The sequence below is a fragment of the Petromyzon marinus genome, chromosome 5 (genome assembly GCF_048934315.1).
Source record: "Petromyzon marinus isolate PM22_M1 ecotype Great Lakes invasive population chromosome 5, UKy_Petmar_22M1.pri1.0, whole genome shotgun sequence".
In the NCBI taxonomy this organism is placed as follows: domain Eukaryota; kingdom Metazoa; phylum Chordata; class Hyperoartia; order Petromyzontiformes; family Petromyzontidae; genus Petromyzon; species Petromyzon marinus.
The window spans coordinates 9448510-9562099 of record NC_133671.1 but is presented as its reverse complement, the minus strand read 5'-3'; the positions used below and the strand labels follow the sequence as shown (position 1 = coordinate 9562099).

Sequence of the window (113590 nt, the reverse complement as noted above, 5' to 3'; positions counted from 1 at the left end):
CTACAATACACACACACACACCTACCTGCCTGCTACAATACACACACACGCACACACCTCTACCTGCCTGCTACAATACACACACACACATACACCTACCTGCTACAATACACACACTTACCTGCCTGCTACAATACACACACACGCACACACCTACCTACCTGCTACAATATACACACACCTACCTACCTGCTACAATACACACAAACCTACCTACCTGCTACAATACACACACCTACCTACCTGCTACAATACACACACACCTACCTGCTACAATACACACACACCTACCTACCTACAATACATACACACACACTTACCTGCTATAATACACACACACACCTGCCTGCTACAACACACACACATCTACCTGCTACAATACACACACACCTACCTGCTACAATACACACACACCTACCTGCTAAAATACACACGCACACACATCTACCTGCTACAATACACACACACCCTGCTACAATACACACACATCTACCTGCTACAATACACACACACCCTGCTACAATACACACACACCTACCTGCTACAATACACATGCGCACACACATTTACCTGCTACAATACACACACACACCTACCTGCCACAATACACACACACCCTGCTACAATACACACACATACCTACCTGCTACAATACACACACACACCTACCTGCCACAATACACACACATACCTACCTGCTACAATACACACACGCGCACACACACACACGCAACAAAGACACAGATCCCCCCTTGTAGCCTTTGACAGATTTTTTGGGCCAAGTGCCGTTATCGAGTCACTTTACTTATTCTAGATTTAAAGCTTTACTTACCTATAAAGGCCGGCAGGGCACACACAGCGGGTGGGTGGCCGGCATCACGCCAGTGCGGGAGTTTGCACACCGCACCGGGTACTCATATTAAGGCTGAGTCGACCTAGGGGCCCGGCACCGGCTCGGATATTCGTCACTGTTATTGGTCGTGAACGGGAATCAAACTCGGGTGGGGCCCGGTTCGTAGCACATCGCGCTGACCACTTCACACACACACACGTGCAGGTTGTGTGCACACATCAGCAGCAGCAGATGCCATTTGCCACCATATGGTGGTGATTGTGACGTCACCGTGGTGCTTGTGCCCGACTAGGTGCACTTTGAGCCCACGCAAGATAAAGACAAAGATCCCCCGTATGGCCTGAGCATACTGTTGGGGCAAGTGCTGCTATGCACACGCACTCACGGTAAAGCTATATTGGAGATTGTGCGTGCTGTGAAGTAGGGCCATGCATTTGAAGCGTTGCCTATTGTGTAAATATCCGAGCTTTGTTTGCCCGTTCCGAGGACGGAGCATAATTGTATCTTGTGTAAACTTAATGGCAGTGAATTTTGCACAAAAGTACGTCATCAAAGACTTCACTGCATTTCACTGTAGCACTGTATATAAACTGACCTTCAATTTGTTCAAATTCACTGCTCTAATACTTTATTCTCTTCTGCTTTCGGTCGCTGGGGTTGAAAATAAATTGGAATTCGATACAATATCTGGAAAATCACCGAGAAATGTCTATTTTACCATAATGTAGAAGCATTAATTAGACTTACCATTTGTCTCAAGCGCTGAAGAAATAAAGACACCAAATCCACTTTGTCGCTTGCGTAGAATGATTTATGAGATTCACTTTCAATAAAGAAATGTCAAACTTAAAGCGAATTTGCGAAAAAAAATATTTTCGCTCGACCTTCTTCTGCGTGAGTGTAAAAATCCACCTGCTCATGAATATTAACGAGGGGGGCGCGGCATGTGGAGTGACGTCACGCGCGTTACACACAGACATTCTTGGCTCATACCTACCATATTCACCCAGGAATATCTGTCTTGAACGCTCGTGACGTCACTCCACATCGACCAGCCCCCATAATTAATATTCATGAGCAGGTGACGTCCTCCAAATGGACACCCAAACCACCCCTCCTCATTAATAATCATGAGCGGGTGACTTCACTCAATATGGAGTACTCTCCCCCCACCCCTCACTAATAATCATGCGCAAGTCACGTCACTCCACATCGAACAGCCCCCTCATTAATAATCATTATAAGGTGACGTCCTTCAAAAATTAGCGGCTGACGTCACTCCACATGGGGGGGGGGGCGAGGCGCCTCCTCCCCCCTCCTCGGCGTCAACTGACAACCCTCACTACAAAGGCAGAACCCTCACGTCACGTGATCTCCGTAACGCTGTTGTTGAGACATCGAAGTAAAAAGGACGTCACGATGAACAAGCGATTATAACAATTAAATGAAATAGGTCTGTGTCACCGCGCCATTACTAATTGCACACGAATGGATGCAATGAACATATCACGTCGCGGTCTGATTTTCGCTTGCAAGTTTCAGATTCACTGCAATAAACGCGTCATTGGACGGGCAAAAAGGCTAGTAGTTCATCTAGTAATTGTGTTACTTTTAAGGCCACACTAATATGTCTGTCGATGTTGCTTCTTCTCAATGGGACCTTTCTTGACAGCATCAAAATATAAGAATAGGTTTTACCATTTCTGGAAATAAAACAGGCGTGAAGATATATATTCTTGGTTCTTTCGGTAAAGTCACGTAGATTGCTTGTGTTGCAATCGAAACGTCGTGAGAATATTATTGGTTCATATTTTTATTATTTCATTGTTTCTCTTATACGTGTTGGTGACGTTACCGAAAGAACCAAGAATATGAATCCCTGCAGTCACGAAAGCTTTAAATCAAACTTTAGGTGTGAAGATGTTAAAAACACCAGACAGAAACTTTTGCAAGGAATCCTGTCTGCATTAGACACACGTACTTGTGGTGAACATGCGAACCAAAAACACATCTTAACACAACTGTTTTATTGCCAGAAAGGGTAAAAGCTCTTCTTATATTTTGATATACTGGCAGGAAAGGTCTAATATTGGAGCTGCTCACCCCAAGCTATCAATTATTATTTTTTATTTTCAGTTTATTTATTTTGGTATAGCCCTGTGAGCCATTTGGCTCTTGAATCGGGTGCAACCGCAACAAACAAAAAAAACCACGAACAATAAAACATCTTAAAGTGACTACGTGACTGTGCAAACAGAAAATACATGAAAAAAACAGCAAAGTATTCCTGAAAAAAGCACCCTACACCAACGCTGATAGTGGCATTGTGTTTGTGCTGTTCGCCTTTTGCCGTTCAATGATCTAGCACCGTTTGAGACTTTGCCATAAAATAAAGCTGTCTCTGGTGTGGATCAATCCGTTTCAAAGACAATGCATCAATATTTTATACCCACGTGACTTTAACGAAAGAACCAAAGAGTATGGATTCCTGCTGTCACGAAAGCTTCAAATCAATAATCAAACCAATATTCTTAGTTTTTTCGGTAAAGTCACGTTGAAGAGAAACAACAAAATAACAAAATATATATAAAACAATAAAAAATTCTCACGACGTTTCGACCATAACTCAAACCTGATGATGACCGTTTGAGTTATGGTCGAAACGTCGTGAGAATTTTTTATTGTTTTATATATATTTTGTTATTTTGTTGTTTCTCTTCAACGTGACTTTACCGAAAAAACTAAGAATATGAATTACTGCAGTCACGAAAGCTTTAAATCAAAATTTAATCAAACCAATGTTAAGATGTTCAAACGTCAAATTGATACCTCTGGTAAGGGATCAAGTCCTGCTTTAACCACACACACACGCATAACCTGTGGTGAGAACATGCAAACAATGCTCTGACAACACTATATGCATTGTCTTTGAAACGAATTGTTCTACACCAGAGACAACCTTCTTTAATAACCTGCCTCTGGTTGGAGACTAAATCCGCTTCAAAGACAATGCATCAATATTTTGTACCCACGTGACTTTAACGAAAGAACCAAAGAGTATGGATTCCTGCAGTCACGAAAGCTTCAAATCAATAATAAAACCAATGTTAAGATGTTCAAACGTCAAATTGATACCTCTGGTAAGGGATCAAGTCCTGCTTTAACCACACACACATAACCTGTGGTGAGAACATGCAAACAATGCTCTGACAACACTATATGCATTGTCTATGAAACGAATTGTTCTACACCAGAGACAACCTTCTTTAATAACCTGCCTCTGGTTGGAGACTAAATCCGCTTCAAAGACAATGCATCAATATTTTTTACCCACGTGACTTTAACGAAAGAACCAAAGAGTATGGATTCCTGCAGTCACGAAAGCTTCAAATCAATAATAAAACCAATGTTAAGATGTTCAAACGCCAAATTGATACCTCTGGTAAGGGATCAAGTCTGCTTTAACCACACACACACATAACCTGTGGTGAGAACATGCAAACAATGCTCTGACAACACTAAATGCATTGTCTTTGAAACGAATTGTTCTACACCAGAGACAACCTTCTTTAATAACCTGCCTCTGGTTGGAGACCAAATCCGCTTCAAAGACAACGCATCAATATTTTATACCCACGTGACTTTAACGAAAGAACCGAAGACAATGCACACATTACCCGAGCATGTTTTTTGTGTTTGCATGTTCACCACGAGTCCGTGCGGTTAATTCAGACAGGATTCCTTGCAAGGTTTATGTTTGCGCGCTTTAACATATTTCATTGCCAGAAAGGGTCAAACCTATTCTCATGTTGCTTCTTCTCCCTTGCCTACGGCTGCACGAATGGCAAAGCGCACGCCTATGTTCGAGTTATTCCACTTTTAGTTGCATTTCAATTGACTTGTTCGGCCCATTTGTGGCATTGATCTTTGTCCGATTTGATGGAATTCGTCTTTGGTATTTCGCGCGTCCAACACTTAAAGGGGCCACCATCGTTCAACCCCTCTGTAAAGGCGCTTTCGTAGCTAAGCACTTCACTGCGTCCATTCAGGGCGTTCACATAATCGAGGGCCTCCGCTCAAAAAAGGTTCCCCCGCCGAGTCGCAAGACTAATTTATTAAGGGAAGACCTGCATGGCGATGTTTGACAGAATTTAATTCATGAGTGTCTGGCTTATTGTTGGGGGGGGGGGGGGAACGAACGACCTGGAGAAAATCCCCACCGCCGACACGAGGAGATAACGCTCAAGAGCTCCACACGGATGGATTCAATCCACTTGCTGTGCTAGCAACTCGCAAGCCAGCGAGTTTGGGATCTGCAACAAATAGTTACGTGATCTACCAACCCTTGCCTCCGAAGTGCTCCATCACGAGTGTGCACCACCACATATAAAAACAAATATCCCCCTATGGCCTTTAACAGACTGTTGGGGCAGGTGCTGTTAGCGAGCACCTAATGAAGACCGGAACGGCACACGAGAGGGTGGGTGGCCAACACCACGCCCGGCCGCCTTTGTCTCCCGAGTAGCGATGTTAACACACCTCACCAGGTACTCATTTCAGATTGAGTCGACCTAGGGGAGGCCCATGACCGGTACAGATAATTATAATCATCACTGGTGTTGGCCGTGAGCAAAAATCGAACTTGGGTCACCGGGTTCATAGCGCAACGCGCTAACCGCTACACTATCGCTCTCCGGATAAAAAAAAAACACGCACGCACACCTCAACACAAAACAAGCACAATAATAGCCTTCATTAACCACTAAATAGCGGCGATATTACCACAGGAGCTTTGTGCCCAGGATAGGTGCACTCTGAGGCCACGTGGAGTGGCGAAGACTGGCTGTCTGGCTGGCAGGAGTTCACGAGCGAGAACCAAGTGCTCCAGGTCACATGGCAAGGGGCTACATTGGCAGATGCATCAGGCGCACTGCCAACTACATAAACCGGACACCAAATACACGCGGCATGCAACACACACACGCGTGCACACACACGTGCAGACACGCGTGCACACACACGTGCACACACACACGACCTCCTCCCCCCCCTCTGCCCGTTTGCATTTCCAGAGACTGGGTTAGGATTTTCGTTGAATGTGGACACACTTTGTGCGACTCCGGGTGTTTTGCTTACTTCGCGGTTATTGTGGTTTTTTTTCATGGTGATCAAATGTCACGTGTTGGTGGGCATGCGCGGGGTGTTTGAGTACTGTACCATATACTATGGCGAGCGGTTTGCATAGTGGTTAGCGAACCGTGCTACGAACCCCCGGGTGCCTGAGTTTGGACGCAAACAAAATCAGAGCCGGTTCTGGGACTCGCCGAGGTCAACTCAGCATTGAGTGTCCTTGGTGAATGTGTGCATCATTATCTCCCTGCGACGTGTATCCGTGTCGCGGACTTGTATCGGTGCGGTCATCAACTGGCACGTTTTTGCTCACGCGACACGCCTCCGTCAGTTGGCGGGGGTCAGGTGGAGGAGGGTGTGCGACACACACATTTTTTTTTACTCGCGCGTAAACCTGACCCAGAAATCAATCGGGAGTAGCAAAATTTGGTCGCAAAAAAAAAAGACGACGCGCTGGACGAAACAACTCAACGAACCGAAACGAGGTCCTGAAGAAGCTCCCGGCACGTGAAGTGCAACGTCGGACTTCATTGCCCAATAAACCACGCGGTACAACCCGTAACCACGTGGAGAGAAATATACAGTACAGTGAGAGAAAAGTATTTGATCCCCTGCTGATTGTGTACGTTTGCCCACTGACAAAGAAATGATCAGTCTATAATTTTAATGGTAGGTTTATTTGAACAGGGAGAGACAGAATAACAACAACACAATCCAGAAAAACGCATGTCAAAATTGTTATAAATTGATTTGCATTTTTTTGAGGAAAATAAGTATTTGACCCCTCTGAAAAACATGACTTAGTACTTGATGGTAAAACCCTTGTTGGAAATCACAGAGGTCAGACGTTTCTTGTAGTTGGCCACCAGGTTTGCACACATCTCAGGAGGGATTTTGTCCCACTCGTCTTTGCAGATCTTCTCCAAGTCATTAAGGTTTGGAGGCTGACGTTTGGCAACTCGAACCTTCAGCTCCCTCCACAGATTTTCTATGGGATTAAGATCTGGAGACTGGCTAGGCCACTCCAGGACCTTAATGTGCTTCTTCTTGAGCCACTCCTTTGTTGCCTTGGCCGTGTGTTTTGGGTCATTGTCATGCTGCAATACCCATCCACGACCCATTTTCAATGCCCTGGCTGAGGGAAGGAGGTTCTCACCCAAGATTTGAAGGTACATGGCCCCGTCCATCGTCCCTTTGATGTGGTGAAGTTGTCCTGTCCCCTTAGCAGAAAAAACACCCCCAAAGCATAATGTTTCCACCTCCATGTTTGACGGTGAGGATGGTGTTCTTGGGGTCATAGGCAGCATTCCTCCTCCTCCAAACACGGCGAGTTGATGCCAAAGAGCTCCATTTTGGTCTCATCTGACCACAACACTTTCACCCAGTTGTCCTCTGAATCATTCAGATGTTCATTGGCAAACTTCAGACGGGCATGTATATGTGCTTTCTTGAGCAGGGGGACCTTGCGGGCGCTGCAGGATTTCAGTCCTTCACGGCGTAGTGTGTTACCAATTGTTTTCTTGGTGACTATTGTCCCAGCTGCCTTGAGATAATTGACAAGACCCTACCGTGTAGTTCTGGGCTGATTCCTCACCGTTCTCATGATCATTGCAACTCCACGAGGTGAGATCTTGCATGGAGCCCTAGGCCGAGGGAGATTGACAGTTCTTTTGTGTTTCTTCCATTTGCGAATAATCGCACCAGCTGTTGTCACCTCACCAAGCTGCTTGGCAATGGTCTTGTAGCCCATCCCAGCCTTGTGTAGGTCTATAATCGTGTCCCTGACATCCTTGGAGAGCTCTTTGGTCTTGGCCATGGTGGAGAGTTTGGAATCTGATTGATTGATTGCTTCTGTTGACAGGTGTCTTTTATACAGGTAACAAACTGAGATTAGGAGCACTCCCTTTAAGAGTGTGCTCCTAATCTCAGCTCGTTACCTGTATAAAAGACACCTGGGAGCTAGAAATCTTTCTGATTGAGAGGGGGTCAAATACTTATTTCTCTCATTAAAATGCAAATCAATTTATAACATTTTTGACATGCGTTTTTCTGGATTTTTGTTGTTGTTATTCTGTCTCTCACTGTTCAATTAAACCTACCATTAAAATTATAGACTGATCATTTCTTTGTCAGTGGGCAAACGTACAAAATCAGTAGGGGATCAAATACTTTTTTCCTCACTGTATATATCGTGTTCATTTGAAAAGCAACGTGCTTGTAATTGTACACTGGCACCTCCGATTAGCACGGTTAGCTACGTAAGGTGAAAAAGAAGTTCAACATACATGACATGGCGTGTACAGAATAGTGCCCATTATTATTATATACACTCCGTTGGAGAGTCAAGTGACTCTGCCCGATTATAATTATTATTTAGTATTGTATAGTTTCGTGTCGAACTAGGACCCATGACTACCAGAGGGGGATTCCTTACCGATAAAAAACAAATTTGGCAGTTCATCAGCATCGATTTAAGCAAGCCTGGCTCTGCTGATGAGACGCTGCATGTCGAAACCGGTCCAGAGTTCTGCTTGTATTAAACCAGACACTCAATGCTGCTGAAGAAACCAAAAACAACTCCCAGAAGGTCTGTGCGGCCGATGGAACGTGTCAAAAAAGACTTTAATATTTATCGATGTGGAAGGACAGACACGGTGAAAAGGGCGTACCGAGTTGTCTGCTTATTTATTTTGTAGCCGAGCGATTAGAGAGGGGGGGGGGCGGGGATTAAAGCGAGCGGCGCATTTCCTGAAGCCTCCCAAATCACGTGGCAGCGGTAGCAGCAGCAGCTGCTGCAGCTGCAGCAGCAGCAGCGTCCTCTCTGATCACCGCGCGCGGGGGACAGCCAGATTCTCGTAAGCGCCTTAATGGGAGCGGATGCTCACTTACTGCGCTGGCTTTACCCAGCTTGTCACCGCTCGGGGCAAAGTGGCGCACCTTGCACAACCGCCGCTTATTCAGATTCAACAGCGAGGCTTGGTGTGGGAAAGGGGAGGCGACATATTATCTAAGCTCCTTTTCAAAGTAAGAGGCTCAGTTGATGTGCTGGCTTTACCTGGCTTGTTGAATACGTTGACATTTTTTTCTCTCTCTCTCTCTGCGTGGTGTTTTTTTTGTTGTTTTTGTTGCGGATGTCCTTAACTTCTACCGATGAGCCGTTAAATAGACCAAAACCCCGCGTTCTCTATTACAGATATGCGAGATCCCTCGTTAAAGAATATCACAAAGAAACACAATGACACGAACCGCCCTCTCAAGTGCAGCGAGCTAATTGACCTCAGCCGGGTCACCGGGGAATTAAAATTGCAAACAAAAAAAACAGTCCGCCAATTTGGTTTTCTCAAACGTTGCGATGATGGTGACGGTGGCGATTGAGGTTGTAGAGGAATGACAACGGTAGTGATGATGATGATGATCCATTTGTTTAAATACTGTATACAAATTATCTGGCGATTCTGCTGCTGCCTCTCCATCGGCAGTGGTGCACAAACACAAATAAAACTCCGGCCAATGACACTGCCTTAAAATAAGTAATATTTAAAAATACTTTTTTTAAACACGCTTTAATGAAATGTACCGTACTAGTAACGGCAGAACTCCACGACTCCAGGAAGTGGCCCCGAAACTTGCCACAACGTAAGGGAGCCGTGGTGATTTACATCCAACGTGAGTTGAGCGTGGACAATTAGACCCAGGCTGAAACATAACATATATATATAAAAAAAAGATTGCTTAAAAAAATATTTTCATGATAGAATATAATATTGTCATCAGTATGACATAAGTATAACAAGTTTGCAGTCGATACCACATTGGGAAGTGGGTTCAAATTGAGTTACAAGATTTGAGCATACAAAAAAACCAGAGAGTGAGTTAATAGAAAGCGTGTAAAAAGTATATAATAGGCAACGTTTTGGGCAATTGTCCTTCTGCACAGCACATTTAGAGGCCACGGGGTAGTTTTATACCGGACATCTGTGAAGAAGAGCTTTGTAGCTCATCGCATTCCTCCAGTATAAATAAATATTATGATTATGACAATGAACCCTCCACCACCCAACATGATTGTCACGTTTACACAGATATTGTTTATTCGTGCCAATGTATTGATCGCATACTGATCAATAAAGCTCACCGGTGTTGACTGAACTCAACACAAACACATACAACGTTTTTTTTTTCCTCAAACTGCTTTGAGCTTCATCGGGTAGTGAAACTCGGAAATCCAGCGCGCCGCTTAATCTGACTCTGTGCCTAAGCGTCGCCTTAACATCACCAACTGATGATGGTGATAGCTGTGGTAGTGGAGATGATGGTGGCAGTGGTAACTGACGTTGATCGTAGGGATGGTGGCGATGGTGGTGATTATGATTATGGTGGTTAAAGTGGTGACGTTCATAGCAGGGATGATGGCGACGGTGGTGCTGGTGATTATAGTGATTATGGTGAAAGTGTAAATGACAGTGATTTAGTGATGGCAGGATGATGATGGTGGTGGTGGTGACGTGGCTAGTAGAGATGATGGCAATGGTGGTGGTGATTATGGCGAAGTTGATGGTAATGGTGATTTTCAGTTCTGGTGGTGGAAGGAATGCTAATTGCAGTGGTGACGACGGCCGTGGTGATGAAGACAACACTCATTTTCTACAAACTTCCTGGACGGTTCTGAGTGGGCCACAATTGTGGTCGTCACGCCTCCTTGCCTTGGACGTTTATTTAATTATTTATTCTCCAGGCGGAACTCTGCCGACGAGACTCAGAAACTTGAAATCGGTGCAGGGTTTTGCACGCTTCGCCAAATGCCGACGGAAAACATTTGGTCCGCAAGGTACCTGGGGGCTGGTGACCAAAATAATATCGCGCCGTATTTTTGTTCGGTGAAACAGAACATTTTCTGATTATCACAATTTCTCTGTTGTGTAATTCTGTGCGGTCAAGAGTGTTTAACAAGTTGTGTTCTACTCCGCAATGGATCAAGGTGATGACGACGATGATGAAGCTGTGCCACTAAATGGGTCGCTTCACGTGGGTACACAGGCAGCCGGATGTGTCATTCGCAAAACTCACAAAGACAAAGATCCCCCATATAGCCTATACGTAGTCTGTTGGAGCAAGTGTTGTTAGCGAGCACCAATTAAGGCTGGCGTGGCGCACGAGGGGGTGATATGGCCAGGCCATTCCCGGCCACCTTTGTCTCCCCAGTGCTGTTTTTTTTAATTATATTTTTTGCTGCTTGTTCGACCATTGTGTGTAGGTCAAGCTGGGCGGTGGTGACGACGCACGCCTGTAACCCAGCATTGTGGAGGCAGCCAGGGTTGGTGGCTCAAACAAATATTGTGACATTCCTTTCCCGTGGGCGTCGAGGAGGTGCCATACCCTGGCTCGCCAGGAGGAGGCGGTACAGCAAGTGGAAAAATCACATTTTGTTTCTATCTGTACGGGCATAGAGTGTTTCTCCCTCGCATGCGTAGGGTTTCTCCGGGTGCTCCGGTTTCCTCCCACGGTGTCCAATAAAAGTTTATAATTAATTGGCTGAAACTGTCGGTATAAAAAAACCCAATGTAGCGGCAGGACCCTCCTGAAAGAAAGTCCTACGGCTCAGTGTGGCTCTCCTGGATATATAAGTAAATTATTATCAATTACATAACACTAAATTGGCACTACTAAAGTGAATCCACGTCAAGTGGGTCGGCAATCTGCGCGGCTTTTTTACGGACTGCTTCGTGACGCAATGTCCGTGTTAATTTATTCACATGCATTGAGTTTCGTACCGAATTCGAAAAACGTGGCTCTTCTTGTTATTTTGGTTTGCCAACCACCCCCCCCCCCCCTGGGCTACATAGACACGAAGCTGCGGTCATGATAATAAACACAACAGGTTCTGATGAACCATTCTATCCCTCCAGCGATGTCACCGTGGGGTCGCTCCCATCCATCTTTAATGGTCATGGAAATCCGCTGCTGGACGAGGGCCTCCCTCCACGCCGCGCGGCGGGGTCGAAGGTGCTAGTTTTGACCATACTTCACCAAACGTGGTCGGAGGAACATAGAAGTTGGACGCAACGATCGAACATTGCTGCAATGCCCTCTGCTGGCCACAGCGTCGCCCTGCTCATTAATCTGAATTCATTATCAATGCCAGAAGCTTCTGTTGTTGAGGGGACTTGCTTGTCCCCAAAGATGAGCTGCAAACTTGTCCTGGAACAGCACGGCACAGACAGCCCGGGTGTGTCCAGAACAGGACATTCTCTCTTGTGTTGCGTCGTTAACACAACGGTGACCTGGGTTTGGACAAAACACCACACAGATAACACAAATGTGTTGTCTTCTTAGTTCTGTCGGTAAAGTCACCTGGAATGGGAAATAATAAAACAATAAAAATAAAACAATAAAATAAAATTCTCACGACGTTTCGGCCACAACACAAGCAGCCGTCCTCAGGTGAAGAAACAGAACTGTCGGAAAGACAGTGCTCCAATGAACACTGTTCACGCTGTTCATTGGAGTGCTGTTCACGCTGTTCATTGGAGCGCCGTTCACGCTGTTCATTGGAGCGCCGTTCACACTGTTCATTGGAGCGCCGTTCACACTGTTCACTGGAGCGCCGTTCACACTGTTCACTGGAGCGCCGTTCACACTGTTCATTGGAGCGCCGTTCACACTGTTCATTGGAGCGCCGTTCACGCTGTTCATTGGAGCGCCGTTCACGCTGTTCATTGGAGCGCCGTTCACGATGTTCATTGGAACGCCGTTCACGCTGTTCATTGGAGCGCCGTTCACACTGTTCATTGGAGCGCTGTTCACACTGTTCATTGGAGCGCTGTTCACGCTGTTCATTGGAGCGCTGTTCACGCTGTTCATTGGAGCGCTGTTCACGCTGTTCATTGGAGCGCTGTTCACACTGTTCACTGGAGCGCTGTTCACACTGTTCATTGGAGCGCCGTTCACACTGTTCATTGGAGCGCTGTTCACGCTGTTCACTGGAGCGTTGTTCACACTGTTCACTGGAGCGCTGTTCACACTGTTCATTGGAGCGCTGTTCACGCTGTTCATTGGAGCGCTGTTCACGCTGTTCATTGGAGCGTTGTTCACACTGTTCACTGGAAGGCTGTTCACACTGTTCACTGGAAGGCTGTTCACACTGTTCACTGGAGCGCTGTTCACACTGTTCATTGGAGCGCTGTCTTTCCGACAGTTCTGTTTCTTCACCTGAGGACGGCTGCTTGTGTTGTGGCCGAAACGTCGTGAGAATTTTATGTTTTCTTTTTATTATTTTATTATTTCCCTTCTACGTGACTTTACCGAAAGAACCAAGAAGATGAATCCCTGCAGTCACGAAAGCTTTAAATCGAAACAAATATATTGCTTTATAACACGTAGGCTTTCGCGACCAATATTATTCATAATAAAGGTTTTTTGGGTTAGTTCTCGTTATTTATAAATGTGTCGTAACCCTCCACCACCCGACACGGCCAATCAGCAAAAAAGTGTCACGTTGACAAAAGACAAAATAGTTCACTACTTTAGCCCACCGAATTCACTGTAAATGTTGTGGATCCACCCTTCAACACACCGGTGGGCGAAAGTAGTGAACTATTTAGTCTTTTGTCAACGTGACACTTTTATGCTGAGTGGCCGTGTCGGGTGGTGGAGGGTTTACGACACATTTATAAATAACGCGATCTAACCCAAACACCTTTATTATGAATGTTGCTTTATGTTTTGTACATATGGTTTTGCTTCCAACTAGGAGGACCCATATCTAGGAAAGAGGTGTCCTGGCCTGGAAACATCTACAGTTCGCCAGCATTGGTTTAAGCAAGTCTGACTCTGCTGATGAGACACTCTATGTCGAAAGCGGTCCAGAGTTGTACTTGCATGCAATCAATGTTGTTGCGTCATGGTAGAGTCCACAGTACATTAGTGATGACGTTGGTCCTAATCAGAATCCTCTTAGCCACGGATCAGGACAACTTACTACGATGTACATTATGCATATTGTGCACTGTGTTCTGTATATGCCCTTGCATATGGGGCATAAGCCGACAAACGCCCGGTGCACGCACGTGTGCATTTTATGTACACTCCTGGGCACACGTGCTGTGTGTACACACACTATACAAACTACACACACACACACACCGTGTGTGTGCGCGCGCGTGTGTAAATACATGCACACCATACGTGTGTGTGTGTGTGCGGTGTGTGTAGTGTGCACTGACAGAATCACAATAGACTGCATCGTATAACCAGAATTCAATGCGGATCTCTATATCACAACTAAACAATGTATCTGGGGATACTCCTGCGTTGGCAGTAGTGCACGAAGAACAGAAAACACGCTTCTTCACTGGTCTATGTACCGTCAAGGGCATTGCCCGAAACGTCGACCATTATATATTTTTCATTTTAAGAGCCGCAGTGTTTTTGACGAATGTGTCGCGGGTCTATGTTTTTACATTTCAAAACATTCACCTACTCCAGGAAACAACCCCCCCCCCCCCCCCTATTAGTGGGATGTTGATGATGAGAACCACTGGCATTCTCAGACGGACACTATCAAAGAAGTGCGATCACATTTGGCCGCACCTATTAGTTGAAGGCATTAAACCCGGTGACGAAGCGCCTAGATTGTGCAATGATTGATTCCTCATTCTTCTATTCGTGCATTGGGGGGGGGGGGGAGGTGGTTCGTATTACAACAACAAAATGCACACGAACAGTAGCAAATGGAACGGAAGCTACAACAACGAAAAAGTTAAATTTTGACTTAAAGCTTTCGTGACTGCAGGGATTCATATCGTTGGTTCTTTCTTGGTTTTTAACGAAAAAGTTAGCAGAGCATCGGAGGAGAGATGCATGCCGGAAACTGCTTTGGACGGGAGAGAGAACGAGGAACGGCACACGGATCAGAGTTGACACGCCGGGAAAGAGGGAGAGACATCGCTGTTCAGGACGTTGCCAGAAGGGACGGTGATGGCCAGTGGACGAGACCACCGGTGCACTGCTTTCGTAGGTTTTTTAATTGGTATTGTTTGTTGTTGTTTATTTTCAGTTTATTTATTTTGATATAGCCCTGTGAGCCATTCGGCTCTTGAATCGGGTGCAACCACAACAAACTAAAAAAAACACGAACAAGGAAAACATATTCAAGTGACTATGTGACTGTGCAAACAGAAAATCCATGAAAAAAAAACAGCAAAATATTCCTGAACAAAAGCACCGTACACCAACGCTGTGTGCAAAAAATCCCAGTGGGATGCAAGTCAAACAACAACAACAACCACAAGAAAACTTAGATTAAGGCCATCAGTCTAAACTCCGTACTACAACAAAACAAACATGTCCAAACCAAAAAACGTTTTCGAGAATCACCAAAAAATAAAGCCATAATTGCAACGTAACAGTGATCACAGGGACTGTGACCGAATTTTTACAATAAACTACGTAAATAACATGCAACACCAAATCCTAGAGCCATAGCTGGCTGCACGAGTTTCTCCACAACAACAGAAGCATCAGTTGTTGTAACGTTCTGGCCCCGTGCCCCTACTGGACATCTGTGAAAAAGAGCCTTATAGCTCATCGGATTCCTCCCGGAGTATAAAGAGCCCAATTCTGAATGGCAGGTCAAATGGGAGGAAATTGCTTACGGAGGACGAACGGAACCTGGGAGACGGGGTGAGACCGCGCGTTGACAAAACGGGACGGATTCATATTCTTTGGATCTTTCGGTAAAGTAACGTAGATAGGTTAAAAATATATATATATAATAACAAAATCTAACACGGATTTGTGTGGTTTCGCGAGGCCCCCGAGGGATGGTGACGATGTGGGGGGGGGGATAGATCCTGGCCGTCGGTCGTTGTTTACGACGATGTGAACATTGTGGCAGCGGCGGTGGTGTGCACGGTGTTTACGGATCTCGGCGACCCCAAGTTTGATTGCCAGCCACGGCAAGTGGCGAGTGACATCTGGACCAAGCACTGAGCTCTCTCGCTTCGCGCGTGTGGTCCGGCAACCCCTATGACCAGCATCCATCGTGGGGAGGCCTTAATCCAGCATTCAATTGACAAAGGGCTGTACATACGCATACGATTATCGTTATGGCACAATTATAAAGTTGCTCCGTGTTATGTATGCACGCATTTATGTACGTATGCACATGTATAGATTTCGCAATATGCATGTGCTGTGCATGCATGTGTATACGTGCATGCGCGTGCGTGCGTGTGTGTTAGCTACTAATGCTACATTAACTCCCATTTGACCCAAATAGCCGTAAGGAGATTTTGTGATAATCCTGGTGTTCAACACACACACACACTCACTCGTACGCACTCTCTCACACACACACACGCAGGCAGGCAGACGGATACATCCGCTCACAATTCGTGCGCACAATATTCGATCGACACTCTTCACTTTTGCCACAGCGACGACATCTGCGGCTTCACCTGGGCCACTCACCCCACCAGCGCGTGGTCCAACCCGCGTCAATCTCCGCACACGTGGGAGGCGCCACGTGTGGGACTAGAAACTCTTGATTTGGGTGAAATTGGCGCACATCACTTTTACAAAGTGGAGGTAACCAGGTGGGGAGGAGGAGGAGGAGGAGGAGGGGAGGGGGTAATTTCTTCCCTCCCCCACCCCCCGACTTGAAATACCCCAAAAAATATATTTGTTATATTTACCGGAGAAAATACGTTGACTTTCTTTCACTTTAAGCCGTTGCCCCGCAACGGGAAATAATCGACAGCTGTAATGGGCAATACTCATCTCGCAATCCTGTACTCGGGGCACGACAAGTAATTTTATTTTTTCTTAACGTAATAAGATGACAAGGAGATAATATGTATGGTGAGGTTTTCAAAAATATATATATCTTTAAGAATGTAAAGAGTATTCTGACAAAATAATTACGTTCATTACAGGACAAATTCAAAATTAAGAGGCAATTATTTCAAATGAACCGTGGTCAGTGTTCTGTATTCGTTACGCTCACCACTTCTGTGTCCCTATCCATTAGTCGCCTTTAGCCCGTCCAATGACGGGTGTATTGCAGTGAATCTGAAACTTGCAAGCGAAAAGCAGACCGCGACGTGATATATTCATTGCATTAATGCGTGTGCAATTTGTAAGGGCACGGTGACACAGACTTATTTCATTTTAAGGTTATAATCCCTTGTTCATTACGACGTCCTTTTTACTTTGATGTCTCAACAACAGCGTTACGGAGATCTCGTGATGACGTGAGGGTTCTGCCTTTGTAGTGAGGGTTGTCAGTTGACGCCGAGGAGGGGGGAGGAGGCGCCTCGCCCCCCCCCATGTGGAGTGACATCGGCCGCTAATTATTATGAATGGGGCGGGGGGGCGTCCATGTGGAGGACGTCACCTTATAAGGATTATTAATGGGGGCTGGTCGACGTGGAGTGACGTCACGCGCATTACACACTGACATTCTTCTCAATTATCTTCCGAATTTCTTCTTTCGCGGTTTCAATGCAATTCAGTGTTCATTTGAGAATAGGTTTTCCCCTTTTTTTCTGGCAAAAACAGCTGTGAGACCTCCTTTGCCAGTAACAAGAAATAGGAATAGGTTTTACCCTATTAACTGGCACAAAAACTGACACCTTTATTCAAGGCATCATGTTTGCAATAACCACAACACAAGTAGTCAAAATGCAAACAAAAAAGACAACTCTGATAATAATATGCACTGTCCTTGAATTTGATTGGTCCACACCCGAGACAGCTTTTCTTAGAGCCTAGTCTCCATTGGTGTTGGACCAGAAGACGCCAAAAGGCGTACAACTCAAAAACAGCGCACTATCAGAGTATTGAGGGCTCGGGGTGAGCATTTACATGATGAGACCTCCTTTTGACTGCTTGTGTTGTGGTTATTGCAAACATGATGCCTTGAATAAAGGTGTCAGTTTTTGTGCCAGTTAAAAGGGTAAAACCTATTCCCATAAACAGCTGTGTTTAGATGTTAAAACACCAAACTGAAATATTTTACAAGGAAGCATTAACCACAATGCTTGTGGTCAGAACGCAAACTAAAAAACACACTCAGATAATATATGCATTGTCTTTGAAACTCATTGGTCCACACCAGACAGCTTTCTTTAGTCTCAAAACGGTGTTAGACCAGAGGACGCCAAAAGGCTTTACACGAGGCTCAAAAGAAAGCCGTCCCTGGTGTGGACCAATGAGTTTCAAAGACAATGCATCATATTATCTGAGTGTGTTTTTATTTTGCATTCTGAACGCAAGCATTGCGGTTAATGCAGACATGATTCCTCGTAAAAAAGGTTTCAGTTTGGTGTTTTAACATCTTAACACAGCTGTTTTGTTGCCAGACAAAAACATGGGAAAACCTATTCTCTTATTTTGGTACTGGCAAAGGAGGTCGCAATGATGTCAGTGTTTATTTGTTACACGGAAGAAGAAAAAATCCCGTTTAGCCAGTTACCCAGCTAGTTTCGGCGGCAACGACCCGCAGCAGGCACGACCGACAGTGGTTCCTGTTGGGGTGGAGAAAGGGCCCAGCCAGCAGCCAGCGAGAAAACATCTGAATATAGATGATTTACAACAATATGTAGGGCCAGAATAACGTAAAATAAAAGCTTCCTATTTCGGGACTGCCCTGGGAAGTTTATATATCTGCCTCTGACTCTTCACATATCAGCGATTCATTGTAAACAAATCATCACCACGTGGGGTGGTGGAGCGGAGTGGCGGCGTGAGTGGTTGGTCCGCTGTGCAATGACTCCGCGAACCTCGGTTGGGTCTCCCGGTCACGGCGAACATTGATGGCGAGTGACATCTGAACCGGGACACTCGCCACTGCTCTCAGCCACCAGCGAGGGGTTTATAAGACTTCAACACGCTCGTCGCTGCGGATTGGTAAGGGGCCGTCCATAAATGACGTCACGCGATTTTGGACGATTTTTGACCCCCCCCCCCATCGTCACACGGCGTCAAATATGACGTCACAAAGCTCTGCCCCCACCCCCCCAAATAAAACATGCTTCAAATCGCTTTAAACTATTGTCATTGTAGCGCGTATTTAATGTGGCGCTGCACTCTGATGTTGTAGAAGAAAAATTTGTTAAAAAGTCTAATTAAGTAGAACGTGTTGTCTATATTTATTTAAAGTTGCGCATTTTGATGTGACGTCACATTTCTCAACCCCCCCCCCCCCCCATCGTCACAAATGTCTGACCCCCCCCCATGTGCGTGACGTCATTTATGGACGGCCCCTAACCTTGCTCAATTCAAGAAATTAATTCGCTTTAGTCTGCTTATGTAGTACAGGCAACGTGGTTTTAGAAAGGCGCCATGACATAAATTAAGTTTGATTTGATGTATCACACGTTTCGAGTGTGGTTATTGTTGCGGCCTCCTTGGAACTTTAGGCCGGTGCTCAACAAACCGGGAATTTCCCCGATTTTAATCGTGCCTACGGGTAAGACCATTCCTCCCCGCAACTCTTCTCGTGATCTAATCAGTCGAGTGATAGAACTTACAATCGGTCATGAGTCGCTTAATTAATCCGATGGCCCAGCTGTAAGTGTGGTGTATATAAGGTGACGACAAAATCACCCGGCATGGCTCCGATCTCATCAGATCTTGGAAGCCAAGCAGGATTTTTAGAGCCTCGATAGCGCTTGGATGGGTGCGACCACTACGCACGGTGCCCCTAGGGCTTGCGAGAGGCCTACATTGTGGGCAGTAGAGGCAAGCGCAAATCCATTTTTGCATTGTATCTCTGTAGTCCCAGATAGAGTGTTTGCTCCCGATATTCTCGCCCACAGCGATTACTGCTGCACCCCTACAATGAACCTCGCACAGAGTAGGGCAGAGGGTTCCATACAGGGCTGCAAACGCTCGCCCAACGAGCGTGAGACTCGCGCATCTGGGACGATAAGGCAAGTCCTCCCTTAACGCGTGTTCACGCAACGCGTTTTAGCGAAATCGCGGCTCCAAACTGGATCCAAGACATTTTCGGCCAATCACAGGTGCCCATATTTTTACGCGCTTCCAAGCAGCCGTTTCCATTGCAACTAAAGGCTGTCGAAACCACCCTTCGCCCTCACACGTCACTGAACACGTGCATCGCAACTCAAGAGCCACGTGGGGCACAGAGGCAAGGACCGACAGCATGTGGAGCTCCGGCATTTGAAATTCAAATCTAGACTAGAAGCATCCATCGGTAAAATACCACAAATCACATATTTTGCTTCTATATCACATCCATATATTGCATTTATTACAGTTAAAGCGGTCATTATTATTTCATTATATTTTAAGATGCTCCAACGTCTCAGGATTCTATAAGACATAAAACTAGATTTGAAGCTTTCGTGACTGCAGGAATTACTCTTTGGTTCTTTCGGTAAAGTCACGTAGAAAGAAAATAAATTAAATAACAGAGTACGACGTTTTGATTGCAACACAAGCAACCGTCATCAGGTCGAACTAAATTTGAGAGACAAAACGCAGACACGGAGACACAGACAGACACACAAGCAGAGAAAACAGAAACACAGAGACCCAATGCCTCTGTGTCTGTGTTTTGTGTCTCTCTCAAATTTAGTTCGACCTGATGACGGTTGCTTGTATTGCAATCGAAACGTCGTTACTCTATTATTTTATTTATTTTACTTCTACGTGGCTTTACCGAAAGAACCAAAGAGTAAGACAAAAAAACATCAAGACACACGAGCAAAGTGGTTTGGTTAAACTGAATTTAATATCCTTTGCGATTATTTTGTGCGTGGCTTACTTAAGACTGCCAGGGTCTTACTGTATCCATTGTACACACCTCATGTACTGTACACCATGTTCCCAGAGCATCTTTAATTACATTTCTGCACAAACCTTCAGACTCCACACACAATAGGGCAAAAATTAAATACATCGGCAGACGTAAAAAAAACAACACAAATCCAAGCAGCAGTGAAGATTTGCAACTACAGTTTAAAATATTAAATTAGTCAGAACCTCAACTTTAAAATGTTTATAATACAGTGTGTGACCATTGCCTCAGTCGGGTTCCATCACGTCGCCGGGTGCTTCGTAACGTAGGCAGAAAGAAATAACACCGGTGCTGTGTTTTTTTTCTTGACCAACTTTGCATAAAGGTACCAAAGATCACGGTGTGACTAGGATGGTCTCCGTGATTCGATAAAAGCTGTCCTCCAGTGTCAATGGCCTCCACGCCAAAGTATTTGCAACAACAACAACAAAAAATGTGCTTTCTCTCTCAGTTTTTTCAAGTGGAGAGTGCAAAGCAGACGGGGGTGGAGATAGTGCCTTAGGCTGGGTGACAAAGGGAGCAACTGCCAGCCCAACCACCATGTGTCCCGGTTTTCGCCAACCGGAATGTTTGGAGAGCTTTGTGCATAATCCCATGATTTAGCGGGAATAAAAATGGAAACTTTCCGACGTCATCCGCGAAGCTGCCCAATTTGCTCCTCATCCAAGCTTGAGCGGTGATCTCGGAACGCCGAGTTGTCATGATGCAATGGTGGTGCCCTGTACGACTTCCCGTAGCTCAACAATTTTCTCGGCGTTACGTCCAGACGTATAACGATCAATTCAACAAATGTATTGATTTAGAGTCACAATTCGAATCAAGAATTAAGTGTAATGCGTCCCTCTCGTGGCTTCACAGGGTGACGAACCGATCGCATACAACTTATACAAATCAAAATAAATGTATTTTTTTACACACGCGATTCAATGCATGTACTATTGTGTACTTTCAAATTGATACTGACAATCCGTTACGCTGTTACCAACCTTAAGATTGTTTTTCTTATTCAGAGTATAGGTGTTCTTACGGACTATATTGCAATGATGTCACCGGTGAACTACATGATGACATAATTGCTGATATAAGAAAATGCACCTCTGAAGACATCACCAAGCGCCATGAAATTGCATGTCAATGATTTTCTCATTTACGTGGATTACAAATTGGCCAAAATTCAATGGGGAAAAAGTAATTGCTTTGATTAATACTCTTATTTTAATAAGCAGGCGGTCTCCGGCTAACAACGGTCCAATTTATTACAATCCACATTTACGACGTTTATATAATTCCAGCGTATATCGATTTACCACGCAGAAACTTGATTTACGACGCATCTTCCAACATTTGAACAGTCAGTCTGGTTTCCGATGTGATTTGGCGTGACGCTTTTGTTATCCTCACGTATTTTTGTGAATTTTTTACCTATTAAACCCTGGTTAAATATGGCCGATAAAATAAAATAAAAGTACACCGGCAAGTGATGTTCCTACCGTTTCAATCATCTTTGGGAAAATATGGTCCGATTTACGACGGGGTTTCAAGGAACGCATGCTGTCGTAAAAGCAGGAACCGCCTGTATGACTTTCAGGAATTTTACCGATGTATAAACATGGTTAAAATAAAAAAAAATCGCTAACGGTTGGCAACGAACGTCGACACAAGTCGCGCCGCCTATCAACGTCGCAATGCGAGAGTGTGAACCCGACTGAGCAGCTCAACTTATTTTCCAGGGGTGCCCCGCAGAGCACGCGCATGGATGGCTCCACAGCAGACTCTCGATTAACCCCGCCGGTTCATTCATCCCCACAAACCAGCTTGCAATTTGTGCCATCCATTTGCTGGCCAGAGTGTTCATGAACTCAAGCCTTCGGAGGCACATGCACTCCCCATGCATGCTGCGACAGACGCGATCTTTCGTCCAACAGCCTGGTAACTTTGCAACGCAGTAACATAGCGTGGTTGGCATGGGACCTGGTCCAAGGAATGAAAAGGGGGCGTGTCCTGTAGAATTTCCCAACCGCCTTGGTCCCCCCCCCCTCCTCTCTCCGGTAAGTAGGGCCCGGTGTACGAGCTGCACCGTCTGCACACTCGACAGCTACGTCACTGTTCCTCTTACTCGAATCGGTTAACCGAAAGTCTAATGTTCTTCGCCTGAAGCGCAAACCCCACGTTATGATGGACTCAAAAACAGTAAAAATCTGATTACAAATAAGAAAAAAAAAGCCAGTACTTTAACCAACGCTAATTGCGCAAAGCTTGCATATTTCATCATTAAAAATGGTAGAGGTAAACCGTGAACGCGCTGGCCACGGCCTGTAAGAAACGATCAGAGAACACGAGACGACATCCGTTAACGGTGACGCCCAAGGCAGGATGGAGAACCAACGTGTTTCTTACTGACGGGCGAATAGGACTTACAAATCCCCTTGGTGGACAACCACACACTGACACACACCTCACTCGCTTCCGTCACTGCAAGACTTGCAAGTCACAGAAGTGACTGGGCTGCACTAAAATTAATAACAGTGTTGGCAGGTCAAAAGCATCCTCCCCCCCCCCACCCCCGTAGTACCCGATCAATGCAGCCAAGGTGCCTGCAGTGGCGGATAAATATCGTTTAAAAGTAGTGGGTGTCAACGTTGACACGGGCCGCATGTACCGGAATCGTGGGCCGTAGGTCGCCCACGCCTGGACAAAGACACTAGATTCAAGGACAGATGTTGAGCAGCAACAGGGCTGTTTAAGTTGCCACGCGGGGCGGACAACACAGCACGATGGTCCACACAGCAAGTTCCTCGACTGCCGACAGTTGTGAGCACCGGACTTACGAGGGGGGGGTGGGTTTTGTCGCGCTCAAGAGGAGGTTTCCGAGTTCCGCTCGAATCCACCGCGCGTGACGACTGAGCGTGGATTGACGAGATTTTTGTTGGCGACGTTTCCGCCCGTCTAGTGTTCTCGCACCTTAAGCTTCATCTTACAGAGAATATTTCCAAAGATGCAAATCAGCCCACCGTGCGGACATTTACCCTGGACCCAGTCCAAAAGGGGTGACCAATCCAGAAATTTGGTTAAAAAAAACGTCAAACTTGCTACAAAAACACTTTTTTTAAAAATTCCTTCCTCGACAATTTGAACAGCAGAGATTTACATTTGAAACCTTTGCCGTGATAACTTTAAGGGAGCGGCAGTTTCTTTTTGGGTGGGGTTCCGATTCAATCACTGCAAACGTGAAGCTGGATACAATCGGAAGATAACCTCGGGGAGATCGGAACTGGGACCCCTTTAACCGGTCGATACACGGCGTAAAAAAATCAAAGGCGATGAAGGAGCAGTCTCGGAGATTGCACGGTTGCAACAGAGCCAATTTCACTCGCCGAAATACGTCTCCCAGAAAAATTAAAAGCATATACGTAGGCACAATTCATGCCCATTCTGAAAATTTACGTCAAGAAATAAATTTGATTTTGATCAAATAAAAACATGCAAAGTCGGCCCCAGACGAGTGATTGACGGATTGCTACTTTATTGGCTGGACGGCGTTTACACACCGACATCTGATTGGACAAAGTAAGCTGGTATGGAATCCTGATTGGCCGGCTGTTGCACAACTAAAATACTTTGATTTTCCTTCCACATTCTTATTTTGACCAAAAAAGGTCACACTCTTTAAAACCATCGATTGTGGACAAACATATACATTGTAAATGCAAATGATTAAAACTTTTTAAAAATAATAATCTCGGCAAAAAGCGAATAAATATGCCACCTAAATAAATAATTAGCCGAAAGCTTTTAATTGAAGATAGCTCGTAATTTTCATTATCTCTTTATGTACATAAAAAAAAATTAGAAAACAGGAAACTGTGTGCGCGCTTGTAAACTGCCTCCGATGACCTCGGGTTCGCAAGCCCTTTAAAGATCAGCTGACGGACGCGCCTGGCATCCACCAGTGCTCGGGGACAAAACTGCAGGTCACAGTGCTGTTCACCGTGGCGCTTCTAGAGGGGAAACAGTGCCGCACTTGAATGATTGCTGAGGAGCACTTTTAACCCCTTTCCCGTTCTAAGACACCTGCAAGTTGCGAGTGCCATTCACCGCTGAATTGCGCAACGCGCAAGCGGTTCAGCGATTACTTTATTTAGAGAGGCACAGCGCCGCTGTTTTTAAAGACATTGTACTCACCGCAGAGAACTCTAGTCACACGACCGCACTCTATGATAGCTGGCGCCAAACTGTGCCAAACTCCTTCCCGCCTGACCTTTTACCTCCGTTTTTGCGCCGATGACGTACGTATGTGCACACATACGTACGACATCGGATTGGGAAAGGGTTAAACGGTACGAACTCCCCGCGGACTTCAAAGCGATTGCTGGACAGATAACGTACAAAGACAACTGCACGAGCACCGAGACGCTAGGAAGGGCAACATAAAGAGCGTTGTTTTATCTCCTGAATAAATGTGGATTTACGAGAGTATACAAGAAGAACGTCCCTTGTGCGGTGGTTATCAAGCGGAGAGGAGATGTTTGCACCAGGTGGCTGGGAGTGGGGTAGAAGTTGCCTCGTGCTCGATAGCGATTTTAGCGATCGAGAGTCGGCTGGGCCGGTCAAGACGAGGGGAGCCCCTCGTCTTAATTTTGGATGGGAAAGTTGACGCCAAAAGTGAGCAGCGGTTTCAGGGTGTCATTAGATCTTCATCCAAGCCCTGAGCGAGTGCTCTGTGCAGCATAATAGGACTCGAACGTTCTTGTCAACAGAATAAGACTTGGAAATGTCGCCAAAAGTACGGCAAGCACCTCGCTCTCCATCCGAAAATGTGCCTCTACCCTGAAAGAGAACCTCCGACGTTCAAACTTAACAGCAAAACCACAGAAGTGGCCCTAACCGTCACCACAACACTAGCATGCACGAGCAGCCCACTGGCACTCACACCAACCCTGCTCTCGAACACCAAACACCGCGCTGGAAATCGAGTCACCATAGCCAAATCGTCAACCTTAATCCTAACTTTATAACTCTTATCTGAACGATCAGCTCACCGGGACAGCAGACACCACAATCTGGGGCTCATCTCTAAGCGACAAAACAAGGCTCGTCCCTCAGTAAGGACTGGGCTGGCAACAAGACATATCTTTTTGTTGTTGTGTGCCCCCAAAATTCGAGGAAATGACAAAAAAGCGAACCTTAACAATGATGTTCACTGCTTGCATATGCTGACTCGTTATTGCAGGTGTTACCAATGGCCTAGCCAGGATTTTCAGGTAGAGGGGGCAACCCCTCCAGCAATGAACAATGATAGAGGAGTTGTTAGTAAGTAAGGACTTATCCCTTGCTTGTTACTCGACGCGTGTGCTGCGATGGCACAGCCATCGATCGGGGGTCGAATTCGAACCGCGTTGTGTGATCGGCGTCGCGCTCGCTGAAGGTGTTGATGCCTTCAGGGAAGTCGTGTCCTGTATACGCAACTGCGCACAATTCTGTGAGTCGCTGAAACTGCTTTGCCGTTACTTATTGCCAATTATGGACTCGGACTATTGTCCTATCATCTCATCGAGTCTCTGACACATAATATACTACACAGTGGCAGTGGGGGCCGCAAAATGCCGATTTATTACTAATAAACCCCAATTATCCGATCGAAATTAGGGATTTCCATCGGATCATTGGGGGGGCAACGTGCCACCTCACCCCCCCTCACTGGCTCCGCCAGTGGGTGTTAGAATATTATTGGCAACGCTATTCTTGAGCTGCGTCAGTCGTGAACGGCGATTATTACGTCTTTAAGTTTCCATTCTCTGACGATTCAGTTGCCGTGCGAGCTATCAATCTTGACTGTTTATTTCACCATGCAGGTACCCATGCAGGTACAGATATTCCATGCAAGTGGGAGTTGCACTGTATCTTGTTACACGTATCGAGCGTGATTGATTTATATATTTTTAAAAAATCTAAAAATTAGGGTATGTGTATAACTGTACATAAATAAAGTAGTTTTTGCAATTTGTGCTTTTACAATCCGGCGCGAGATGTGAAATGGGGATCTATTTATTTATTCAGGCCTGAATCAGCGTGACCTGCGCGATGCACACTTGCGCCAAATTCGGTTGCGGATGCAACAACAAAAATATCGGCTGTCAAAAATTTATGAATTAAAAATAAAGGGAAGAGCAACTCCCACGGGCCAATTTTAAATAATTTTTTTGTTAAATATTTTTTCGCGGGTGAGACATCAGCAATACACTCACTCATTACACACACAAAACACATGAATTTAAATAAAATTAAACTGTAATAATTTAAATAACCTGACAGTGATAATAAAAAGTAAAGTAAAAAACTGATCGTGTGGGCATGGGTAAACGTTGCAGGTCAAACAGAGTTCTGGTTCCACGCAGGAATTCAAACCCTCCCACGAATCTTACCAGACTCGTCTTCATTTAACTTAAATCGACAGCCTTGTCCCTTGTGTGCGTCTTTTTAGAAAAATATCGCACAGTCCAGTGTTATCCGTCTCATCTGAAATCATAAAAAAATTATCTTGATATACTCAATTTAAGATAAACGAGCAGTGTGTGCAAAGTATAAATGAAACATCGCCCGATCGGAACCGAGCATTTTTTGGCGATGTGGAGATGAACGATGTGAAATTCCGGTTCTGGAGACAAAATCTGGTGGGGGGCCTGGTGGCTTGTTCCAAGTGATAAAACACGGGGAGTGGTGGCCACCTTCCCGTAGCCCGCGGGAGACGAGGGCAGTGGTGTGGAGCGACAGTGCAGAGGACGCCTCCCCCTATTATCCACTCTTCTCTTCACCCTGCAGAATGCCACAACCGCACGCGCGCACGGCGCTAAATCTAATCCCTGTTGAGATTACCTCCTCGCTCCTCGGAGTCCCTCCACACCCTCCCTCTGTCCTCCGTGGACGATCTTAACGGGGGCGGGTGCAAAAGTTCCACCCCCAAGCTATGCCTCCGAATGTTTTATTTTAAGAGTTGTGTGGGTCATCGGCACCTGACGAATCCTCAATTGAACTTATCACGCTGATGGTTGGTTAATGCACCGATTTGAACGTGTTGCAAGGGTATCATTTATTTGTGTGTACAATAGTTCACGCAGTTACGTTAAGGCCAATTGATGTCAATGAGACTGCAGAGATGAGAAGGTCAAAATAAAAAAATCTATTCTTCAATTGAATTGTGAATTAGAATCGTGGCAATTCATCGGATTGTGGGCGATGAATGGCTACACGTCTAATCCTCGCGTCGTCCCTGTTTCGCCAGGTGGTAGAAGTGCGATTGAGATACGTGTGGCTTGCAGCGATGCGCACAAACAGAAACTATAAATTGGGAACGTGGGCACGCAATTGCAAATGCTCGACATCTGTATCATGAACAAACAAACAAAAAAACTGATCGGGAACTTAAAAGTGAAAACTTAAGAAGAACATACGTATTAAATTACTCATAAATTACGCAACACTGAGACACAGACGCTCGCACTCGCAAATCGGCCAGCCACATCTCACACCCCCCCCCCCCCACCCCAGGGTGAGCAGAGCCCAGCTGAGCTCGGTAAGCGCTCGCCCTCTAAAGGACGAGTATCCGTGTCCTTTGGATCGCCGAGTGCCGCGTTAAGGTGCTTACCCAGCTTTCTAATCTCCGGCACGGCTCGTCCGATTACGATCCGAGGTGGAACGGATACCGTGTTTCGTTCTGACTGCCGCTTGCGTTTTCGCGACTGTGCTGCTGTGCGGCTCCTCCCGACAAATGTTTTCCGGCTTGTGACACGCGCCGTTGGGCACAAAGTCCGACGTTTCGTCACGGGAGCCGAATTAATTCGGACGTCGTGCGAAAAAGGACAAGCGGTCCAAACCTCGAAAATGCATTTGAGGTCTATTATGGGTGTGTCTCTCTCTGCGGGTCCCAGGTAAAACTCGCCTGCAGAAATGTTTACGGTCATGCCGGACAGCCCCAGTTGGAACGGTCCGGTAACCTGGTGACCTCGGTCTGTGTAATCGCTTTGTGGACCTTAGATTTGCACGGCCGGTTGTCACAGTTCGAGGGTGTTTGAGGCTACGGTGCTGTCAATCATGCTGCCATGCCCGCTCACGCACGCATACACATACAGTCGCCAATAGGCGGTGTGTGCAAGTTGGGGTGAGTTTTCCCAGAATGCCTTGCAGCTGATCTCCGATTAACCTTAGAGTGTACCAATTAAACAACTTGTCTGCAATTAAAAGCGGCTGCCGTCATCTTCCTGTGACTGTACCAAAAAAGGTGTGGCGAAGTGGTGGTGCTGCTGGTAGTAGTTGTGGTGCTATCGGTAGTTGTGGTGGTGCTGGTAGTAGTTGTGGTGCTGCTGGTAGTTGTGGTGGTGCTGCTGGTAGTAGTTGTGGTGGTGTCGGTAGTTGTGGTGGTGCTGCTGGTAGTAGTTGTGGTGGTGTCGGTAGTTGTGGTGGTGCTGCTGGTAGTAGTTGTGGTGGTGTCGGTAGTTGTGGTGGTGCTGCTGGTAGTAGTTGTGGTGGTGTCGGTAGTTGTGGTGGTGCTACTGGTAGTAGTTGTGGTGGTGTCGGTAGTTGTGGTGGTGCTGCTGGTAGTAGTTGTGGTGGTGTCGGTAGTTGTGCTGGTGCTGCTGGTAGTAGTTGTGGTGGTGTCGGTAGTTGTGGTGGTGCTGCTGGTAGTAGTTGTGGTGGTGTCGGTAGTTGTGGTGGTGCTGCTGGTAGTAGTTGTGGTGGTGTCGGTAGTTGTGGTGGTGCTGCTGGTAGTAGTTGTGGTGGTGTCGGTAGTTGTGGTGGTGGTGTCGGTAGTTGTGGTGGTGCTGCTGGTAGTAGTTGTGGTGGTGCTGCTGGTAGTAGTTGTGGTGGTGCTGCTGGTAGTAGTTGTGGTGGTGCTGCTGGTAGTAGTTGTGGTTGTGGTGGTAGTTGTGTTGATGTCGATAGTTGTGGTGGTGATTCAAATGGTGGTAGTGTTGGTGATATCAGGTGATCGTGATGGCGGTGCTGTTTGCAGTGCTGATGCAGATCGATGCGAGACACAGTGGTGGATGTGCACTAACGCTGGTAGTAGTGGTGGTGGTTGTAGTCGGGCCAGCAGCACGCATGCACTCGCCCTCGTTTCCCCGTGATGTACCGAACTGGCCACCCCCGTCACCACTCGCTTTAGGTTTGAGTCAAGCCATGCTCCCCACAGCTTCCCCACACCCAACAGGAGGTCCCAGACGCTGCCCACAGGCTCACGGGACAAACACGCCACCGACGAGTTACGCCCGGGGGCGATTAAGCCGCAGGTTCTCGACGAATCGAGGCTCTGCTCACCCACATTAATCACAAGTCCGTGAACACGCCTTGTAGTCGCACTGTGGCCGACTCGAGCGACCGATTCGTACCCCTGGCCTCCGATTCAATGCCGCGTGGATAAAAGCGACTCGCGGTTCCGCGGAAACTTTTTGGCTTCCGATTTTCTTTCACGAAACCCGTTAAGAGTGAATCCCGTAACCAACACGAGTCGGAGGATACCGCAACGCAATAACACGAGGAGACGCCTGGTCATGTCGACACGTATCCGTGACCTGCGCCTCTGGTTGTCCCACACGAATTTCCAGATTTATCAATGAAAAGAATGACTTTAAAGTGACTTGCAGGCATGGCGGTGACATGGCAGCGTGATCACTAGAGGGCTGTGGTTGCGCTCCTGACGACCGTTTTAAAGGCTTTTTTTTTACTTTAACTTGGTTCAAAACTCGTGTCGGCCAGCCCGGGACACACGCTCGGACACGACCTGGGCATGTCGTTACAAGAGAAAAGTTTTTTTTGTTTTTTGCGTTGGTTGTTTCATTAAGAGGTACATGACGGTATGAACATCGATTCATCAATCGATGGCATCCCTGTCAGACGTCTCCCAGGCTCGTGATTTGAGCGGCGTGATTCAAGAAACTTGCGCGACACTTCATTTAAAAACAACTAAAATTAACATCGGTCTCCACCGTCAAACTCTAAAGAGGCGTGCTAGGCAGTGGTATTAGAATTCAATTCCATGTTACTTTGGCAGAGCCCAGTCTATTCCACAAATAAAACCACCAACAAGCCACGACCGGCTTCACTGCACAAGACAGAGCAGCCTCTCCAGGCGGTGCTCATTTCCTATCAACCCCGGAGTGACGATAACGACGCCGACGCCGAGTGAGGATGATAACGATGTTGAAAGGGGACCACGACAGCGATGGTGGTATTGACGGAGAAGACGGTGCTGATGACACCGATGATGAATATGAGCGTGACGAGTGACGATGGGCACGAAGGGGGACCAAGGCGATGATGGTGACGGCGATGATGGTGACGACAATGACGATGATGATGGGGCCGAGTCAATCCCGACTAGGATGTGAACTCGCCAACCCCACCAGTGGAAGTCCTACTGCTCTGAACGAGTCAGCTCAATTGGACGCGGCAATGTACTAAATGACTTTCTTTTAAATTATATAGACCACTTTTCTTTGAACACGTATGTTGATTAAAACAATGTACACGTGATGATGCAAGTTTTAAAAAGTTGTGGGATTTTGTCTTCCGCTTCTCAATCCAACTCGGATCCTAACAATTAAACAAATTCTGGACGAGGCAACAAGAGCTGGTCAAATCCGCAGGGACGAAGATCGACCCTTTGCTATCTGGATCAATGCAGCTGGTGGCTTCAAGTCATAAAAACATGTGGAATTGGGAGCGGGATCAAGATCGGGATCGGAGCTGGATAGCAGAGGTCCAGAGTCCAATGCCAATGCAGCCGCAGTGATTCAGAAAAAAATGTCGGGAAGCAACTGGAATTGTGCAAGTGGGCGAGTGTGCGTATTATGGACGTGTGCGTGTACGTTACGTTTGCATGGAAGTGCTCAGGGTGATGGTAGGTTCATGGCTTTGTACTAATGGAGTTGGTGTGGCACCAACGCTGCGCAATGTGGGGTCACGGAATCCTGCGATCAGACCTGCTGTGTGTCTGTACGCTGATCTCTTTGTGTGGGTTGGTGTATTTGTATTTGCGTGTGTGGATTTATGTGCGTCCAATGTGGTTTGTGCATCCTATCTTGTGCTTGCATGTCTATGCATAATTGCGTACATCTGTGCAGAACTAAACACAGCCGTGCACGTCCACGATACCAGGCCAAATGTTCACCCGTCAGTACCACCTGCTGTGGCAGAGCTTTTGCGGTTCCAATTCATTTACGTGGTCAGTAACATCGGAAATGAGCAGTTAATTATTGGCCGAATAATTAAATTGGCACAACTAAAGTTTAGCTACCTCGGCTGGTACTGACTGCTGCTCGGGGCCCATGCACTACGCGTATACCTAAGCGCGTGTACATGTTTTGAATTGCGTGTGCACGTACGCTTGTGCGTCTGAAGTAAGTGTGCGGGTTTGCGCAAGTCTCTGTTCTCGTGCGTATGCATGTCTGCGTGTGTCCGTACACATGTGAGTTTGTTCACAAGGGTCTGTCCGTAAGCGCGTGCATTTTATGTCAGTGCGTGCGTGCGTGCGTATGGCAGGGGGTTGGGGGTCACGTGACGGCGTGCACCGCGGCTGCCTCCTCGGGCGCCTGCGTCGTCACGTTGACGGGCGGCCAATCGGGGTCATCCATGAGCTCCAGCGCAAGGCGCTTGTAGCGCGCCTTGGCAGCGCTGCCGCCCGGCCGCAGCAGCCGCTGCAGGCGCACGCCCAGGCCCGCGTCCCACAGCGTGGACAGCGGCAACTGCAAAAAGCGCCACGCACGCGGCCCAGGCACGCGGTCAGATCGGGTGGGTGGCCGGTGGGTGGCCGGTGGGTGGCCGGTCCATTCAGTCACATTCATTCAGACATATTCAGCTCTTGCTCAGCTGGCCGGGCAGGCAGTCCATCCAGTCGATCTGTCAAACAAGACAGGCAGACCGTTATTCAGTCCGTCAGACAAGGGAGACAGTGCATTGGACAAACAATCTGTCTATCGATCTATCCATCAGTCACCCAGACATTCAGTCGGGTTGGTCAGTCAGCTGGTTGGGCAGTCAGTTGTACTACGCCATGGGTTTCCGTGGTTGTGATGGACAGCTCTTCGAAGACATCTTGGGTTGTACCCCGCGTGTTGTTCAACACAAGCTTCTGCACGAAGGAGTTAGTTCCCAGCATGTGAAGCGAAACGGTGGACATTGTGTGGAGCGATAGCACGCTACAACCGGAAAACACGTCACAGTCAGTTGGGCGGGCGGTCCGTTGGGAAGGCAGTCTCTTAGTGTGCCCGTCTGTCAGTCAGACTTACGAGCAATCATGATTAGTCACGGCGTAAACGGAGGAGATTGCAGATAGACACACAAGGGAGTCAGCCGGGAAGGCAGGCAGGCAGGCAAGCAGGCAGGCAGGGCGTGTGTTTTAACCAGTCATCCACACGCTTGACATGGTGCGTAGCAATGGTTGCAAGCCGACCTGTTTGTCATCCAATTGGGTCAGGCAGTCAGAATGTTGACAGAGAAACGTTCCGACAGCCACACCGGTCAGTCAGTCGTTCAGGTTCGTCAGTCAGCCATGCAGGCGGCTGTTCAATGATGCAACCAGTCATTGGTCAGTCATTAAGTTTGTTAGTCAGTGTTAACCAGACAAGCAGGCAGTCATCCTTTAAGTCACAGTGTTGGTCAAGGCACGTGCAGGCGACCACACAAGACAGCGAGTCAGTTAGTACACTCGCCATTCAGAATGTAGTTACTTGGCAGATGGCGCATTCGTCATAATGTTCACAAAGGGATCTGGCGACAGCCACATCAGGCAGTAAGTCAGAAAGGCCGTTAGTCATTAAGTGGCCACATGCGCCTGCGAAGCTGTCACACAGACAGTTGATTGCCCAATCAAGTCATTTGCAGCTGCAACAGAGGAACTTGTAAACATTCGTGAAGGTAAATATATAGTTGGTCAACCGGGTACATTAAGAATAGTGAAGTAGTTAATTTAATTATCCAATTCAAAACCCTGGACTTCCCCTGATAAGCGCTCAAAAATCCAGAGACGGGCAAGTAACCTAGCTGCTGTACTGCCACCTACTGGTCACCTCCTCACTCTGCAGTTTGAGCATCGGCTCAGGGTGACCGCTAATGTGCCCACGCCCCCGCCCCCGCAGCAGCCTAGAGCACCTCGCAGGCCTACGGCAAGGGCAGTGCAAGTGCTCTCCAGTTCTGCTGTAATACAAACCCTCACATCCGTCTCTGCTCGCCTGCCTCCACAAACCCGCAATGACCAGCACGGCGTGGGGAGGCCTTCATCCAGCAGTGGATTGACAAAACGGCGAATTCACACGTGTGTAAAATCTCCTAACGTGATCCACCAACCCAACTGCCAATGGATCGGATTAAATGCGCGCGCGCCACCAGGCTCCGCCCGCGTGTTAAGTGTCGCTTCGTATCTACCGCCGCCGCCGCCGCGTGCAGTCCAATCCGACAGAAACATTTGATTCTTAGCCCAAGTGTCAATTCCAGCAGCTGGCCGACGCGCGTACGCACGTACGCACGAGCACGTTTTGTGCGGATGCACCGAATGCGAGAGAGCGAGTGAACGAGAGCGCGCGCGCAATATCTCCTGTTAATCGCTTTAGCCGAGATTTAGAGCAACAGAACCCAGGCCCAACTGTGCCATCTCCCCCCTCCCCACCTAGCCGCCACGAACGATCCAGCACCACCCCACACAGCCCCCCAGTCTCCACATACACCGCCATGGCCTGCAGGACAGAACATACGCACGCACGCAAGTACGCACGCTCGCGCATGGGGGCATGGGGGAATGCATGCACACGCGTGTGTGCAAACACGCAGGCTGGCACACGAAAAGCAAGGGTGCACAAAAGCGTGGGTGGAAAAGTGCTTCTTAGTGTGGCGCATTTTGCAACCTAAGTTAATGCACGCATGCACCCACATGCACAAGCATGCACACACACATAAATACCCGTACATACTGTTGGGGCAGCTTTGTTAGCGAGCCCCTATGCAGGCCGGAACCGCACACAAGAGCGTGGTGTTGGCCAGTATCATACTAACCGCCTCTGTCTCCCACAGTGCGGATGTTTACACATGGCACCAGGTACTCATTTAAGGCTGAGTCAACCGCAAGGAGGCTCAAGACCGGTTCTAAGAGCACTTGCCATTGATTTTAGCTATGGCCGGGTATTGAACTAAGTTTACTGGGATTGTGGCGAAGTGCACAAACCCATATGCCATTGCTCCACCCAATATGCACATGTACACGCGCAATCGCACACACGTGCACCCACTCATGTGCACACACACACACACACACAAAGACCCCCCCCCCCCGTATAATCTTAACAGACTGTTAAGTGTCAAGTGCTGTTAGCGAGCACCTATGAAGGTCGCCACGGTGCACGAGGAAGTGGTTGGCCAGAACCACGTCCGACCTGCCTGTCTCTCTAGTGGCGGTGTTTACACACCATACCAGGTACTCATTTGAGGCCGAGTCGACCTGGGGGAGGCCAAAGATCAGTTCAGATAATCGTAACTGGCGTTGGCCGTGAGCGGGAATCAAACCCAGGTTGCCGCCGGGTTCGTAGCGCGGCACTAAGCCACTTCGCCACCGCTCCCCATACACGCACAAGCGCAAACATATACACGTAAGTGGCCACACTTGCACACACATACGTACATGCGCACACGCAAACACTAACCAAAACACATGCACACACAAGTGTGGGATTATTTCGCGCTAAGTGACTCCGGCACCAGTGCCTCTGTGGATGGTTATGGTCATTCCGACACGACGGAACAAGGTGAATATCAACTGACGGGAGGTCAGCAAGAGTGGCGAAGGCTAATAATCATTTCAGCTTTTATCGCGCGCAGTGCTCGCTCCCCCTCTCGGAGGGAGAGGGCAGAAGACTCGGCGATGCGAGGAGAAACCACAGATGGGCGAGAAGGCAGCAAACAGACGGTGGCAGCAGGCGCTACCAACAACTGCCCACGCTCTGCAGCCCTCTTACATATTTAAGCTGTCTGCAGCCAATCAATGAGCGCTTACGCATGCGGGAGGAAACCGGAGCACCTGTAGTGAAAGCACGCATGCAAGGAGGCAGCATCGTATCCCATACAGATGGAGCAGTTGGAGAAGAGTCCACACTTTGCTGTATGTACCACGTTCTGTGGAAAGCCAGGATATGGCATCTCGACGCTCATGGGAAGGGAATTTCACAACCAAACACTCGCTACCTCCACGGTGCTGGATTACAGGCGTGCGCCGCCGCCGCCACCGCCCGGGCAAGGCACAGATGGACACACCCAAGGGTTAAAGATCTTCCGCCAACTTGCTACACATCATATCCACTCGACGCTCTGCTCGTCGCACATGCACAAACGGGTACGCCTGCAGAGAGCTCGCGGAATTGTACGCGGACGCGTGAACGCGCACGCATAAACGCGAGTACGCTTGTACTCGTGCACAGAATCGTAAAAAAAAAACACACACAAGCAGACATAACGCGTACGTCACGCTGCGTATGCGCGCGCGCACGCGGGTTTCCACACACCTGTCGGTCTCCACGGCGAGTTCGCTGGAGAAAATTTTCCGCCCACTGATTGGTGTTATCACACGCTAAATTCTGCAGGGGACCGTTACATAATTAGCGACAACAACAATCGACGCAGTCAAAATTCATTGCGAGACAAATGATAACAATGGTGGGATTTCTGATTTCTTAAGAGACCCAACACATTCTGCACTCACTCTCCCATTCAGTTTTTTTTTTATGAGAGGTAAAAACTGATTGTCGATTTTTAAAAAATACATCACCGCTGTAAATTTGAAGTTTAACAAGCGATCCGCTTGCAACATATTTACACGCTACGTTGCGGTAACGTGCTACGCCGTTTTCATTTTGATTTTGCACATTTCTGTGATGTCGGTTACATCGGCAGAATATATTGAGTCTCAGAAATTTTAAATGACTCCATCCTCAACTGACATGACCAACAACTCATCCAGATGTGTTGTTCTCCATCGGAATTTGACAATCACCATGTCCTTTGTTATGGACCATTTCCACATTGCCACCAGCACCACACCTCATCGCCGCTTGTGACCAGTACTCTCAGTACGGTATAGTCCAAGACAGAGTCGCTTAATGCTTTGTAGCAAGTGGTTCCCCACGTGTCCGACATCTGATATACGTTAACAATTTGAGTTCCCTGAGGAGAATACAGCTACACTAAGCGAACAATCAAACGTAAGCAAATGTTTTGTTTCTACGTGATGACTGGACTGTAACCACCAACTCGGTGCTCTTGAGAACCTGGTTCAAAGCACAGGTGGCTGAAATCTGAATTCAAGCCTTGGACCTCGAGCAGTGCTGGCTCGGTGGCTGTAAAAAGCCATCGATCACCCAAGAGAGTGAGGACACCCAGCCAGAAGGTTCAGCAATGCTGGCTCTAACGATATCGTTATGAGTTGTCAGCGATATTCAATCGCCCTTCTCACAATGAATAATAATATATAGCCCACCGTCAAACCACTGCTGGACAAAGTCCGGAGCATGCCGTGTCCGGTTATGGGGGCTGCTTGACTGACCATACTTCACCATGCTGGTTTGCGTTGGTCTATGGCCAAGGATGATTTCAGATGTAACTTGCGACTGACGTTAGCCGTGGCTGGGAACCAAACCGAAGTCCGGTCGCAAGGGCTTGGCGTGGCGAATTCAGGGGGGAAGTTAACAAACAGGGCACGGGTTTCAAACGAGCACCTGGTCAAACCGACCACTGTTGTTGTTCGTTTCGGCGAAACGGAGGCTGTGGGATGCTGGTGGAAATGTGCGAGTCGGTTTTTTGAATAAGACACCGAAGGATAGGTCAGACCAAACGCATCTCTCGTCACAGATGCCACCGAAGTTATCCGTGGATGCATTCGATTCACGGTCATGTCAGCTGATACGGCCATATTTGGGTGGTTACACGTTAAGATTTTGTGCTTATATAAATGGTATGTTTATAGCTACATATATTTTAGCTCCCGTATAATCATAGTGTTTTGTAACAATGATCTAGTGTTGTGCCCAGAACTGATTTTTCAGGAGGGTCCTGGTGCGGATATTTGACAAATTCCTCTCATTGGGAACTTTTTATCCACGTGGGAGGACATCTGAGTGCCCGAGGAAACCCACAAACACGAGGGGATAGCAGTCAAATTCCGCTACTATTGGGCCTATTGGAAATCTACTTGCCATTCTGTCTCTAACAGCCACCACTTTACAGGCATGCGCGGGGGTGGGTGAATTCAGGCAGGTTCCATCTCGACATGAGGTCACCAACCTTGCTCCCAAGTCACCCGATGCGCGCATGTGCCCTGCCACGCACAGGCCAATTTGTCCATTTGTAACAGGACAGAGGGTTTCACATTCAGTAACTCGGCTCATACGTCTTCAAAAAATATCTAAATGAACCACAAACATACCATTTACATAAAAATTATCAAAACATTTGTTCACAGTATTATTTTTTAACATAGTCATCACATGCACAATTTCTTTAATTATGTAATCTACCACCACTCCACCTCCTTGCCAATCCTATCCCCAGATCCCTGCAATCATCGTTATTTGTTAAATTGAAACGACAATTGACCAAATCAATGCCCATCGTGTCCGTCGCACACCCACAGTAATCGATACTTAAGCGTAAAATTTCACCATAACGCAGAGTGTAAAACCACAATCAGTCCAATCACTCGGGCGGTAACAACGGTTAAAAACGTGTGCCATCTTGTCCATCGATGCGTAAAACGGTCGATTGGCATCGTTTCACGACGATTTGAACGAAATTATTTAGATTTTTTTTAAAAATCAATTAATTTTAACATCGTTACTTTCATCATCATCAACGTTGATTGCGTGATTAAAGACCTAATTTTCAGTCCGATTTCAATTCTATTACTGCGCTCCCTGACGGTAATGAGCATCAATATTAACGTAGACGGGGCCCTGCGCAGTGGGTCATGCTATACCGCACAAGCGCTCGCGTGCGTGCGTGCATGCAGGCGCGTGGCACACGGACCGTGACGTCACGGGGGTCACGTTATAACGCGCACCCGTAAGACAGCATGCGGACGGCAACGTGCGTGTTAGTGCGTACGCGTCGTACCAATGCACACATTCAAGGTGCGCTAGAAATACCAGCTTTACAAATTCTGGTTTTCGCAAAAAACCCGCCACTGTAGGTCTCTTCACATCGACCGATCTTCCACCTCCAAGTACAAAATTAAGTCGTCATATTCTGCAATTGCCTGATGATAACGATCGTATTTCGCCCCAAGAGATGCGGCGAGCACCGAGGTTCAAATCAACGTGTGCGCCCTTTGTCAATTTACTGCTGGATGAGGGCCTCCCCACGCCGTGCAAGTCATGGGGGGTCATTAGAACATAATCATCACGTCGGCCAGCACGACTTGGTGAAAGTTAGGGGGCATAGACGTTGGGGCGTAGTACAGTACAACAATAGATTTTGATGCACTGCCTTCTGCTGCCCACAACGTAGCCCAAAGTTAATACCGGGGATCTTAATTTGAATCGGCGCAGAACATGTTGGCAAAATCATCAGACGCGTGCAGTGTGTAACGGCTTAACGTGTATCCGAACAGAGAAGATTGGTAAATGTGGAAAGATGCATTGTGACGGTTCTCGGGGAATGGAGTTTGATAAACCCTAAGGTACACGCACGTACATGTCATTTATATGGTATGTGTGTATGTATGTATACATTAAAATGATCAATGCCATGGTAATGGAATTACTGCACAGGGAGCAATGCACACAAACTATTGTAATCTCAAAGTGTGTCCATGCTAAAACAAAATTGGGAATTTGCTACACTTCACTGGCAGTGTCTATCTCGTGGTGTAAATTCAACGTTCCTGTGGCAGAAGCCAGTTTATCCTTCCGACTGCCACTGCCGACATCCCACAAAGCGGTACTCATATTCACCTCTCACTAATCATGCGCCCGACCAGGAATTTGAACTCACGAACTTCCAATTTGAGTCGACTTCTCTAACTGCGTGGCGGACGGAGGATCAACAGAGGTTTGAACGTGCAAACTCCGCGGGTTGGCGGGAATTCATCAACGACACAACAAGTGCGCGTGTAAATGTCAACTCCGCTGCTGGATGAGGGCCTCCCCCACGCCGTGCGGATCGAGGGGGTTTATTTGACCACAGCTCACCGCGCCGGTCTGTGCTCGTCGGTGAGGGCAGGGAACATAGACGCACAGTACAACAACGGATTTTGTTGTATTGACCTCTGATGCCCAAGCGCTATCCAGGCTTAAACCTGCTTGGCTTCATGACTTAACGAAGTCCGGGTGCGCATTGCCGGTGATTCGGTCATCGGCGTGCGTAAATAGGCAATGTGCTTGAATTTCCATTACCAAAGAATTGTTCTTGTGTATGCATGCACGAGTGTATAGCAGCACACAGCAAACACGTGTATGTACACGAGCACACACGCAGACATGTATATTAAAAAAAATAAACGCAGCGCAAAGCATTGATATCAGCTGTCAAAATTGCAGTGGCTCACTGACAATGGCACAACATTTTTTTTAACCAATCCAGATTTCGAGAAGAAACTATATTACGTGTCATCCCAACCGATGCTTTACAGCAGTGTTTGGTTTAAAGCACATTTTGCCAATGGTCTGTCAAAACACCTGATTGAATCTTTCACGCTGTTTCTTACTCATTTTCACAGGAAGCCACGCGATTTTTACACGCTTGAAGCACACACACACATAGTAAAGTGTATATGTGCGCGTGCATTAAAAACTAGACCCACATATATGCGTGCATATGCACGCACATGCACACATATACGGTGCGTTTATTGCATGATTGCGTGTACGTACACAGCCGCACGCTGTATGTACACGCGCACACAGCCACACCTGCGTGTACAACGGTCGCGCGCGAGCGCCCGTATGGACGCGCCTACTATTACTGACCGCGTGTACACGCACGTGTCGGCGTGTGTGTACGTGCATACGAACGCGCGCGTACCGCACGGGACGAGGAGAGGGCAACGTTAATTGGGTGGCTTTAGCGCCCGTCTGTGATTGTTGCTTGTTAGTGGAGGTCACTGCAGATTCGCGCTTCTTAATGCTCGTTAGTGAGGTTAGTATGCGATTAGCGGGCTAGGTGCTCATTAGTGGGGTTAGTCCTGATTAGAGAGGTCAGTGCTTCTTAACCAGGGTTACTATTATTAGCGGGGTCCGTAGAAGGCCCTGGGAAGAGGAGTGTACCGTGCGCTGCTGGGACTCGATGTAGGAGGCGGCGGTGACTACCGATGCCTGTGGGGAGACCGGGCGGCACCGTGCCGTGCCCGCAGCCGTTAGCTCAGAGCCAACCGCGCCCGCCCGCCCATTGGCGAGACAGACACACAATTCATCAACCAGATAACGAGCCAGCAGGCAAGCCTGATAGTTAATTCGCCTGCTAATTAGCCTGCTAATTAACTAACCAGCCAGATAGATAACCAGCGAGTCAGTCAACTAGCCAGCCAGCTCGTAAACAATCCAGTCAGTCCACTACCCAGTCAGTCAACTAGCCAGCCAGCTCGTAAACAATCCAGTCAGTCCACTACCCAGTCAGTCAACTAGCCAGCCAGCTTGCAAACAATCCAGTCAGTCCACTACCCAGTCAGTCAACTAGCCAGTCAGCTCGTAAACAATCCAGTCAGTCCACTACCCAGTCAGTCAACTAGCCAGCCAGCTAATAAACTATCCAGTCAGTCCACTACCCAGTCAGTCAACTAGCCAGCCAGCTTGCAAACAATCCAGTCAGTCCACTACCCAGTCAGTCAACTAGCCAGCCAGCTAATAAACTATCCAGTCAGTCCACTACCCAGTCAGTCAACTAGCCAGCCAGCTTGCAAACAATCCAGTCAGTCCACTACCCAGTCAGTCAACTAGCCAGCCAGCTAATAAACTATCCAGTCAGTCTACTACCCAGTCAGTCAACTAGCCAGCCAGCTCGTAAACAATCCAGTCAGTCCACTACCCAGTCAGTCAACTAGCCAGCCAGCTCGTAAACAATCCAGTCAGTCCACTACCCAGTGAGTCAACTAGCCAGCCAGCTAATAAACTATCCAGTCAGTCCACTATCCAGTCAGTCAACTAGCCAGCCAGCTCGTAAACTATCCAGTCAGATAGTCAACCAGCAAGTTATTCAACTAGCCAGCCAAAATATTCAACCAGCCAAATAATTAACTAACCAATCAGCCAGATAATTCAACTAGACAATAAACACATTAAATTGGTCAGCTAATAAACTAGCCAGCCAGCAAGCTGGCTGAAGGGCTAAGTAATTACCCTATCAGCGAATAAACTAGCAAGTTAATCAACTAGCAAGTCAACGAGCCAATTATCTCGCCAGCTTGCTAGTCAAGCAACTAACAGCCAAATAGTTGATTAAGAACCCTGCTCATTGCAGAGAAAGCTCATTAACCAGTCAGCTCACGAACGAACGGACTCGTTGTAAGCGTGCTCGTTAGTGAGTGTGCTTGTTCACGAGGGATCGGTGTGGAGGGTGGGGCAGTCACGACCAGGGGGCATGCACTGTGCACTCACAAACTGCCGCGGCAAAGCCAACAACGCAACAGAGACGCATGACACTTGACAACGGGGTAGCACGAGGTGTGGCTATCGCTGAGGATGACTGGTGATGATGACGATGATAGTAGTGACGATCACAGTGATGATGAAAGTGGCTAGGAATTCGGCGGTGGTGTTAATGATGACAGATGTGAGAATGGCTAAGAGTTTGATGATAACATATTAGTGATGGTGACTGATGATGATGATGGCAAGGATGTTATTGGCAATAACGATTATTTATTGGCGGTGATGACGGGTATTAGTGAAGGGGACTAAGATAATAACAATAAAATGAAAACTATACAGATTAATTAATTATTAAAGATGCTCACTGCATCGCGTGCTTTCAGGTACTCTTCTGCGGTCACCTGGAACGCTCTTCCTTCTGATATTAGGAAGCCACTAGGAGCTGATGCATTTTTAAATATAGAATGAAAACTAATTCCTTTGGAACTGCTTTTTGTGTACAGTTTGTTGTCCTCCCCACGCATCTCCGATTAGCGTGGTTGGCTACGTACAGTGAAAAAGAAGTTCAACGTACATACATACACATTACCTGGTGGGGGACGATAACAAGATGTTGGCGGTGATGCTGCCGAGCATGATGATGATGATGATGACGCTGCTGGTGATGACGGAGCATTTACAAAGGCGATGCTATTGATGACGACTACGGCTGTCGGTGATGGGAGTTGAAACTGAAGTTGCTCGCGGTAACGCCGGGCGACGATTGGGGACAGCAATGATGAACCGGGATGAGGGAGTGTACCGTACCGTGCATGCAGGACGGCAACGCGCCGCCCGCCACAAGCACAGTTGCAGCAGCCGAGCAAACGGCACACAAATGCCCGGGCATGCGGTGCGTCACGGCTGGGCGCGTGAGTGTGAGCGCATCACACTCACTACGAGTGTGATGCGCATCACACTCACTACGGAAATAGTAACAATCGTTTTCATTTTTTATCGATGGGCCAAGAAAGCCCTAGTGAGGCAAATTTGTCAGGAGGTTCCTGTTGTTCAGGACCTTTCAAATCAATTCCACTTGAGGTTTTTTTTCTTTCGTTTTTAATTTATTGGAGGAGAACCGGAGTGCCGGGAGAAAACACGTGGAATATTTGTTGAGTTTTTCACCAAAATATTTTAATCGTTTTAGATGGAACATCCGGAGTTTAGTACTGGATACAGCCACATTAGCCAATGTGGTTTATGGATTTGATTCTGCACAATGTATCAATAGTTCAATTTTAATGTACAATTTTGTTGCGGGACTGTGTTTTGTCTTAATGTGGTCTGGGAATGTTTTTGCTTGAAAATGGATATACGAATGCAATTTGAACTTATATACTTCATTTTTTCTATTTAAGGCGCACGACGGTGGTGTGATGTTATTTTTGTCGCTTGGTATGCAGGAGATCAGGGGTTCGATCCAGAACCCTGACTCCTGTATATTTGGAGTTTGCATGTCTCTCCAGATTTAGAAACGCGCGCTTCAATTATTTATTTCATTTGGCTGCAATACATTTTCACGTGATAAGCGACTTTGTTGAGCAATCATTTGCAGCGAGGTCGCTTCTGAAAAATAAGTTAATAGCACCGTGGGCTTCACCTGGTAAGATAAAAATAGTTTAGTTTTATTTCTGTATATTTTTCAAGTGATTTGTTTACCTTTCCTGCAATTGCTATCGTATTTTTGCATCGTTTATTGTTGTAACGTTCTGACCCACCCCTGCTAGACGTGTGTCAAAAAGAGCTTTATAGCTCTTCAGATTCCTCCACTATACATAAAGATTCTGATTCTAACTGTCAGCAGAAAATATGAAATCCTGCCAGAGACCTACTTGGTTTAACTGCCTACTAGAGGCCTGCAGGTTCTACCTCTGTGTGATCCACCAACCCTGGCCAATTATGGGTGTGGTTCGTCATGGCCAGGTCAGCCAGCCAATTATTGTAAGACTGTGTGTGTATGCCTTCACGGGTGCGGACATCTGTAAAGGTGCAATTATGTGTGCCTGTGTGTGTGCGTGTGTGTGTACGTGTGAGTGCGTGTGTGTGTACGTGTGCACGTGTGTGTGCGTGCATGTGAATCTGTGCGAGCGCGAGTTAATTTTGTGTCCATGAAGTGGTTTGCCGTACGTAAGCGCGCATGTACGTGTGAATCAGTTTGGGTCTCTGCACATGCGGGAGTGTGTATGGGCTGTGCGTGTGCATGCGAGCGCGCGTGTGTTTATTGTGTGCGAGCGAGGGGTATGAAGCTGTGCAAGCGTGTGTGTGTGTGTGTAGTGTGTGCGAGCGAGGGGTATGAAGCTGTGCAAGAGTGTGTGTGTGTGTGCATGTGTGTGCATCCAGGTGGAAGTTGCCGGTCTGTGGATATAACTGTGTGTGTGCGTGAATGAGTGCGTGTGTGTGTGTGTGTATGAAGCAGTGTGTATGTATGTATGCTGCTTTACCTCGAGCAATACAGATATCACCAGGTTCGCTGCCACAAAGCCCAACATGTAGCACCGCCACACCATCGGGATGCAAATCAGCTACAAAGACAAAGATCCCCCATATAGCCTTTAACAGACTACACACAAACGACAACATCCCCCCTGCAGCTTTTGACGCTCTTGCGGCGAGTGACACAAACAGGGATTGGAGCGGCCACCGCCATGCTTGGCCGTCCTTTTCTCCTCCCCGGCACCAAGTGCTGATTCAATAGCGAGTGAACCTAAGAGGGGCCCAGGACCAGCGCGGATATCACTCGTCCAACGATGTCAGCCATTGCCGGGAATCGACCCCCGCATCGCCGGGTTCAAAACACAACATACGAACACCACCGCACCACGACAATAGCCGCCATAGGCCACTAAGTGGCGGTGACGTCAGCACGGAGCTTGTGCCAGGTTAGGTTCGCTTTGAGGCCACATGAAGTGTGGAAGGCTCGCTGACGCAAGTTCACCCCTGCACCAGTGTACAAAGACAAAGATCCCTGTATAGCCCCCAACAGTTTTTTTTCGGGGGGAAAGTGCTGTTAGTGAGCAGCACGGATGAAGGCACCAGATAAAACATGCGCACACGAAGGTCCCCATATACGCTTCATTTTTGGGGCAAGTCAGCGAGCACATATGAAGGCCAACACGGTATATAAGGAGGTGGGCTGTGGCCAGCGCTACACCTTTGTCTCCCCCAATGGTGATGTTTACACATCGCAGCAGGTTCTTATTTCCATCCGAGTCGACCTAGAGGAGGCCCAGGACCGGTGAAGATATTCGTCACCACTGTTGGGCGTGAGCGGGAATGGAACTCGGGTCTCGGGGTTCATAGTGCAGTGCGCCGACAACAGCATCACACACGACACGAATGCGCGCACGAACACAGGTGCACGCGCACGCACGCACGCACGAGATACCTCAAAGAAGTCATCCATGCCGGGATATCGGTAGAACATGAGGAAAGTGAGGAACGCCGGGAGAATGATGAGCCCAGCCACAAAGAGACCTGCTCGCACAGGGACACGGAGACACGGTTCGGATCATCGTCAGTGAAGGTAGCTGTGTCCAGGGCTGGGAATCGAACCCAAGTGCAGTGAGCTAATGACTCGCACAAACATGGAGGGGCACAAAGATAAAGATTTCCCAAATAGCCTTTATCAGACTGTTGGGGCAAGTATTGTTAGCAAGCACCTCTGAAGGCCAGTAAGGTATGTATGTTGAACTTCTTTCGTACCCTACATGGCCAACCGTGTTAATCGGAAGTGCGGGGGAAGGACAACAAACTAATTACAAAAAGCACTTCAAGAAATTAGTTTTCAATCGAGATTTAAAAGTGCACAGCTCCAGTGGCTTCCTAATATCGGAGGGAAGAGCGTTCCGTCACGGTGAAGTGTGGAAAGCTCACTGCTGGCAGGAGATCACGTGACAGACCCAGGTGCAATGGGTTGACTGAGATGCAACAGCTGTGTTCCCCACTGTGCTGCATTTCTATCCGACCGGTGCTCCGCTTGTTTTTATGAGCGTTGCTCCTCCGTTCTCTGCTGTTGCTGGAGGGCGACTACCTCCAACCGCCCCGCAGCGTCCTTCACGAGCCTCCGTCACCCAATGCACACAAACACAACACGCGCACACACACGCGCACGTACGCGCGCACACGCACACACACACACACACACGCGCGCACGTATGCGCACATGCACACCGCGTGGGGCCGCGTACGGTTTTTGTAGATGGGCTGCCGGTAGGGCTTCCCCTTGGCGAACACGAAGCACACGATGATGTACTGGAAGGAGGACACGAAGAACAGCGTCGTGTTCTCGGCATTGCGGATGTTGTTTTCGTCGTGCACCCAGTCCGTCGAGTTGAGCGGCGTCTCCTCGCCAGGACACAACCTGGAGGGGGTGGGGGAGTAAAGATGGTCAAGCCAGTACATTGAGCGAGACTCCTTCACAAGTCCGTGTTTGTTGGAGAGTGTGTTCGTGTGCGTGCGTGCGCGCGTGTAGGTTATATGGACAATTGTGTGCGCTTCATCGTGCGCGAGTCATCGTGCGTGCGGGCGGTGCTCACGTGATGTTGGGCGCCCACGGCTGGTACCAGGGCTGCCGCTGCGTGAGCAGGAAGGCGCACACCTGCACGCCGAGGCACGTTAGCGCCTGCGCCGCCACCGACAGCAGCAGGCGCACGGAGAGCAGCGAGCTGGGGGGGCCCATGGCCGTGAGCTGCGGCCAGGCACCGTTCAGGGGGACTGAGGGGGCGGGGGCCAAGAGACAAATACCACTCGCTCATGCGCTTGCTCGCTTGTTCACTTACTCGCTCACTCACTCACTTAAATATAATCTCACCGACTTGCTCCCTCACTCACCTACTCGTTCAACCGCTCGCTCGCCCACTCTTTTTCAGGCACCTCTATATTTCACTCTCCACTAACCCTCTCCAACGATGTTAACTCCGTGAATGTCAATGATGTTGCCGATGGCAATACTAACGATGATAATTATTTTGACTGCGCGATTCCTGATAGTCTTGACGTTAATGATGCTGCTGCTGCTGCTGATACCTGATGGTGATTAGAGTGCTGATTATAGTGTTATTAATGAAGATTATTCTTCCTCCGACAATGATGGTGCTAATGTGATGTTGCTGATAATGACAGTGCTAGGGGGATAGCGATACTCACTCGTGAAGGCCAGAACCAGTATGATCGCCAAGTCAATGAAGAGAAACTGAAAATCACCCAGGTTGCTCAAAATCTGGAAGAAAACAAGAAAAGAGATTGCAAGAATCACGGTTCCATGGCGGGGGACTTCTCTCTGTCGGCGTGAAGATCCTCGCGTCAGAACCTCTGGGTACATCAGCATCCCTGCTCTGAGGTCCTGGAAACGTGGTGGCACGTGTTAAGGGGATGCAATAACAATAATAGTGATCTTCTTTGGTTCTTTCGGTAAAGTCACGTAGAATGAGAATAAAATTATAAATTAATAAAATAACACAATAAAATTCTCACGACGTTTCGGCCACAACACAAGTGGCCTTCATTGTGTTATTTTATTTATTAATTTATTATTTTATTCTCATTCTACATGACTTTACCGAAATAACCAAAAAAGATGAATCCTTGCAGTCACGAAAGCTTTAAATTGAAATAATAGTGATGTGGTTGGCTAGCATGTTCAGATGCCCTCTGTGATGTTTGCAGTTGCGGGCTCAATAAAAAAACAAAAAACAGTATTGAGGTGGTTGGGTGGTTCAGAGGTCAGGGATGCTGAGCCGGCACTGCTAAGAAACCTGGGTTCGAATCCAGCTTTCAGCCACTGCCTGCGAGTAAACTGGGTTTCTCAAGTGTGGTCCACTCACCAATGACTGCATAATAAAAAAGTAAAAACAAAAAAACCCAACTATGACATAAAACGTGCATCCACATTTATTTAGGCAAAATTTCAGATTTGAGAATTTAAAACCCAGTTTGAATGCCATCAGATGAACACTCCTGGGCGGCAGGATGGCTGAAAAATTGCTGCCCTCTACCGCGTGGGTCAGCGGACACCAGAAGGGATCTCAGAGGTAGCTCTGTGGTATCTGCTTCCACGGTCCCTACTCTAACACGGAGGGGGTTGCGATGCTCTGCGAGAGATCCAAACGGATAATTCATCCCATGGCACCGAAAGCACAATCGGGATAAAATTGGAGAAGAAAAAAAATGCAGGACTTTATTTTGCAGCGTTTAAACTGTGCACTAGGTTATATTTCAACATTACATTTGTAATGAGTATTAACAAACAACTGGAAAGTCGAAGAGCGTTTGAACACATACCGGACGTATCACTGCAAAAACTACAATTTCAAAAGTGTCTGTTTACTCGGGGATGGATGCACACTCCACACCCAGCATGCATTCAATCAATCAATGTGAAATTTATAACGAGCCGTGATTCGGCAGAAGCGCGGACGGCGCTGGAGATGAAAAATGGTTTTAGTCTGGACTTAAAAGCACCGATCGTTCCGGTTGAACAGACTTCAACAGGCAGCGTTGCTCGAGGCCATCGGGGCTGATATGAGAACCCTTATTCCGCTGTCTTCATCCTTATGGGTCGATGATGTCGCTCGGGGGGGGGGGGGGGGAGGGGTTGTCTTCGCCCAAAAAACGAGCATTGCGCTTCCCTGAATTTAACCGTCTCTCCCCATGTGACGGCAACAAGTGTTAAAGATAACCCTTCACTATGCCTGTCTTCCAGCCAGTCACGTGCCACCTACCCCCGGCTACACAGCGGCCTAGGAAATATTCCGTGAGAAAGAAATGCAAGGTCGGAGTGCCGTCGTTCCAAAGTGCGCGTGTGACGCGCATCGGCCTCGTGGCGAGAGCAAGCGAGTAAGTGGCGGTCAGGGCACTAATGGCGCTGCTGCGTTGGTGTGCGTACTGAGTAGAGCAGCAGCACGGACAGGTACTGGATGATGCTGTAGAGCGCCATGAACTTGAACACGCAGAACGAGGTGATGAGAGCCGCACGTCCTTCCCTGCGTGCGCGCGCACGCACACACACACACACGCGCGCAAAAACAAAGATCACCCGCACAGTCGACAAAGACCACTGAGGCAAGTGCTGTGAGCGAGCAGTCGCACCAGATATGCATTCAAGGGCGAGTTGACCTTGGGGATTCCCAGATTTGCTGCAGATACCACACGTCATTGACGTTCGCAGACCGAGAATCCAACTCGGGTCGCCGGATCGAAGCACAGTGCAGAAACAATGAAAGTCCCACTTGACCCCGTGTGCATGTCTGTGTGCTTCATGCGTCTCTATCTCTCGTGGCCTGTCCATCCTCTGTATCCTGTGTGCCCCATGTCCCGTGAACCCTATGTCACGTGTTACGGGAGTGTGTGTCATGTGTCCTATAAGCAAGCCGTGTGTGTTCTGCATTACTTTGTATTTCCCGTAGTACCGTGTGTGTATCACGAGCGCCGTGTGTATTGTGTGTGCATCACGAATGGTGCCGGCTATGTTACCGTATGAGCGTGGGGACGCAGGAGATGTTGGGCGTTTTGGAGGTGAACGGGGAAGCGACGGACGCCTCAAGCTCGGAGAGCGAGATCCCAGCATGGGCTCGCTTCAGCGCCTGCAACACAACCGCCGCCGCCAGCACGACACTTACCCCGTGGTCCTGCGCGAGTTGTGGGGAGTGGTGGGCGCGGTGGTGAGCGCACTACGAACCAAGCAACTTTGGTTCGATTCCCGGCCACTGCCAACATCATTGGTGAGCGACTTTGGCCCTCCCTTATGTCAACTGAGCTGTAAATGAGTATCCGGTGCAATGCGAATACATCCGTACTGCAGACACAAAGGCAAGGGGGGGCGTGGTGCTGGCCTACACCGCTGCCTCGTGCGGCATGCCAGCTAACAGCACCTGCCCCAACAGTCTATTAAAAGCAGTACCGCCAATAACACTACATACACAACACCATCCGCAACTGCACTACCAAAGCACTGTGTGATTCCAAGTCGTTTGGTCACTTCAGATTTTCCTCTTACGATTGTTTTATGCTCAATTAGCAGTTTAATGCAGGTTTTGAAAAAAAATATAATAATTGTCTGTATTAATCAAGGTTTTTTTTTTAAGGGTTAGTCAATTGCAGCAATCTAGGATTCATATAGAAGTCTTGTGGATTTTCAACACAATGTCTTGTTACTTGTTGCTGCGGTGGCGAGATGTTAACTACCCCGCCTGGTGTACAAGAGGTTTGTGGGTTCGATCCCGACCCTGACGCCTGTTGTATATTTGGAGTTTGTATGTTCTTCCCGTGGTTGCGTGGATTTTTCTCCGGGTGGTCTGGTTTTTCCCTCCACATTTAGAATCAACGTGCATTTTAGAGCAGTTGTGGTCAGGTCGCTTCTAAAAAAAGAGGTGGATAGCTCAGTGAGCTTTACCTGGTAAAAATTAAAAATAGTTTTAGTTTCTGATAGTATCAGCGAAACATCTGACATCACACTGGCAAGAGCTTGAGAAATCCCAGAGTAGTCACTGACCCTGAGCTCTCACTCTCTCCACAACGTCTCAACTCTGCAGGAACCCTCGTACTTCCGTTCTTATAATGTCTCACGCATTCCGACATTCCCACAAGGTGGCACTTGATGTCAACTCCCAACCGTGATTTGAACTTGTAAAGCTTCTGCCTGCGACCCGCTCAGGCCAAATGTGCATGATTACATACTACGTGTGTGCGTGTGAGAGTACACGCGGAGTGCGTGTGTGTGGGCGAGTACACCCAAAGTATGTGTGTGTGGGTACGCGCGCAGTACGTGTGTGTGTGTGTGAGTACACGTGCTTGATGTGTGTGCGGGTGTGCGTCAACTCACCCCACAGTCGTTCGCTCCGTCACCGCACATCCCCACGCAGTAGCTGTGAAACAGCAGATGGCCACGTCAGCACTTGTACAGAATGAGACGAGAGACGAAGACAGCCCACATAGCTTTCAACAGACTGTTGGGGCAAGTGGTGTTTGTGAGCGCCTATTAAGGCCAGAATGGTGCATAAGGCGCCCGTGTGGCCAGGACCATGCCCGGCCACTTCTTTCTCCCCAGTGCTGATGTTTAAACACCGCACCAGGTACTCATTTAAGGCTGAGGTGACCTAGGGGAGGGTTTAGTTATAAGTCAGCAGTGATGTTAACATTGGCCGGGAATCAAATCAAGCAATGCGGGAATCAAATCAAGGAATGCGGGATTCAGAGTGTGCTAATCACTATGCCACCGCTTCCCACACACACACACACACTGCATATGCAGTGTGTGTGTGTGTCTCACGAGGCACACACAGAATTCTGGAGGCACCACGATTTATTCACAACCGAACAGGGCTACGGGTTAACAATACTCGGGGTTCCTCTGGACCCCCAAAGGGGTCTCTATGTAAACGACCGACGCTCCAAGACCCCCGAAGCAACGCCGCACGGTAAGCTCTTTCCGTCAGACAACCCCGATCGCTCCGCCCCCGTCCCTCTTATCCGAAGGGGCGTGGCCTCGCTCCGCCCCCGGCCACGCCCCTTCCTCGGTCTCTCGAGACGGAACCGGAGCCAGCGTCACGTGTCCTCCGGGCCCCCGTTTCCGGGCCCCCTTCACTCCCCTGAGTTGGCACGTCCCCTATCTCTCTCTGTGACGGGACCCTGCTCCGTAGGGCCAGCTTCTCCGCCACGTCTCCGTCGGCTCCCTCGAAGAGGTACGTGCACCCTCCTTTACCAATTTTAGTTGTAGTCGGCATATACGCCGTAGAGACGCTATTTACACGTCTCTACACATATACACACACATCCATACATATACACACAACACACATATCCTTCCATAGACACAGAACGCACGTGCGTGCAAACACACACAAAACAGGCTGGGTTAATGTAATTGAAGGTGCTCTTTAATAGAGCATCGCTCACGAAAACTTGCATCGTACAACGCTGTACAATTTTTTTACGTGCGCAGTTTTCGGACGTAGCTCAGCGCGCCAACAACTACACTACCATTCCATACACTTGCACACACGCACGCACAGGCATGCACGTACACAAACCCACACAATGTACGTGTCTTACTCCATGCCCTGTAGAACTTCAATCAGCTGTGTTTTCTGGTCTGGAGACATCCGGGCAAAAATGGTTCCACGCAGCACAATCTGCTCACGAGACAGACAGACCCCCCGAATAACCTTAAACACTGTTGGGGCAAGTGATGTAAGCAAACACGTAATGAAGACCGGCACGGCACAAGAGGGGGTGGGTGGCCAACACCAGGCCCGGCCGTCTTTGTCTTCCCAGTGCTGATGTTGATACATCGCACCAGTACAAATTTAAGGCCAAATCGACATAAACGGGGCCCAGGATCGGTTCACATATTTGTCACTGAGTGGGAATTGAACTCGAGTCGCTGGGTTCATAGCACAGTGCACTAATCACTTCGCCGCTCCTCACAAGACGGAACACAGACACATCACACGCAGTCAACAAAATGTGGCCCACACTTAGGTGTGCGAAATGGTACAACATGGTGTGTAGTGTGGCACAATATGTGTAGTATGGTGTGGCATGGTGTGTGGTGTGGCACAACATGTGTGGTATGGCGCAGCATGGTGTGTGGTGTGGTATGGTGTGTGGTGTGGCATGACATGGTGTGTGTTGTGTGGTGGGGCATTGGTGTGGTGTGACGTCGTGTGTGGTCTGGCGTAACATGTGTGGTGTGGCGCGACGTGGTGCGGTGTGCCACGGTGTGTAGTGTGGCGTGAAATGGTGCGTGGCGTGCCACGGTGTGACGTCGTGCGTGGTGTGGCGCGTCATGGCGTATGGCGTGATGCAACACGGTGTTTCGGTGTGATGCAGTGTGCGGTATGGTGCACCGTGACGTGGCGGGTAAAGTTTTAAGATAAAAAAATAATTACTGATCTACCCATAAAAACCACAGTGAGTCCAAGACTCTCAGGAGGGTCCTGCATCAGGTTGCTTGACCAATACCAATTACATTGCCCTTTTCTTTTAGCTATGGGAGGAAACCTGGAGAACCCCGGAGCAAACCCACGCGCTCAGCAGGGGCTCAACATACCAACTCCACACAGAAAGGCCCCCCGAGTCGGAAATCGAACCCAGGTCGCTCTTGCCGCGAGACACAAGCTACCACTGTGCCACCGCGCTTCCCAACGACGTGTGGTACAGTGTGCCGAGCGCGGGGTGGTGAAGAACGATGGTTGGGTGCGGTGCGATGCGGTTTGCTTTGTTGTCGTAAGGTGGAGTGGTGTGGGGTGATTGTGACACAATGCTGTGGGGTGTATCATGTACAACAGTGCAGCGGAGCTGATGCAGTATGACAGTGGCGTGGTGAGGTTTGGTGCGGTATGATACATGGTGCGGTGTGGCATGGTGTGTGGGGGAGTTTGGTGTGGTCTAGTATGGCGTGAGCGTGGGGCGGCATGGTGTAAGAGTGTGCAGTGGTGTGGTGTCTATCAGCTGAGCACCTTGGGCAGGAGGTCCGGAAAGTGGTCAAAGATGATGGCAAACGACTTTCCGCTCATCGCAAAGTGGTATTCATGATTGGAGGACATGTTCACTACGCAGCCCTGTGGAACAAACAAAGACAAAGATGCCCCATATAGCTTTTACCCCAATGTTCGGACAAGTGCTGTTAGCAAGCATCTATGAAGGCCAGCACGTGAGGGCATGGCACACGAGGGAGTGTGTGGTCAGCACCTTTGTCTCCCGATTGGCGATGTTTACACACCGCACCAGGTACTCATTCGAGGCTGAGTTGACCTAGGGGAGGCCCCGAACCAGTTCAGATAATCGTCACTGGTATTGGCGGGAATATAACTGGTGTCGCTGGGTTCGTAGTGCAGCGCGTCGACTGCTAACACACAATCACAAACACAAATGAACAATCACAGACGCCCAAAATTCACGATCACAGACTCACGCATGCACGCACAGTCACAACTGTACGTGCTCACGCAATGCGAAGAAGATCTTTCATCTGGGCTCAGAGACTGTTGGGCGAGGTTTGTTTTTTTTCCACAAAGTTGCTGAGCACAGGCCCAAACCACCAATCGGCCAACAAACAGCACTTTCAAAGTCCTAAGTGTCGACACGTTTCTCGAATTGAGCAAGGTTATTGTAAGAGCTTGGGGAAAAGAGACGAATATGAGGGAATTCCAAATTGGAGCAGTGCAAAGGAAGAAGCAGAAAGGTGAAGTGTCGTGACCTGCGGTGTGATGGCGTTGTTAGTAAGCGCCAACTTGTGGAAATGCACGGTGGTGGTCGGAGTATGGCCACCACGGTGCATTTCCACATGTGTTAAAGGCCGACACGCCCATTGATCTACGTGCACAAATATCTATGCAAGCCCAAACCCACACCCAAGGCTACCGCCAACGTTACCTCCATCAGTGCCGCTCCCATCATTGTATTCCTACTGTTACGCTCGTTCACCCAGGAAAGCCTTGCTGAGTCGGAAGGAGTGCGCTGACATATTTTTGCAGTTGGGGGTTGACGTTGCCACGTGTGGCCGGACACCATTTCTGTCATGGCCACGCCCACCTGTTGCGGCTGCTCGTTGCTGATTGGCCGCTCCGGGTGCCACGTGATGGTTGCCGGGAGACCGTTTCCAGGAGGCGTCGCCTCGGTGACGATGATCTCATCGCTGGCGTTCACCATCCCACAATCCCGTGCGACTGACATAGCCGTCAGGAGGTTGTCGCCTGTGAATACATTGACGGGAAAATGCAGTGGACTGTTTGGGCATGGGTGCGTGCATCTGTGTGTGTATGTGCATGTGTATGTGGTTGTGTTTGTGAGGAGTGGTGGCGTCGCGGTTAGCGTGCTGCGCTATGTACCCAGCGACCCGAGTTCGATTCCCGCTCATGGCCAACATACGTGACGATAATCTGAACCGGTTCTGGGCATCCCCAAGGTCGACTCAGCCTCAAATGAGTACCTGGTGCGGTGTGTAAACATCGCCATTCGGGAGACAAAGGCGGCGGGGCGTGGTGCTGGCCACCCACCCCACATGTACTCTCCCGGCCTTCATAGGTGCTCGCTAACAGCACTGCCCCAACAATGTGTGAAGGCGACACGGGGGATTGTTGTCCATATATGTGTGCGTGCAGCTCCTCTCTTGGGGAGTGGGAGTGTCGTGGTTAGTGCGCTCCCGCGTGTGTGCGTGTCCCCATGTGCCGCTCCGTTACCCGTGACCATGACGGTCCGGATCCGCGCCTCCTTCAGCTGCTGCAGCACGGGCTCCGTCTCGGGCTTCAGTTTGTTCTGCATTACGATGAGACCCAGCATCTGCAGCCCGCTTTCTATCGTGTCACTACGTACAGGCATGCACGCACAAATACATACACACCAGTGACGTGCGGTGAGGTCAATGGCTGGGGAAGCACTGGCTAGTGTCAGAGCCAGATTCACACTGAGGGGCATGGCCTCACTGAGGGGGCGTGGCCTCACTGAGGGGGGGCGTGTTAGACATGTCCCCCTCAGTGAGGCAGATGTGATAGCTGCCTCCCCTGGTGCTATTTCATTGCAGTTTTATGACGAGACCAGCGAGCCTAAATACCTTTATACACATACGTGAAATAAGTTACCTGGAGTATGGAAGGCGAGGACATGAAATGAAGGGGTCTACAAACATTACATTGGTGACATACTGAGATAGTAACAGGCACGCGCTTATTTCCCGCGCTCCATCCAGTTACTGAGGGGTTGCACAATCAGAGGGGAGGCTGAGCTCGTCGCTGCCTCACCTCTCGTCTCTTCCTGTATTTGCAGCGGAGCTTCACAAATTTGGCGATTTTGACTATAAAAATGACTGGAATCGTACAGAAATGACATTTATAACACAGATCAGTTGAAAAATCTTAAAATTTATTTTATTTGATTATTCATTTGTTTTACTTTTAGTAACAGCTATTTTCATTGGAGTATGACAGGTGAGGCTCTAGCTCCCCTGCCTCCCCTGACCGCACGTCCCTGATACACACACATATACACACGGGCATAGGCACCTGCACATGCCGACAAACAATAACAAATACACCAAAAGTAGAGGCTGTTGGGACAAATGCTATTAGTGAACAACGCTGAAGACCCACACAGCAGACAAGGCCATATGTGGCCAACATCACGCCTTTGTCTCCCCAGTGCTGATGTTTACACACCGCACCTGGTACTCGTTTAAAAATGAGTTGACGCCGGAGAGGCCCAGGACCGCCGATGTTGACGACGATGCAAATTACGTCGATTTTGACAATGATGGCTATGTTGACGATGATGGCGAAGTTGATGGCGATGTTTATGTTGATGCCGACGTTGACGATGATGACGCCGAAGATGACGACGATGGCAAGATTGACGACGATGTTGACGATGATAGCGACGTTGTCGATGTTGATGATGATGATGGCGATGTTGACGATGATGGCGATGTTGTCACGGGCTGCGTTACCGGCTCGCCTGCTGCACGCGGTGCCAGTTGAGCTTGTGCGGCAGGGCCCGGTGAGCGAGCGCGATCACGCGGTATCCCTGCCGCGTGTGCTGCTCCAGAACCTCGGCAAAGTCCTTGGGGACTGGGGAGAAGCAGGGGAACAGCAGAGTCGCCGGGACGGCATCCGGGGAGGGAGAGAGCGGCGGTGCAGCGGTCAGCGCACTGTGCTACGTACCCGGCGACCCAAGTAAGATTCCCAATCAAGGCCAAAACGTTGCTGACGATTATCTAAACCGGTCCTGGGCCTCCCTTAGGTCGACTCAGCCTCAAATGAGTACCTGATGCAGTGTGCAAACATCGCCATTAGGGAGACAAAGGCAGCCAAGTGCCATGCCGGCCTTCATAAATGCTCGCTAACAGCACTTGCCCCAAATGCCTGCTCAGGCGATGCGAGGGATTTTTGCCTTTGTACGTGTTTGTCCTGTGCATATACGTGCATGTGCGTGCGCTACCGCTGGCTGGCACGCAGAGCCGCATGATGGTCTCGGGCGCGCCCTTGGAGTACGCGTGCATGCAGCGGGCGCTCAGCGTGCGCGTCACCACGCTCATGCGCTGCAGCTCCGACGAGAACGGGAACTCGCGCACGACGCCGATCTCATAGCCACTCTACTCACCCACGCACACGCAGACACGCGCACACACACACACAGATCTCAAAGCCACTCGCACAGACACGCACACAAACGCGCACACACACACTGATCTTATAGTCACTCGCACAGATACGCGCACACACACACAGACAAGCACACACACCAATCTCATAGCCACTCACATAGACACGCACACATACACAGTAAGGCACACAACCACACAACGATCTCATAGCCGTTTTCCTCGCGCACACGTACAGACAAGCACTCACACAAAGCTATCTCATAGCCGCTCTACTCACACACACAGATACGCGCACACACACACATATAATCTTAATGCCACTACTCACACACACGCAACAAACCGACGCACGCAGACACTGAACTCATAGACAATCTACACACACGCACACCGTTCAGATCTCTCACACACAGAATACCTGTCGACACATATCAACACACACACACAGACCCACACAAATAAGAACAAAGATCCCCCACACATCATTTAGCGCACTGGTGGGGCAAGTGCTTCGCACAGGGAAAAGGTGGATCGTGAGGCAAGAAGGGGCAGGCTCGCGGTATTTATTTTGCGAGTGGGGGGAGTAGGAAGGGCGCCACGGCGCCCGGAGACAACACCGCATACGTCACTCACCGAGATCTCGTACATTTCCTAAAAACACAACGACAAGGAAGCGTTACCATTAAACTAAACTGAACGTTTTATTTTCACCATGTAAGTCCCACTGAGCTAGGCAACGGTTTTTTTTTTGTTTAAAGCGACCTGGCCACAAATTATAGCTCAACAAAGTGGCTGATCATGTACAGCAGCCAAATACTCTAAACGCACGGTGTCGATTCTAAATGTGGAGGGAAAAACCGGCGGACCCGGAGAAAAAAATCCACTCGACTACGATGAGAACACGCAAAATCCAAATATATACAGACGTCAGGTGTGGGACCGAACCCACGACCTCCTGTATACCAGGCGACGTAGTCAACATCTCGCGTCGGACATTGCCCTCGTTCCCTCGCTTTGCACGAGGAATGGATCGTTTATTACCATTCGGTGAAAATTTTCTGCAAATGGCCACCACGTGAGGCGGGCGGAACAAACAACAGCGAACGTACGGAAAAAAACCCATCCGAGACGGACAACGCAAACGAGACAAACGAAGCCCAAAACGAGTGAATGGTGTGGCGAATGTGTTTATGGGGCACCGTCACTCACGCGAAACTGAGAACAAGACACAATCCGTGTGACCTGCATGGCCGTCTGGTGGCGGGTGTATATATTAAAGTGTTTTTAGGCAATCGATTGAGTGTTTTTTTTTTCCCCCTGTGAGAGGATTACCCGGAGAAAACCCACATTTGCGAGGGGGCAACACTCTATTCCATACAGATGCAACAGGTCGAGTCTACAATTGCTGATTCGACTTCTACTGAGGGGCCAGGCTATGTCACCTCCTCGAAGCCCACGGGGAAGGGAGTTTCACAACCATTAACTGAACCAATGAACTATTTATTTATTTGATTTTACCAGGTAAGGCCCACTGAGCTGCATAGCTTTTTTTCAGAAGCGACCTGACCACAAACGATAGCTCAACGAAGAGTCCTCATCATGTGGAAATGTATAGTAGCCAAATACCCTAAACGCATATTTCTAAATCTGGAGGGAAAAGCCAGAGGACCTGGAGAAACCACTTGGGACTGTAATTAAGATGGAATTAATTTGTCCACATTTCTTGATGAGGTAGAAATGCTCATAAAATACCGCGGGGTCGCACGTGCCCTCACAGACGGACTGTTCATCCACGCTAGGACTGCAATGGTGCATTCAGTTTCATGTGCGTGTCAAACCATAAGCTAATCTATATATATATAAAAGTCAAAAATTGTGTGTGTGTTTGGCTTTGTGTGCGGTCGCGCGCTTGTCTCTCCAACGGTGGGGTTTACGTAAAAAAAATAGCCAGGTGCCACCTCGGCCGGCTGGACAATCTAGGCGAGGCCAGAGGCTCTGCACAGGACTATGCCTCACCACGCCACTCTGTCAGGTAAGTACTTTGTGCTATACAGTCAATAAATATTGCTATAGAGTCAGCATGTACTACTGTAGTGATAGCAGGTACCACCACAGTCGGTATGCGCTGCTGTAATCATAGCAGGTACCACCATAGTCAGTACGCACTGATGTTAGATTTTTCTGAGTAGTTTTTAAATATTTTTAAGACCCGGGCAATGCCGGGTACTTCCCGCTAGTTTCATAGAAAAACCAAACGTTCTCAAACTATAAACAATTATCTTCCACGTAACTATACGGCAGTAGTGAAATTTTGTCTTGCGTGGTTGTTTCGCGACGCGAGTGGAACTACCCAAAGCTGGGCGGCCATGGTGGTGGCTCTGTGATAGCCAATACGAATGGCTGCAAATGCCTTTACTCTCGTTATGAATCCCGTGTGACTCGTTCGGCCTTCATTCCCACGCGCAGTGAAACGCTACTCACCACGTCAGGATCCGAGTTGGGATTGGCCGAGTCGGCGTCACACGCCGCTTTCTGATTGGTGGCAACGTTGGGGTTGCAGGCCGGCCGCACCACGGTGGGCATGATGGTGTCAAACTTGGCGTTCTCATCCGAGGTGGCCTCCTCCAGCACCTACAGGGAACAAAGACATCCTCACTATCCACTCACCACATCCTCACCTTGCCAAACACCTCCTCATCCTCACCACTTCCTCCTCAAACTTACCACCACCTCCTCACCACCATACACTTCAACACCATCTACATTCTCACCACACACTGCACTAATCACCCACCTCGCTCATCACTCATCTCACTACCGACCTCCTAACCACCCGGCTCAACGCCACACACCATCTCACCACAGATCTCTTCACCACCCCCTCTCCTCACGAAGCCTCAATACTCGCTCACGGTCACCACCGACCACCACTCGTGAGCGCACACACTGTGCATGCGCGCACCACTCATGCACCACACACACCACAATGCTGCGCAAGCGCGCACGCCATGCACGCACACCACACGCGCGCACACCACACGCGCGCACACCACACACATGCGCCACACACGCACCCATCCCGTGGCGTTGAACATGTTGAGGTCGAGTGGGTCCCCGGTGAGCTGCCCGTCGATGCGGGTGAGCGAGTGGCAGGTGGCCATGGCGGCCAGCAGCGGCGTGTGCACCAGCTCGGGGTGCGACATCTCGGTGCACACGGGAGAGAAGCTGCAAAGACAAAGATCCCAGGATAGCCTTTAACAGACTATTGGAGCAAGTGCTGTTAGGGAGCACCTATGAAGGCCGGAACGGTACACGAGGGGGTGGGTGGCCAGCACCATGCCCGACCGGATTTGTCTCCCTAGCGGTGATATGTATACTGGTGTTGGCCGTGAGCGGGAATTGAACTCGGGTCGCCGTGTTGGTAGCGCAGCGCGCTAACCACGACACTACCGCTCCCCAAAAGAGAGGAGCTGCACACACATTGACGTACACAACGATCCTCCGTGTAGCCTTAACGGACTGTGGGGAAAAGTGCTAATAGCGAGCAACTTTGAAGGCTGGCGCAGGGCCCACGATGGGGTGGTGTGGCCACGTTCACGTCCGGCAACCTTTATCTCCCCCAGTGCTGATGATGAAACACCGCACCAGGTACTCATTTAGGGCCGAGTTGACCCAATGGGAAGCCCAGGACCGGTTCAAATATCAATCAATTACCACCGATGTCAGCTGTGGCCGGGAAAGGAACAAAGGTCGCCAAGTTTGTAATTCAATGCAATAACCACTACACAGTTAATCACACGCACAAGTATGCGCGCATGCACAAACAGAATCACACACAAAAGCACGCGCACACGTACAAATGCACATACGCATTCATATATACAATTATATATATTTACACACTTCTATATTTACGTAGGTAGTCCACACTTACGTACACACACACGCACACACTGTGTCGGAGCACGTGTGCGTGTGCAGCCCGTCAATCCACTGCTGGACGAGGGCCTCCTCCCCAAGCGGTGAAGGCCGTGAGGGTTATTCGACCAGACGTCACCATACTCGTAAGAGAACCTAGTCTCGCCTATTGTTGCTATGATAGTATTGGCACGTGCGTGTTTGCGTTGTGCGTGCGGTCACACGTACACATTGTTTTCCACCGGGATGACGCCCCACATATCCAAACCATCCTCCGTCAGGGTTCCCGTCTGTTAAGCACGCAGGGAACACGGCCACACGCGGGCGCAAACACACACGGATGCACGGAGTGAGCACGCGCGCGAGTGAGTGAGCGTGTCAGTGGGTGAGCAAATGAGTGTGCGACCAAATGTGCGAGTGAGAGCGTCTGTGAGTAAGCGTGCCAACGAGTGAACGTGTGGGCGAGTGGGTGAGTGGGGGAGCGTGTGAGCGAGCGAGTCTGTGAGTGAGTGATCGTGCAAGCGAATGAGTGTGTGAGCATGTGAACGAGCGAGTAAATGAGTGGTGAGTGAGTGAGTGAGTGGGCGATCGATCGAGCAGCAAAGCAAGCGAGCAAGTGAGCGCGAATCACGATGGCCGCGCCCGCGCAAGACCCCCTCCCCACCCTCTCCCACCTTGTCGAAGCAGACGAGGTGCGTGTGCCCCGACACCTGGATGAGGTTGGGGCTCAGGCAGAAGATCCCCGCGCGCTTCAGCCGCTGCTGCGCGTAAACCACGCCTGCCGTGAGCGCGGCAGGCAGCGCCGGCGGCACCGTGATGGTGATGATGTCCAGCGCCTCCACCACAATCTTCGACGCCTTCTCCTGCGGGCGCATGACGCCAGGAGGGCATGGAGACACGGGGGACGCATGGGGAGTGGGGGGGGGTGGTCACAGGGATACAACGGGAGACACGGGGAGATAAGGAAACACGCGGGGAGACACAGGGACGTACAGGGGAGACATAAGGAGACACGAGGACACGAGGTAAAAAAAATGGGGATGCAGGAGAAAGACACAGGGTTGCAACGGGAGACACGGGGAGTGAAGAAAATGCACGAGAAGCCACTTGGACGTCCAGGGACACACGGGGAGACACAAGGGAAGGCGTGAGGACACGTATAGAGGAAGGGATGCTCATGAGACGTGTAGACAAACGTGTACAGATGGTACCCGAGGTGGAAGTAAGCTAAACACTGGGCAAAGAAGCCTACAAAAGCTCACCGAGGACACATAGTAGAGCGAGGACATTCGAGTGATAGATGGTGAGCCTCCTGTGCGCTGTGTGAGATGTGTACAAGCGTGCTCTACGTGTGAGTTGTGCGTACAAGGTTTGTACGCGCAAGCTATGATGTGTTCGTGTGTGTGTGCCCCTCCTGGCCAAACCCCAATTGGCGGAGCCAGGAGATTGAATACCTACCCTCGGGGCTACTCCAGAAACAACGAAAAGCCACTACGGTTGGCCACGTGGAATGTTCGAACGCTCACTGCAGAGGAGAGGCTGCCACTCCTCTGTCGGGAGCTGGACCGGTACCGCCTGGATCTATGCGGCATTCAGGAGGTCCGGTGGACCGGCTCTGGCTCCTGCGACCATGAGGGGTGGACAGTCCTCTACTCGGGGCAGCAGACTGCCAAACAACAGGGTGTGGGTCTTCTTTTGAACAAAAGAATGAAGGGGGCGTGGGAGCGTGGCGGTGAGGTGTGGGAAGCTGTAAGCCCCAGGCTACTTTGGGCTCGCCTTCCCATCAACCGGAGGCGAGGAATGGTGGTCGTGGTTACTTATGCCCCCACCGAAGATGAACATCCGTGGAGGGATGCAGGCAAAGCCGATGAGTCAGATGCCTTCTATGACCTCCTGTCACAGGTGCTGGCTAAAGTGGCCCCCGGGATAGAGTCATCATGTTGGGTGACTTCAATGCCCGAGTTGGTCATGATACTGGCACCTGGTCTGGAGTGATTGGAGGGCATGGGCCAGATCAGCTCAATAACAACGGTAGGAGGCTGCTAGATTTTTGTGCAGCCCATGGGCTTGTAATTACCAACACGCTGTTCCGGCATCGGCGCATCCACACAACATCATGGATGCATGCCGGGTCCAAGCAAGAACATCTGCTGGACTACATAGTGACGGACCAGCGAATGCGAGCCCATGTCCTTGACACCAGGACCTACCGTGGAGCTGATCTGCCCTCTGACCATCGACTAGTCATCTGTAAGATGCGCCTGCCATTCTTCCACTCCGGTGGTGGGTGTACACCCAGGACCCCATTCCAACCTAAAGTGGCCTGGTCTCAGTTATCTGATGAAAGTTGCAAGCGAGAATTTCATCATCGCTTGCGGCTGGGATTGGTATCGTCCCCGACTCCTCCTGATGTCGAGGGTAAATGGGCGAGGTTTAGGACTGTGACTCATGCAGCTGCAATGGCTGCTTTGGGTACGCGGTCCAGACCTCCCCAGACACCCTGGATGACAGAGGAGTTGTTCACGATGGTTGAGAAAAAGCGACAGGCCCACTGTCATCGGCTACAGAATCCCACGTCAGAGAATGAGGAGGCTTACCGCAGCCTTCGCTCGGAGGTTCGGAGAGCCGTGAGGCGCTGCAAGGATGGGTGGTGGTCGCGGGTTGCTGAGGAGATGGAGTCTGCCTCAGTGGCCCGTGATCACAAATCTCTATTTAACTCCATCAAAAAAGTAACCTGCAGCGCCACACCTATTACCATCATTAGGGGAAAAAACGGTGATCCAATTTCCGACCCCCAGGAACAGGTTCGCAGATTTGCTGAGCATTTCTGTGAGGTCCTGGGGGAGGGAAAATCCCTCAGCCAGGAAAACATCGTGGCACAAAGTGAGGATGACCCTGCTGAGGCTGCGGTGCCTCAAATATTGGATGAAGTCACCCCCTGTGAGTGGCTGGCTGAGGTGCCATCTGCTGAGGAAGTATTGAAGGCGATACGGAGTCTGAGACCAGGAAAGGCAGCGGGCAGAGATGATCTCCCAAGCGAAATGCTGAGGGAGGGTGGCGTTTGTGCACAGACTGCCCTATATGACATCATAACAACAGTCTGGACCACTGGACGGGTTCCGCAGGATTGGAAGGATGCCCTGGTGGTCCCCCTTTTTAAGAAGGGGGACCGCACAGACTGTAACAACTACAGGCGCATCTCACTCCTCAGTGTGCCGGGAAAGGTCCTGGCAAGGATTATTCAGCATCGCCTTGCCAGGCACGCTGAGGAGAGGCTTGCGGAGCCCCAATGTGGTTTCAGGAAAGGGCGGTCCTGCACAGATGCCATATTTTCTGTCCGTCTGCTACAGCAGAGGTGTAGGGAATTCCAACAAGACCTACATCTCTGCTTTATTGACCTGGTCAAGGCCTATGATACCATCAGTAGGCCTGGGCTCTGGGTCGTTCTTCGTGCTTTTGGAGTACCTGACCCTCTGCTCACGATCATTAAGGACCTTCATGATGGTGAGCGGGCCCGGGTAAAACTACGTGGCCGGGAGTCAGAGCCATTCCCTGTACACCTTGGGGTGCGACAGGGATGTCCTCTGGCTCCCACATTATTTAACATCTATTTTGACCACGTAGTTCGTGAAGCCTTCAATAGCTGTACCGGGGGAATCTCCATATGGTACAGATATAATGGGAGGCTAATCGATGCCCGGGTGCGGTCAAGGGATGGCTCCCTATTGCTCAACCACGTTATGTATGCTGATGACTTGGTAATAGCTGCTCAGTCAGAGGAGGAGTTGGAGACGCTGCTGCTGAGACTGGAGCGTGCCACTAAGAGGTGGGGCCTTACCATCAGCCCCACCAAAACTAAGCACCTGCCTGGGTATTTTGTACCATCGGACACTCCACCCCCACAACTCCCAATCGGTGATGGGGCAGTTGTGGAGAGAGTGGAGAGTTTCCCATACCTGGGCAGTGTGCTTATGACTGGCTCCAGTTTAACAGCAGAGGTCTCACTCCGAATCAGTCGAGCGGCAATATCTTTTCATCGGTTGCGTAACGGTGTGTGGAAGCTACCTGGTCTGTCGCTCCGCACTAAACTTCAGGTCTTCTCGGCCACGGTCATTCCCTCCCTTCTCTACGCTTGCGAAACGTGGACCCCCCTAATGGAACATCTTCGCCGGTTAGAAACATTTAGGCTGGCCTGCCTACGATCCATCCTGGGTTTAACCAGACTGGATTGTGTGAGGAGCTCACAAATCCTTGAAAGATCTGGGCAGGGTCCCATCGGTGAGCTCCTCCGGCAGGCAAGGCTGCGATGGCTGGGTCATGTAGCCCGCATGCCCAGCCACCGCATGCCGAAACAGCTTTTGTTTGGCCGGATTGAGGGGGCTAAGCGGGCGCGGCACGGGCTAGAGAAGAGATGGAGTGATGTGGTACAGGAGGACGTGGAGCTGAGTGGACTTGCCGATGACTGGTACCAGCGGTGTCAAGATCGGCCTCTGTGGAGGAGGCTCGTGAAGGATGCTACTGGGCAGTTGGAGGCAGTCGCCCTCCAACAACAACGGAGGGCGGAGGAGCGACGCTCACAACAGCGAGCGGAGCGCCGGGTGGCTAAAGCACAGCAGGTTGGCACAGTAGGGGGCACAGGTGGTGCATCAGCCAGTCATCTCAGTCAGTCGACCCGTGGCACCTGGGTCTGCCCCGTGACCTCCTGCCAGCGGGCGTTCGACACTTCACGTGGCCTCAGGGTGCACATAGCCTGGCACAAGCGTCGTGGTGACGTCACCGCCACTTAGTGGCGAATGGCGGTTGTTGTTGTTGTGTTGTGGGGAGCGGTGGTGTAGCGGTTAGCGCGCTGTGCTATGAACCTGGCGACCCGGGTTCGATTCCCGCTCACGGCCAACACTAGTGACGATTATCTGAACCGGTCCTGGGCCTCCCCTAGGTCGACTCAGCCTCAAATGAGTACCTGGTGCGGTGTGTAAACATCGCCACCGCGGAGACAAAGGCGATCGGCGGACGTGGTGCTGGCCACCCACCCCCTCGTGTACCGTTCCAGCCTTCATAGGTGCTTGCTAACAGCACTTGCCCCTACAGTCTGTTAAGGCTACACGGGGGATCTTTGTTTTTGTGTGTTGATTGTAGGGAGCGGTAGTGTAGTGACTGGCGCGCTGTGCTACGAACCCGGTGACCAGAGTTCAATTCGCGTTCACGGCCCACACCAGTGAACATTATCTGAACCAAACATCGCTGACGAACATTTAAACCGGTCCTGGGCTTCCCCGAGCTCGACTCAGCCTCAAATGAGTGGCTAGTGCGGTGTGTGGTAAACATTGGCACTGTGGATACAAAGGCGGTCGGGCGTGGTGCTGGCCACCCACCCCCTCATTTCTTTAGAAGTTGCTTTTTACGTTTAGTTTGTTATCCTTTCCCCGCACCTCCGACTAGCACGGTTGTCCACATACGTACACACCTTGCTGGCCTTAATAGGTGCTCGCTAACAGCGCTCACTAGCTGCGCGTGCGTGCGTGCGAGCCGCACCCCCTTGAGCGTGGAGGAGATGACCGTGTAGACGAAGCCGACGAGCGCCACGGCGACCAGGAAGAGCAGGAAGCGGAACGCGTCGCGGTAGAGGCGCACGTTGGTCGGCTTCGGGTAGAGGATGGAGCGCACCAGCTGCCCCTTGGCCGTGCCGAACCCTGCACGCGTGGCACAAAGATCCCCCGCATGGCCTTTAACACACCGTCGGGGAAAGTGCTGCTAACGAGCACCTATTAAGGGCCGGCACGGCCGCAGGAGGTGGGGAGGGGGGGTTGACAGCACCAAGCCCCTGTTGTTGCCTTCGTCTCCCCAGTGCTAACCACTATACTTCTGCTCCGCACGTGCACACATGCATATGCGGACACACTCGCCTATGTAGTCGCATGCGCACACGAAACAGCATGAACACACAAGGTGGTGGTGACATCGCGACAGCTCTTGTGTCAAGACTAGGTGCACTTCTCTCTGGTCATGAAAAGTGTCTAAGACTTTACTGGCAAGTCCAGGAAAGGCCCACACAATCGCGCACGTGTGTACACAGACGCAAGTGCTTAAAGAAGAGCATTAACACGCAAATACGTACACACAAAAGATAAAGATCCTCACGTAACCTACACTGTTCAGGCGTGTGCTGTGAGTGAGCACCTATGAAGGCTGGCATTGGGCATCACCAGACTAAACTGCTTTGGTCTCCCCTGTGCTGATGTTTACATACTGCAGCGAGTACTCATTTAATGCCGAGTTAACCTAGGAGAGGCCCAGGACCGTGATGTCACTTACCTGTGATGTTAGCTATGGCTGACAATCAAACCACTCCCCACAACCTCCCACAACACACACAAACACAGGTACTAACAGATACAGGGATGGAGGTCATGGTAGAGGGCGGTAGCGGTAGAGGGAGATAGCGGTAGCAGCAGACAGCAGTCGCGGTAGATGGAGGTAGCGGTAGGGGCGGGAGCGGTAGATACGGTCGCAGTAGCGGTAGAGGCCGGTAGCGGTATAAGCGGTAGCAGTAGAGGGCGATAGCAGTAGGAGCGGTAGCGGTAGAGGGTGGTAGCAGCAAAGGCGGTTGAGGCGGTAGAGGTAGCGGAAGAGGTAGGCAGGGGCAAAGGTAGCGGTAGAGAGAGGGAGGCAGGGGTAGAAGCCGGTAGCGGTAGAAGCCGGTAGCGGTAGAGGGAGGTAGTGGTCGAAGACAGTAGTGGTAGAGGGCGGTAGTGGTAGGGGTGGTAGTGGTAGAGGGCGGTAGTGGTAGGGGTGGTAGTGGAGCGGTCGAGAGAAGTAGTGGTAGGAGCGGTAGTGGTAGATCCGGTCGCAGTAGTGGTAGAGGGTGGTAGCGGTAGAGGCGGTAGTGGCGGTGTCGTGTATCTGTCTCGTGCCTGTGCGTACGACGACGACCCGCACGCTCTCCCCACTGTAGAACCGCGTCTGCACCACGTGTGTGCCGCAGAACACCACGTGCCGCTTGTGCGCTTCCGCGTCGAAGACCTCGTCCTGCCCCGTCGCATCGCCCACCGGGTGCGGCAAGCTCGTCTTGGTGACGGGGACGCTCTCGCCTGCCAATGGAGACAACCACGGTGGTTGTGATCATGATGATGATGGTGGTGGTTGTGATGGTGTTAGTGGTTGTGATGATGATGGTGGTGGTGGTAGTGATTGTGATGATGATGATGGTCGTGGTTGTGGTGATGATAATGGTGGTAGTGGTTGTGATGATGATGATGATGGTGGTAGTGGTTGTGATGGTGGTGGGTAGTGGTTGTGATGATGATGGTGGTGGTTGTGATGATGGTAGTGATTGTGATGATGACGATGATGATGGTGGTGGTAGTGGTTGTGATGATGATGGTGGTAGTGGTTGTGATGATGATGGTCGTGGTTGTGATGATGATAGTGGTTGTGATGATGATGGTGGTGGGTAGTGGTTGTGATGATGATGGTGTTGGTAGTGGTTGCGATGATAGTTGTGGTTGCGATGATGGTTGTGGTTGTGATGATGGTGGTGGTAGTGGTTGTGATTATGGTGGTGGTAGTGGTTGCGATGATGGTGGTGGTAGTGGTTGTGATGATGATGGTGGTGGTAGTGGTTGTGATAATGGTAGTGGTTGTGATGATGGTGGTGGTAGTGGTTGTGATGATGATGGTGGTGGTAGTGGTTGTGATGATGGTGGTGGTAGTGGTTGTGATGATGGTGGTGGTAGTGGTTGTGATGATGACGATGTTGATAAAGAATCATAAAGACACCGAGTCAGAACGTATAAGATGCCTGAGCTTAACAACTTGAAGCTAAACAGGTCTCACTATTCTTGAACAGATAAAGAACCATAACTCTATCCCAAGGATGCCCTGGAGCTCGTTGGTGGTGCACTCGCTGCCCTGGCTGCACCTGGGGCTCACTGGTGGTGCTGGGCGCCTGTTCCTTCGTTCCAGGCTGCACCACAGCACTATTCTCACCCCCATCCCATCTCATCTCCTGTGCTTCCCTGCCCTGGCATCCCACGTCGATCCCCCTTCGCGAAGCCACGTCATTTGGACGCTACTTATATACGAACTATTTTTTGTTCGTAAGAGCCATGATGAGAGCACTGAACCAGCGCCACTGAGAGGCTAGGTTCAAGCCCTAGGTTTGGATGTCTCACAGTGGGGTTCATGATGGCTTTGGTATGAGAATTGAGCCCACACCGCCGAGATTCTGAGTGCGAATCCGAGTTGACACCAGGTTCTCAAGTGCAGTGAGCTGACGAGCCTCATTTAAAACAGGGTGGTGAAAATGAAATACGGGCATGGTTATAAGAGTTACCGTGTGTCCCTGAAAAGAGCCCAGAGAAGTGAGAAGAAAGCAGCTGTGGGACTGAATGGCTTCCTGATAGAATGACTTCGCTCACTCACTGGCTTATTGTCGACTGCTCCAGTGACTGACTCCATGCTTGAGTGATTGACAGATATCCTGACTTATTTATTGACTGTATGACTGATAGAGCGAGAGAGCAACTGATTATAAGACTGCACATACTGAACAGCTCACTCAATAAATCACTAGCTAAGGTGAATGACTGTCTTTATTTACGGACTGGCTGATCGTTTACTGACAAATCGACCTGACTGATTGCCAAGCCATGTGAATGAATAACTGAGTGACTTAACGATCGGCTGACTGATTGGGGGACTGCGTGAGCACGTAGGTGAGAGAGTGAGTGAGCAAGTAAGTGAGCGAGCGACTCGCTGGCTGACCTGTGAGCATGCTCTCGTTAACGATGCAGCTTCCGCTAATGAGAGCTCCATCGCATGGCATGATGGTGCCACCGGGCGGGATCACCATCACATCTCCCGGAACCAACTCCGTGGACAGGATCGACTCCGGGTCTGGATGAAGTGATGACAGAGAGATGAGCGCGCACACACACACACACACACGGACGTACACAGATACTAATACACACCCGCATTCAGACACAGATATATGCAGAGACATACGCACATTGAGACGCACAGATACGCAAGGATACAGAGACAATTATAGAATCACAAACAGAGAGACACAGATGCACATTTGATACACATACACACTTACACACTGGGGGCAAAAAAAAACAAAGTTTCCCCTATAGCCTTTATTAGACTGTTGGGGCAAGTGCTTTTTAGCAAGCTCCTAATAATTTTGTTGTTTAATTAATTCACTAATTCATCCAGGAGAGCCACACGGAGTCGTACGACTCTTTTTCAGGAAGGTCCTGCTGCCGCTGCTACATTTGGGTATTTATCTTAAGAAGCTTTCAGCCAAGTAATGACAAGCTGTGTTTATTATACACGTGGGAGGAAACCGGAGCACCGGGAGAAAACCTGCTCCTCACGCGTGGGGTAAACAAAGCTCTATCCCCGTAAAGTGGCTCCCCGTCTCTCGTGTCTTGCTACTCTGTCCCATCCTCTCTGACCTCAGTGTCTATCGTCCCTCTCTGTGCCTCCCTCGCCCTGCGCCCAGTCTCGCTTTCAATCCTTTTCCCTTCTCGCTACCCTTCACCGGAACCAACTCCCACTGCGCGTAAAACAATAATCTTCACAATAACCTGTTTCTGATCCTTCCCTAAAACAACCCTCATCGCTTCTCCCCGAGCCCATCCTTCACCGGAACCAACTCTCGCTGCGCGTAAAACAATAATCTTCACAATAACCTGTTTCTGATCCTTCCTTAAAACAACCCTCATCTCTTCTCCCCGAGCGCATCCTACTGCTACTCCCTGCCCCGTTCACAGCTACGACCAGGCATACTCCAACCCCTATCACTACCCTTAAGCCTACCCCTACCAACTTCCTCCTGTCACCATAACTACAACACCACTTTTATTAATAAGCCCACTCTTTATTTTAATCACTATCACAATTACAATTATTGTAAAGCGCCTTGGACCAAGGCACTATACAATTATATATACGATAAGTATAAGCAGTGCCATTCATCTCACAACACGGCACAATCCGCAACACACGGAGGAGCGCGAGTCTTTTTTTTACGGAGAAACCCCACACATGTGAGGGGGCAACACTCGATTCCATACAGATGTAACAGGTGGAGTCTGCATTTACTGAACCGCCTTCTCATGGCGAGCCAGGCTATAGTACCCTCCTGGACGCCCGCAGGAAAATAATTTCACAATATTTGTGCAGTGATCCACCAACTGTCACTGCCTCCAGAGTGTTGGACTATGGCCCACGTGCATAGCCAACACCACAGCAACACACATACACACAGGGATGCTTACCTTTCCCTGGGCGGCAGACGACCACCCCGACCACGTTGTGAGCTTCGACCATGTCATGGAGCATCAAGTATTGCTGCTCACAAACACACACACACACAAAGGCAAAGACCCTCCGTATAGCCTTAACACACTGTTGGGGCAAGTGCTGTTAGCGAGAAATCATTGTAGGCCGACACGACGTACGAAGGGGTGGGTGGCCAACACCACGCCCGGCCGCCTTTGTCTCCCTAGTGGCGACGTTTACGCATCGCACCAAGAAACTCGTTTGAGGCTGAATCAACCTAGAGGAGGCCCAGGACCGGCTCAGATAATTCTCACTGGTGTTAGCTGTGAGCAGGAATCGAACTCGGGTCGCCGGGTTCGTAGCGCAGTGTGCTAACCACTACACTACCACTCCTCACACACACACGGGCAACGACACACACACACATTACATACACATAGGCAACGACACACACATTACATACAGATAGGCATATAGCGAGCACCTATTGAGGGTGCCACAGCAAAAGAGGGGGGGGGGGGGTTAGTGGCCAGCATCACGTCCAGCCACCTTTGCCTCAATCCAGTACGGTACTGATGTTGTTTACACACCGCGCTAGGTACTCATTTAAGGCCGGATCCACTTCAGGGAAGCCTAGGATCGGTTCAGATATTCGGCGGTGGTGGCTGTGCAAGTGGCCTGTAACCCAGCAGTGTGGCGGCAAGGGTTGGTGGAGCGCATAAATGCTGTGATACTCTACTCCCGAGTGCATCGAGGTTGCTATTTTGCTGTACCCTGGTTCATCAGAAGGCAGGACAGCAAAGTGTGCACTAATATGAAATGTGCCTTCTGTATTGAATACAATGTTGCCACCCCCTTGCATGGGTTTTCTACAGGTGTTCCAGTTTCCTCTCGTGTGTGTGTATAAACACCCAATAATTAGCTGAAAACATCTTAAAATATAGAGGACTGCAGAGCCTGGGAAATTGTTGCATTCGGTTCATGGCCTCTCTGCCTTCCAGCTCATCTGTAGCTCCTCGGCGGTTGTGAGATGCAATTTGCATGAACGACACTCAACAAAACTAAACATTAATCTTATCCCTTCTAGCCATGACGTGTCCTGCACAAGCCCACTTACTTTTATTAAGTTAGAATCACATCGTCAACCTGCGCACAGCGCTCTGAAATGCTCAAACGAATGTCAGAAAGCGTGACGGAATCCATGCATATGCACGGTTTTGTCTTTCGTGTCGACTTAAAACGGATGTTTTTTAGGGGGGGGGGTCTTGTAGTTTTCGTGACAGCACGAGACAGACACATGGCAGTCATAGTTTCCAGGCACGACAGCTAATCACCCTTTCGGCACCTTTGAAATGCAATACAATTAGAAAAATATAACCAACGCCCTGCTACATTCTGCTGGTTTACGGCCGCTCAGACTGGTCAGCGCTGGCTGCCACTGACGCAAAACTGATAACAGAGAAGAGAGGAAAAATGTGCTTGCTTTGAGACAAACGGCGAACTTTGAAGCCGTGATCTCTCCATGAGCTGTTCTCTCCCTTTCAGCAACAACAGCAGCAGCAATAAGTGGGCGGCGTAAAGGGTCTGGGCAGCTCCGCTCAATGGCGAGCCACTTCAAAGTTAAGGGTTCAAGTCGTGCTACAGTTGCTTTGCTATTAATAGCCATCTATGGTGGAATGACCTCCCCACCCCCTCTCCCCCCCACATCTCACATCCTGCAACCTTTCTTCCCTCTCCAATCCCAGCCAATGGATTGTTGCGATTTCAGGGTGGTGATGCCATTACTTTTTTGTCTTGGTTGTACTGTGTCATATCTGTACTGACAGGTCTGCAGAATCTTGTTTGCTCGGTCTCTTCTGTATTGTCCGTCCTTTTTTTTATACTTTCTGCCTCACTCTGCCACGTCTGTGCTGTCTCACCTGTACCATCTGTCCCTCTACACCGCCTTGTGCGTCTCACCTGTACCGTCTGTCCCTTCTACGCTGCATTATGCATTTCCGCTGTACTGTCTGCATCATTCTGTCTTGTTTGTTCTGCTCATTAGTTCCGACCGTTAGCTTGGGGGCAGTTGACATGGCCCAGCAGTGGAGCATTTGCCACTTTAAGCAGAGGTCCACGGTTCAAGTCCAACTGGCCGCCCTGGTGATCACTGCGGTGTGCATTAACCATAGAAATACTACTGCTACTACTGTGCCCCATCTGTTTCACAGTGGACTTTAAAGATCCCCTAGCATTATTTTAAACTAGCAGGGTAGCGGGTGCCCGGCGTCACGGTCAAAAATTGCCAAACTTAAACATTTACCCGCAAAATCACTCAATTGGGGTGACACACGGCAGCAATCTTTGCCCCTTGCTGACAGAATCATGCCCACTTGTAGGTGCCGAGTCGACTTGTGCCCACAGGGACGGCTGCCACTGGGGGTGCCCAGTGGCAGCCGTCGATTGTATCGAGATGAGATGCGAGTTACTTATCGCGAGCGCAAAGCGCTCTGAGGTGCCCCGGCGTGAAACACAAATCGATTTTATCGTGAACAGCAGCAGCAGTGGAGAAAAAGTGCAGCAGCCCTCATTGCACGTTTGTAAAGTTTCCACTCACTTTAAAAAAAATTGGATTGAAAATATCCAGACAATGATATTGTAGCGGTCAGAAGAGCCACTTTGGCGCAGTTTTTCAAGTGTTATTGTAGAACTACCATTGTTATTAATTATTAACAGGTTATGCTTTTGCCCGTGAAATAGGTCATGAAAAATACAGTCGAGATTAATTATTAAGCAAACGGACGCACGACGAACACCCACTATGTGCTCATTCTTACCCAGACACCTTGCAGACATGAACAAAGACAAAGATTCCCCCCCCCCCCCCCCCCCCGTATATCCTTCACAAACTTTTGGAGCAAGCGCTGTTAGTGAGCACCTATGAAGGCCGGCATGGCACGCGAAGTGGTGGGTGGCCAGTGTCACGCCCGGCCGTCTTTGTCTCCCTAGTGGCAATGTTTACACAGGTACTAATTTGAGGCTGAGTCAACCTAGGGGAGGCCCAGGACCACGTCACTGGCGTTGGCCGCGAGCGGTAATCGAACTCGGGTCGCCGGGTTCGCAGCGCAGCTTGTTAACCACTACACTATCGCCCTACCCCAGACATAAACACGCGCTGTGCCCCCCTTTTAGCCTCGCAGGGTGTTCAGGGCAGCTGCTGTCAACAAGCACCCTTTGAGGACAGCACGGGGCAAACAAATAATGGGACGGTGGCGACACCGGCTTGACATGTGCCCAGCCGCCTCGCCCCCGAAGCAACTCACCAGAGATGGGGCATTCCCAGAGATTGGGCTTCCCCGTCTCTCTCACAGCCTCTCTGTCTCCCTCCATATATATGTCTGTGTCTTTCTCCCTATGTCTATGTCTCCTTCTCCCTGTCAATCTCGCTGTCTTTCTCTCTTTTCGTGTGTGTGCTTCTTTCTGTGTCAGTGTATCTCCCCGTTTCTCTTTCTGACTCTCTAACCCTCCCTCAATCGCTCTGTCTCTCTCCCTCTGTTTCCCCATCTCTTCCATATCTTACTTCTCTCTTTCTTCGGCCTTGTATGTACGGTTTAGGGAGTGGGGGAGTGAGGAGTTGGGATAGGAGAGGTGGTTGCCCACCTTTCGGATGGAGTACAGTGAGGTGCCGATGGAGATGAAGGACATGATAACAATGGCCGAGGCGTAATAGTAGTACTCGTCCGACATCCACAGCGCCACGCTGAACGCCTGGAAGATGTAGAACGGGTTCAGGACCTGTACAGGGACATGCGGGGGGAGCACGCAGGCACGCACAGGCGGGACATGGTAGGAGGGGTATACGAGGGGGGCATGGGGGGAACACACAGGAACATCAAGGGAGGAACACGAGGGCAACGCAGGGAGAATAGACACAACACGGGGACACACAGGGGCACAATGACACACGGAGGCACACGGGGGCACACGGGGACAAATGAACGCACACAACACATGAGAGAAGGAATGGGAATAGGAGGGGTATACGAGGGGGGCATGGGGGGAACACACAGGAACATCAAGGGAGGGACACGAGGGCAACGCAGGGAGAATAGACACAACACGGGGACACACAGGGGCACAATGACACACGGAGGCACACGGGGGCACACGGGGACAAATGAACGCACACAACACATGAGAGAAGGAATGGGAATAGGAGGGGTATACGAGGGGGGCATGGGGGGAACACACAGGAACATCAAGGGAGGGACACGAGGGCAACGCAGGGAGAATAGACACAACACGGGGACACACAGGGGCACAATGACACACGGAGGCACACGGGGGCACACGGGGACAAATGAACGCACACAACACATGAGAGAAGGAATGGGAATAGGAGGGGTATACGAGGGGGGCATGGGGGGAACACACAGGAGCATCAAGGGAGGAACACGAGAGCAACGCAGGGAGAATAGACACAACATGGGGACACACAGGGGCACAATGACACACGGAGGCACACGGGGGCACACGGGGACAAATGAACACACACAACACATGAGAGAAGGAATGGGAAGAGAGAGACAAATCAGCACACACAGAAAGGAGACCACAGGAAGTGGGGGGACAAGGATACGGAGAGGACACAGGACAGATGAAGCGTATTAATAACACATCACATTCATGTACATTATAAAACAAAGCACTTTTAAAAAAACAAGTCAAAAGTCACTTAGTCTGACATTGCTTTCATATGTTTCGATGTGGATAGAAACCTATGACCAAATGACCCGGAATTCACCCGATCTGGTCTCAACTCAGAAGCTGAGTGGGCTTTAGCCTGGATGGTGCTTGGGTGTGCGACCACCATTCACCAAATAGGCGATGTGGGCTGCTTCTGGGCTACTTTGTCATCAGAGGGCAGCTGCAGAAAAATCCACCTTTGTGCATTTGCCAAATTCAAACTTACACCGCAAATGAGTCCATTGCAATTACACGCAGAAACAATTACTCGCTACTGGCAGACTAACGCCCTTTCTCAGGACAGGTGCCGAGTTGCCTTTTGCTCACAGGGACAGCTGCCACTGGGGGTGCCTCCTTTCAATGCGTGCAGAGATGAGACGTAATGGAAGTAATTTGCGAGACGACGTCGTCCGGCCTATGTGGAAATTCCGTCTCAAAAAACATTTTATGATCGTCGTTGCCATGCGGTGAAACGGGTTGCAGGGGTGATGGGCGAGGTGCATGCACGTCAGGGGATTTCACACAAGACTAAACTCCTGACTAAACTATGTTCCTCTTACCAGGTAAGGCTATACAGATCGTTTTTTTTTTTTTAGAAGCGACCTGGTCACATATGATAGCTCAACCAAGTGGCTCTCCATGTGTAAATATATCAGAGCCAAATACTCTGATCAACACGTGCTTTATAAATGTTTGAGGGAAATAGAGGACCCGGAGAAAAATCCACGCGACCACAGGGAGAAACACGCCAACTCCAAATATACGGGCGTCAAGGTCGGGATTGAACCCATGAACCTCCTGTACACCAGGAGAGGTAGTTAACATCTCGCCACCGAGACACCCAAGACCAGGAGCCTCTTCTCCCATGTACTCACGTGCACCACGAGGGAACTAACATCAAACCCGGAACACAATAGCACAGCAATTAACACAACAGTCTGTGCCAAACAAGGTACCAACGATGTATCTTACACACAACCCCTCTTCGCAGCTTCTCCACGCAGCAAGGCGTCAACACAACAGCTTCTTCAGATACCGAGTTATTTGTTGTCATCCCCAAGCCCAGTCTCATTTTGTACGAGGTAGGCGAAGGGGTGTGCGTAGGGCAGGAGAGGGACGTTTCTCCTTGCGTCCCGAAGATGAGCAGGCGTTCCAGTGGCCGGCTTCCCGACAATAGGAGAGGGGCTCTTAAGAGTCCTCTCATGGCGCAGAGAAATATCCCTATCCTGCCCATACAGCCTGCACAGCACCCACATCTTACAAAACGGAGACGGGGCTTGTGGCTGACAATTGTTATTGCCGTACGAGGCGATGCTATGCTCGACTCACACCGAGGGGCCTGCTGCTGTGCCTGCTGCTGTGCCTGCTGCTGCTCCTGCACCTGCTCCTACGCCTACTGCTGCTGCTACTGCTGCTACTGCACATGCTGCTGCTACTGCGCCTGCTATTGCGCCTGCTGCTGCTGCTGCTACTGCTGCTGTGCCTGCTGCTGTGCCTGCTGCTGTGCCTGCTGCTGCCATAGCCCATTGGCCGCGCACCTCTTTGAAGAGCAGCTTGAGGTGAGACGGCACCTTGACGGCGATCTGGTTCTCCTCGTAAAACGTGCGCCTGCACGCACACAAGCACGCGCACACACACACGTGATAGTAATTAACGACGATTTTGCACGCGCCATTGCTACAGAGCACCCCCTGGGAGTGCGAGATGCCCTTGATGGGGGTGCGAGACATGGCCAGATTTTTTTAGAATGTAAATTATCGAAAGACAAATTAAGCACGGGCACGTAAGTACAACTACTTTAATAATACGCCTTTTGGCGTCATCTGGTCGAGCACCAATTGGGTTGAGGCTCAAAAGAAAGCCGTCCCTTGGTGTGGACCAATCAGTTTCAAGGACAATGCATATATTATCATAGTATGTTTTTTTGGTTTGCATTTTGACTGCAGGTATTGTGGTTAATGCAGACATGAATCCTTGTAAAAAAAGATTTCAGTTTTGTTGCCAGAAAAAAAAGGGGAAAAACCCTATTATTACATTTTGGTACTGGCAAAGGAGGTCTAATGGTGATACAACTACTTTGTTTAATCAAACCTATGTCTTTATTAACATTATACATTTTTTTTTTACGATTGAGAACCAAAGGGGTGCAAGGCTGCAGCAAAGGTTAAGAACCACTGCTTGAGAGCAAAGCTTTCGCGAAGGAGGGTAGTCGCATCGTAAGGGGCGAGGCAATGTAGCTACGTAGAATCTCAACCGAGGCATTTTTGGAATTTGACCAAAAATTTGGACCGTGCCACCGGCACACAGTGGCCCTCCACCGTCGAACGTGAAGCAGACAGCGAGAATGTTATGGTTCTTACACCCACAGCAATAACGTGCCGCAATGGCAAGATGATAACTTCCTCGGCTGGTATGAGGGAGATCGTAGGTTCCATGCTGACCCTGACGCCTGTACATTGGAGTATTCAAGTTCCCCCCATGGTCGTGTGGATTTTTTCTCCGGATCCTCCAGTTTTTCCCTCCATATTTAGAATCAACATGCGTTTAGAGTATTTGGCTGCTATGAATGTACAGGTGATAAGCCACTCCATTGAGGTATCATTTGTGGTCAGGTCGCTGCTGAGAAAGAGTTATGTTGTTCAGTTGGCCTTACCTCGTGAAAATTAAAAGTTTAGTTTAGTTAGTTTAGTGTGCTTGTGACGGACTGTGCTTGTGAGTGTGCGCGTTTGTGAGTGAACCGGGGGGGGATTGGTGGCGTAGTGGTTAGTAAACTTCGCGAGGAAACCGGCGTCGCGAGGAAACCGGCGTCCCGAGTTCGCCTCCCGCTCGCAAACAAAAACAGTGGCGAATATCTGCACCGGTCCTGGGCCTCCCTGAGGTCGACCTGGCCTTAAATAAGTACCTGGTGCAGTGTGTGTGTACCATCAGTGCTGGGGAGACAAAGCTTGCTGGCTGTGGTGCTGGTCACCCACCCGCTCGTGCACTCTACCGGCCTTCAAAGCTGCTCATTACCAGCACTTGCCCCAATAATCTGTTAAAGGCTACACGGGGGAACTTTATATTTGTCTTATGTGAGCATACACATGTGGGCTCTTTGTGCCACAGCCCATGTTCACTGCCATTTCCCCTTATACAAAAACATCATGGTGTAGTATTAGGGGAACCGATCTGAAAAGTGGCAGTAAACGCATTTGGTGTGGCGTGCCATTGCATATCAGCCTATCCCCACCACTGTGTACGAGTGTGTGTGTGTGTACATGTGCGTGTACCGTGTCGTCCTTCATAAGTGCTCGCTGACAGCACTTGCCCCAACAGGCAGTTAAGGCGATACCGGGGGGTCTCTTGGTGTTTGGGGAGTGGTAGTGCAATGGTTAGGGCGTAGCGCTACAAACCTGGCGGCCCGAGTTCGATTCCCGCTCACGACCAACACCAGTGATGATTATCTGAATCAGTCCTGGGCCTCCCCTAAGTCGACTCAGCCTCAAATGAGTACCTGGTGCGGTGTGTAAACATCGCCATTCAGGAGACAAAAATAGCTGAGCGTGGTGCTGGCCATCCACTCCCTCGTTTGCCGTTGCCGGCCTTCAGAGGTGCTCGCTAACAGCACCTGCCCCAACAGTATAGAGTGAGGGAAAAAAGTATTTGATCCCCTGCTGATTTTGTACGTTTGCCCACTGACAAATAAATGATCAGTCTATAATTTTAATGGTTTATTTGAACAGTGAGAGACAGAATAACAAAAACAAAATCCAGAAAAACGCATGTCAAAAATGTTATGAATTGATTTGCATTTTAATGAGGGAAATAAGTACTTGACCCCCTCTCAATCAAAAAGATGTCTGGCTCCCAGGTGTCTTTTATACAGGTAACGAGCTGAGATTAGGAGCACACTCTTAAAGGGAGTGCTCTTAATCTCAACTTGTTACCTGTATAAAAGACACCTGTCCACAGAAGCAATCAATCAATCAGATTCCAAACTCTCCACCATGGCCAAGACCAAAGAGCTCTCCAAGGATGTCAGGGACAAGATTGTAGACCTACACAACGCTGGAATGGGCTACAAGACCATTGCCAAGCAGCTTGGTGAGAAGGTGACAACAGTTGGTGCAATTATTCGCAAATGGAAGAAACACAATAGAACTGTCAATCTCCCTCGGCCTGGGGCTCCATGCAAGATCTCACCTCGTGGAGTTGCAAAGATCATGAGAACGGTGAGGAATCAGCCCAGAACTACACGGGAGGATCTTGTCAATGATCTCAAGGCAGCTGGGACCATAGTCACCAAGAATACAATTGGTAACACACTACGCCGTGAAGGACTGAAATCCTGCAGCGCCCGCAAGGTCCCCCTGCTCAAGAAAGCACATATACATGCCCGTCTGAAGTTTGCCAATGAACATTTGAATGATTCAGAGGACAACTGGGTGAAAGTGATGTGGTCAGATGAGACCAAAATGGAGCTCTTTGGCACCAACTCAACTCGCCGTGTTTCGAGGAGGAGGAATGCTGCATATGACCCCAAGAACACCATCCCCACCGTCAAACATGGAGGTGGAAACATTATGCTTTGGGGGTGTTTTTCTGCTAAGGGGACAGGACAACTTCACCGCATCAAAGGGATGATGGACGGGGCCATGTACCATCAAATCTTGGGTGAGAACCTCCTTCCCTCAGCCAGGGCATTGAAAATGGGTCGTGGATGGGTATTCCAGCAAGAAGAAGCACATTAACGTCCTGGAGTGGCCTAGCCAGTCTCCAGACCTTAATCCCATAGAAAATCTGTGGAGGGAGCACAAGGTTCGAGTTGCCAAACGTCAGCCTCGAAACCTTAATGACTTGGAGAAGATCTGCAAAGAGGAGTGGGACAAAATCCCTCCTGAGATGTGTGCAAACCTGGTGGCCAACTACAAGAAACGTCTGACCTCTGTGATTGCCAACAAGGGTTTTTGCCACCAAGTACTAAGTCATGTTTTGCAGAGGGGTCAAATACTTATTTCCCTCATTAAAATGCAAATCAATTTATAACATTTTTACATGCGTTTTTTTGTATTTTTTGTTGTTATTCTGTCTCTCACTGTTCAAAACACATTCCTGCGGAATGGGCTGGTAGGAAATTTTGAAGTAATTATGTATGGATATTTAAGCCAAACTTGTTAGGGTCGTGCGCAGAAGAAAGCAAAATGAAAAGTGAGCAGAATTATAAAACGACGCCAGAAAGTGCAGTGTAAAAGAGGTCGCACCAGAAAGTGCAGTGTATAATCCCCTGCCTCCTGTGAATTAATCCCGGTTGGGCTTCCAGTCCATATAAGGACACCACGGGGTGACCAGCCCCTCCCCACCCAGCCCCTCCCCACCCAGCCCCTCCCCACCCAGCCCCACCCCACCCAGCCCCACCCCACCCAGCCCCACCCCACCCAGCCCCACCCCACCCAGCCCCACCCCACCCAGCCCCACCCCACCCTCCCCTCCCCACTCAGCCCCTCCCCACCCAGCCCCTCCCCACCCAGCCCCACCCCTCCGAAGTGGACAGACATACACAATAAATCCCCTGCCTCCTGTGAATTAATCCCGGTTGGGCTTCCAGTCCACTACGTTTCCTACCAGTATTAATCCCGGTTGGGCTTCCAGTCCACTACGTTCCCTACCAGTATAAACCTACCATTAAAATTATAGACTGATCATTTATTTGTCAGTGGGCAAACGTAAAAAATCAGCAGGGATCAGATACTTTTTTCCCTCACTGTATGAAGGCTATATGGAGGATCTTTGTCTTTGTGTGTGTGTACCGGCGTACGTACAGGTGCTGCTGCGCTTCCTCATGGAGGCCGTGCGAGCGTGTCGAGTAAAACGCCGCCAGAGGAACCCCCTCCTCCAGACCCCTGGCAGAGGCGACGAGGACGACAACAAAACACTCGGTGGGGGAGAGAGGGCGGCAGCCGAAGCGTTTGTGTGTTCAGAAGCCGCTCGTAACAAAACGTCCGTGGAAGAGAACAAAACAACCAGACGAAGCCATCAAAGCATTTAACAAGTCCGCCCGTCAAATAAAGGCAACCGACGGGGCAGCTCGTTAATTAACAATCTAATTAGCACACCCATTCATCAATTAAGAGAACAGATACAAGGCAACTTACCAGTCAGCAATGTTATTATTGACGACGATTATGAATTAACCTCTTAACACAAAGCAAGAAATTCATTCAAGTTAACAGCAGATGAACTCGGCTACAACAGTAGCACTTTTTACCGCTGGCCTGTGATTAAGCACGTGTGACTGACTGCGTGTGACTGTCACTAAGTGAGAGTGTGACACTTCACGTGGCCTAAAACCGCACATAGCCGCACATAGCCGCCACTTAGTAGTGAATGGCGGTTGTTATTGTTGTTGTGTGTGACTGTGAAGGTGTATGTATGTGTGACTGCGTGACTGCTGTGAGCATATGGGTAGCGGTAGTGTAGTAGTTAGCGTGCTGTGCTACGAACCCAACTACCCAACCTTGCTTCCCGCTCTCGGCCAACAGAAGTGACGATGATCTAATCCGGTCCTGTGCCTTCCCTAGGTCGACTTAACAGAGTACTTCGTGTGGTGTTTAAACATCTGCCACGGGGAGACAAAGGTGGCCAGGCATGGTGCTGGTTACACACCCCCTTGTGTGGTGTGCCAGCCTTCATAGCTGCTCGCTGACAGCACTTGCCGCAAGTCTACTCATCGCAATATATGGGAGCTCTATCTTTGTGTGTAAAAAGACAAAGATCCTCTATATAGCCGGCATAGTGTGCATACATAAAACACACACAAGCGTATGTATGTGCTTGGTTGTGGGTATGTATGCATGCACGACTGCTGTACACACCTGAGGCGGATGAACTTGTAATTAATGGGATCCCAAAGGTACTTGACGAAATGGTGTGCAAAGTAGCGGACCTGTGGTGGACACGCACACACGCAAGGGTTCGTGAACACCTGTACAAGCGGCGGGCTAGCGGCGGGCAAACGGCAGGTGAGCGGCTGGCGAGTGGCTGGAGAGTGGCAGGCGAGTGGCAGGCGAGTGGTGGGCGAGTGGCAGGCGAGTGGTGGGCGAGTGGCTGGAGAGTGGTGGGTGAGCGGCTGGCGAGTGGCAGGCGAGTGGTGGGCGAGTGGCGGGCGAGTGGCTGGCGAGTGGCTGGAGAGTGGTGGGCAAGTGGTAGACGAGTGGCTGGCGAGTGGCGGGAGAGTGATGGGCGAGTGGCTGGCGAGTGTCTGGAGAGTGGTTGGCGAGTGGCGGGCGAGTGGCTGGCGAGTGTCTGGAGAGTGGTGGGCGAGTGGCAGGTGAGCGGCTGGCGAGTGGCAGGTGAGCGGCTGGCGAGTGGCAGGCGAGTGGTGGGTGAGTGGCGGGCGAGTGGCTGGCGAGTGGCTGGAGAGTGGCAGGCGAGTGGCTGGCAGGGCTGGAGCTCACGCTGTGCTCGTGCTCCGTGGATGCCGACGACGATGTTGGGCTCAGCAGACGAATGATGTCATCGGTCTCATCTGCCCCCATGGACAGCGGCTTCTGATTGGTGGAGGAGCTGACCATGTGACGCACTTTGACGCGGTACCAGATACTGAATTCGTCCTGCGCACGCGCACACACAAGCACGTGCACGCATGCACAGTCACCCTCATGTGTGCAGACGCACTCGCGAGTGCACATTCAGCAATATGCTCATGTGCTGTCGTGGTTACAGCAGATGTGTGTGGGTACATACCTGCGTGCGGGCATACATTCTTGTGTGTATATACACACACCTGTGTGCATACCTGTGTGTGTGCGAGACCCACGTGCACCCACACGCACAAAAACTCTGGCGCACAGGAGCAATATGCTCTCACACAGCAGCAGCGCAAGTATGTGTTTGTGCGCGAGCATGCCTGCATGTGTGCATGTACACGCCCGCAGGTCGACTCAGCCTTAAATGGAGTACCTGCTACGGTGTGTAAAAACATCGCCGCCGGGGAGACAAAGGCGGTCGGGCGTGGTGCTGGCCACCCACCCCCTCGTGTGCTGTTGTCGGCCTTCCATAGGTGCTCGCTAACAGCAGCTGCCCCAAAAGTATGTCAAGGCCATACGGGGGATCTTTGTCTTTGTACACGCCCGTATACGTGACCTGCGCACGTGCTTGCGTACCGTGGTGCGCAGCAGCAGGATGCTCGCTTGCTGCAGCGAGCAGCGCGAGCACGTCGCCCGCACGTTCCAGCGCGGCAGCCAGTACAGCGCAAGGAGTAGCAGGCCGCCCGTGCACACGGCGCCGACCCCCACCAGCACGAGCCTCCACGCGCACCAGCGGAAGGCGTGCACCTCCTGCACATTCACACGCGCGCACACACACACGCGCGCGTTAACGGGGGTGACGTCAACCAACATCGATCCACTGCTGCTTTAAGGGCGGTAACACGGCCTAGCGTTCACGCAATCACGGCTTTGAATCCAGCAGCCACCCCGATCATTACTGCAATTGCAATGCTCGGAATGATGTAACAATCTGTGTGCACTCCGTTCTTAACTCTTTCCCATTCTGATGACGTTACCGTGTAAGTAATTCGTTTTGTTTCTGGTTCCATTCCAATCACGCACACGTACGTTATTGGAACAAAATTGTAATAAAAAATAAAATAACTTTATTGGTATGGAGGCTCCCACAAGGCCATGCGGGAGAGCGTATGGTACAGTTTGGCGCCACCTATCATAGAGTGCGGTCGTGTCGCTACAGTTCTCTGCGGTGGGTACAATGTCTTTTAAAAACAGCAGCGCTGTGATTCTCTAAATAAAATTAACGCAGACGTCTCGAAACGGGAAAGGGTGAAGAAGAGGGACTGACCACCAGGGAATCAATTCTAGATTTAAAGCCAGGGAATCCTTACAACTCTGCGGAACCTGTCCTCACAGTTATAATGATGTCACATAGGGCAGCCTGCACAAAATTTCCACCCTCCCTCAGCAGTTCACTTGGGAGGCCACCTCTGCCCGGCACTTTTTCTCATCTCAGGCTCTGGATTACTTTTCGTACTTCGTCAACAGATGGCACATTAGCCAGCCACTCACAGGGGGTGGCTACTACCTCCAGCATGGAAGCACCAGCAGGGCCAACCCCACCTAGCCCCACGATCTTTAACTTGGCTGAGGGGTTTCCCCTCCACAAAGACTTCACAGATGTGCTCAGAAAACCTGCAGACCTGTTCCTGGGGGTCAGACATCGTATCACCACTCTTTTTTCTTATAGACAGTACTAGGTGTGGTGCTGCAAGTTGTATACGAGTTATTTATGATCGTGAACTAATGAGGGAGTTTCCATCTCCTCAGCAACCCGCAAGAACCACTCATCCTTGCAGCGCTGCATGGCTCTGTAAACCTCTGAGCGAAGGCTTCGGGAAGCCCCCTTATTCTCAGACATGAAATGTTTTTATTTAAAGCTTTCGTGACTGCAGTAATTCATATTCTTAGCTCTTTCGGTAAAGCCACGTTGAAGGGAAACAATAAAATAATAAAATATATATAAAACAATAAAAATTCTCACGACGTTTCGACCATAACACAAACGGTCGTCATCAGGTGTGTCGGTTTGCATAAATTTATTTCTTTTAAAACGGTGTATTTATTTATTTATAAAAAACGTCAGCGCCATGCGCAGCGATTTAGCAGTTTATTTAGAAGGACTAGTCCATCTATGTTCTGAAAAGAGGAGGGGGGAGACGAAAAATTAATGTATGCTGTCTGAAAGCCACTGTAAGCGTGAACAATCAATTAAGACCTGAAATGGTTTATCAAATCTTTCCAGTGATTTGATAAATATAAATACACCGTTTAAAAATAAATAAATTTATGCAAACCAACACACCTGATGACGACCGTTTGTGTTATGGTCGAAACGTCGTGAGAATTTTTATTGTTTTATATATTTTTTATTATTTTATTGTTTCCCTTCAACGTGACTTTACCGAAAGAGCTAAGAACATGAGATGTTGTCGCTTTCTCTCAGCTAGCCGGAACACCTCCGTTAGCCAGGGTTACAAGGGAGGTTTGGACTGCGTACCCAATGCAGCCATAGCAGTGGCATAAGCCAAAGCCCTAAACCTCACCTGTTTCACCTCGGCATCAGGAAGAGAGGGGGAATGATACCAACCCCAGCTGCAAGTGATGATGACATTTTCACTTGCAACTTTCATTAGCTAGCTGAGACCAGGTTCTTATGGGTTTGAAAGGGGTCCCAGGTGAATGGCTACCAACCACAGTGAAATAATGGCAGGCGCATCTTACAGATGACAAGCCAATGATCAGCAGGTAGATCAGTCAAACGGTGGGTCCTGGTGTCAAGGACATGGGCCACATTCGCTATTCCATCCTTATATAGTGCAGCAGATGTTCTTGCTTGGATCCGGCATACACCCATGATGTTGTGTGGATGCTCCGATGGTGGAACAGCGTGTTGGTGATTACAAATCCATGGGCAGCACAGAAGTCTAGCAGCCTCCTAGCATTGTTATTGAACCGATCTAGTCCGTGCCTTCCGATTACTGCAGTCCAGGTGCCTGTGTCATGACCCACTCAAACATTATTTCTTCTTCTTTCTTTAATGTGGCTGATGTAGAGCAACAACTACAATTTCACATTCAGGTGGTCAAACCAGATAACCATATCAGGAGCAGCAAAGTCTATCGCCGTGATGTCTCCATCGTATTTGTGGATCGGGCATTGCGTTGATATAAGTTGCATGGTCTGTTCTGGATGACCACAGTCGCACACTGGAGAGTTTTGTAACTCGGGCATTAAAGTCACCCAACAGGATGACTATCCCGAAGGGCCACTTTGGCCAGCACCTAGGACAGGAGGTCACAGAAAGGCATCTGACTCATCTGGCTTGGCTGCATCCCACCAGTAAGCTGGAACTAGAAGCTCTCCCACACCTCACCGTGACGTGATACTACAATGACCCCATTGTTATTTTGTTTGTTAGTTTATCTGCCAGGGTCGTGGAGGACTTTCCACCCCTTGTCGTGTGCACACCCAGGTACTACACATGCAGTGAGAAAGCACATTTGTATGCATGCTTATACATAATTGAGAGTTTCCTGAAATTAGTTAACCCACTAACTCTGTTTAGAAGTTAGGATTGTGTTGAGTCTGCAGATTGTGCTAATGCAAAAAGTTAATTATTATGGTTATTGCGCTATACAAACTATTAAGTGGCGTCCCATTCAAGATAATATATAGTGTTGGTTACCTTTAATGTGCCATAATAAAGGTTATTTTGTTTGTGTTAGATCGCGTAAATATGTGTCGTTAACCCACCACCACCCCACACATCCAATTAGTAAAGTTTGTCAACTGAACAAAATGTGCCAATTAGTTAATACTTCAACATTTACAATTCAACTAAAAATTGTAAATGTTGTAGGTTTACTCTCCAACACACTGGTGTGCTGAAGTAGTAACTAATTGGCACATTTTGTTTACCTGACAAACCTTACTAATTGGCTGTGTCGGGTGGTGGCTGGTCAATGGCACATTTATATTTACGCTAGCTAACACAAAAAAAATTACAACTTTTATTATACACATTGGTCAGCGAAAGCCTACGTGTTAAACCTTAATGTGCCAGCATGAAGGCTTCGTTCTGCGATGGCCGGTGGCCGCCCTGTGCCTTCTCAGGAGACGGCTGCTCCACACGCCGGGTGCCCGCGCGTTCTTCTGCGCTGGTGCTCCCCGTTATTTTAGCTGCCACGGCTGACCTGGGACATGACCGGTGGCCCCTGGGACCTCGAGTCCAACGTGCAGCTGCCTTTGTTTCTCACTCACAGGAGGCATCAGTGTTATCTTCACTGATCCAGACATTTCTGTACGCGTGGCAAACCGGTAAACAGTTTTCTACCGGGGGATTTTTTACGTGCGGTTACAAACCTACTTAAAAACTGAACGAGTTATTTGGCGGTGCTGCATTGGCAGTGGTGCACAAGCACAAACAACAACAAAAGTATATTCTTGGTTCTTTCGATAAAGTCACGTAGAAGGGAAACAATAAAATAATAAAAATATAAAACAATAAAATTATCACGACGTTTTGACTGCAACACCTGATGATGATTGCTTGTGTTGCAGTCGAAACATCGTGATAATTTTATTGTTTTATATTTTAATTATTTTGTTTCCCTTCTACGTGACATTACCGAAAGAACCAAGAATATGAATCCCTGCAGTCACGAAAGCTTTAAATCAAAATTAAAACAACAAAATTCTAAAAATTCGTCAATGACACTGTGGCCTTAAAAAAAGTATTCAATAGGTGACATTTCTAGCAATGGCCTTTCTTTCAGAGCAAACAGCAAGGCCACCTCTCTGGGTCCTCTCTGTGTTGTACACCTATTATATTCTTTTACTCTTTACAGCCACAGTATTAGAAACAAACGTGTCGAGTTTATTTCTATTTAAAACCAAGATCGTCCGCCAGTTCTACATCCATCACATCCAGAAAATCGATTCCTGCAGGAACATGAGCATCGTTGTACAATAATGACAAGCAAACTGGTTGGTGAACCCATTGGGGTTCATGGTGGCAACGGCATAATAGCAATTGTTCAGGGTCTAAGCCCAATCACTGGGTGTCTCTCGGTCTCTTAAGAGGACCCATTATGGCTCATCACTTAACCAGCATCACCACGCTGCTGGGTCCAAGCTCTAACTAAAACTATTTTTTTTTAAACTTGACCAGTTGTCCTACTGAGCTTTATAGCTCTTTTTCAGAAGTGACCTGGTCACAAATGAAATCTCAACAAAGTGGCTTATCACGTGCACATTCATAGTAGCCAAATACTTGAAATGCATATTGATTTTGAATGTGAAGGGGAAAAACCGGAAGACCCGAAGAAAAATGTACGCGACCATGGCGAGAGAGACACGCAAACTCCAAATATACAGTTGTCAGGGTTGGGGTCAAACCTACAACCGCCAGTATACCAGGTGAGATAGTTAACATCTCGCCACCACAGTGTCTATCTCTCTATCTCAGGGCATTTATAATAGCCATGCCAAGGCAATGTGGCCAGTATAAGTGAGACCCTGTGTTTAAGTCCAAGGGCTGTGGGTGTCCGTTTCAATTACTAAGGCACTTATTAAGTGCCATATAAATGGCACCGATTATATGATTTGCAATGCATGCAAATTCCATTCAAATCACATACAGCATAAATGGGTACACTACATTGAAATTGATCGGCAGTGTCACATGCGGTGGGGTCAAGTGTGGGTATTTGGCACCTCCAAAATATCTGCCCTCGAGAGGGCTCTTGAGAGCCCTCTAGAACTCCCTCTAGCACAGGGGTCGGCAACCCATGTCTCGCGAGCCAGATGTGGCTCTTTTGATGACTGCATCTGGCTCGCAAATAAATCTTAGCTGACATTTCTTAACGTGATAAGAAATGTCAGCTAAGATTTATTTGATAAGTCTTATCATGTTAAGAAATGTCAGCTAAGATTTATTTGTGAGCCAGATGCAGTCATCAAAAGAGCCACATCTGGCTCGCGAGACATAGATTGCCGACCCCTGCTCTAGCAGGAGGCCCTTTGACCCAACAGTGGTGTGAGCAAACAATTGCGAGGCTGCATCTTTACCTACGCATGCAAATCAGACGCAGATGTATTTTTTAGGCAAAGGGAGCAAACCAAACCGCGGCAACGAGTCGATTTTTTTTATCTAACATTGGTGGCAAATTGTGAGAATTCATCCAATCGCCCAGAGTGAATCAACACAGGTCTAGTTAGTAATCAATAACCTATGAGCAGAAAAACAACTGTGACTATACGGGGGCGTCAATTGTTAAACTGTTGTTCCAAACATATCGGCCTGCGTTCTATCGTGCTTGCGGTGGCACGTGGTGCGTCACCGCGGCCGCGTGGCAAGGTCACTTCGACCACCAGCTCGGTTCCTCCGTTTTTTTTTTTTGCCCCTCAACCCTTGGGTAAATCCACGCGCTTATATTTGAACGTCGACCTCTGAAACGCCGTTAAGTGCTCGCGATTAAATTTTTCTGGAGGCGCAATCGGACGTCACAAGCTGCGTTTTTAAGCGTCCTCCTTTACTTGCCAGCTAAGGGCGCCGCGATGGCGTGATGTTCACTACCTCACCTGGTACGCAGCAGGAGGTCGCGGGTTCAGTCACTACCATGACGCCTGTATATTTGGATTTTGCATGTCTCTCCTCATGGATTTTTCTCAGGGTCCTCTGGTTTTTCCCTCTATATTTAGAAACATGCATTTCGAGCATTTGGCTGCAATAAATTTCCACATGATGATAAGCCACTTCGTTGTGCTATCAATTCTGGCCAGTTGGCATATCAAAAAAAGCTACATAGAGCTCACTGGGCCTTAGCTGGTAAAATAAAAAGTTTAGTTTAGTTTAGATAGCTTATGTGCCCTGTATATACCGCATCGTAAAACTGATACATCAGGTTGTACTGCATCCATTTTCGCGGCTGTGTGCTGTATCACTCTCCGGCCGAGCGCTACGGGTTGCACCGCTAATGTGTTACTCGGCATGATGGCAGAAGCTCCCAGCACATGGTGCGAAACGTCAGACACCGTGCCTAACAACAGGCGGCACAAGCCGAAAACACATCAGAGAGGTTATATAGAGGCATTAAATTGTTACAATAACATGAATATCGTGTTATTCATTATGCTACTGTTGTAGGACAACATGCCGATTGCAAATGATATAAGATGATCACTTGTACCTACCAAATTTCTACTAATTGCTACAGGGGAGTCATGGTTGCAAGTCAAAGAGTCAAAGTAATTTCAGCTTAGATGAGCCTCCTGTTTACAGCCATGATCCAGTGATGGAAATTCCACATTTCAACGGCGGGGGCGATTCTATCCATAGGAGAACCACTGTTGGCTTCCCCACAGAGTGCTACTGGTTTTATCGACTCCAGAAGGCTGAAGGGCTGAGTTAACTCAACCTTACGATTGCGCTCCACTGCTGAGCCACCAGGCCAGAGAGAATAAAAATAGTGACATCACAAACAATAATTATGTAATGATACATAAAGTTGACGAAATAAAGAGGTGGATTAGGGCAGGTTTGAGCGCTTATTGGAAAGCATAACGCGATAAGCTAAAGCACCACACAGCATTGTGCCTGCAGAACACGTGCGAATTAGTCGGTGCAGCATATAATCTATTACAAGAATGTGTCAAATCCATGGATGTGACAAAGCAAACGAAACATAAAACTGAGAAGTGTTCAAAGACGCGTGTGGAGCTGTTCGTTTGGCTTTCAGATGCCCCCCACGCCCCCAGCCTCTAAGAGCCAACAGCAATGTTGGGCATTCAGGGTGATTTCGTGAGAAATAATGATCTACTATTCTACCATAAATACTCTTGGTTGCAGAACAACTTTATCGCGGTTTCTGGGCACAGCAGTAAACCCTGCCACTCGCGCTCTGTTCAGAAGCGTGAGCGGTGCGTGGTGACGTCTGAACCGTACACGCTGTACCTTCCCATGGTTTTTGTTTTTCAATAAAATACAGGCGGTCTCTGGTTTACGACGGTTTATCTAAATTCGACCATGGACCGATTCACGACGCAGAAACTTGATTTGCGAGGCATCTTTTCCGACACGACTCTGAACGCATTTGAAGAGTCGGTCTTGTTTCCGACGCCACTTGGCGTGGAGCTTTTGTTATCCTCATGTGTTAAATATGGCCGATAAAAGTTAAAACCACAAGTGGTGTTTCTACTGTTTTTAGAGTCTATGGGAAAATAGGGTCAGGATTTACGATGGGGTTTCCAAGAACGCATTGTGGTGGTGGCGTCGTAAAAGCATGGACCGCCTGGACTTATTTCTCTGCCCCAGAGGAATGATAGTCTGAGTAAACTCCCATCCAGGAATTCAACTTGCCGCCACTGCAAAGTCAATACCATCTGCTGCCTACTGTCCACTCCTGGTCCCCATGTGTTCGTGTCCTTGGGTGTTCGGGTGTCCGTGTATTCGTGTATCCATGTATCCATGTCCCTCAGTGTTCATGTGTCAAGTGTTACCTTATGTTCATGAACCTCCTGTGTGTTGGTGTATCCACCTCTCTGTGTATTCATTAAAATATGTCCACGTGTGCTTGTTTGTGTATTCGTGTGCAAGTGGAGAGGTTGGGGCAGGACACGTCACGAGAAGAGTTGACAGCCGGTGGTCGAGACGAACAACGGAGTGGCGGCCAAAGGAGGTAACGCGCCCGAGAGGACGATCGCCACGTGAGATGGAGCGATTAAATCAGCTCATGCGGAGAAGCCACATGTGTCAGTTGCATCGCGTGACCATGAGAGATAGCGACAGCTTTGGGTGGAGGGGGGGGCCTTGCTCCAGCAGTAGGTAGACCGTGGATGATGATTACGATAGACTGTATATTAGGTCTGACGCGATTCCCTGATTAACATTATTCATACATATAAGCATTGATTATTCGTGATGTACACACATTTTATGAGACGATAAATGACGAAAGAATACAAATTAGTTGCTAAAAACGAGACAAAGATTCTGGAATGGTTAATGGCGCCATTAGGGTAATATAATAATTGAAACAAGTCCAGACAGACAATATAAATAAGTAGAGTCTGGATAATTAGTCAATCAAGTTGATTAATCAACAAAAAATTATAATCGACTAATATTTTTCTGATTGTTTACTTCGGCCCCTTAAAAAATGGCAGCCGCTCATCCACATCCTGCTTCCCGAAGGCAGGAAGCCCCGCACAAGCCACGCCCAGGGTAACATGGCTGATGATGCCAATGACGTCATCAAGCCACAACCAACACCTCCCGTCCAGCGGCACACATGTGAACAGAGGTGGGACTTTTATCCGCAGCTACAGTGTATTTCTGTGTTATCCGATTTAGTCGAGCAATTAAACCGACAATTGACAGAAGGGTCATGCCACACCAACTCAGAAAAGAGGCATTTCGTTTTTTTGGCATCTACATTGAGGTCCAGGGTGAGTTTTCTAGTCAAGGTCATATTTTTATTTTATGTTGACCCTTGTCAGGTCATAGCTTGAATAAAATATTTAAAAAATGACGAGCATTTTTTCAACTCGGCGAGCTCAAAACTCCCCAGGTGATTTTTTTCTGGCAAAATTTTAGACGGTTAAGCAACAGCTCTGGTTGACTTGGCATGGAATGACCCAAGTGCGACGGAAAATACAAGACAGAGCGTGACGGAAACAATAAACGCGAGAAGAGTATCGATTCGCAGAAGAGTATCGATTCTTGAGTTGAACTGTGACATATGCATTGAATCTCCGGGGAGAGTTAATCACAGCGTGCCCGCTTCATATAAACACAACACGTCAACGATACGACGTTGATTTCCACGATATGGCAGTTATCGCGATATCAGCTACCCATAACGTGAGCAAAGGAATCACGAAATCGATAATTTGCAAAATAGGATGCTACGTTTGTTGTGAGGCTGGTATCGTAGAATAATAAATATATTAGTTTACACCGGGGCTCGACGCGCGATGAGCGACTTGCATCATATCTCATCTCAAACATTTTAAAGAGCACCCCTCAGTTGCAGCCGACCCTGTGTGACACAAAAGGTGACTCAGCACTTGGCCTGCAAGCAGACATTATGCTGCCAGTAGGGGTTGATGAAGTGCTATGTAGAAATACCAAGTGAGTAATGTGCAGTGTAATGTTATCGAATTTGGCAACTTTTCAAAATGACGCATGAAACACAATTGACCTCTATTTCGATTTAAAGCTTTCGTGACTGCAGGGATTCATCCTCTTGGTTCTTTCGGTAAAGTCACGTAGAGTCACGTATTCTACGTGACTTTACCGAAAAAAACAAGAAGGCAATTGACCTCGTTACGAAATGATATCTAGGGATCTGTTACGTCGACTACGAAACATATGACGCATAGTAGCAGTATTTTTGGTCAATACACACCGCAGCAATGATCAGGGCGGTTTGCCGAATTTGAACCGCGAACCCCTGCAACAAGTGGCAAACGCGCTCTTGCTGGGCCAAGTCATCGCCCCCAGTCGCCATGTCGTATCGAGCCGAATATAAACACAGCCGTCAGTAGCGTTGCAAGTATGCAGAAGAAATGAGAATCACGCTCTCTCAGCGTTCGTCTCACAGGTCGACTGTGGTCAAACTCTGCCCCCACTACTCCATCACCCCCTCTAAACCAGCACACCTATCTCCCCATACTTTGACCGTCAGCTGACTGCACACTCATTTCACGAGGAACACTCCCAGGTAAACACATGATCGATGGTAATCAAAACAGGTGGTGCAGAGTTCAAAGCAATGGCCCTGAGCCAAAGGGAGATGAACAACTACACCCAGCTCAGCAATCTCAACCTAGCATATCAACGTTGCTGGTTCATCAACCCACAAAGGTAATCTGTTCCTTCAGGCACACCTAGCCGCAGGGATTGAACGCAGAACTTCAAAAGCTTCTGGCTCAAATCACTGATATGGGTATCAACCTCCCTGAGAGACATACAGACCAGGACTTTACCCTAGGTCAGAGAGTTGCCGGTTCAGTGTCCTGACAAAGCCATCTGTTCTTTCAGGCCAACCCAGCCATAATCACAATGCCAGTCCACCACAGCCAGCATTGTGCCATTACAGTATGGGTGGTTTTCCGGTGGCTATTTGCCTTCTTGAACTAAACCGCTTAAACCTGGCCTCACAAGACATCTGCATTTTTTGTAATGGTTTACAACTAAGGGAAGGGGATTTAACTCTTGTAAAGACAATTCAATATGATCGGAATTTTAAGTTTAATGTTTTGTCGCTATTGGGGACATACCCCGATTGAAAACCGGGAAGCATTTAGCACAGGCTTGACTAAAGTTCAACAATAAATTAAACAAAGTTTTTTCCCATGGCGATGACGTCACATGCCATGTGCATGCGTCTGATGATATCATCACATGTGATGCCATGTCAGGTGCAACGCGATGTCATCATCTAATCCTGCTCCAACGCTTACGTCATTCATCATTATCATCATCAGTCATGATCAATCCACTGCTGGATGAAGTCCGCCCCAAGCCACTGCCATCTCTCATCCTCCTGCGATGCAACAATCCACCCAACACCTGCGCAAGAGCAGATTTCATCGCTCCATCTCCCCGGTGGACGAGGCTCTCGGGACGCGTTCCATTCCTTGGCCGCCACTCAATATTCTTGACCATCGTACGTCAACCCTCTGCGTTTGGACTACATCAAAGGGTTGCTGAAAACTTGAAAGACACACAAACTACAGCCAGTGGTGCGGTTTGCACATAGGCAAACGTGCGCTTTGCTGACAGCTCGCTGTTGCTGGCTGCTAATTAAATACGTCCAAGGGCAAACGCATACGGAAAGTGTTACGTCACCCTCGTTGGGTTGAATTCAGCATTTCCATTGGCTGCAGGGGGCGATGTGAAGCGAGTAAGTAAATGCAACACACAAGATAAAAATAATCGATGCGTGCATCGCACGATTCAATTCGCGTGTATCGTGAACATGCAGATCGATTTTAATCGCTGGATCCACGCATCGTTACTTGGCCCAATTCTAGCCAGCTGCTCGCAATCGGAAGATTGCGCATGCAAATGGTTGCAGGTTGACTCAGCCGATCGCCCCTCCACGGTTAACAAAATGAGTACTAATTTTTAGGGAAGTCAACGGCGATTTGTCCTGTGGGTCAAACTTCCCCCGCCATAAGAATGTAGAATCTCCACCGCTGGCTCAGGCCTGTGAAGCGGGGAGATGAGTGCTGCCTTACCGCTAATTTTGAGCAGGAAATCACATTGGCTCCCCCACGTCCGTGATACGTGCACAGAATCATGTGTGCGGTATGCACATTCTAAGCAAACGACGAGCAATTGGTTCATCAATGCAATCGAAGGCCCAGAATCGTGACGATTTATCAAATGGCGAGGAAGAGTGGGGGTGATTCGGTGGGCAGTTGCTCCGAGCCGCACAGCGGAGACCGACAGAGAGAACCCTCGTCAACAAACAAAACCACGGGACGAGGGACCATCGCTTGCCGACTCGAATCGTGACCGATCCCTGGAATCGCCAGGGAAGGCGGAGAATCACCGCAAGGCTATTCCGCACCGTGCAGCGGACAGAGAGATAGAAAGAGGGGGGGAGCGGGAGTCCTCACGTACCATCTCATCTTCCTTCCCCTCGTTCACCACCGTCTCGTCCTTTTCCGAACTTCCCATCTTCGTTCAGCTGCAGGTGAGGTGTGGTGGTGGGGGGGAAACACGCAGACAAAAAAACACGCATGGGCGGGCGAGCGTTAGGACGCAGAAACTCGTGAACGAAACACACGCGCGCGTGCAAACGCCGCAAACGCGGAGCAAAAGGAGGTTCGCGGGGGTTTGCAAAGCCTGTGTCAGTCCAGGCACTAATCCAATGTAAATGAAGTCCTTGATATCCAGCCCGAGAGGCAATGGCCTCTGCCTCCGTCGGTTCACTGTGGCCGGTCGGGGCAATCAACAAGCGTCACAGGTTCAAATCCTGGGGATACGCGTTTCTCATCTCACAGAGGGCTCATAATGGCTGTGACAGAGGCGCTGAGCCAACCACAACAAGGTCCTATGTTCAAGTCATAAGCGTGGGCGTTGATCTGTTTCTCAGGAAGCTCATAGTGGGCCTGGCGCCCATGATTAAACCGGATTCTCAAGTGTAGCTCGTTGATGGTCTCAGCCCGTGTCTTCACCTCATTCTATAGATCAGCTTTGAGAACAAACGATGACGGCTGCTATGCCACCTATTATTGTCGTGCGATGAACCATGTTTGAGGAAACACATGTTTTCAACCGTCGAAAGTTAAATATTACCCATGACCAAATCGCTGGGGATGCACCCAATACCATCATATCTCAGATTCTAAGCAGGATTTTGAGCCAGGATAGTGTTTGGGTGGGAAGCAACCACCACTCAAAAAACAAGTGCTATAAGCTGCGGCGGGGCCTACGTTGTGGGTTGCAGAGGCAAGTGCAGCAATATCCATCGCTGTTCTGTAATGCTATGCTGCCTGCATGCATCACCAAACCTACCTCTGACCGGCGTGGCAAGGCACGGTCAAGTAATTCTCACGACCTCACGGGGCTTGGAGAGGCTGTGATGAAGCAGTGAATTGACCATGGCCAAGAGTCGGCTCCGGAGCCACGTGACCTTTTAAAGTCTGACCCCCTCTCGATCAGAAAGATTTCTGGCTCCCAGGTGTCTTTTATACAAGTAACGAGCTGAGATTAGGAGCACACTCTTAAAGGGAGTGCTCCTAATCTCAGCTTGTTACCTGTCCACAGAGGCAAGCAATCAATCAGATTCCAAACTCTCCACCATGGCCAAGGCCAAAGAGCTCTCCAAAGATGTCAGGGACAAAATTGTAGACCTACACAAGGCTGGAATGGGCTACAAGACCATTGCCAAGCAGCTTGGTAAGAAGGTGACAACAGTGTGTGTGATTATTCGCAAATGGAAGAAACACAAAAGAACTGTCAATCTCCCTCGGCCTGGGGCTCCTTGCAAGATCTCACCTCGAGTTGCAATGATCATGAGAACGGTGAGGAATCGGCCCAGAACTACACGGGAGGATCTTATCAATGATCTCAAGGCAGCTGGGACCATAGTCACCAAGAAAACAATTGGTAACACACTACGCCGTGAAGGACTGAAATCCTGCAGCGCCCGCAAGGTCCCCCTGCTCAAGAAAGCACATATACATGCCCGTCTGAAGTTTGCCAATGAACATCTGAATGATTCAGAGGACAACTGGGTGAAAGTGTTGTGGTCAGATGAGACCAAAATGGAGCTCTTTGGCATCAACTCAACTCGCCATGTTTGGAGGAGGAATGCTGCCTATGACCCCAAGAACACCATCCCCACCGTCAAACATGGAGGTGGAAACATGCTTTGGGGGTGTTTTTCTGCTAAGGGGACAGGACAACTTCACGGCATGAAAGGGACAATGGACGGGGCCATGTACCGTCAAATCTTGGGTGAGAACCTCCTTCCCTCAGCCATGGCATTGAAAATGGGCGGTGGATGGGTATTCCAGCATTACAATGACCCAAAACACACGGCCAAGGCAACAAAGGAGTGGCTCAAGAAGAAGCACATTAAGGTCCTGGAGTGGCCTAGCCAGTCTCCAGACCTTAATCCCATAGAAAATATGTGGAGGGAGCTGAAGGTTCGACTTGCCAAACGTCAGCCTCGAAACCTTAATGACTTGGAGAAGATCTGCAAAGAGGAGTGGGACAAAATCCCTCCTGAGATGTATGCAATCCTGGTGGCCAACTACAAGAAACGTCTGACCTCTGTGATTGCCAACAAGGGTTTTGCCACAAAGTACTAAGTCATGTTTTGCAGAGAGGTCAAATACTTATTTCCCTCATTAAAATGCAAATCAATTTATAAAATTTTTGACATGCGTTTTTCTGGATTTTGTTGTTGTTACTCTGTCTCTCACTGTTCAAATAAACCTACCATTAAAATTATAGACTGATCATTTCTTTGTCAGTGGGCAAACGTATAAAATCAGCAGGGGATCAAATACTTTTTTCCCTCACTGTATGTTGAACTAATTTCACACCGTACGAAGCCAACCGTGTTAATCGGAGGTGTGGGGGAAGGACAACAAACTCAACACAAAAAGCAGTTCTAAAGTACCCTTTAGAACTCGTATTCAAATGCATTGCGGATTATTTAATTTATTTTCTTTCTACGTGACTTTACCGAAAGAACCAAAGAGTAATTCCTGCAGTCACGAAAGCTTCGAATCTAGTTTGAACCACCTCTACGGGGAGGATTTCCTCACAACTCACACTTAACTTCTAATTTAGCAATCTTTGGGAGAACGTAATCAACCAGGCTATGCGTTAACTGTGTGTTAACCGACTCTCTGTGTTGCATTGCATTACACTTCCTAATTTTACTAAATTTGTCTTCTCAAACTTCCTATTTCTCTCTCTAAATGTTGCCGTGCTTGTTAGTTTATAAGTCCATTGTCTCTAATAAGTCCATTGTCTCTCCTCCGGCCTCTATGGGCAGGAATTCCACACAACTCTCTCATTGTTCTCTACCCCAATCCCCCCCTCTCTCTCTGCCCCCCCCCCTCTCTATTTAAGGCCTCGACACAGAGGCGTTGTCTTTCTGTTTGTCTATGTGTGTGTCTCTCTCTGTGTGTCTTTGTGTGTCTCTCTCTGCTTATGTGTCTGTCTATGTGTCTCCGTCTCTGTGTTTTGTCTCTCTCTCAAATTTAGCAATCTTTGTAAGAACGTAATCAACCAGGTAGGGTGTTGACTGTTGCGTTAGCCGACTCTCTGTGTTGAATTGCATTGCATTTCTAAGTTTACCAGGTTTGTTTTCTGATTCATTCCTACCTGATGATGGTTGCTTGTGTTGCAATCGAAACGTCGTAGTCTATTATTATTTACTTTATTTCCTTTCTACGTGACTTTACCGATAGAACCAAAGGGTGCATTGCGGATCTTGAAATATCTTTTTTTACCGGATTAACAAAAAAATGCCTCTTCTTTTTATTTTGCTTACCGAACCCTGACCACGGCTGAATGACAGTGATGGCTTGGGCAGGCCCCTGTCCAGATGTGGATTGACAAGACGGGGCTGTACGCGCACACGCGCGTTCCACAAGTCCTGCACATGCTGCCCGGTTGTTCCCACGACTTCCTCAAAAAATACGCAAAGAGCTCTCCTTAAAAAGGTCAAGTGGTCGAATGTCGCAATGCAGGTTCTTCGTGGAAGAGTCGAGAGGGGCCTCGGCGCGGCTCCCAACGGCGCTGCACATGTATGCCCGTGTGGGATGAGAGAAACGGCTCTGGCATGACCGCGGGAGCGGCTGTCACCCTCCAGAGCCCTTCCACAAAGAGCAGCGTGAAGTCGTGCCGCACGCTGCGAGTTTCACAAGGAAGTTCTCTCAGTTTTAGGACAAAATTGTTTCTTATTATTGTTATTATAATAGGCTTGTTTACCCTACGAAAGACCTACTCAGTGACAAAACTCTTTTTTTCAGCAGGGTGCTGCCCAGTTTCCTGCAACAAGGGGTGATGCTGCTATGTGTAATCCCAACTGAGTAATTTGCGGGTCGTTTTTCAGTTTCGGGAAATTTGTTGTCCATTACCAGTTAAGTTGTATGGGGTTTTTTTGTTTAGTAGCTATGAGAGGAAACCAGAGAATCTGGGAGGGAACGGATGTAGAACAGTGTGGGAGGGAGGGGCATACAAACTCCACACAGAAAGGCTCCCGAATCTGGAATCAAACCCGGGCCCTTCTTGCTGTAAGGCACAAGCTTTACGACTGCATCACCCTGCCTCTTAGTCCAAAACGAATTAAACATTTTTTTTTTTAAATCTACTACAATCCACCGCTGCACGAATGCCTCCCTCCGCCATACCAGCCATGGGGGTTGTTCGTTCGTGTTTGATAATACTTCACCACGCCGGCCGACGCAGGTCGGTGAAGAGGAAGGGCAGAGAGAAGTACCAGTTTTTACATAACTCGCCAAACTTATATTAGCCGTGGCCAGAAATCTAATTCAGGTTGCAGGTTTCGCAGTGCAGCGCCTTGACCACTGCGCCACCGTTGCCACCTCCATAATTTATAGTAGGTGGCTGTAAGTGGGGTTTTGCCCGTCACAGTCCACCTTTCCACGTTCGCCAGTCTCCTCCATTCAAATGCAAATTAGGTTGCTATGCACTGCCTGGGCCTGACAATTGGTTAAAACATCACGCTCAATATAAAGAGCTCACATCAAGTGCGGGAGACCTTGTTGAGGCGGTGAGTCGGCCCAAGCGGTTGATCGTTCGCCGATTGTTGCATGGGGTTGAGATTCTAAACCGAGGCAGCCCTGATTATTACTGCGGTGTGTAATAACTATAAAATACTACGTGCGGTCTACTTCGCAGTGGACGTTAAGGCTCCCATCCATGACGTCGTTCACGAAAGGCTATTGTGTGCCGGTGTCATACTTCAACATTTGACAAACTAGAATTTTGGCAGCTTATGGCCGCCTCATTCCAGCTCCTACGGAGGGCTTCTTGGCACTTCGCGCCTTGCCCATCGCCCCCACTGATGTCTTCTTCCCCGCCCCCCCCCCCAAATATGTGCAGATATTACCGACTCTATTATATGTAGGGTGTGACTTTTTTGGGGGGGGGAGGGGTCGACAATTTTTGTAAACCTGTTGGAGCAACGTTTTGGAAAGGTTGAAGGACAAATGGACAAAGGAAATGCCGGGATTTTATAATAAGATTCGCAAATTACAAATTGGGATTACACATGCCAAATATCGCCTCCTCTTTGCAGATCATAGCGCTTGGGCAATCGTTGGGCGCACCGGTTCTGGCTGCCTCCATGTTTGTCTGTGGTTTCACGTGCTTCCGTTGCTCGTGTTACAAATTGTACAGCATTGCGAGGATGCAATTTGCATAACCCACTGCGTAAAATAATAAACACGTCATGCCGTGCTTGCGTAGTATGTCTGCGCTAACGTGTGCGCAAAATTTTTCAAATAAAACATATTAGGAGAACGGGAGTGAACTGAGGGCCGAACACGATGACCTACTTACAGTGCTGCACCCCCTAGCAAACAACAGCCATGGGCACCATCGTCTCATCACCGCCCATTCAAACACCACCTCCGATTACAGCCCCACGACTTGGCAACAGCATCTCGTGACCATGTCTTATAATCAACGTGACTCATCATCAAATTAGAGACGCTATGGTCCAGCTTAAATCTTATTTCAGGCCAAAGTTATTGACCCTCGATATAACCAGTGCCGCAGAGTGAACGTCAGACCATGTGCCAAACAACACACAGCGATACAGTAGAACCTGAAGACACACCTGTACGGCACAACCTCCATATCCTACGTGGGAGCAAAATGAGTAACATACATAGCTCTTTTGAGAGAGTCAATGGAGGTCATTGCAAATATAACGAGGCCAACCGATCAAATGGAGGCGAAGAGGTCGTGGATGATGCCACCAGACCACAGCCTTCCCTTCCTTCCTCCTGTCAGTTTGTGCGCAATTGGGCGGTGGTGTAATTCCAAAAAGCCGCGGGGTAATTTCTTGTTCCGTCAAGACGTACATCCATTAGTTTACAAAGTGACTTCACTGCAAGGAGACACTGCAGCATGTTGGCTCCAGCTACGATACACAAGTGTCAGTGGATCACTCTGTGATGGCACCTGTACTACGAGACACCTATCGGCAGGAAGGCAAGGCAGCACTTGCACGAGGCATGATAGCAAGTAGGTTCCTGATAGGTTCCATGTGTGGCGAACTGTGTGAGCGTTCTCTCTTGGAAGGCATGGGGTTTTCTCCGGTCACTCTAGTTTTCATCCACAGAACAAAGATATTCAGTAATCGATCGGCTAAAAAGGTAACAAAGGATGGCACTGATAAAATCTAGAATAAGTCTCAAAATTCAACAAAACATTCCTAGTAAAAACATAAACATTCTCCCACAAGTGTGCAACATTGTCCCTACTTGGTGGTGGCACAGGTGTAACTTTCTGACCCGCCCCTACTGAACATCTGTGAAAAAGAGCTTCAGAGCTAATCGGATTTCTCCAGGAAAATTAAAAGATTCTGATTCTGTTAAAGCACGTGTCTCAGAATCACAAGGTTGTGAGTTAAAACCTTGGTCATGGCCGGCAAACAGAAATGTGCATCACTCTGATGGGGGTCAGCAGTGGTTGCTCTGTCAGACTGGTCCCTGCCACAGAGATCTCGGATACAGGCAGAGGCAAGACTCACCGTGAGACTCGGGAGTCAACAAGCATTGTGGCCTTCAAGACGATGCAAGACTGAATGAGATGTCCTTAAAAACGTTAAATAAACAATAAAATCCACGTATTAACTTCTGGAATGCATTTAACCGTTTTTCAAATGAACCTGATGGCGCGATCCCGGGTCCCATAAGCCCCCGGCTCTCGCATAAACATTCTATTATAATGTAAACATTATATTATATATAATGTAAACATTATATTGTAATGTAAACATTATAATATATTATATAAACATTCTATTGTATTGTAAACATTATATTATATATAATGTAAACATATTGTAATGTAAACAAAAACTTTGCTCTTTTTCACCAATGGGTTCGAAGGATGGTGGCTGGCAAGTGTTGTCTTGTTAAACTTTGCCTTTAAAACTGAAAACTACTTACCTGGCAGTACCTCTATTTAAATACACTATCGAAAAAAGAATTTACACCCCTATGTCGATCATCGCGTTTCTCAGTGTGGATTTGTGAACACACTTTGTAAACAGTACATGAAATAGTACGCGTTTTCAATGCGCTGTTCATACTGTAACAAGCGTTTATACCAATGTTACTCTACAGAGTAGTGGGTCGCCGTTCCTCTTATCCGCATTGATACGAGCGGTATGTGGTGACGATGGCTTAACCGCAAATAAAAAAACCTATCTGCACAGATGCATACGGACAAGAGAAGTATTATCAAACAGGAGGAATTAAGGGTGCAATGCATCTCATCTGTTAAATATCTGCAGGTAATAGGATTGTCATCGATTGATCCTGGCTGCAGACATTGGTTGGTCACAAATAATAATGAAGATAAGAGAGCAGTTTCACTGTATTATGCATACCGTTATGACAAATAAAGGACTTAAGTCGTGTAGGCAGTTTGGGCAGCTTTGGATAAGACTTATGATCCTGCCCATACCCGAGCATGGAGTACATTCGCTTGTTCAGCTCTTCTGAGCATTCGTCCTCGCTGCTGTGCTTGGACATGACATGACAACACAATGATCCGTGCCAGGTGCGTCGCGGCGTTTATGTGCGCGGTGGGACGGAGTCGTCAAAAATTAAATTAATTAATTACGGTTTTTTTTTACGTTTATTCGGGACCCCGGGGTCCCGCCCCAAGGTTCAAATGCCGATGACTCATTCATTGCAAATTCAGTGAATCCATTACCTCATGTCACTCACCACCCAACCTCACCCACCCAGACTATTTAAAGCATTTACAATGTCAAAAGCCACCCGAAACGTAGAAAAATTCTGGTCTTAAACAAGCATCTTGTTATTTTTAGCTCACCTCGTATTTTATACAGCGATGATGTAGGTTTGGGGATCGCTTTATCCAGCAGTCGATCGATCATGGCTGATGATGAATAATCCCACAGCGCTTATGTCAGTCTACTGCTGGAAATGACTGCCAACCCATGGCATGTCAGTCATAGGGGGTTATTTCCTACCACACTTTACCAGGCTAATTCTCTAGCAATTTGGAATATCCACCAATGGCTTGGGGTCATCATCGAGGTTAATTATGCCCATCCTGTGGCTCGTTAACGAAAAAAAATCCCTAAATCCGGGTCTCCATTCCTTCTTGCAGCCACAATAAATTAGTCACAACCACAGTTACATAATGGGCACTCAGGTACACAGCCAACTCTGTGTCTGTACATGTGAGTCTGTGTGTGGCCAGATAGAGGGAGCTAAACCAGCGTGGCACGAGCTAGAGGAGAAATGGGCTGTGACACGCGATGATGTGGAGCTGAGTGAACTTGCCGATGAATGGTACCAGCGGTGTCAAGATCGAGGCTCGTGAAGGACGCTGCTGCTACTGGGCAGTTGGAGGCAGCCCTCCAACCAACAGCGGAAGGCAGAGGAGGGACGCTCACAACAACGAGCAGAGTGCTGGGCGGATAAAATACACCAATTTGGCACAATATGGAGCACAGGTGGTGGACCTGCCGGCCGTCTCAGTAAGTCAACCCAAGGCACCTTGCTGGGTCTGTCTCGTGACCTCCTCCTGCCAGCAGCGAGCCTTCGACGCTTCACATGGCCTCAATGTGCACCTAGCCTGACACAGGCGCCGTGGTGCGGTCGCCGCCACTACATGTTGCTGTGTGTACACAAAGGTAAAGACAAAGATCCCCCGTATAGCCTTGACAGACTGTAGGGGCAAGTGCTGTTAGCGAGTAGCACCTATGAAGGCCGCAACGGTACACGAGGGGGTGGGTGGCCAGCACCACGCCCGACCGCCTTTGTCTCCCTAGTGCCGATGTTTACACACCGCACCTGGTATTAATTTGAGGCTGAGTCGATCTAGGGGCGGCCCAGGACCGGTTCAGATAATCGTCACCGGTGGTGTTGGCCGTGAGCGGGAATCGAACTCGGGTCGCCAGGTTTGTAGCGCAGCGCGCTAACCGCTACACCACCGCTCACCCATTTACACACAACAACAACAAACAACAGCAGAGGCCACATATCATATTTGCCCCGTGCACAGGTATAGGAGTTGTACACAATGCAGGTGACATCATGTTCGGTACACACGATCCCACGAGATGACCTCTTCGCTCCATCTCGGGCGCTTACGGTGACACAATAATATCCCTCATCTCCACGCTTCACACAGGAGGTGCGTAAGAGGCAACAACAACAACAACACTGTCAACAACAATACACCTCCGATTAGCGCGGATGGCTACGTACGGCGCGAAAGAAGTTCAACGTACTTAAACTAAAGTAAGCACGTTGCAGTGCATAGGCCGCACAATGTGTACCGTATGGCGTTACACATGTAGTCATAACCCTCTACAATACACACAGTACAATGAGCACAAGTACTGTAGTGTACACGGGTACTGCATCACAGTTAATAAGGCGACACACTGAAAACGCACGAGTAGTACACAGGATACTCAGGCCAGAGAAAGAGTACACACACACAACCTACTACAGACGTCTGCCCCCCCCCCATACAGCACACAGCTGAAAGGTTTTCCCACACATACACGGTACACATACACTACACACGTACACAAGCGTACTGCGTGCACAGCACAGATAGTCCAAACCCCATGCAGTACACACATACAATGCACAGTTTACACGTGTGTACTGTGTTACAGTACTGTGTCACAGTACGTACTGTATTAAGTATTAGAGTACACACGTGTACTGTGTTACAGTACACACGTGTACTGTGTTACAGTACACACGTGTACTGTATTAGAGTACACACGTGTACTGTATTAGAGTACACACGTGTACTGTAACACAGTACACACGTGTACTGTAATACGTGTACTGTATTACAGAGTACCGACAGTCCACATGTTACACCGCAGTACAGTACACACAATGGGGGGTGGGGGGCACCGCGTGGCCTCCTTCCCCTCCGCCGCCGCCGCCGTCTCCGAGTCTCTCACCGCTGTCGCGATGTCAGCTGAGCGTCATCGTCTCTCTCTCTCTCGGCGGCGGAGAAAGCTTCGTCCGTGGCCTCGTCTCCCGTCGCCTCGGCGAGTTCTACGAGAAGCAGGCGGCCAGAGAGAGAGGGAGGAGGGAGGGAGGAGGGAGGGGAGGGGAGATGCCCGGGACCGCGTGACGGGGAAGAAGACTCTCGCAGCCACTCTCCCTCACACAGCACTGTACCACCGTGTCTCTCTCTCTCCCCCCACAGCACTGTGCCACCGTGTCTCTCTCTCCTCAGCTCCCTCACACAGCACTGTACCACCGTGTCTCTCTCAGCTCCCTCACACAGCACTGTACCGTGTCTCTCTCAGCTCCCTCACACAGCACTGTACCGTGTCTCTCTCAGCTCCCTCACACAGCACTGTACCGTGTCTCTCTCAGCTCCCTCACACAGCACTGTACCGTGTCTCTCTCAGCTCCCTCACACAGCACTGTACCGTGTCTCTCTCAGCTCCCTCACACAGCACTGTACCGTGTCTCTCTCAGCTCCCTCACACAGCACTGTACCACCGTGTCTCTCTCAGCTCCCTCACACAGCACTGTACCGTGTCTCTCTCTCTCTCAGCTCTCTCACACAGCACTGTACCGTGTCTCTCTCTCCCCTCAGCTCCCTCACAGCACTGTACCACCGTGTCTCTCTCTCTCTCCCCTCAGCTGCCTCACACAGCACTGTACCGTGTCTCTCTCCCCTCAGCTCCCTCACACAGCACTGTACCACCTTGTCTCTCTCCTCAGCTCCCTCACACAGCACTGTACCACCGTGTCTCTCTCCCCTCAGCTCCCTCACACAGCACTGTACCACCGTGTCTCTCTCCCCTCAGCTCCCTCACACAGCACTGTACCACCGTGTCTCTCCCCTCAGCTCTCTCACACAGCACTGTACCGTGTCTCTCTCTCCCCTCAGCTCCCTCACACAGCACTGTACCACCGTGTCTCAGCTCCCTCACACAGCACTGTACCACCGTGTCTCTCCCCTCAGCTCTCTCACACAGCACTGTACCGTCTCTCTCTCTCAGCGCTCACACAGCACTGTACCACCGTGTCTCTCTCTCTCTCAGCTCTCTCACACAGCACTGTACCACCGTGTCTCTCCCCTCAGCTCTCTCACACTGCACTGTACCACCGTGTCTCTCTCTCTCCCCTCAGCTCCCTCACACAGCACTGTACCGTGTCTCTCTCTCAGCTCTCTCACACAGCACTGTACCACCGTGTCTCTCTCTCTCCCCTCAGCTCCCTCACACAGCACTGTACCGTGTCTCTCTCTCAGCTCTCTCACACAGCACTGTACCACCGTGTCTCTCTCCCCTCAGCTCTCTCACACAGCACTGTACCACCGTGTCTCTCTCAGCTGCCTCACACAGCACTGTACCGTGTCTCTCCCCTCAGCTCCCTCACACAGCACTGTACCACCGTGTCTCTCTCAGCTCCCTCACACAGCACTGTACCGTGTCTCTCTCAGCTCCCTCACATAGCACTGTACCACCGTGTCTCTCTCCCCACAGCTTCCTCACACAGCACTGTACCGTGTCTCTCTCAGCTCTCTCACACAGCACTGTACCACCGTGTCTCTCCCCTCAGCTCTCTCACACAGCACTGTACCACCGTGTCTCTCTCTCTCTCTCAGCTCCCTCACACAGCACTGTACCACCGTGTCTCTCTCAGCTCCCTCACACAGCACTGTACCACCGTGTCTCTCCCCTCAGCTCTCTCACACAGCACTGTACCACCGTGTCTCTCTCAGCTCGCTCACACAGCACTGTACCACCGTGTCTCTCTCTCCCCTCAGCTCCCTCACACAGCACTGTACCACCGTGTCTCTCTCAGCTCCCTCACACAGCACTGTACCACCGTGTCTCTCTCTCTCAGCTCCCTCACACAGCACTGTACCGTGTCTCTCTCAGCTCTCTCACACAGCACTGTACCACCGTGTCTCTCTCTCCCCTCAGCTCTCTCACACAGCACTGTACCACCGTGTCTCTCCCCTCAGCTCCCTCACACAGCACTGTACCACCGTGTCTCTCTCTCTCAGCTCCCTCACACAGCACTGTACCGTGTCTCTCTCAGCTCTCTCACACAGCACTGTACCACCGTGTCTCTCTCTCCCCTCAGCTCTCTCACACAGCACTGTACCACCGTGTCTCTCCCCTCAGCTCTCTCATACTGACATGGAAGTGACGTAGCTCCACCCCTCCCCTCAGCCCCCTCCCCTCAGCCCCCTCCCCTCAACCCCCCTCCCCGCAACCCCCCCCCCCTCAACGCCCCCCTCCAACACCCCCCCGTCAACCCAACCTCACACCCCACCACCCTCCTCGATTCACAAATTCAATCCCCCGGCTCCCGATTCCCGAATTAACTTCCCGAATCGATCCTGTCGGCTGGGATTTCTCATTGCCTCGTCTGCTGCAATGCTGCTGAGTAATTCTCTCTCAGAAGACTGTGTGGCTGATGGAATGTGTAAAAATGTTTTTTTATTTTTTTATGCGGAGAGACAGACATGGGAGAGAGTCGTCATATCTGCCTTAAAAATATATATAATAATGTGCCGTGTAGCTGATGGGATGTGTAATAAAACCATATAAGCCCTCACAGTTTCCTCAACTGGCTGGGAGAGCTGAGAGTAGCTGAAGGGCGCCTCCCAACGCCGAAAAGGCGATCCTGACTCTTTGGCTTCGAGTCTTTCATGAGAGAGGCAGGAAGGCAGAGGGGATCGGTGTTGGTACCTGTTTCGCCTTCATTAGGAATCATCAGAGCAGTGAAGCCATGCTGCCATGCCTGATGGCTGTTAAAACTAATTTGTGCCACCATTATCGGTACTTATCAGTATGCAATTTGTACTTGTATACCTAATTAAATGTTATATTATCTTCGCGATTTGCTAAACCTATTCTCTATATTGCACTCCTATCGGGTGTTTTTTTTGGCATTGTTGTAACTTTCTGACCCGCCCCTACTGGACATCTGTGAGAAAAGATCTTCATAGCTCATCGGATTTCTCCAGTCTAATGATTCTGAATATGATCAGTCAACGTGAGCCACAGCCCTGTTGAATAAAACATTTAATCCCGAGTGTATATTTTGCTTAATCACGCGAGAAACTCGGTAGGGTATGAACAACAACACAAAACCCAAACCATTAGTCAATAACACTGTGGCACTGAATCGAAAGTATATAATAGGTGACGTTTTAGACAACGGACCTTCGTCATAGGCCATAAATCGAGATGACAGAGTGGACTACAGTGAGGGAAAAAATATGTGATCCCCCGCTGATTTTGTACGTTTGCCCACTGACAAAGAAACTATCAGTCTATAATTTTAATGGTAGGTTTATTTGAACAGTGAGAGACAGAATAACAACAACATCCAGAAAAACGCACGTCAAAAATGTTATAAATTCATTTGCATTTTAATGAGGGAAATAAGTGTTTGACCCCTCTGCAAAACATGAATTAGTACTTGGTGGCAAAATCCTTGTTGGCAATCACAGAGGTCAGACGTTTCTTGTAGTTGGCCACCAGGTTTGCACACATCTCAGGAGGGATTTTGTCCCACTCCTCTTTGCAGATCTTCTCCAAGTCATTAAGGTTTCGAGGCTGATGTTTGGCAACTCGAACCTTCAGCTCCCTCCACAGATTTTCTATGGGATTAAGGTCTGGAGACTGGCTAGGCCACTCTAGGACCTAAATGTGCTTCTTCTTGAGCCACTCCTTTGTTGCCTTGGCCGTGTGTTTTGGGTCATTGTCATGCTGGAATACCCATCCACGACCCATTTTCAATGCCCTGGCTGAGGGAAGGAGGTTCTCACCCAAGATTTGACGGTACATGGCCCCGTCCATCGTCCCTTTGATGCGGTGAAGTTGTCCTGTCCCCTTAGCAGAAAAACACCCCCAAAGCATAATATTTCCACCTCCATGTTTGACGGTAGGGATAGTCTTCTTGGGGTCATAGGCAGCATTCCTCCTCCTCCAAACACGGCGAGTTGAGTTGATGCCAAAGAGCTCCATTTTGGTCTCATCTGACCAGAACACTTTCACCCAGTTGTCCTCTGAATCATTCAGATGTTCATTGGCAAACTTCAGACGGGCATGTATATGTGCTTTCTAGAGCATGGGGACCTTGCCGGCGCTGTAGGATTGCAGTCCTTCACAGTATAGTGTGTTACCAATTGTTTTTTTGGTGACCATGGTCCCAGCTGCCTTGAGATCAATGACAAAATCCTCCCGTGTAGTTCTGGGCTGATTCTTCACCGTTCTCATGATCATTGCAACTCCACGAGGTGAGATCTTGCATGGAGCCCCAGGCCGAGGGAGATTGACAGTTCTTTTGTGTTTCTTCCATTTGCGAATAATCGCACCAACTGTTGTCACCTTCTCACCAAGCTGCTTGGCAATGGTCTTGTAGCCCATTCCAGCCTTGTGTAGGTCTACAATCTTGTCCCTGACATCCTTGGAGAGCTCTTTGGTCTTGGCCATGGTGGAGAGTTTGGAATCTGATTGATTGATTGCTTATGTGGACAGGTGTCTTTTGTCGAGGTAACACGCTGAGATTAGGAGCACTCCCTTTAAGAGTGTGCTCCTAATCACAGCTCGTTACTTGTATAAAAGACACCTGGGAGCCAGAAATCTTTCTAATTGAGAGGGGGTCAAATACGTATTTCCCTCATTAAAATGCAAATAAATGTATAACATTTTTGACATGCGTTTTCTGGATTTTTTTGTTATTCTGTCTCTCACTGTTCAAATTATCCTACCATTAAAATTAAATACTGATCATTTCTTTGTCAGTGGGCAAACGTACAAAATCAGCAGGGGATCAAATACTTGTCTCCCTCACTGTATAAGAGTCGGAGACTGCAAAAGCATGGGACCTGATGAGAAATGCATTTTTTTATGTTTCCTGATGAACAGTTTTTTAATTGTCATATACTAAAAACTCAAAACTACTTTTTATTTTACCAGGTAAGGCCCACTGAACGATATAGCTCTTATTCTTAGTTTTTTCGGTAAAGTCACGTTGAAGAGAAACAACAAAATAACAAAATATATATAAAACAATAAAAAATTCTCACGACGTTTCGACCATAACTCAAACGGTCACACCTGATGATGACCGTTTGAGTTATGGTCGAAACGTCGTGAGAATTTTTTATTGTTTTATATATATTTTGTTATTTTGTTGTTTCTCTTCAACGTGACTTTACCGAAAAAACTAAGAATATGAATTACTGCAGTCACGAAAGCTTTAAATCAAAAGATATAGCTCTTTTTCAGTAGCGACCTGGCCACAAATGATAGCACAATGAAGTTGCTTATTACGTGGAAATGTATACCTGCTATTCTTCACATACGAACAGTTACCAAAAGAGCGTAATATTCTAACTTTCAAGAATGACTTGGGTCACCAAAATGGCAATTGCAATTCGATGGAAACAAGGACAAAATCGAAGCAAATATTAATCGGAGTAATACAACGAAGCCCTGTATACATTATGTACATTGAGCAAACAATAAATCAATATTCAAGAAAATATTTTTTTTCTGTAGCGACAGTTGGCTCAGACAAATTACGTACAGTATTAAACACAAACTAATTAAAAGTAAAATTAAGCTACGAAAACATAAAAATGGATTTCGGGTGATTATTGCACTCGTGTGTAAACAGGCAAGGTTATATGTCAAATACAAAAAAAAAAATCTGTTTAAATTGCGAGGCAAGTGTAAATGTTCCACTCTAGTTAAAACATTTCTGTTTAGAAATTCCATTCAGGAAACACGTGCCACTACTCAAGCGAATAATTTCAGAAGCTCTCTTATACTCTCACGACGTTTCGATTGCAACACAAGCAATCATCATTGCAATCATCATTGCTTGTGTTGCAATCGAAACGTCGTGATTTAATTTATTTTATTTTATACCCTACGTGACTTTACCGAAAGAACCAAAGAGCATGGATCACTGCAGTCACGAAAACTCCAACTCTAAGCTATCTTATCTGTGACCATCTTACCCACAAAGCCGATAATCTGCGGGAACTGAAGAGTCCGTGACAAATCATTATCCGTGTCCTAATCATCCGCGGTTTTGCCCCACTACTTTTCAGCACGGTTTTCCCGTGTCCCGCATGATCACGGAAGAGGGAAGACGAGTGGCAAATTAAACGGCTCTCATCGATTATCTGTTCATGCCCTAAACACGTGGAATTCCATCGCTTCAAAGGTGTCATTGGTTACTCTCCAAATCTAAATGACAAATTGATGCTGAGCTGTAGATGTTTTATAATAGCTTTCACTTACCATTCAATTTGACATTTATCCTCGTATATTTACAAATTAGAACAATATGTCGCCCGACATTTGTTGAATGTTTCTATAACTTAATTTGTAATTGCGCCATGAGGAGTCAAATAGTAATCCGCCCTCGTTAACTTACGCTACTGGAAAATGTATCACTTAGCATTGATTTATGTTTGTGTAATGTTTTCCATTCACCATGGGACACAGTTGTGTTTGCTCTGATTTATGCTTCATTGCTATTTACATTACTTTATATTACTCTTTGGTTCTTTCGGTGAAGTCACGTAGGTGAAAAAAATATAAAATAAATTAAATCACGACGTTTCGATTGCAACGCAAGCAATCATCATCAGGTGTGACAACCACAGAAAATTAAAATAAAAATAAATAAATTAAATCACGACGTTTCGATTGCCACAGCAAGAACATTTTCTTGCTGTGGTTGTCACACCTGATGATCATCGCTTGCGTTGCAATCGAAACGTCGTGATTAGCTTTATTTATTTATTTATTCGCC

The 113590-nt window shown here is 48.8% G+C and overlaps 1 protein-coding gene across 12 annotated transcripts; it reads right to left on the bottom strand.

The window, feature by feature from the left end:
- Positions 1-20722: 20722 nt before the first annotated feature.
- LOC116939014 (polyamine-transporting ATPase 13A3) lies at positions 20723-108940 on the bottom strand. 12 transcript variants are annotated; one of them, XM_032946863.2, is made up of 34 exons: positions 106738-107612; positions 96669-96735; positions 84629-84802; positions 83921-84076; positions 83339-83409; positions 82286-82366; positions 78026-78095; positions 75402-75536; positions 71759-71831; positions 70233-70364; positions 68381-68557; positions 67002-67159; positions 62144-62332; positions 61698-61759; positions 60626-60776; positions 60033-60182; positions 58185-58202; positions 57386-57539; positions 56895-57015; positions 55636-55760; positions 54989-55149; positions 53914-54015; positions 52505-52584; positions 51276-51318; positions 49928-50037; positions 49341-49437; positions 47603-47675; positions 46993-47170; positions 46645-46817; positions 45843-45931; positions 44899-44979; positions 41099-41146; positions 36347-36418; positions 20723-32545 (listed from the first exon to the last, which is right to left on the bottom strand). In XM_032946863.2, exons 2-34 carry the CDS (start codon positions 96723-96725, stop codon positions 32354-32356), a joined length of 3753 nt encoding a protein of 1250 aa, XP_032802754.1. In that variant the 5' UTR covers positions 96726-96735; positions 106738-107612; the 3' UTR covers positions 20723-32353. The 12 variants fall into 12 exon arrangements, with proteins under 12 accessions (XP_032802754.1, XP_032802757.1, XP_032802758.1 ...); XM_076061342.1 differs by lacking the exon at positions 20723-32545 and adding an exon at positions 108911-108940 and having other exon boundaries at positions 32570-36418; positions 106738-106834; XM_076061340.1 differs by lacking the exon at positions 20723-32545 and adding an exon at positions 108668-108902 and having other exon boundaries at positions 32570-36418; positions 106738-106834.
- Positions 108941-113590: the final 4650 nt, after the last annotated feature.

What these genes read in the sequence shown, in the direction of transcription:
- LOC116939014 (XM_076061342.1), bottom strand. Translation starts at nt 96,725, where the DNA reads ATGGGAAGTTCGGAAAAGGACGAGACGGTGGTGAACGAGGGGAAGGAA. An exon ending in ATCCCGGTGGAAAACAATGT is followed by an intron (nt 60,777 to 61,697) that starts GTACGTGTGACC and finishes TTGTCTTTGCAG; the next exon opens with CTTCTCTCCCGTGTGCACCG. An exon ending in TGATATCTGTATTGCTCGAG is followed by an intron (nt 41,147 to 44,898) that starts GTAAAGCAGCAT and finishes GTCTCCCCACAG; the next exon opens with GCATCGGTAGTCACCGCCGC.